The sequence below is a fragment of the Pararge aegeria genome, chromosome Z, assembly GCF_905163445.1.
Source record: "Pararge aegeria chromosome Z, ilParAegt1.1, whole genome shotgun sequence".
NCBI classification, from domain to species: Eukaryota; Metazoa; Arthropoda; class Insecta; order Lepidoptera; family Nymphalidae; genus Pararge; species Pararge aegeria.
In genome coordinates this window covers 26322244-26433841 of record NC_053208.1, presented here as the reverse complement: position 1 = coordinate 26433841, position 111598 = coordinate 26322244, and the positions used below count along the sequence as shown (strand labels likewise).

Genomic DNA, 111598 nt, shown 5'->3' with positions numbered 1-111598 from the left:
AAGCTACTAGTGGTTATGATTTTTTCCGACATCTTTAACAATCACTGTTATTTTCAGCCAACGGAAAAATATAATGAATTATACACTAAAACCTGCCTCATGAATCACGCTATCGGTTAGTAAAAGCTCTATGAAAATCTCTTCGGTAGTTTTGCCCAGACAGACAGACAGACAGACGCGGAACTTTGTTTATTATATGATATTGTGATAATAATAGGAAACTGAAACTGACTAACTAATTTATTTTTTGTCGATGAGTTAGTTTAAAGCATTTTATCGAATCTAAACCGTTTTTGCTTTTAAGCATTCATTATTCAATATTCATTATTATTCAATAAGGGTTCATAACCTGGCATACGGACAGTCCACAATTTTTATTATTTGTTGTTTTTGATGTTCTATTGGAACTATAAATAATTTAAGTTAATCGTATATTAAACCTAGTACCGTAATGCCCGTTTCACTAAACTTACGAATTTCCTTACTTAGACACCTAAGGTCTTAGTTGATTCCTGGATAAAATAAAACGTTTCGTGAATTGTTTTGTGATGACTGACGACGCTAGGCGCCGTCTAAAAATACGACGTCGATTTAGCGGATCGTAAACTTTAAGGGACTCGTGAACTGACACTTAAAAGATGAAAAATATAAATTAGTTTTTTTTAATAATCTTAAATCCATACAACAAATATGATCATAAAAACACATAATACCATACCTTGAGGCAAGAACCATCATTACATAAAAGTAAGTTGGGCAAGTACGGTTGGTGACAGGTAAATGTATGCCTAGGAATCTTCTTTGATGAGGCGTTACTTAACTAGGAATTACCTTTTGGTTAAAACGGGCATTAGTGTTTGATCCTGAAAATTGTTAATAATTCTAAACTGAACTGAAAAAACTGCCGCGTGTATAGAAGAACCGGAAATAGTATTGATCCCTCAAATTGAAAATTTAATGGAATTTAACTTGATATCCTCTTAAGATGAGTTTTTTACCCCATCCCCTATTATTATTATGTTAAAAACTTGTGTTCTACAAGCATAATATATTGTAGACGAGGATAATTAAACGTCCACCAATATAGAAAATCCGCAATTTTTTTAATAATCTCTCAAATATTTAACAAAATTTAATTTTGTTATGTTCCGGAATAAAAAATCTTATTTCGATCTTCGGAATACCAGTTGTATATGCGCCAAATATCTTCAAGATCCGTGCAGCGTGCAGCGGTGGAAACGAACATAAGTAACAAACAAACAATAGAGAAACGTTCAAAATTTATAATATACTTAGTTATGGATTGTTTGGTCGATAAATCGTTGTAATTGGACGTCTTTACTCAAGTCTAAGTAGTCTTCGTAAATTTTGAATAAAATGACGACAGTTAATTTATCATAGTTTCAGCGTCCATTTTCCGTTATCTAAAAATATTGACAAAAAATAAAAAGGTGGATGTCGTCGTATGTCACTTTTGCCTAATGGCATTACGTTATTAGAAGTATTTACTTATATAATTACAATGAACATGTAAATAATTAAGCCTCTTAAACCTACTGCCGAACATGTGTGCTGCCTGTGAAAATATTTGTACTCATATAAATAAATTGAAAACAGATTTATTTAGCGTGTGGACTGTCGATTATTGTAAAAAGTTGTATTTATTTATTTATTTTGATAGCTGTGATACGTTCATAATGGAATCTCACTACCAACTTCTCCTGCTAGAGGAGGGCATTGTGGGAACTTATAAGTTATATTTATGATCTTCTTATTCTTTACACAGTTATATTTAATCTGCTTTTCGTTAATGTAAATTGTTTATTCATTAAATACAAGAGTTCTATATTGCCATTCCCGAAAACACGAGCCATATGCAAATCTGCAAAGAACACTGAGGCAAAAATAATGAGGAATAATTCAAATCAATATTGATATGCTGGAACTTTGGGAGAATTATTTGTATGTAGATTTGTTTAAATTATTTGAAATTGTAACTACACCGCTATCACTGTCAGCATTATCTCTCCTAGAAGAAGCGTGGTGGGTACCACGCAGTTTCAGTGTCGATTGGTGAGAAAGTTCGGGTTTAATGATGGCCGTGAAGAGAAGTTTAAGTGGCATTGCGCTCAGATTTTCGTAAGATACCCATAACTTTAATATTTGTTTGTATTTCAATCAGTTTTGCATTTAGAGATGCAGTACTCCTCTGCATCGCTATAGAAATTAGATATAGTGCCAAAATAAAATATATTTCATTATAACATAACTCGTACCTAATGTTGATTTTGTAATAAGTAAAGTAAATTTTTTGTCATTTGTGTTTTATTGTAAACATTCTTTTCAATATTATTAATGTATGTTTTTATTATTTTCTTAGCAATTTGAAAAAAAACTTTACACTTAAACGTAACAAAAGATTGTTTACAATATAAGTCAAGCGAGAAAAAATAGACTGTAGATTGTAAGTTATAAGTATACATTTAAGTGAAGCTATCAACTTCTTGTTTGTTTATCTGACAATTATTGTTATAGAATTTTTTTATGCGTAACTACTTGCTTAAGCTCTTTGCCTACTCTCTGGTCAAATGGTTAGCACGTTTGGCTGCGGAACACGAGGAATTCGATTCCCGGGTCGGACCAAACCGTTCTTTTTCATTCGAGCAATGTTCGATACCAGCCAAATGTTAGGAAATTAGTGCTTTCCACTCACGTTACACCGCTGATGCCAGTTATTAACACACATTGTATTGATAGTTAAAATAGCCCTTATAGTATGAGCATTATTATTTAGAGTACATTGAAGCAATACCAAATATTTTAATAAACTAAGTAAGAATAGTGATATCAAATTTTCGATGAATTTTCGAAATGAGAGTCGACTTAATATTAGCATCATACCAACCCATTGCCGGCCTAATAAAATAGTGTTTCAGCCGTAGTCCATTGGTGGACTTTAACCGCCTGTGAGGAGGTTTCCTTATTAAAGTTCTATATAAATTGAATACATTAAACCCCTATTCAAATAAACGTTGCAAAGCGGTCGTGTTACGCAATATATTGTCTTCGTCTTCAGGATATCGAATTACTGATGATAGAAAGAGAAAAATAATTGCATAACCAATATTAGAACTGTTTAATCACCGTACTTTTTACCCTTAGTATAAGATTGGCTCGCTCGCAATCGAAGAGGGGTTTTGTGGTATGGAAATACTTGAAAACCACTCTAGCCTTGATCAAAAAGATCAAGGCTCTCATCTTAAAGATCAAATGTGCCTACAATTATTTAGCTCGGTCTTTTGACAGAAAGTTTATAGAAGAAAATCAGAAGTACAGGATTTGTAAAACGTGTGACATTAGGTCCATCTGACTTTGAAGATGTGTTATAGTCGAAAATGACTCCTCGATTGCGAGCAAGCCAATCTTATACTAAGGCTATTCGATTAGTGACTGACGCAAGACAAAGATAGAACGCAAAAGTTCTGGATAGAGCAAACCAATATAATTATAATTTCAATATTTTTATTCATTCTTTTTCCCATATTCAAGAGCATTAGTGTGCGCTTATAAGTGCTTACACTAACCTAATTAAGGCATTTGGATGGACATCCATTGGCTTTTATATTTGCTGTCTAGGCTCTAACGTTACTACTTAAAGATGTTTACTACCTTACACACACGTGCTCAGCAAAACCTTTGCTTAACTTTTTAAGGGCTAACATTATTTTTATCTTGAGAACTCCAATAATGATCCATGTCTTAGCACCTCAAGTTATAAGAGATCCGTAGTTAATGGCTGCTCACCTCACAAACATACATGACTTGTAAATATCAGTTCACAGAACCTTAAAAACAGTCTCTGTTTCATTCATACCATCATTATTCTCAACCTACTTACTACTGTGTAAATTCACAATTCTCATATTGCTCCCAAGTTGATCAGAGGGCTGTATCAGTTATTATGACATGTAATTGATGAAAATCTTACACAAGTTGAAGTGGAAAACGACAATTTCCGAACTCCGGACTGGCTCTAGGAATTTAATTAACAAAAAATTAAACCTAAAAATCTCAGACCCAATCGATGCAACCGAATCCAGGACCTCGTGTCCTACAGTTGAACAAGCTAATCAGAATACCAACGGGGCAATACACGCAACAGGAACGCTACCGCCGACATACAAAATTACGCTCGCCTGCACCCATGCCTTGTTAAATTACATAAATCACCCACTTCACTTCGGTCGGTGGATAACTCAGACATTTATCACTGTTCTCTGCACTGTAGAAGTCGATTCCCAGTCAGCTTTCACAAATCATTCTTCACACTAGAATATTATAAAATGAAAAGTTTCACGCATCAATGTACAAAGGGATTTCGATTTTGAACGATTTTCTTGCATATTGATAATTAATTATCAGGTAATTAATATTCCATAACTGTCCTTCTCATTACTAAGAGAGAGTACCTTATATAGAGCTAAAACATCCACGTTGCTACATTGCTAAAACATATCATTAATAAAACATACCGTCATCGAATTTTTCACTGTAAGAAAACTCTCTTTGTAAGTAATAATCATGTAATTATTTGTAGATAATATTGACGCCTGTTAATTTGTAATTAAACGTTCTATGAGGTATGTAGAGGTACTCTTCAACGAATGGGGTCGACTTGTTGAAACAATCTCGATAAAACTCTAAATTGGCATTTTTCGATTCAACGTTAAAAATAATAGATAGGTAATACATAATTAGTGCCAATATTAACATAGTTCGTTGTTATAACCTGTCTTATAATAGAATATTTATTGTATTTTCCTTACTTTTCGTACAACGTAGGTATTTAAAAAAATTAAAAACAAAGAATTCTCTTTTATTTATTAAAAAAAAAATTGTTTCTTTATTTAACCTTTTTACATAGTATACAGTAACAGTACATACTTTAACAAAATGGTAATGAAAATATTTTCTACATTATAGGACAAGTTATAAAAATTTAAGTTTATCTCCCCATCCCATTGTAGTTAAAAGAGTTATCATTTTTGTAAATAAATCGAGTTATATAATTATTATTGTAAAATTATAAACAGATATTATAGATAATTAAGTAATTATTATAGGTCAGTTGACCAATTCACTTTCTATCTTGTCATTTTATAGATATAAGTATATTAACACAAGTACTAGGTACTTGGAATATTCTGTACAAATTATTGATTATATTATGTTGGTTATAACGGTCGTTTTATTTACATACTAGCTGTGACCTGGCTTCGGCCACGTAAGTTACTTGCTGCCACAGAGTCTATCACCTACCTCAATAATTCCGATTCTTAACGTGAAGATTTTTTCAACAAATTATGGTAAAAAATTTTTACCCTTACCTGCCAAATTTTATAATAAAATACCAACACTTATAAAAAATGTAAACTCTGTATACAAAACTAAATTAGCTGCACACACATCATATGTAATAAAAAAAAATTTAAATTGGATGAATACATTGTGTAAGGAAGAGGGAAAAAATAAAGAATTTTTTTATATTTTAAAACTTAATGACAAAGTTTATTAAGTAGTTTTATATATTTAATTAGGTTCTCATGTGAGTGACTTATGTCTTTTACGGTAATATATTTTTTATACTAAAACTGGGTGTAGTTAGGTGATATAAAATAGGTAACTTTCTCGACTTGTTGAATAATGTAATCTTCTATTTCACCACCTTTACGGGTAGGGTAAACATCTGAACACTGAAAAGTTAGGAGGTAACCAACAAATAAGCAACGCAATTATTCAATTGGGCTTTTATGTAGCACTAATGATATATTTTTATTAATTTTACTATATATTACTGTCTATATATTTATTTCCTTATACTAAACATTTAAGCAATCATTCATCATATTTAAGTATTATTAAGCAAACTATTTCACATTTTAAATATAACTGTATACATTCTAGGTAACGATGCACTTCTAATTGATCTACTAAAGAGTATTTTGTTTCGTTACTCTTCACTCTTCAAGTAGTGAAAATTCTGTAAAGCTTGAGTAAAATCAGGAACTCGAAGTATCCTACAATTTGTCCATTGTGCCAAGCAGTAGTTCCATTTCCGTGTGGATTTGCTTAAGAAGATCTGTCATTTGGCGCGAAGAGTCCAGGATGTCGATGCTCTGTGTGTAAGGGTTGTATCTCACGCCGAACTCTCGAGGTATAGTTTGAGCAAATTTTCTGAAAAAGTAATAAAAACGTGTTTTATGCTGAACTGAACACGACTACCATGTGACCAGAGACAATGACATCCATGTCCTCTTTCGCAGGAGGACACGTTGATTATATACCTTGTCAGGGAATATATTTTTTGTCTCCTGCCTGATCTAGCCCTCCTGGATTAGTCCACGTTCTAATTGACGTTACCTCCTAAGACTAAAATATTTATGCGGACCAAACTGTGTACCAAGTATATGTATACGTTAAAACTGAACAGAGTATTTTTGAATCGAATCTGCTATTCTAAACCAATTTTATACATAGCAAGATGCATGCTTGCATAAAACTTACATCATTTTTTCTTTGGCGCTTTCGAAGCTTTGGGCGACGAAGTAAATCGGCTGATACTCCGTAATAGGGTACTTCTGGTCACCAGTAATACTCGGCTCGAACTCTCTTAGCTCTGGTTTGTCTGAGAGGCAGTATTGTAGTTCACCGAACGATGATAGAAGACCAGCGCCGAAAGCTTTCAGCTGTCCTTCTTGTCGACATAGCCCAAACTCCACGGTGAACCAGAAACACTACAAAAGAATGAGTTTCATATGAAAAATATTTGGTATCATAAATGAATAAATCCTATAAGTTTGTTAGACGCATTGTTGTAACCAATTCCTAATGTAATAGATATGTACCTACAAAATAATGATAATAATACTAAAATTGTAAATAAGTCAAAGTCAAGGTCAAATAGTTCTTTATTAAAATAGGCTCATAGATGGCACTTTTGATGGGTATATTACATCTAAAATATGACATAGAAGTGAGTTGATGGCGATAACTAAACTCATCAACTTAAACTTACTTATGTAACACCTCTACGATAACGATCCCTGGCGCAGCAGTAAGCTATGGTTTTAAGTTGGAGTTGCAATAAGGAAATTTATAATTACTGAATTTTTCTCCGGTCTGGTCAAGTAGAAGGCTTTGGCCGTGGCTAGTTCCCACCCTGCCGACAAAGACCTGCCGCTAAGGAATTCAGCGCTCCATAAAAAACGGTAACACTAACAGATTAGCCCACTACCATTAGATAGCATCAAGTCATTAGATTGCAGTCAAGAGTCAGTGGAATAGAAGCGATACGCACCGTAGCGAGTTTTTCAATATAATCATCAGGTGCTCCCAATGAAGCAAGGCCAATTTCCTGCGAGAACTGCGCGAATGCTGGATCAGCAAATAGCGGCGCGTGTCCCAGCAGCTCGTGACACACGTCTGGCTCGGGGGTGTAAAGTGGGCGAGAGTGGTGCCTGATGTACTGTGTACTGTGGAATACGCGGAATGCAAGCCCCGCGAGGAAGTCGCGGGAAGACAAGAGGCCAGCTACTGGTCGGAGGGTGAATCCTGTGCAGTCTGCAAATAAAATACATTAGGATTATGATTTTATTTAAGAAAATTAAAAGCATTCGATCACTACCATCGGTTTTGAAGACCATTTTAGTGCTTCAGGCGCTCTCTTGATGTCTAACCGTGAAAAAAGCGCGTTTTAATCATTGTTTGGAAGATAGTACCTAATTATATTAAATCAATTAACTCAACGTAACAAAGTAAAAAAATGCAGTCAACAGTTAGTTTAGCTTTATAGCCCGCCTAGAAAAGAACAATATAGAGCGTTGGCTTGCATTCGCTTTTGTGTAATAGCATATAGCATAGTAAATACCATGATATTCTCAACATATATTTAACTCGTAAGAAACAAAATAACTGAATGAATAATGACATAAACGACTCTAACTCACCTTTTAAGAAGTTGGAAACGTCTTCTAGCTGTGGTATATTGTCTTCCCTGTACCCACAATTTTCTATCAACAGTGGAAACACGTGATTATGTTCTTTGCAAGCATGAGTTGGATATAATTCAGTTAGCTTCCTGAACACAATGCCCCAGGTATTTATTTCATCCTTGGTGTAATCAACGTGGGGTAATGGCTGGCCATGCTTGTAATTGAAGGCAATGTCTGCGAAGTATTTCCTTCTAGCACGGTACACAGCGTCGGTGAACCCAGGGTGGTCTGAGTCTAACTCAGCGCCGTAAGACAGGATCTGATTAGCGAATCTGTCCAAGTCTCTGATACGTCGGGGGAACCATGGTACAGTGGCTGAAAAAAAAGACTTTCGTAATTAAACAGAAGACTATCAGCCACTTTTGAATCGTTACCAAAGATGATCTACTAACCAAAACTTGAATGACGAATTGCCAACCTATTGACTTATAAATTGCATAATATCGCCAGTGAAAATAAAACTTAGCACTCACATAAATTATCCTTATAGTCTCTAGAAATCACATTTAAATATCCAGCAATCTGTTTTAAATCTTCCAGTGCCGCACCAAAATCGCCAGACCCATGCTCACATTCTACCATGAACTCGTATCCTGGTCGCCTGGCTGAGGATCTAGACTCGATATGGTTGAGGTTCACACCGTGTGAGGAAAAGATACCCAGGAACCTTGCCAAGGAACCGGCTTCATCGGGAGTTGCAGGGGAAAAAAGAAGCCATGTTGATTTGCTGGTGTCTGGTCCTTCGGCAACGTAGTTGCCCCCTTTGGCAAGCTTTCCCTGGAAAAAAAAGCTAATTAGCTTTAGCAGTTTAAGTGCACCACACGATTTATGAATTCCTTAACGACAAGGCTGCTTGGAAGCAGGCCACTCCGTTAAACTATAAAAACTATAAAATGTTGTTGGAAATGCTTTTTTCCAACATCATTTTATCTGCGAGTTTTCATGCCGGCTTTTCTCAATCATAGTTAAAAATATCATTATTCAAGTAGGCCCATAGGTGGCACTTTTGATGCGTACATAAGAATTACACGGTGAGATGATAGCGATAACCACATTCGTAAACTTAAAACTAAAGCTACGAGGGTTCCTGCAACTATTTAGACATATATTATATTACACTGCACATTCTACTACGCAACACATCAACCAGAACGATGGTGTTGTATTTTATGTAAAAAACTCTATAGTGGTAACGTCAGTCAAAGAAATTAATCTAATGCACGCATCATGTTTACAAATAATTACATGCAACACTGTCATTCTAGGTGCATACCGTTCTCCTTCCAATACTAACGCTGACCAGTTCATTAATTCCTTGAATATATACCTAGAATCATTAAGATCTCATAAGACCATAATACTTACAGGGGACATTAATATAAATATAATACCTAAGGAAATTGAACAAGCTTACGAGCGTAATAATAGACTCAACTATCTTAATATGTTATCCATACACAGTATCATGCCAGGTCATACTCTCCCTACTAGGGAAGGTAATTGTTTGGACCACTTCATGATTAAACTAAACAAAGCTAAATTAACTGCACAAATGGCTGTTTTAAACACTACCATTACTGACCATGCTATGATATTCCTTAGCCTGACTTATCTGATGCCTACATTTAAAACAAACCATAAATCTAAAACTGTGATAGACTTTAATTCAGCCCTTATTAGTCTAGCTCAAAAAAAGTTACCTGAGTTATTATATTGCTATGACCCAGATCTAGTAGCTGAAAAATTAATAAAAAGTTTAACTGAATCTTTGAATGAAAATACCTCTACCTCGAAGGTTCCTAAAAGTAAGCGGGTCATCAAACCGTGGATTACTATTGGCGTTCTGAAGTGTATTAGGAATAGAAATAAAATGCAAAAAAAGGTTCGATTAGATCCCCACAACGAAATTTTAAAAATTAGCTACAGAAGGTATCGTAACTTTTGCAATAATTTAATTAAAAAGTTAAAGCGTAACTATGACAGAAAACAGTTAGAAATGTCACTCAAAAATCCAAAAATGTTGTGGCACAATATAAAGTCAGTAACTAATATGAACAATTCTAAATCAGATAGTACTCAATTGTTAAACGTAAAACCATCTCCTATAGAGTCAGTCAATTACATAAATTATTATTTTGCTAAAATAGGGAAAGATTTAGCCGAGGATATTGTTTCAAGCAGAGACCCTTCGGACAAATTGAACGTTATACTTAACACGCAGGTAAATTCTCTTGGGCTGTTAGATACTGATGAGAGGGAAGTAAACGACGTGCTTATGAACCTTAAGACCAATAGTGCCCCTGGCTGGGATAAAATTCCCTCCAGTTATCTCAAACTTGCCAAGGAACAGCTCGTCCCTATTTTATGTCATTTAATCAACCTTTGTCTAAATAAAGGTGTTTTCCCCTCGGCATTTAAACGATTCATCATCACTCCGGTTTATAAGAATGGAGATAGAAACGATATAAATAACTACCGACCGATATCTGTTCTACCGTCAATTTCAAAAATACTGGAAAAAATCATGAATATTAGATTATTAAATTACTTAAACAAATACCGACTGCTCTCAGATTCCCAGTATGGGTTTAGACATGGAAAATCCACAGATGATGCTGTCACTGCTCTAACCTTATTTATAGATCAACAAATGGACCGTGGCAAAAAATGTCTAGCATTATTTCTAGATTTGAAGAAAGCTTTCGATACGGTGTCCGTCCCTATTCTTATAAAAAAGTTAGAAAGCTTTGGTGTAAGAGATGTACCCCTGGCCTTGTTTAAAGACTATCTGATCGGACGCACACAAAGAGTTAAAATTGGACAGTACATAAGCCAGGATATCAATATCTCCTACGGTGTTCCGCAAGGTAGTGTCTTGGGGCCTACGCTGTTCTTAATCTATATAAATGAAATCTGTAATATGAAAATTCGTAATGCCAAGCTTTTCTCTTATGCAGATGATACCGCTATAGTGTTCTCTGATACCACTTGGGAAAAGGTAAAATGTAAAACTGAACAAGGACTCACTGATGTAACTAGTTGGCTAGGGGCAAATCTGTTAACACTTAATATACTAAAAACTAATTACATATGCTTTTCTATCTACAACAGAAGACAGCCTAAAGATGATTTTCCTATAATATTACATACCTCAAATTGTTGTGGTAACTGTAACGGATGCTCAACTATCAGCAGGGTATCCTCCACCAAGTACTTAGGCATCATTATAGATCAGAGACTATCTTGGTATGAACAAATAGAAGCGATTAGCGGTAGAATAAGAAAGCTCATTTGGATTTTTAAGATGCTAAGACATATAGCCGCTAAGGATCTATTAAATAAAGTTTACATAGCATTAGCACAATCAGTTCTGGGCTATTGTATTCCTGTATGGGGTGGTGCTGCTAAATCTAGGTTTATTGAAATAGAAAGAGCGCAAAGGTCTTTGCTTAAGGTAATGTTTATGAAACCCTACAGATTCCCAACACACTTGCTCTACTCATCAAGTCAAATCCTAAGCGTGAGACAGTTGTATATTTTGCAGACTATTCTAAAAGTACACAAAACCCTAAAATATGAGTCTGAAATCTGTAGCAGAAGAAGAAAAAATAAAGTAATAAAAGTTTTGGCAGCAAAAACTTTATTTTCACGCAATCAGTACAAGAAAAAATCTGCAAACCTCTACAATAAAATTAATGAAATTCTAAATATTTACGGTAGTAATAATTATGAAATCAAAAATAGGCTGGCTCAATGGTTGAAAACAAACACCTACGAAGAAACGGAATCTCTACTAGAGAACCCATTCAAATTGATTTAAAAGTATTCTTACACAAATAAATTTAATAAATAAATAATAATTCAATTTAATAAATAAATAATATCTAATTCATTTTAATAAATAAATAATAAGTTAATTTAATAAATAAAATAATAATCACACACAGACCCACACACTCACACGCACACACATACACACACACTCCACAAGTTTGCATGCATGCATGATAAAAAAAAAAAAAAAAAAAAATTGAATAATATACAGCTGAATTACAAAAATTAGCTCAATGTATGTACACATTTTGTTATAGAAGAGCGAGACCTCCTGGTACAAGTATATTATATGCTTAAAAGGAGATCTCAGCGTATTAATTAATTAAGAATGAAATTGTTAATGAAATAAAATTTATTATTATTATTATTATTATTATTATTTAGAGGGGTTGAAAGCGAAGGAATCTGCCATTTCGACGCCATCCAGCCAATGCCTGCAAACCCATTTTTTTTTAAGTTATAGTCTTACATAATCCATACCTAATTATATATAATTAAAACTTTATCTGTTTGTTTGTTTGCTACCTATGTTTGGCTTAACTAGTAACCACTCTACTAATCTTGATGAACATTGCCGCATCTTAGATAGAGACAAAATCAAAAACCGGATGCATGAAATATAATATAAGAAGAAGCCAACAACAAACTTAGCCGGGTGTTTTTTTTTTATCACCATCTCACAATGTCATTTAAAATTATTAGAAGAGCAACCTGGTTAGAGCAATAATTCACACCAAAGCTTTTTTATCGATTACAAAGTCCTTTATACTATAATAGGACTTTTCTATAAGCTCACTTTTAATACAAACTTTGTACTTTTTAAAAGACATCTCCAAGATGTCAATTGGTAGTTTATTGTAGAATTGTATGCAATTTCGTTTAAACGAATTATGAATTTTATGTAACCTAGTATATTGCACTGTAGGTTTATTCCTACTTCTAATGTTTGAATTATTGCAGTCACATTTCTTCTTAAATTTAGAATTATTACACTGCTCAATAAAAGCAGCTCGTTTAGCCAAGTTCTTGGCTGATATGGTATAAAAATATGATAGCGAAGCAGCTATCTACAGTCTTTTAAAATAGTTTGATAGACAATACCTATCTTGATACAAATTATAATAAGGATTAGCACACTTGCTATAGTCAATAATATTAAATTTTTTATTAGATGTACATAAATTGTACAAAGTCATATTTAAATTATACCTAATAGTATTTTCTTGATGTGGCAAGTTATCTCAATAAGGAAATTTGTATAATACAATACTATTCACTTTTAGTGAATTTAATGTTTCATAAAGTTTATCAGGTAGGGTTTGTTAACCTCTATTACCTGTAGATATAATAAAATTAGTTTTAAGGTCATACATATTCCTATTTTTACAAATGTCTGCTATAATAGCTTTTAAGTCTGTGTTGGGTAAACAGAAGGTCAAAACTGTGTGTCTGTTTAACTGTGAGTTAATATATGAGCCCTTATTACATCCAATTTCATCGCTGTACATAATTGTTTTCATTGAGTTTGTACTGTAACTATTTGTTTCATTATGGGTATTATTAGAAATATTGATATTTTGTTGAGTTATTGAACCTGCCACACAACTTCCTTACATCAGAGGGTGATGATACTGGCGACACAGACTGTGGATGACTGCCTGTACTAGCAAAATTACAGGTGGAAGTTAAATGAGGTAATTGCACCACTGTAAGGTTCTGTCTGATTTTCATCTGTAGTCTGCGTGTACTCAGAAATCATTTCCTTTTGATATATTTCATATTTTGCTGCCAGTGCACGTAAAGAGGTCTGTAGTCTGGCTATTTGTGCTTCTAAGATCTGTGTGTCAGATTCATAACTCAATCTAGTACTATCTAGCTGTGAACTATACATTTTTATTTTATTTAATAATTCATTTTATGGTCTTAGAGTTTTAGATTTATGAACTTTTAGCAATTTCTGTGTTTTCCTGATGTACCGGTTTGTACTTTAATATACTTTTTAAGTTTATTAATGCTGCAGGTGGTACCCTGCATTTGTTTCTGAGTTAAATTTCAATAATAATTAGATAAACCAGTATTGACAGTAGGCATGTCCGTAGCAGCAGTAACCAACTGCGGGGCCCTATCAACTAGTTCTTTGTATAGGCTTTGAGTGTGTAGTGCTGTTGTGTTATGAGCAGCAGCTTCTTCTAGTTCAGTTATATGGTTGTGGGCATCACATAGCTCCCGCTGCAGATTTGTGATCTGGCTCAGGGCCTCCTCATACTCACGGCACTCATCAAACCTGTTTACCAACAACTGAAGTTTATCTCGCTCTTCTACCATGTCTACATAGTTTAGGTGCAAAGCCGATAATTCCGATTTCAAACTATTATTTCTAATGACTTCTAATAATTCCCTTTCGTTTTCATCCCTTTCACTATTCAATTGGGTACATAACTCCTTGCTAGCCTTCATTTATTTCAAAGCCATCTGTAGTTTTGATTGCTCCTGGCACGCTAAGGCTCTGCGGGTCATCATTTTGATCTTGAAATATTTATAACAAGGAGTAATGTAGTGATATAGAAACTAGAGACTAGAGTAATAAATGAGAAAGTGAAGAAATAATTATATGTCAACGTCATATTTAATATTAATTCCAATGTAAAATTTTAATAGAATAAACCTTATATTATAGGATTATGAATTATTATTACAAGTAATGACCCAAGGAATGCTAGATGACGGGTAAGTACGATGACGGGATATTGCACATGCACGTATTCATGTCTCGGACGCTAAATAATTGTCTTAAAGCCAAAACAAAAACTATTAGCATCCAATAAAATACCAAAACAGAAGTTTAAAATTTAAATTTTACTAACCTAACTGTCACTTTGACAACAGAAACAGAAAAAAAAATTGAAGAGATCGTTTGAACAGCTGTTAAACTTGGTGTGGCAACACTGCCACACCAAGTAGAACCAGTGGAATCTGCCTTCCGCACCGGTCGTAAGCTAAAGTGCTTATAAACTAGGCCTACTAGAAATAATCGAATTTTGAAATTGAATTTAATTTTAAATTAACAGTAAAACCACAGAGTAGGTAAGTATAGTCAGGTAGACATTCGACGAAACAGTAGACAGAAAAAACGTGCGATAAGTGCGGGGCAAGGAAAGAACCCTTACTGGCCTCAGTAGTAAGGAACATGGCCTGAATAAACAGTCATGAAGCTTTCAAGACCATGTTAGCATCTACCACTGAGACCCACCACGTCGCTTTGAAATTACTGAAAATTTGTAAGTAGATATAGTAATAGGTAAAACGCATGTTTTACTAAACTAGTTCGGCTCTTGAATTACTTAATTACTAAGAGCTACAACTGCATCTTGACGAGGCTTCTCAGCAAAATTAATTATTCAAGTCTTAGCTGAGTAGCCTTGAGAACCTTCGAGAGCTCTCATAAGAGGAACTTGAAGGGATCGCAATTATAAAACTGACCTTAGGGAAAAGTAGGGCTCTAAACTGACGTTAATTAATTCCAAGTTAACTGTCTAAGAATATTAAAGGCTTCAACGATAAAACGCAGACTGACTATCTACTTCCTCTAGTATTTTTCGCCACTGTGAATTAAGTAACTGTAATTTTATTTATTCATAAAAAGTACTACGTAGATATAGATTACACAGAAACTGTAGATACAGAATGACAGTATACTATTGTAATCCCAAAAATAATCTCGTATGACGTTAAAAAAATGTTGCTCAATGAAGCCTTTTTGCTCTTGTTTGATTATTTTAACATGTATACAGATATGTACATACACTCCATTTTTTCTAACATGTCGTATTATGTAAACCATGTTTCCAAAGTATTAACAAAAATCAAAAAAGAATATATTTTTATTTATTTGAACACAATTATTTTTCTTCTATTTTCAAAACATACTTTACACTAAAAGTGAAAAGATTGTTTACATAATAAGACATGCTAGAAAAAATTGACTTTAGTGTAGTTACGTAGTGTATTTGGTAATAAAATTAGCAGATAAGAAACATATCGAACACATTCAGGTTATGTTTTGAGTTGTCGATAACCCCGGGTCATGCCGCTGCGATGTCGACGGCCGATCCAATCAGCCATATTCAAAAACAATGACGACATATTCTAGTGAAAAATTATAATACTGACGTCAGGGATGTGTCAATGTACTAGTACATTATGTTATATATTATTAAAAGTAACGTGACTTTGTCCGTTTTAAAATCCCTAATGTCATCAATGGTGTTAGATACACCATTGGTGACATTAGGGATTTATATATATATAGGGATATGTTACCAAGAACACTTAAACAAAGTATCTCATTAACTTATTGGTTTATCGAGTTAACATAGACTGAAAAACTAACTACCTGCGTGGCGGGATCGGGGTATGCACTAGGCGCACAGATGATATAAAAAAATCTCCCTAGTTAGAATTATAAAGATTTTCCCCACCCGCTTAGTGCATACCCTAAATGCAAGTCTAATTTAGTAACTATTTGCTTTATTTATGATGCAAGCGGTCGCAATAAATGACTTTATTTTTACGCAGCATGTCGTTAAGTAACTATAAATGAATAGGAGTTCCGAAATAATTGTTATAAAAGTAGTTGGGTATATTCCGATTAAAGTCAACTTGAGTTCAGGTATTGTATATATTTAGTAAAAGTTTGATAACCTTGTAAAACTTATGCTTGGTTATACAATAAATATGACGCGCCTCTATTAAAAGTATTCTGACTCTAGAAGATGAATGTTACTGTCGCGTGTCCGAGCCGGTAAATAATTCGTTTTGATTATAATTATTATGTTAGTTCGATAATGTTTGCATTTTTTTGTAATGTTTCAACTAGAGATAAGACTAATTATCAACTGCGCTTCAAGTATGTAAACTTTAGACATGGCGAAATCTATAAAATTCTTTACAGGTAAAAAAGATAATTCTTGATAAAACTTCTGAAAGAGTCTCGGAGTCACTAAGCGGGCAATGGAGAGAGCAATATTAGGAGTATGAGGAGAAATGAGGAGATCCGTAGAAGAACGAACGTAAGTGATGAAGCTCGGGCAGTTGCGTTGCTGAAGTGTAAATGAGTGGGGACATAGTTCGGAGAATTGGTGGAAGTTGGGGTCCTAAGGTGGTGACCCAGCGCCGGTAAACGGAGCGTAGGTCAACCCCCAACGAAGAAGAAACAAGCGGCCCAGGCGTCGATTTTGGAACTCCCCCTACAAAAGACCCGTGTATATTAATGACGATGATGAATCCGATATTCTACAATAAACCACTACCCACCGTGTCAAATCATTCCCTTTTTTATAGTTTTTCCGGCTCTTAAACGTCTTGTTAAATAATCTCCAGCCCTCGTGAGGAGTTGGTCTATCAATTCCAAAAATATTTTTTAAGTCCATCTGAGGGATTAGCGCGTGCACGCAAACAAACAAACTCTTCTTTATTAGTATTGATAGATAATAACCGCGGCGAAAATCGTTCGAGACCCGGGTTTGAACTTGCCAAATTCATAGCTCCGGGGGATTGTCTACTGAGAATCAAATGAAAAAAACAAAAAAATCTTCATGATCCATAAGTCGAATACTAACCACATGAACTATTAAATAGGAAATAGATCCTATTGAAATAATTCAATATAAGCATACTCGCCGATGTATTTTAATTAAAACAGCTTCTCAAAATAACACATTTATTACAGAATGATTGAACTTTTTACCAGATATGGTACCCTGTTGAAACTGACATGACTGAGTGTAACCACTTTTTTTAATTCAGCTACTAGCTTCAGTTCTAGCGGTTCTGACACTATCAAAGCCCTTAAATTATTAATTAATAAAAAAATTATCTTTGGGGCATTTCCGTTAACATTGCCAAATCATTAATTGATATTTTTCACCCGATTTAGCATTACTATTGAATAACTATATAGATTAAGTGGTGTTATCTGACTTAATGAATCAAAGTAAAATAGTTCCATTGTTTAAATCGGGTAGTACTACTGACACCACTAACTTTAGACCAATATTACCTACCTATTTACAGCAAAATCTTTGAAGAAGTCATTTTACATAAGTGTGATTAACTTCAGCAATTTGGTTTTAGACGGGGTCGCTCAATAATCAACGCAAGTGTTGAGCTAATACAAAATATATTCGAAGCCTGCGAAGTGCCGTCATATATAACGATATTTTTGACTTTTTATTTATTAAGAAAGATTCATATTTTTGGTTTAAAATTACATGTACTAGTCTCTCTATGAGAGAGTTTGCCCACCACTCTTTTTATTAGTATCAGAATAGTTAACGTCTTAAAGTTTTAATTTATAACAAAATATAATACAAAAACACTCCTTAGGAACTGTTCCAACCGGAATGTGTCGAGACTACAAAATGTTACTTTCAATGTTTATGCAAGTTAGGCCTTCCGCATTGGCGCAAAAACATTACCCTCTTAAGGCCATTCAATGAAATTACTCATACTCATTAACCTTTCCATAAGCAGGAGTATGACGAGAATTCGAATGTTTTTTTATTCAAGTGAACCAATTATTTCCATTATTTTGTAACCTGTGTAAACTATTTTGTAACCTTCTTAATTGTGTTACTATTTCCAAATTACGCGTTGGCGTCTCACGCACAAATAATCAGAAGTAGACTTAGTACCAATATGCTCGCTAGCAATCGAGGAGTCGTTTTCGAGTATTTAACTCTGTATCGCCAGAGTAAAATTGATCTATTATGACTCGCAATTACAATTACAACAATTATTTTACAAACGTCCCGCCCGAGCTAAAGAATTTACATAATGCCAATAAGATCCATTTTACTACGATGTTTAACTATTCCAAACTACGAGTAGTAAACGACTTAACGGTTGAGCGCGTGCAAATCTTGTACTAAGACTACAAGCTCTTGCACAAACCCGCAGGGTGATTACGTACCTCGCGACAGCAATGCGACAGCCGTAAATCTTGCAATCACTGCTGTCAAACGTCACTTTTCCATACAATAAATAAACAAAAGTGACGTTTGACAGTTGCAAACCTGTCGCGAGATACGTAATCACCCTGCGGGGTGTTTTAAGGTTCGTCTCTCGCAGGATGTTGCACGCCGCCGTAGACGCGGGCTTGACGCGTCGATTTGGCAATGGCTAAAGCGAGAGCCATACTACTGCGTTTCAACTGCGTCCTTCGGCATTCAAGTTTGCGTCCTGCGTGCGACTCCTTTGGCTCGAGCTTACGTTTATTATGATTGGTCGTTAGCTGGATGCAATCTTGAGCGCCGCTAAACACGCGGGTTGGACAGTTTGGCCTTGCCTTAAAAGGCACGCAAGAACAATTCAATCGTTCGGGTGTCCAAAAATAGATTAACAATATGATCATGAAATTCAATTATTCTGGAAATACCTTAAGTTGACAGAATGTGGGGTTGTGATATACTACTAACGATTAACGTTTAATGATAAAAACGTTTGAAGTCTAGAAGCATCACCTACACCTAGTTCAAAGGTAGCGCAAATTTATTAGATTTATATTCATGGGTATTTATTGAACCTATTAATGCCCACTAAGTATATGGGCACTGGGACCTGATCTCTCCACGTTGAGAGATATTTTTTCAAGTTTTAGGGACGCTGCATTAATGTGGGTTGGTAAACTTTAACAACTAGGTACTAAATATCATATATTAGTGAGTGTACGTTGAACTGACATGTTAGGTTGAGACACGGGTAAAGAAGCCCAATTTTCTAATGAGGCAATCAAATCTTTTATTACAACATTCTTCAAAATATTCGTAGGAGCCGCTTAAGAATACATCAGATAACCCCTGGTCTGCGATAAATATTCCGATTTGACTGTCTGTACGAGAATAATACTGCACTACTTTGATTCAAATGCGTTTCCTTCATATAATAACCCTGTAGCATTTTATTATCTGATATAAATAATAAAACTGCGTTTTTGTTAATATCATAAAATCATATTTTAGTCGAAACAGTTTTATGCAGTTGGGTACAAAAAATAAAATCGCCATAAGTTTATTTCACCTATTTACCTTAAAACACACATACACGGTAAACCTACTTTGAGAATCAATAAACTTTCTTAAAACTTCCCTTGAGATGAATAAAATAATATAAAATTGATATTTTAAAGAATGTAAAGAAACAAACAAACAATTATTTAAAAAGTACCACAGTCCCCTTCGTAACTAATATAATTTTTAAACCTACCTTTAGTTACAACCTTTTAAGCATCAGTTTATAATCGGTAGGCAAGCAGTTTATTTATCGGCACAGCAGTTTAGGTAAATTATTATTGTAACAATAAAAAAACACGATTGCCCTTACTAATAACGTTCGTAATGACTCGGGAGTGTAACAGCACCAAGAATCAACGAAGGTTTAACGGTATACATTTACATAAATATCATGCACATAAAAATAATAATCGCCAGCCATTATTTATATATTTATTTACCTTTTTATTATCTTTCAACAAAAGTTCTTCTTGTCTGGGTGAAAGCATCTCCATGTTCTTTAAAAATAATTAAAACACTAGAACCCCAAAAATTTGATTCTATCCCACAAAATATTTTGTACATTAAATTTTCTATAAATAGTATCCAGAAATTTTCTAGAAATGTTATAATGTAGAATACCGCTGTGTCGAGACGGAGGCACGCTTTACAAGAAACGAGTTCGAACGGTGAGCAACGCTTTTATGCTCATTTATGACATCTATAGACGTACCAACTAGTAAGCTACGTACACATAATTTAAACCGGGCCAACGAGCTAATCAAACAATCTGCAGATAAATCCCAACTAGTAAGTACCACATATGATTTGGGATGACTCTCTTTCTAATCTGTGGACGTGTTACCCAGTCTTGATCTTGACCCTTGAAAAGATCAAAGGATCACGGGTTTGAATTAAGAGCAAACATCTTTAATTTCCAAAAAAGGTAAAGTTTCTTTAAGCAGTAAGTAAATAGAAATATTAAATTATCATTACTTGTTTACATTCCAAGGTTTGAAAGCTATCGAGCGAATAAGTAAATATGGTTTGCACTCAAAAGTTCTTAAACTAACATATTTTAAAGAAACTATAAAAATAAAATTGTAGAGTTTGCCACAGTAAATTTTGTCGTTACCTATGTTGTGGCATGTACATACCATGTGGTTTTATCAGTATATTATACAGTCTTTATTGATATCACGTATAAATGCGTATGTTGGCATGTCTATAGAGGCTCGAATGACGTTGTTGACGACGTCTGAGCAGACCTAAGGCACCGGATAAGCGCTATGAGAGATAATATCGTTCACCCTTTTAATCCATGATCTACGTATGACATGGAGTTAGCATAAGATAAATAGACAAGGCTAAGGATAACAAATAGTTAGGAAACTATTGAAGCATGCCTGGTAGAGCACGTTTAACCTTAGGATCTTTTAATTCCACTACTAGATAACCCTTGACTGCAAGCTCACCTGATGTTAAGTCAAAATGCAGTCTAAGATGTTAAAAGGCTAACCTGTCAGGAGTATGGCAGGTATATTAAACTTACTCGTAATCAGTTTCTACGCGACATCGTACCGAAACGATTAATCGCTTAGCATCGCATAAGAGCAGACCAGAAAAAATTCTGAAATTACACATTCTCAATTTGATTTCCTGCCGGGGATCGGACCAGGGATCTTCCTCTCAAAATCACAGCAGTCACCGCTGCGCCAGGATGGTCGTCCAGTTCCCGGTTTTGTCTTTAACGTGCTGTGATAAGCCTTCCAAGAAACTTTAGAGCAGTGTAGTAGATCTATGCTCTAAAACCCCCTTCCTTACGAGGGAGGAGGCCTAGGGGGCAAGATAAGTAGACATTATTAGGCCGGACATAAAACGTATGGTGTGCAACCAAGTCGATATCGATCGGGTTGATATACAATGAAATAATAATATACCCGGTGTTAAGTTGGTAGGGTGCGCGAAGGTCATTTGTTGCAAGTTGGTCCTTCTTTCATGACTTTATATAGAGGTCACTAATTATTTTTGCAGTTGGGTTGGGTGGTGGAATGGATATTTAGCTTCTTGTCCCCAATAAGGATATAAGGCAAGTTATGGTGAATGCACTGTTAATTCAACTTTAACACCGGTCGGTGTCACAAGGCTCAGAGCAGATGGTTTGGTATGTTTAATAATATGTCACTAGGTGGCGCTGTGAATATTTGTTTTAGATTGTCAATGTTTATAATATTATGTATTACATAAGTACAGAAATCCACTTTAAACGTCTTTGCCATACAAATCGTCGATATTTATGAGATACCAAGAAGACTATGTTTATCCAATAATTCACGTAATTCTTTTGCTCTGCTGCAGAAGGATAAACCTAAATGTAAATAATAATTATACACGATTTTTTCTATATTTTCCTCTTTACATTTGGAACAAGGAGTCCCTTACAACATGCATTATTAAGTTATAATATTAAGGAATACTGAAGCTTCCATACCAAAAACTAGAGGGCGCCGTCCCTGAAAAATACAAGGTAGCGTTGTGTTCACTCCAAATGTAGATAAGGGCGGCCCGGCAAGGGGACGTTACTATGGTATATGTACATCTCTTGGTAAAAATGTACGATTATTCACACAATAATTTTTGAAATCTCTTCGCTGCGATTCGTCGTAGTCGAAGAGTTTATTATATTTAAAATAGCTGGTGCTAGCGAACGCTTAGTAGTGTAGTGTTTTTGTAAAGGTGTTGATATTAGAAAACCCATAAAGAATGACGCTCCCTATTAGTAAGAGTAATTATGATGACGGACGTGCGTTTGCAAACCTAGTTATTAAAATACAAAGAGATTAATTATAATTCATATTAATTTTATTTATATTAATTAATAAAAATTAAATTAATGTGAATTTAAATTAATCTCTGTGTTTTAATAACTGGGTTTATACTTTTCAATAGTATATCAGTAAATAATAAAGACTATCTTTATTATTTACCGATTTTCTGAAACAGGAGGTCCTGACCTGATGAGCTGACTGAGCTCTGGCGCCATTGCAATTTGTTGCACAATTCTTGAGGAAAAATATAGGCTACCTAACGTCACACTACGTCACTTATAATAGTGCAATAGTGGGGTTTATGCGATGTCACTCTGTAAACCGGGATGTGTTAGAAAAGCAAATAAAATATTTTATAAGACAAGGAAGTTGAATGCGGATGAAGCGAATGCGGGGAATCACAAGTCTTAGATAAAATGCTGTTGATGCAATACAAGCATAGAGTTGCACGTGAAAGGTTTTTCTATAATTGCCACTCAAGCCGCAACACAGTTATAACAGCCAAGGCCAAGGTTGTATAAATTCACTATTTGCTTACATTGTTCAATTATTTATGTTTCCAATTTATAGGTTCTAGAAAATTTGGTTATTTCTTTTTATGATAGTTGTGTAAGTTTGAAAATATCATGTAAGAAGTATCATGAAAGGTGCTGGCTCAGTAAAGCTACACATTACGAGGTGAGATGGTATAAGTCGTATATCCGTTATGTAGTGAAGTTGGTTAATAAATATCGACGAGCCATAGGTAACGTGGGTCTAACTGAAGAAAAATAGTCATAATTAAAATAAAACGCAGAGCAATTACACCAAACCCTATTTAGATATATGAAAACAGCGGGTTATCATAGGCCATAATTATAATAACAACAATTAGTTATTATAACAACAATAATCTTGTAAGACATCGCGGAGGTGACAATCTCTGAATACAATCGATAGGTAAAGCGTTTGTCACAATTTGGTATATTGGTATGAAATAAATAGGCATAGTTGGTAGGCGAAATCAACCTAATGGAAGCTAGTTGTAAATTCAAGTTTGGAATTGTATAAAAAAAATTTTTTACCTACTTGATAGATTTAAAGCACAAGATACAAATTTATGTCAACTTCAATAAATGTTATACCAAGTAAAAACTTGGCATAACATTTATTACAGAAGTCGGTTTTTCTTTGGTTACAAACTTTTCTTGGATTACTAAAACAATCATAGAACGTTAATAGAGCTTGCTCTATATTGCATGTTATTTGGACACATAATTTAGAAGATATTGTTTTATGCCTGCCGTCCTATTTCAGATGAATTATCTTGTGTTTGGACGGCTTATATTAAGCATCTTATTACGACCAATAGTTAAGGTATTAAAGCAGCTAATCATTACAAAAGTATTAAGTATAAATTAATATTGCTTTTAAGAATATTTATAACTATTGCTTTTGGGTTTAAAAATATTCCTAGATGACCTGGGTTACTTCGGGATACTGGATTTTACCCTTACCCTTTAAACTGAAAGTGTACATCCCCCTCCCTAGATGGCGCTGTGCCGTTTTGCCAACAAGGTATCGTTGTGTTCACTCCAAAAGTATAAAAGGCCCACCGAGCGTACGACGAGCGTGTCTGATCGCCGCGACATATCGCACGCTTGATCGCGCTGCCGCGACTCTACCCGGACTTTACACCACTAACCCAACAGTCCTACCGAGCGACTCGTCTATAGTTGCAGACGGCGCTGAAACTGAACGGTTTCCCCGAGCCCCCAACTGGGAATCCGAGGAAGACTTCAGACGAGCGTTTCGTAATTCCGTTGAATACAAAAATTAATTTTTATTTCTACTCTTCACTACTTAACCTCGCTATATCAGCTTAAAAACCGCTATTTTATTTTTATCTGGTATAAGCTGTGAAAACTGCTAGACAACAATGCAAAGAGGATACAAATAATGTTTTTAAAAAAAGTTAATGTTTCATTGACAACCCTTTGACTTTTTGAAAGCGGCTCTGCAACTGTATTATTAATAAACAATAAATAATAAAATGGTGCAGTTAAAACAAGTCGCGCTTCGTCTGAAGTCGGTTAAAAATATTCAGAAGATAACGAAAACCATGAAGATGGTGTCAGCTAGCAAGTAAATATCCTTTGTATTTTAAACAGCTGAGCGAACTATAAACAAATCTATTACTATTAAACTTTTTGCGCGTAATCTATAGATATTATATATATATATATATATATATATATATATATATATATACTAGCTGACCCCAGCGCCATCTGTCGGGCTGATTTGTGAATCTAAACACTCCAGGGTGCCACCCAAACGCATACCGAAAAATTCATCCAAATCCGTCCAGCAGTCTAGGAGGAGTTCAGTGACATACACACGCACGCAAGAAATACATATATAAAGATATAGACGATAGTAACATATTAAATCAATGTGGTCAATCAATCTAATCTTAAGGAGATATACGTGTTATTAGGATAACGTGGAACAGGAAAGGAGGAGATAATAAGAAGTTATGAGACCGAATTGAGGGTTCACCCACCTGTGTTGGCGCATACACTTGTGCACTATTATATCTTCCGCGTATCTGGAAAACCTTTCTGGACATTGACCACCGTGGCTGATATCGGTCAGGAAAACTGAAAGTTTTTTCTGTAAAACACGGATTCTTACCTTTTCATAGAATAATTTTTAAGGTTTACAAAAGCAGAACGCGAATTAGCATCAGCTCGTCCTTTCGGATATGGTCCTCGGAAGTTCTACGAATCGAGTCAATTAGTGAAGGCGGAGAAGAACGGTGATGAAAAAGGGAAAAAATCCACACCTGAACCCGTAACCACCGAGAAGCCGGAAGAGGGCAAGGATGCTAAGAAAACCAAGAAGCTATACGTGGCTGTGACCTCCGATAGAGGCAAGGATACTTACTGTTGGTAGCGCTTGATTTTAGTTTGATGAATAGATTGCAGAACGGACTTAAGATAAGCCGCTATCCTGATGAAATGAGACATTATGTAAGTTCCTTTTGTTATTTTTTCAATAACGCATTGTTTTTATTTCGCAGCTCTTTAGTAAACTTATTTAACAATAAGGTATCTTCTACCTCTCGGCTATCCCAGATTTTACACACGGCTTTGACTCATCTTGAATTTCTTAATAGTTGGAGATGATTGTTTCTAAATCATAGACTTTAATTTTATTGTTCCTGGTGAAGCCACGTTCCGCATGTTTAATAAACTGAGAATGGCTGTGTTCTGGGCTAGAAGTCGTGGTTGATGGTGTCATTACTGGCACACCAGGCTTAACATCTACACTGCGAGTTGGTGGACACTTGGCGGCACTTGATCTTAGAAAAGTTCAGAAAAACTTTTTGGCGATAATTGGGTTTTTAATTTTTATGTATCGTCAACAAAACTGTATACATTATTGAGTTGATAGCCCCGTCGAAGCATTGCAATATTATTGAGACTGATTTTTTTATATAATATTATTAAAGTTATAACACACTTTTATAATATGATAACGAAGGTATTATAGATTTACTTTTACACAAGTTTAAATAATATAGTATCCTATTTATGAATTCCTTATCGACAAGGTTGCCCGGAAGCAAGCCGCACCGCTTTCTTCTCACACAAAATAGAACGATTATTGTTATATTTTAAAATGATGTTTGAAAAGAGCGACTGCTGAATTTCATGCCAGCACCTTCGTGGTAGAAACTGCCTTCCGAACCGGTGGTAGAGTCACTACAAGCAGATATACTTGACGTTTTAAAAGTGCTTATATTAGGACTACTTGAAATAAATGAATTTTTAATTTGAATTTGAATTGCTGTTATGTTGTAGGTTCAAGTAGCTTATTTATCTCACAAATTAGTGTAAGGAAACGTAGATAATTCCTGTGTTTGCTAACGTAACTATTTACAAGCAAATCAAACGATATTGCTATAAGAGGATAAAATATTTTATTTAAATACTTGTTGTTTCCGACGATTTCGCAGTACAGATATTTCTACTTATTTCGAAGTAATATATCTATATCTAATATAACCGACATAATAATATTATTTACCTAATATATGACTTCTTTAAAGTCTCTATCGGCACCATTCAATAAGATAGTTACCGGCCTTATTTAAATTCGTCTGTCCGTGTGTCTGTTTTAGTTGCCGACTTAAATTTTACCAAATTATATGTTATATGTAATCATAGTTCAAAATTAAAGCAGAGAATTATGTTATATCGTAATAATTTAAACTTTCGGGTTAAAATACATTCGACTCACATATATATATGTGAATCGAATGTATTTTAACTATAAAAGAAATATAGATCTGAAAGCTTTTCATAATCTTTCGAGAGTCAAAAATTTAAATCTATCTAACTTGTACATGTAATTTTTTTTTTATCGATGAAGTCAATTACTAATGACATTTATCTTTTACAAGCCCGATAGCCTGCGGGTGACCACGTACCATATCACAAGGTCGCGGATTCGATAAGTGTTAGCAAATAAGATTTAAATACATGAAATAATATCATATACGAACTTAACATACTTATTTTAAAGATTTATAAATTATAGTGCTCGAGAATCTGTTCAAAGGGGCCTAAATCTTGTAGTACCAAGCTTGTCTTACCACTGTCGGCAGTTTAATTTTATCCTCATCAATATAAGTTTTTATGCGAAGTCATAGCATAAAAACTTGTATTAATTCTCAGAACAATGACTATTCATTCTGAGTATAAATCAAAAGCTGGCAACTAATAAAGATTATACGACACATGTCGTTAGAAACTGTCAGATTCTTGACAAGTGAAAGTCATGGCCGTAGTATTTTGTAGAGCTTTTTACACTAAACTAAATAGATATGCTCAAAATCACTCAGCACTCAGCGGGCGAAGTGACGAGATCCGTAAGAGATCTCTAGAGTTACTGGCAGCTACCTCGCTAGCGACTAGCTAACTCATCGAACCGCGAAGCTAAAGTAACAAGGGACGGAGCACATAGCTCGGAGAACTGATGGACGTTGGAGTCCCAAGGTGCTGGAATGGCAGCCCTGCACCAGTAAACGCTAGACCTATTTATGACGGCCGATTGGTAGCGATCCTGCTTTCTGAGTCCAAAGCCGTGGGTTCGATTCCCACAACCGGAAAACGCTTGTGTGATTACCATGAATATTTTTCAGTGGCTGTGTGTTTATATGTATATTATAAGTATTTATGTGTATAATTCATAAAAATATCCATCAGTCATCTAAGTACCCATAACACACGCTTACTTTGGGGCTAGATGGCGATGTGTGAGTTGTCGTAATATATTTATTTATTATTTCCGACAGTGAAAATTTATTGTTACCTGAAGATAAAGGGGTGTAAAGCGGACGATGGCCAGAAATATGGTCAAGACAAATATGTATTTTTCCGCTGTCAAGAACTACATAGATTTAATAATAGTGTAAAATTACTCCAGTCAAAATAAAAAACCAATTTAAGGATCATACACCAACATATATTTTTGTCGATTACGCTAACAATATACTTCCACTTTAAATTCATTAAATAATTACTATTTTACTAATATAACCCTTTCCCTTTCTCCTTTTCTCTTTTAAAATGTCAGAAAATAATCCCAAACTCCCGATGTCGCTTCCCGCGCCATCTTTTTTTCCGTTCTTCGTTTCAACTTCCAACTTTCGTGGCAGCGCCGTCTTATCAAATTACAAACTCCAAATCCATGACTGTTTACATCAAAGGGTTGATGACTTTTAAAAGTTCTAGATTCTCTTTATTGATCTAGCTTAGAATAGCATTTTACTTTGTCTGCACTCGTCGCGTTAAGAGCTGCAGTATATTTTGTACGCAGGACTTTGCGGCGGTGTGCATTCGGGCGTGTCGCGGCGTGTGCGGCGCACGCTGAGCGAGCGCGCGGGCGATGCGGCGCGGCACCGCCTGGTGTGCATCGGCGATAAGTCGCGCGCCATGCTACGCCGCGCCTTCGCCGAGAACATGCTCGTCAACGTAAAAGACGTAAATACTCTGTAGGCATTGGCGACCACAGAACTAAGAACATGCAGAATCCTCATTCAGCCATTGTTGCATGCGGTTGCATTTCGTGTCCAAAACAGAGAAAACGCCCCGCGCACGTCTCACTTCAAACCCGCGGAATGTTGCTAACTCACAAACTTTATCTTTACCCCATTTTATGGTAAACGTTTAGAACATTAGAGGTAAAATAATTTGTGTCTAAATGAATCAAGTGACTGGCCGCCCTTAATAATAAAATACGTTCGAGATACACTACCAAAGTGGAGTTGTTTTTGATGCTACAATATTTATCGTGTACGCAGTTTCTGCCGCTGGATCTGTCTATCGGCTGATATGATGACGATGATGACACGGTTTCTGTAGGATCCAAGTGTGGATTGGTAGTCTTCATCTTCAGAACATCGGTCAGGCGTCCAGGTTTTATCAAGATGTTTTCCTTTAATGAAAATGATATTTTAATTGCAAATTAGCGATTAAGATTTAAATACTTGAAATTATATTATATACGTGCTTAACATACTTATTTTGAAGATTTATAAGTTATATTGCTCGAGGATCTGTTCAAAGGGGCAAACGCACATTACTCTGAAAAGTAAGAGGTGCGAAGCCATGCACTGACATTAGGCTATCAGCGCTAAAATGTTTATTAAAAATATACTGATGATGGTCAATGTTATTGCTGTGACGTGGTGTAGTGACGGTAGATCAGAGTACGGTTTTCCCCACCACTCCTCTCCTGGCGAGTGTCGCACTACTACGCTCAGCCCGGCTGCCCTGCTCAACAATTTTTTACTTTATTAGTAATGTTTCGCTATTATGTTTGTGACACAATAATTATCGTTGATTGAAGTAGCGCCACTCCGCTTTAACGATAATATTATTGTATTTTATCGTCTTTGTTATTTATATAGGCAACGCCAAAATAGTTACGTACGTAGATACCGTTTAGTTGGAAAAACAATTTTATTTTTCTTTATTTATGTATCGACGTCCTTCCAAGTTAAGAAATAACAAACTTCAATCATTTGAAACAGAACATAAACCAACTTTTTTATAATCTAAATTTCGACCATTTGGCGAACACAAGCCAAATAAGGAAATCGATACTAATTGACGATATGCTACATTGTTACTACCTTAAAAGTTTAGACCATTTTCCAACGCATGAAGCATTGGAAAATGACAATAACCCGGTTATGACCGGCCCACTACGGGCAGGTCTCCTCTCAGAATAAGATAGACCGTAGTCCACCACGCAGGCCAAGTACAGATTGGTAGACTTCACGCCTTGGAGATCGTTATGGAGTACTCTCCCGCATGCAGGTTTCCTCAAAATACTTTCTTTCACCGTTCAAGCAAATAGTATTATTGATGAGTAAATTACAAAAAGCTTGCTAGACCGTAATACAGAACGTCAGTATAATATGTGCTGCAATATGAGAAGGAATCGACATTGCTATACAAAATACTGATGACGATTCAAATGGTATAGGCACAAGGCGAGCCATTATAGGAATCCTTATTTACATAGAGAAAATAAAAAAATTAAAAAACCCGCTGTTAGAAAACACACTGCCACATTGTAGAACAGAATTGCTTATGTCGCGTCACACGTAAATAACTTAGCTGCTAGAAAAATAATTCAAATATTAAAAGCGATGTTAGCCGAGGATCTGTTTGGTGTATATAAAACATGAATAAATTAAAAATTGCGCCACACGGATTCTCCTGCTTTTCGCTGAGTATAGCAAATTAAGCTTAAATTTTCATAAAATATCTATGAGCGCTTCATGATAGTTCTACATTAATGAAACATTTTTGAATTTGCATTTTAATTTTGAATTTGCATTGCATATTGCTTAGATTGGTCGCATAGCGCCCGAGTTTGTCGACGCGTCTGTGATCGCCGCGGCTATCGTGCAGTCGGGCTACTCGTACGAAGTTGGCGAGATCTTCTACAACAAGTATTTCAGCCCCGTCAAGTACGAGATGACCATTATGCCCTTTTTCAACAAATTCAAGATTGAGGTAAATACTACTCGTAAAAACTACGAGCTACGAGCTTTTCAGTAGTAGTAGCTTAACGTGGCAGAGCTCGTCAGGAGACTATAGCACTGCTTATGACGCCTCCACATGCACATGCGCTTAACACCAACGCATCAGGTTGATAAATACGGGGTAGCACTTTGTAGGATGTATTCCAGGTATGCGCTGCAAAGTTTGCTCTGTTTGTATGGATAGATTTCTGTCAATTATTACTAAAAAAAGCTATGGTTCCTCTATTGGAATAACAATACGGATGCTAGAAGCTGTTATCATGACCACTAGCAACCAGTCATGGTTGCTAGTGGTCATGATGATATGTTCTTCTTTACCGTGGTACGCCATCTGACCCTTTCTCCAGCTACTTCGAGAGCTCAGTAGACCGGTTGTGTCATTTATCTGGTTGGACCAAATCAAATTGGGTTGTAATCTTTTCCACTTTGTCAGTGACTACTTTTTCTCTAGTTTACGTCCATCGTTCCAGCAAAGTGTCTGAAGTACGCCTGAATTTGCTTTTGGTAGAGAGCCTTGTTTCGGGATTTTCCTCAAGCATCACATTTTCGCAGATTTTGGGGTCCACGTCTCAGCCCTATAGCATAAAATTAATAAGACGAGTTTACCTATGCGTTTTTGCTAAGTCTTAAACAATAATAAAAAAAATTAAAAAAAAAAAAATCTCCCTGTCAGAGGATTGGCTTGACTGAGAATTCCTTGTCCAAATTTTGGGTCGCTGGGACCAGAAAAACTTAGCCATTCTAACTCTCCTACGCGTGTCCACTGCACTCCACTGAGCTGAAAGTTCGTCTTTATCTGTGGCGTAAATATCACGCACCTCTATTTGTTTGTATGCGTGAGAATTGGTAAGGAAAATATTAAACGTGTGACCAAATAATATGCTGCAAGCGTTATCCGCAGTTATTGTCCGCAGACAGCACCAAACATGAACGCCTTCGACGAGGTGGACGACGAGGAACTGGAGAGCTACTCGGAGTGGACGTTCGCGGCGCTTCTGTTCTACGCACTTAAGGAGTCCGCGGCGTCGGAGCAGTCCGCGCGGATGGCGGCCATGGACAACGCCACCAAGAACGCGGAGGACATGATCAGGAAGCTGACGCTGCTGTTCAACCGAACGCGCCAGGCCGTCATCACCAGAGAGCTCATCGAAATCATTTCGGGAGCTGCCGCCTTGTAGCTGTTCGCTACGAGGACAAGTCAGCGTTTGACTGCGACCTTTTACGAGGATGCAGTCTTAAAACTCACTACCAACCCACTCCGAATTGACTCGGTAATGACAGTAGAGATACTAAACAAGCTTTAGTAGGGCTACAATAGCCAAATAGACAAAAGAGATTAGATGTCACTTTCATAGTAATAGGTATCTGTGCTAATTTCATTATAAGTAATATTACTTTTTATTTTGCAATATTTTGATCATTCGCTGATAAATAATTGATTAGTAAATTAAAACTACAATGTTAATTATCTTTATTTAGGTAACAAATGCAATAAAATCTTATAACAACAAACTCTTATTTTATTCTTATTTGTACATAAATAAAAAATACATAGGTCAAAACAATATAACAGTACATAGAATACTATGATAGACATACAAAAATATATAGACACGACACAGGTACGACATATCCGAAATATAACAGGTATATCTAATAATAGGAAATTGGAAAATAATAATTGTTATTCAATATTAAAATAATTTGTAACGTCTTAAATATTTAAATAACATTAACTTACAGAGATGAGTAACTTATAATAGGAGGTAAGTCCTAAATGCGACTCTGGGTACAACTTTTGTCACTAGGAAAACAAAAGTACGGATATCGAATAAGTCAGGTTCAAAGCCTTTTTCAGCTACATTTACCTTAAAATCTAATTCGAATTCAGGATTCACTGTCCTTGCGTCTGCAATTCAAAGCAGAAAATTTATATAACAACCTCAGATGAGAGATTAAATTTATTTATGTTATAAGATAACACCATCCATCTGAGGACTTTCTACTCTTTGGATGGCACTACGATGATTTTGGATTTTGATTGATTATTTATTAACGTCGCGTCGGGCGTAAGTGAAGAAGTACTCGTAACATTATATTGGATAAAACCAGTTGGTGCGCAAAATAGTAAGACTACCTTGGAGGCGAGACGTACAGAATCCTAAACTTGGTATATACAAAATTGCTCAAACGACTGTTTTATGTTGTGGAACTGATATCATCTTCTGCATGTATGTAGGTAGTATGATGACGAGTGGAAATTGGTTGACTAGAGAAAATCCTTATAAGTTCGCATTTAGTCCAAGAATAAAAGTATCAGTGAGAATCCTCCAAAAATTTGTCGTACGCAGTCTGATCCATCAGTTGTTTTAGCTCGTCTGGCGCGCTGAGCTTCACCCGGAACAGCCATCCCTCATCGAAGTATGACTTGTTGATCAGCGAGGGCGTGGATTCTACTGCGCTGTTCTTCTCTACTATCTGAAATAAACAATCATTTTTACTACTAAGAATCAAAATATGAAATCGTGGGATTGTGTGTTTGACGACCGCCCTGGCTTAACGATGAGCGCTGTGAATTTAATTGGGAGGTTCGATTCACAGCAGGGGCATTTTGGGAATTTATAATTTCTGAATTTTCTCTGGTCTGCTTTGGTGGAAGGCTTTTGACGTGGCTAGTTATCACCCTGCCGACAAAGACTTGCCGCTCAGCGCTTTGGTGTTCCGGTGCGATGTCGCGTAAAAACCAATTAGGGGTATAACTACCATACATCCTAACAGTTTATTCCGCTACCAACTTAGACTGCATCACCAGGAGAGATTGCAATCGAGGGTTAACTTGTAGTGGAATAAAAGAAATAAAAAAAAACACACGGTCCCTGAGACTGGCGCGACGATCTCACTGGCCGCCTTCACGCTCTCCACAGCTCCGCATTCGTCGCCTGACGCCACGGCCGAGCCCACTTCTGGCAATTGCACGAACACCACCTCGCCGAGCGCTTCCTGCAATGGTTGTATAAACACCATTTAACTACATTAACGTTAGTTCATATTATGTAACAATTGATGTGTAATAGCAACATTACGTTGTATCTAATATCTGTTAGCCGCTACTAACAGCTACTGGGATGAAGCGGTGATGGCCTAGTGGTTAGGGCTTCGGCTTCCATTTCGGAGGGACCGAGTTCTAACCTAACACACACCTTTCTTTGCGGAGATATTTGCATTAACTCTGATTGTAGTGACACTACCGGCAAGGAAGGCAAGTTCCACCGAGAAGAAGCCGACAAAAAACAAAGCAGTTGTGCTCTCTTTCAACTTTAGCTTTAACTACTTTACTTTGCTGTGCTTTAAAGGTAAAGAAAGTATCGTAATCTGCACACCTAAGAGGTCTCCATAATGTTCTCAAAAGCATGTGAAGTCTACCAATTTTCTCTTGGCGAAAGCTTTGTGGACCTAAGAACTTCTCATTCTGAAAGAAGACCCATACTTTATTACTTATACTATTACTCAACTAACGTTGAGGCGAGGTGCGGCGTTGAGGGAACGACTGTATGGAAGTTAGCTAACGCAGCGTAGATAGACTAATGTCAAAGCGTGGAGCGGCGAATTCGGTAGCGAAGGATACAATTTAAAGTTTAGGCCGGACTCACCTGGGCGTAATTTGAAATCCCGACCGTGCCAACTCCTGCGTCCACCGTCACCCACTCATGGTCTCGCGTGTAATATCGACCTAGAATAAAAGTTAGGTAAGCAATTAATGAACAATGCTTTTGCCAGCTTTGATTTTGATCTTTTTTACATGAGAGTTACATACAGCTGTAACATACACTAAATTCAACTTAGTTTTGATTTTATTACTTTTTGTATAAATTCCATATTCTGTATATTGTTGTTATATTTCAATTATTAAAATAGATTACTTGGCAGGGCCTAACCCATTTTTCGTGATACAGGCACGAATAGATAAAACGATTTATATTTTTTTATTACATTAAATGTTTTTCCGTTCAGCCAAAAAATTAACAAAATTTCGCATTGCTTTCGTACTAAAAGTACGAAAGTTCGTATAAAAGTAAGTAGTAGTAAGTTTCGTACTTGATTATGTTTATTTTTATTATCTATATGTTCATATATGTATGATTGAGTATATATTAGTTTATTATTTTATATTTATTTATTATATTTTTCTTATTTGTGCAATTTTGTTTATGTATTTGTATTTAGCTATTTGAATGTACGTTTATAATAATTTTACACCACCTGTCCGCTCTCTCTCATCTTGTCCTAATCCAAAGGTTGCCTGGCAGAGATCGCTACTTAGCGATAAGGCCGCCTTTTGTATTCTACTTCTGTCTTTGTATTTCTTTTGTTTTTTTTATTTTCCTAACTTCATTGTGGTGTACAAATAAAGAGTTAAATAATAATAATAATAATAATAAAAGAGCAATGCTTATATTTCACTTAGCAAGCATACACTGGGGGGCATATAAATTCGCTAGCACATGCGTGCCTTGCATTGGTGTTTAAAGATAAGTAGCAACTGCATTGGTGTAGTCATGTAACCGTATAACAAACTCAGAGTAGGTACCATTGAGGGTTCTACCTACTTGCGCTTCTTTTACAATGAAGCTTGCAGCTTTAGATTTATTTACTATTCAAGCGAATCGTTACCTTTACTCTCGGTGCTATACAGCGTCCTTCGGCAGCGAGGAGTTATTCCAGATCTTCCAAACCTGGACACCGTCCGTATTACACTGCATAAGACCATGTTACCTTCTTGCTACTGTGGATTGCATTAAATTAAAATTGAAGCTAGTTAATCAATCAAGGACTAATATTTATTTATATTTATTTATATATTTGAATAGTTAATTTTATGCAGGACTAGCGTTCCCTCGCGATTTCGTCCGCGTATAGGACAACCTTAAAAGATAGGCAGATGCTGTTGTTGACTTATTTTTAGAACTTTTAAAGGGGAACAACTTTGTCATACATGATTTTTGAGAAACTTTAAACGATTACGAAGCGCACGCAGCGAAAGCTTTCATAAGGAAAAAAACCCGATTTTGAAACATTCTTCTTCGGTGCTATGCTCCTATTGGTCTTAGCGTGATGATATAATATAGCCTATAGCCTTTCTCGAAAAATGGGCTATCTAACACTGAAATAATTTTTCAAATCAGACCAGTAGTTCCTGAGATATTTTCGTTCAAGTAAACAAACAAACTCTTCAGCTTTATATAAAATAGTATAAGAAAGGGATATCCACTATATTTCCATGGTTGTGTCTCCATTTTTCTTGTTCAGTTATAAAAAAAGGATTTTAATTGCTTTTAAAACTTTTAATTTGATAATATTTAAAATAATATTTTCATTTATTAAACAAAAGAGATAAGTATATTTGAATTGTTCTGTTTGCAAGAAAAGGAAATCTTAAAATAAATAAATAATTTCTCACTTTGGGCATAAATAGTGATCCTTAAGCCTATCTGCATTCCCACTGATTAGACTAATTAGACTTATGAATGAATGAAACGAAGCTGTACATTATTGCGTAGTAGTCTTAAATCACGCAGATATAGTATTTAGTTAAGAAGTGCGTGATCTCTTGATCCCAGCGTAGCCTTGAGCTATATAGACAAACGCATTATAACTTACTGAGCCGAGCTACTGTCGATTTCAATGACTTTGTTTAGAAAAGTTCAATAAACACTGATAAAGTTTAGAATTATATCTATGTCGCTTCTTGTTTTAGGGTTCCGAATGTAGCGCTTTATCGGAAATAAATAAATAAATAAATATACTACGACAATACACACACGGCCATCTAGCCCCAAAGCAAGCTCAGCTTGTGTTATGGGTACTAAGATTACTGATGAATATTTTTATGAATTATATAATTCATAAATACTTATAATATATAGATAAACACCCAGACACTGAAAAACATTCATGTTCATCATACAAACATGTTCCAGTTGTGGAAATTGAACCCACGGCCATGGACTCAGAAAGCAGGGTCGCTGCCCACTGCGCTAATGTTAAACCGAAGTCCTTACAACTAGACTATCACCGCTTTTGCACTGCGTTTAGAGATGCTGGTATGACATTCCAGCACTTGAGGATCTCTTATTCTTCTTATATCTCTTCACTTCTGTTCAGTTATTTGTAAACGTACACTCATATTATGAGCATAGGACAATCGCTTCGTATTCACATACACACATTCACATAGCAGCAATACACACTCTCTGTATTGCCTGCTATGTGAATACGAGGCTTCCTACCTAATTAAATCGTTTCCTACTTACACACTAGGTATACAGTACGTGTAGGGTACTTCGCGATTGACTACAATTTAAAAGTTTAGCAATGAATTTAACGTTTAACAAAAGTATAAACCTACCTACAGTGAAACATGCGAATTTCAATAATAAAACTTCCACCGTTGAATAATTGCGAAGCATAGTTTAGAATTCCGTAGCTCATAAACGAAAATGAAAGCCTTATATTAAAGCAATTGAGAATTATGACTGGCCCTACCCGGGAATAGAACCTAAGGTCTCTTAGCAGAGCATGCTATAACAAAAACAAAGAGGCACTAAGGTTGAAAAAATTTTACGTTATACTATTAAAAACTATTATAAAAAGATACACCTACTTAACAAGTCTTTCAAATCGTATTTTCAATTTCATTGACCGAATATCAGTATAATATTATTAGACCTACTTTATATTTTACCAGTAGATCTTTACTAATAGAGAATTACCTACTATAATCATCATAGTAGGTACTTTATTGGTAATATATTCAAGAATAGGCTTTTTTTTGATTAGTTAAATATTATTAAGAATATTATATATGACATTACGATTTTGAGTTAGTGTGTTTTTAGTAGGTCAGAATAACTTGCGCGTGAGTGTTTCCCCGCTAAGAACGAGCTGACTGGCCCTTGAAACAAACACATTGCAACTCAAGAATTATAAAGCTTTTTGAGAGATACACCTAATTAGTAGAAATAATTTAAAAATGTGATAATGAAGCAATAAACTCACCTTATCAGTGAAGAAACGTCCGGGTCGAGGCAAGCGCGAATATCGAGTGGAGGGCTTTCGATAATCGACAGATCGAAAGATTGACTCGAGAGTCTACATATTCAAAATATTTCAATCAATCTGTATATTTTTTCATTGTAAACTGTAAAATGATGTTGGTAAAGAGCAATCTGCTGAGTTTCTTGCCGGCTCTTCTCGTTGGAATCGGCCTTCCGAACCGGGGGTAGAGACAAACAGACTGACTTGACGTTTCAAAAGTGCCTATAAACTGGGCCTACTTGAAATTAATTTTTAATTTTTAATACACCAGTCTTGACTGAGTAAAGCAGTACTGACTAACTATACTCACTTCACTTTGCTTCCCTTGTTATGTTTTCAAACAACTATCGGGATTCCATTTAACAGAAATAGTAGAGACTTCCTTTCATTGAACACTCTATGGACATCTTTACGGGGTAAAGTTACACTACCAATTACTATATGAGTACTTATGAACTTAACATGACAGAATGTTGTAAACTTAATCGTTATCAATTTCTCTTTTTGTTTCGTAGCCGTGCTTTTTAGACAGACAACGTCTGGGGAAGTGCTATGGCCATGCTTATTTCTGCCGCTAAGTAGCATTCTGAAGGGACGCCTCAAATTGATGGTCACAGGGCAGCATGTGGCATGCGTGCTGCTTCCATAACCTGTGTTGCTCTGTTTATAGACGTTGGTTTTCTCTTAACATCAGATGGGCCATCTGCTTCGTCCATCAATTATTTTTATAAATAAACCGTTGTTCTTTTTTGCAATTTTTGTTTACTTGAATAAAATTAAACATAACCAAATTCCACAGTTATCCCTAACATAGTAATGAAGAATTGTTTTTATGATGTAATCGCCATAACTTAAAAAAATTGTTCTGAGTCTGACTGCAAATTTGCGTTAGAGGTAACATTGAACTTTTTCTTGTGTCGACAAAAACTTTACATAATCATGTAGTATTTTTAGTATCTAGTTTCAGTAGGACCTTGGTCACTCATTAGTCTAGAGATTAGCATGTTTGACTACAGATTACGAACGCCTGATAGACATTTCCAGTACTAGAGTTATGAATTTGGAGATAGAGTTACACCGTCGTTCCTGCTTCTCACGCCATCCCACTTTGGAGCAGCGTGGTGGGGAAATACTTTATCTCCCTCTCTTGTACCTATATGAGACAGGATACCTATTCGTGGGACATAGATAAGCTTATAATGATGATCTGAGAATCTATACTGAAGACTTTCAAGCTCACTAATTAAATTATTAAATAATTAATTCAAAAAAAGTGATTTATTACCAGTAATCTTTACGTCAACTTATGACACGTATTGTTTATGTAATATTCACAAATATTCAACAACTATTGCGGCAACACATTTTAGTGGTGTGCAGTAACGCCTGATAACCTAGAGAATTACTTACAAAAGTCAAAGCATTGAATTAGTTTTATGCGTGTGAAACCCATTTCTCGAGCCTTTTCGCCAATTGCATAGCTGATGAGTCAATATTGAGCATTTTTTTCTGTGTATGTAAACTGACTTAACTGTGAGTAAGGCAGTCATTTTAAACCCATATCCGTAATCAGTTATAAGCGACATTGTACTGGAATTCTAAAGGCTTATAAAATTATTTTTCAAAATTAAAATTTTATATTCAAATTGTTATACAATACTTGGGATGTGCTTCTACCATACTTTTGAAATAAAATATTAACTAGGTACCTACCATGTGCGGGGAGTGCTTCTATATGAATTATTCCCAGTACCGCTCTCCGTTTTGACATAAAACCGCGCTAACACTTCAAAATTCAAAATTCATTTATTTCAAGTAGGCCTAATATAAGCACTTTTGAAACGTCAAGTCTGTCTGTGTGTAGTGACTCTACCACCGGTTCGGAAGGCAGATTCTACCGAGAAGAAGCCGGCAAGAAACTCAGCAGTTGCTCTTTTCCAATTTCAACAATTTACATTTTAAAATTCATTTTTCTATCTTGTGAGAGATGAAAGCGGAGCCGGATGCTTCCAAGCAACCTTGTCATTAAGAAATTCATCAATTGAATAATAACCTTGCTGTAATAAATGTGTTTTAACACATTCTTTAAACTTATGCATTGGTAGGTCCAAAATTACCTTAGGAATCATATTATAAAAGCGTATACTCAATCCCACAAATTACTTCTGCACCTTTCGCAGACGATATGCAGATGTCACTAATTTATGGCCATTTCTTGTAAGTCGACTGTTTATATCCACTTTTTGTTTATAAAGACTAATATGTTGTCTTACAAATACTATATTTTTATAGAATCGTACCCTCGAGACGACGCCGCGCCCCGACTCCCCGGTAGTTCACTACGTCGATTTCATTCACGAAAGTGGGTATTGTCTTTGCCCAATATAGGTTCAGACTGATGATGATAACATAAGATCTAATCCAAATTGGAACCAAATAGCGTCTTACAGCTATAAATGTACACCACTATAATACTTATCTCAATTAGTTAAACTATTTCTCTGTCTCAGCAGCTTATCACCGTAACTTGCGGGCGATACCACAATCAATATTTACCTACTCTGCAGGGGGTTAGGTACTCTTCGCAACTCGCTGATAACCTGGCTTATTATAATGTTTCACGTTTAGTACGTAAATACGTATGTAGGTACTTATGTGAGGCAGTATGCAGTCATTAACAACACAATTCCGTGACATATTTTATTTTAATCTAAATCGTTATGTTTAAACAGCGTTTGCAAGCGCACAAAAATACGTTTGTTACGACATTACATGTCTTTGAATCTCTTTGCTTTTCTCTTTTAAAATATGCGTATTTATACGCATAAACCTTCCGCTTGAATCACTCTATTGATGGCTGAAAACTGCATTAAAATTTAGTTCGTTCGTATTAGACCTGATTACGAACGCTCTTGCAAACCAAATGCTTATAGGTCCAAGGTCAAATACTGGAACATTGCCCTGAGGGATAGCTCACCCATATAAATGTTTTAGTAACTGATTGGGTCAGGATTTCTGCTTTCCTTTTGGAACCAAGTTCAAATCCCAGCAAGTATCTCAAACAGGAAGTTTGTGCGCGTATTACTTGCAATTGAAAAGTGAAGAAAAATATCGTGAGGAAGTCCTTAATAACCTTCTCAAAGATGTAGAATTCTACCATCTGTACCAGGCCAGAGGACTTTTTTTTTATTTATTTACCAAAGCTTAATTATACGTTGAATTTAATTTAACTTTACAGAGTAATCTGGTGGGTCCCCTGAGAGCATCCCCGATCGGATATCTAGGCTGTGAGAATCCAAGACTGCCTGAAAATTAAATTCTGCAGTTTTATTGCAATACTTGACTGGGTTGTATTTACCTAAAACCCCGGCTATTAATAATCATAGACTAAAATCCTCTGATGTCAGGTTAGATTGACTTGTGCTATCTTTCTCCTACTTTAATAAAAAGTTGTGATTGACTATGGCCTTCGCTTTTCTCATGTTGGTAGGAGACCGGTGCCCGGTACCGGACCGGTAATGGGTTGATAACAATTATAATTATTGTATTTATTAGGTAATATAACTATAACGAAAAAAAAAACGATAAGATAATATTTTTACTTATTTAATATAATCATATTTTTGTAATATAAAATATAAAATTGTTATCAAACTAAAACTAGAGAAAATCAACAATGACGCACCTTAACAGCGATGTGCAAATCATAAGTTATTGATGACGTCACAATTTCGCATGACACTGAGTGTCAGCTCGAGAGAGAAGGGACGAGTTTCGAAATGCTTATGACAGTAGACGATGGTGTGTTATATACGGTATAGACTGGAACGACAAATAGCCGGACCGGCTTTGCCAGTAGCGACTGTCACTACACCGAAAAATAACTTAAATAAATTTCCGAAATCGGTCTTAAGTTAGCTTTAAGCTTACCATTGCAAAAGAGACTTCTCCACCAATTAGGTGTCTTGCGAAGATCGTCTAGCTTAGAGTGCCTAGTATGAGAGATAAAGATATGAAGAGAGTGAGCAGATGTGAACAGCGCCATCTAGTGGAAATACTGTTTCCGACTGTAGTGTGTGTTTCCTTCGATACCATATTATTTGTTGTTACTTTCACGCTATAGAATAAGTATAAGAAAATGCAAGCAGTGATTGCCCAGTGCCCAGAAAATACCTTTTTCGTAATACAAAAATCATATATCATTAGATAAGTACAATATTTTAGCGATTCTCTGTTACTGTCATCCAGCCTGGGTACAGGCCTGTCATTTCGTCAGAAGGGATGACACTACAGCATAGACCCATAAAGCTACCTTGATGCCAGTTGGCGGGCTCAGGTTGACTTATAAATAATTATCAGGTGACAGTGATAATCTTGAATTCTCCCTTTAATCAACAACATATCTTAACTCCAGCAATAACTATTTGATTCGCGCGGTCACTGCGGTGTCAGCAATCTTTAGTAGATTCCGCCTCAAAAAATTAAATCATTTATAAAAACGAACAAATGTCTATTCTAAAAAGTGGATGATCCTTATCTATATAAAGTTATTTGTTACAATATTATCTAAAACTTAAAAGTAAACGAGAGATATCGTAAAAAGTGTTTTTGTTCAAAACTTTAGTATCCAGGTATAAAACTGTTTTCTTGTAGTACAATTAAAGTACGATTAAGCCAGTCAAAACGCTCAGAACCAATTCATAAAGTTAGTATTATGTGGTTAGTACCCCTTTGAACCGATAGGTGGCGTTTGTTCCGCCAACGAATACATTCCCAAGTAGGGTTAAGATCAGAGCAGTCGGTTCTACAAAATATGTCAAAAAAAAACAAACCAGTCTCACTTCAAGTTTGGAGAGCATAAAGATGAGTTCATGATGGAACCCTCTTTTTAACCAACTTCAAAAGGGAGGAAGTTGATGTTAAGGCAACAAATAACATAGGTATGTGTTTACAATTTTTAGCTGACGTTCAATTACTCCTATTGACTTTGACGAATTTTGTCGGCATTAAGCATAGTTTATACGTAGCCAGCACTCGCAGCCAATAAATAACAGTTCTTCAAGCCGAGCCAGCTCTGGCAGGCCTGACGGGAATAGGGCCGCTTAGTTTTCAATCCAATCCATCGCCTTGGTACCTATTTGTTCGATCTACCGAAGGCAGAATTTTACATTAGCAAGTTTTACATATTATAGAGTTTTATTTCGAATATTGTATGTTTCATTATACATCTACATTTTTTTTTTAAATTTATAGTTTATATAATGTTGTTTACTAATTCAGTTTTATTTTTCTTTTTTTTTACATTATCTATCTGCATATTTTAACATGTTGTTTGAATGTAAAGAAAAAAATATATCTAGAGTTTGAACAAAGAGAGGTATATTGGTGGTTTGGACAAACGAGCACTAAGGCGATGCATGGTCAGCGGTGGCTTGCCTGTTAAACTGGCGCCATCGCACTGGCTTCGTATAAACCAAGCTTAACTTATAAAAGTGATCAAACTGTATTATTTTAGTCCAGTAGAGGAAGTTCTGTTCTAGTATGGGGCGATCCTCCAGTGGGGTCAGGTTGCGGGTCAGGTTACTTTAGATAGCAAGGTGTGACCATGGAGGTGCTGAAGATAGCACTGGTGGCACTGTACGTGGCCGCCACCCCCACCACCGCGCCACCCACGATGATCTCCCAGCACACGAACTTTACCCAGCTCGCCACCTCGCTGAGGACAAATTTATTTATTGTTATATATTTATATATATATATACTAGATGACCCGCGCAACTTCGTCTGCATCAAATATAATTAAAACATATTTTAGCATTTCTATACCCATCGCAACGTCTAAACAATAGGTCCAATTTGAATAATTTAAAGAGGAATTAGCAGGTACATAATCAATTTTAAGTATAAAACTATTTATTTGGATAAAGATTTGATAGGACGTCACCATCTTAAGATTGTACCCGTGTTTTGATTGACAAATTATAACAAAAAGCGGTTATTGTGCCTCAACAGTCAGACATTTAGCCTCACGGACTTTTTTTTAAAGTAATAATGATTACTTTAAATATGTCCATCGATCCATACATACATACATACATACATACATCCATCCATACCTCCGTACTCACAAACTTTCGCATTTATAATATAAGTAAGATGGTACGCATGCATTCGATCGTTGTCCCATATGCCTTGCGACTTGCTGTTATCTGTGAAGATTTATGTTCTTTATCTCCGACAATTTTTATCAGATCTTCATTAAAATTACACAACACATGCTTGATAGTACACACTTTCAAATAAAAAAAGATTTATCAAAATCGATTCAAATTTAACGGAGGTATGAAGTAAAATTGATAAAAAACAAACATCCCATTTCCCGGGAGAAGCTTACTGTTTATCGGAATAAAAAGTAGCCTATATGTTGACCCGGAATATCAGTTACCACTGTACCAAATTTTATTTTAATCCGTTCAGTAGATTTCAAGTGATGGCCGGACAGACAGACAGACAAAAATTAAATAAAAATCTGTTTGGACTCAGTATCCATTATAAAGCATCCCCCGGTCAAAATTTTCAAAATATATTAAATGTACAGAAATCTTCCAGTTACAGATTTATTATAAGTATAGATAAATGTAATTTATTGTGTATTTCAGTATGTATAAACATTAAGGTTTTGAATATAAAAACTTAAGGATAAGTGAAAAATATATGAGGCGCCATCTAGTTTACACCGGCTACACTTCTCTGCAAATATAACGCCCGCACGATACACGCATGGCGTATTCCAATGATATAATGCGCGTGTATTAACACGATGTGTGTAAGTTAAAACCATTTTAGTGTGCAAGATTCAAAATCCATTTATTTCAAGTAGGCCCAGTTTATACGCACTTTTGAAACAGACTGACATGACGTCAGTCTGTTTGTAGTGAATTTACCACCGGTTCGGAAGGAAGATTCCACCGAGAAGAGCCGGCAAGAAACCCAGCAGATTGCTCTTTTTACAATTTAAAAATATGAATGTAATAAATTTTCTATCCTGTGAGAGATGAGGCGGAGCTTCAATCGTATAGTAAACACGATTTATTAACTGTGCGTATCTGGAAGCAGTGATTATTTGCATCATTCATATAAATTCATTTATATACATTGGGTACCTATAAAATGATGAAATAATTTTATTTATTTCCCCTTGTTTTACAATAGTAGTTTGGCTGAAATATTTTGAGCATACAAACTTCGCGTTCATATTGTTTGTATGAGAATAAGGATTACGTTCTAAAGGAAATTCAGAAATTCTAAATTTCCAAATCGCCTCTGCCGAGAACCCTATTAAAATTCACATTCTCACCACTGCACCAGGCAGGTCGTCAAACCCTCCCGGAGAAAGGTACGTAAATGCATTTCCCAGTGTAAAGGTCCTTTAGTTAACACGAGAAAAACAAGATTTTTTTTTTTAAATATTAATGGTACTTACGGTTGTGTTTGCCCTTCCCTGGGCGGTTGGCTGATGATGTTGAGGTAGCAGTAGGAAGGCAGCACGAAGGTGAGGAAGGCGACGGTGGTGCCGCCCACCAGCGCCAGGATCGTGTAGAAGCGGGGGATGCTCTCGCCGATGAAGAGGATACCCGCCATGATGGACAGGCGAGCCAGCGCGCGGTAGCCCACGGAATCTGTAACACAACAACCAGACTTACACTTTAATCACCGCGAGATACACAAAACTTGCATCAAATACACGTTCAACTCTAATGGGAGATGTACAAAACTTGCGTAAAATACACCTTCTACGCTTATGCAAAACATACGTAACTCGCATAAAAGACACTTTTTACTATTATGAAAAACATACGAAACTCGCATAAAAGACACTTTCTACTCTAATGCAAAACATACGAAACTCGCGTAAAAGACACTCTCTACTCTTATGCTAACCATACGTAACTTGTATAAAAGGCACTTTCTACTCTTATGCAAAACATACGTAACTCGCAAAAAAGGCACTTTCTACTCTCAAGCAAAACATACGTAACTCGCATAAAAGACACTTTTTACTCTTATGCAAAACATACGTAACTTGTATAAAAGGAATTTTCTACTCTCAAACAAAACATACGTAACTCGCATAAAAGACACTTTTTACTCTTATGCAAAACATACGTAACTTGTATAAAAGGAATTTTCTACTCTCAAACAAAACATACGTAACTCGCATAAAAGACACTTTTTACTCTTATGCAAAACATACGAAACTCGCATAAAATACACTTTCTACTCTAATGCAAAACATACGAAACTCGCGTAAAAGACACTCTCTACTCTTATGCTAACCATACGTAACTTGTATAAAAGGCACTTTCTACTCTTATGCAAAACATACGTAACTCGCAAAAAAGGCACTTTCTACTCTCAAGCAAAACATACGTAACTCGCATAAAAGACACTTTTTACTCTTATGCAAAACATACGTAACTTGTATAAAAGGAATTTTCTACTCTCAAACAAAACATACGTAACTCGCATAAAAGACACTTTTTACTCTTATGCAAAACATACGTAACTTGTATAAAAGGAATTTTCTACTCTCAAACAAAACATACGTAACTCGCATAAAAGACACTTTTTACTCTTATGCAAAACATACGAAACTCGCATAAAATACACTTTCTACTCTAATGCAAAACATATGTAACTCGCATAAACGACACTTTCTACTCTAATGCAAAACATATGTAACTCGCATAAACGACACTTTCTACTCTAATGCAAAACATACGTAACTCGGATAAAAGGCACTTTCTACTCTCAAGCAAAACATCGTAACTCGCATAAAAGACACTTTCTACTCTCAAGCGAAACATACGTAACTTATATAAAAGGCACTTTCTACTCTCAAGCAAAACATACGTTACTCGCATAAAAGACACTTTCTGGTCTTGTAAAAAAAAGATACGAAACTCGCGTAAAATAAACTTTATACTTGCTTGTAACACTTGCCGACACTTCCAACACACCAGTCCAGTTAACAAGTATGTGTACGTGATAAGACAAACCTCTAGGAATGCTGTAAAGCTCCTCCAACTCCTGGCAGACTGGGTTGACGAGGATGATGAAGGCACAGATCAGGTGGATCGACATCAGCACGTTGCCGACCAGAGTCAGTGCAGTAGGAGCAAGTGACGTGACGAAGTTCGAACCCACTGACTCTCCGTATACCGCGTAGCCAGCTGTCGCGATGGGGAGGTAAAGGGCCAGCATGGCTAGAAACGAAATGTTACTTATTAAAAAAATATATAAAATTAGAACGTGCATATCTCCGGCTATGGCGGAGTGCTTCGGAAATTAAGAAATATATTCCGTGTGCTGACGACAGAACAGAATATAGAAAACTAACAACTTGTGTAAAACCAAATGTAATATCGGTAACAGCGCGTGAACCTATTATTTTTTTTCATACAATTTCTTTGTATTAAATAAATTAATACTGAATTTTGAAAAGTCATAGAACAAAATTTGTTATGAAAATAAAGTGTTGTTATTTATAATTTCTTCAATCTTCATACTCCACACCAAAAGTCTCCAGAGGATGCCTCGGTTTCGGAGCGAAACGTGCTTAGAGTACATTGCCGGAAATTATAAATTACACCAAACAGATTCAAAAATTCAAAAAAAAAAAACATCCATATTCATTTATTTCAAGTAGGCCTAATATAAGCACTTTTGAAACGTCAAGTCTGTCTGTGTGTAGTGACTCTACCACCGGTTCGGAAGGCAGATTCTACCGAGAAGAAGCCGGCAAGAATCTCAGCAGTTGCTCTTTTCCAACATAAACATTTGTAACATTTGTAAATATGTATTCTATTTATGTGTACATATGTTTATAATGTAAAAAGATTAAATAGGACTTATATTTGCAGAATACTAACCAGTGAAGCCGTACTGCAGACTCTTGTTAAACTTGGTCTTATCAGCCATGTCGTTCTGGATCGTTGGGAAGGTGCAGGCGCCGCCGAACGCGAACATGATGATACCCATTGCGAGGAAGAAGTCGCTGAAGCCGTGGATGCCCCAGCGGAACACGAAGGGCCTCACGTCGTTCATCATTTGGATGAAGTAGAGAATACAGGCCACCACAGTTGAGAAGAAAGCTATCACCCCCAAGAACCTGTAATTGTGATACATATAATAAATTGCTTGCAGTGCGATAATAAAATGGTGAAGAGGGAACGAGATCGTACCGTTCCTGACCACACTCCTCAAAGTATATCTTATAAAACACCGACAAACCAGCTACTTTACGACGATGATCGGAGATCTTGAGTTTAGCCAAAAGTGGTGAAACCTCGCCTATAAATCTCCTAGCACGGCGATCCATCATCCAATCAGCATCCAATGCAGCCTATTAGTATTTGGCTGGCTCATAAAGAAGACTGCAGTCAGTTGTGAATGTAGGTGTCCCACAGGGGTCTGTATAAGGACCAATTATGGTCCTTATTTACATTAAGGACCTTCTTTACCTTGCCAAGGACAAACACGGGATAATTCTGTACAACATCATTAACTTTTAAAATGAATTGTGGATTAGGTTTTCACGACGTAATCAACTCTCTCGCTGAAGCGGTCAAGAGGCTTAACGGAATAAAACCAAGTGTGTAAAATTCACTTTACCAAATGTTAAACATGTGAGAACTAATATACTACTTAATAATGAGGATCTGAACCTGGTGGATACGACAGTTTTTCTAGGAATAACGTTTAGATGCTATTCTTCCATGGGGTCCTCATATAAACAATTTACGAAGAAGCGACTGTAACTGCTAGGCGAGTCTATTTTGGTTACTTTTACAGAATTGTTTGGAATTATAAAATGCTCCTAATATTAGCACTATTTTCCAAAATCGGTCCGAGAGAGTCATAGAGAGATGAATTTAAAGATGTTAAAATAATGACAGTGTATAGTCAGTCAATACATATTTGAATATAAAATTAAAATTCATAAAAAAAAAAATTTAAGAAAAAAAATTGAACATTTTCTAGTGTACAGTTTTTTTTAGAATAAACTAACACTGCAATATACTAGGTTACATAAAATGAATAATTCGTTTAAAGAAAATTGCATACAATTTTTACGATAAACTCATTGACATTTTGGAGATGTCTCTTAAAAAGTTTAAAGTTCGTATTAAAAGATTATTAAGATTATAGAAAGGTCCCACTATAGTAATAGCAGTTGTCCGCGACTTCTTCGATGAAATTTCCAGCATCTTAAAACCTGTTCCATGTATTACAGAGTATGTATAACTCTCGATAGTATGATATTATATCCGATTTATAAAGCGAAGTTTTAAATAATACTGTTAAGAACTGCATATAAAAACAGGATAGTAGTAGTAGTGTGCACCTTAGGGTGATTTAAGCGGATGCCCGCGTCTCGTAGAATTCACGATTTCCTGGGTGCTTGAACGAATTGCGCGGATATTGAAAGACAATTGCGAAAAATTAGCGATGCTATCATGTTGAAGCTGTTTTGCTGTTTGTTATGAGCTATTCCAGACTATATTGTACGTCCCTGCCAAATTTTAGCCAAATCGGTCATTTCGTTGTGGCGCTAAAGCGTAACAAACATCCATCCATCCATACATTTATCCATTCATCCATTCAAACATTCTCACAAACTTTCGGTTAAAATTAAACGGAGCTATGAAGTTAAATAGATAAAAACTTTCATCCCATTTCCCGAAGGAAACTTTTTGTTTATCCGGATAAAAAGTAGCCTATATGTTGACCCGGAATATCAGCTACCACTATATTAAATTTTATTTAAATACGTTCAGTAGTTTTCACGTGATGCCCAGACAGACAGACAAAAATTAAATAAAAATCTGTTTCGGACTCCGAATTATAAAGCATCCCCCGGTCAAAATTAAAAAAAAAAATTAATTGTACAGAAATCTTCCAGTTACAGTTTAATTATTATAAGTATAGGTTATTAACCTAAATGTGAATTATGGTGTCTCTAACTTTAAAACATAGGAGTTTAATACAAACCTCCAACCCCATTTTCACCCATTTAGGGAAGTAATTTCCCAAAACCAATTCTTAGCCGACATCTACGTTCCTAAACGAACCTAACTTAAAAGTTCCAAGCCTATTACTCACGAGAAGTCCTTGGGCGTGCCGAACAGCATGAGCGGCGTCATCGCGCCCACCACCACGAGGTACCAGATGCAGATGGTGACGGTCGGCGCCAGCGACAGGAACACTTGTTCGAGTAACTGCGCCGCGAGCAGCAGGTATACCACGGCCACGCCGAACTGTGCCACCATCATAGCCAGCGACACGGCGACGCTGGGAACCAAATCATCATCATCATCAGCATAGGAACCCATTAGCGGCCCACTACAGGGCACGGGATTCCTCTCACAATGAGAACGCGTAGTCCACAACGCTGGCCCAATTCTGGTTTGTGACAACACAGTATCCACGCATAAAGACTTTTAACGACCTCTCTGGCGCACCAGTGAGCGCTGTGGTTTTGAAGGTCCGAGATTCGATCCTCGGCATGGGTAAATTGGGATTTTATAATTTCTGGTCTGTTGGGACACTTCGGCTAGTTATCCTACCGACAAATGTTCCCAAATTGCACCAACCGGGAATCGAATCCGGGACCTCCAATTTAAAAACATAAAGCTCACCACTGCGCCAGGGTGGTAGTATATGAATCCTATTCTGTTTAAAATACGAGAAGCGGATCATCATTGGCCAACCAGATTATCTCCAACCTCGACGAAAAAAACGGTGATAAAAATCTTCTCATTAAGTAAACATTTACACAACAAAGTCATAAAAGATAGGCAAATGCTTTAACCTTTTCAAAATTCTATGCATAATGTAGTCTAATGACAAATCCGAGTATATCCGATCCAATCGGAGGAAACATGTGACCTTAATGCGACTAACAAAAACATGTCTCGCTCAAAACCAGTTTTGGAGTTATCAACAGCTCCTACAGACATTCCAACTACCAAAGCCAAAGAAATCATCATCGGATCGGATTAATTTTAATTATTTAACTTTAAATTCATCTTAAATAAAATTAGCAATGCGAGAATGTGCTTGCTTATTTGTATTTAGCATAGAGTTAGAAACATACATCCCAGATAAACAGACGGTTTCTGCGGGATTTGTGAAACCCGGTCATAAACAACCAAGTCGACGGCCGATTTGCACAATAGGCAGCGACCCTGCTTTCTGAGTCAAGGCCGTGGGTTCGATTCCCACAACTGGAAAATATTTGTGTGATGAACATGAATGTTTTTCAGTGTCTGGATGTTTGTTTGTATATTATAAGTATTTATATATAATTCATAAAAATATTAATCAGTTTTCTTAGTACCCAAAACAAAAGCTACGCTCACTTTGGGGCTAGATAGCGTTGTGTATTGTCGTAGTATATTTATTAATTTATTATGTTTATTTAAATAAAGTAACTATCTACTTTGGCGACCTCCCAGGCGCAGTCGAGTCCGCCGAGCCAATTCGTGAATTTATAATTTCTGGTCCGGTCTGGTGGGAAGCTTCGGCCGTGGCTGGTTACCTCCTTACCGACAAATATGAGCTAAAAAGGGGTTTAGCGTTCCGGTACGATGCTGCGTAGAAAACGATTAAACGATTAGGGGTTCATTAGCCATACCGTAACAGTTAGTCTGCTCCCATTGGATTGGCTTGGTGCGATTGTAGTCAAGAGCTATTATCATACCATGTACTGGAATAAGTATACTTATTAAATCATAACAACCGGATAAAAAAAATTGCTTTACATGCAGATACAATGAACAGGTACTTATTACCGCGAAAACTAGACAAACCTGTATCGCAGTAAATATCATATATTTACTGAGCCTGTATGGTGTAATTATTCTAAACAAGAGACACCGCACAGATCAACAAAATAAGATACAAGTAGAAACTTGAATGAACCAAACTGTATATACTTAATATTATAATGAGGAAAGTTTTTTTTGTGTACGTTTGTATGTAAAAATCGTGGATAAACGATGAAACAGAATTTAAATTATTATATTTTTATTTCCATTCGATTTCAGCCTCGAATAATGACTGTAAAACAAGTCAGGAGAAAATATTCTAGCGAGCTACTTTATACGCAAGCGCTAATTAAACTGACTGCCATATATAAATACAATGTACTGCAAATGTACTAAATTGTACTTATTAATTAAACAATCTTAAGGTAATAAGACCTATCCTTTTAAGCATGCAAGTTTAGGATATAATGTGAAATTTGAGTAACGCGCGAGCGCACCGGCCCGGTAGGGGAGTTTACGAGTATTAGTGAAGTGGACAAGTACCTACTCGCGCGGCTTATATTATGCTCTCGTATAAGATTTCATTACGAACTGTAGTGAAAGGCGGATAAAACCGCGCAGAACAGCTACTGTTACATTAAAAATGTCCGCTGCCTCTTTGTTGGCATATCTATAGATGGTCATTTTACGCAGCAATGTATGAAGATTAACATTTTCTTGTGGGAATCTTACCTCCATGTCTTTCCCAGAGACTGCTCAGCGATGATGGCGTATGGGTTTCGTTTCCTGGTCCTCATCTCGGGGTCCCTGCCCTCGATGATGGTCCAGCAGTCGCCGAGGCGCTTGCCGCTGAAGGCCGCTACGAGGCACGTGAGCACCAGGACAGGAACGCCAACCCATCCTGAAATAGATATGTAACGATCAGCTTAATAGATGAACTTTTTGTGACAGAGCTCGTCCGGGGAAGTACTACAACCATGCTTATTTCTGCCGCTAAGCAACATTGTCGCAATGCAATGCTTTCGGTCTGAAGGGCGTGGTTGCCGGTGTAACACAGGCATATGTACAGCCACTGAGGCTTTAATTGTACATGGACACAGGACAATACTTTGCAGTATGTGACTGTATGCCCCGCGAAGTTTTGCTCTATTTATATATGATGGTTCCCAGGTGGGCTATCTACAGTGGCGTGCATAGAGGGTATGCACAGGGTATGCAGATGATAAAAAATGTAGATAATCTCCAGTACGAGTTATAAATACTTAAGGATAGGCTTTTAATAAAGATAACTATAGACAAGTCTATAAAGTCTAGTGTTAGCGCTTCACCTTAGGCTTGATTTGCCGTTTAGTGCTACGGCATACTAAACGTACACAATATATTTATTAAATCGAGTTATAACTCATAGTTTTAACTTCTTTTACTGTGGCAACTCGCAAAATGGTCACTCAACCCTCCTTTCGATTCGATAATAATATGTACGTATTGTTGAAGCGGAAGTGGCAATTTACTGAGAAAATTAAAAACAGAACAAGTTCGTGTTAAAACGGAATGCAACGTAGTATGTTGAATATAAGGAAAATACACAAGATAGCACATACGAATATAAGAAATTACACTAAAGCAATGGACGCTCTGACTCAAGCCCAAACACTAAAATTCCGATGGGCCGGCCATGTAGCCCGATGTGTAGATAATAGGTGGACTATAAATGTCACATGGAACGGCCCGCCAGGCAAACGCCGAATAGGAAGACCATACACGAGATCGGAGGATGATATTAAGAAGACCGCAGGAACAAACTGGTTACAAACAGCCAAAAATAGACCAAAATGGAAATCCTTGGAGGAGGATCTCCTTCACCTGAGAGGGGTCTCTGCTAATTTAATATGAAAAGCAAAAATTCATTAATTCTTAAATATAATAAAAGAAAAAAAATGTTAAAACGAATTTGTATTGTAAACTTTATAGACACTATTTTTTATTTCATTCTTTGTTTACTATGTTTGTAATATTATTTTCATGTAATAAAAGGCTTTTTTATTTTTTTTTATTTATTATTATTATTGTTGAAGCGGCAATAGCGCAGTGGGTAGGAACTCGCCTACACTTTCAGGGGTCCGAGTACGAATCCCAGCACGCACATTCAAAGTTATGATTGTTTTAAGTAACTAAAAATATCACTTGCTTCGACGATGAAGGAAAACATCGTGAGGAAACCTGCATGCCTGAGAGTTTTACATAATGTTCTTAAAGGTATGTGGATTCCGCATTGGGCCAGCATGGTGGACTACGGCCTTATGGCTTATACCCTTCTCATTGTGAGAGGAGACCCGTGCCCCGTAGTGGCCACGTAATGGGTCGATGACGATGATTATTTTAAGTATATTCGCACAGCATTGAGTTATTAATACACTCTTATATTTTTTAACAATTACATTACCGGTTTGTATATTTAATTTCGCGAGAACAACTTAAACATGACATTGAAATCTTAAATGCATTCCAAGATTCCAATGTTGACAACTCGTCGTAGAAGGACTCTCTCTATATATACACAAATTATAGTAAACAGTAAGGATTTCAAATTCATAGATAATGAGCTCAATTTTCCTAGTATCAGGTCGGAAAAAAGGCAAAGTCAAAGTTTGCTATCACCATCTTACATTGTCATTTAAGACTACTTAAAAAGCAGCCTGAGAGCTTCCGATGTATGACATTCAAAGTTGTTTTCCTTTAAAAGTTCTAAAAAAAAGTACGGAACAGCATGTCTATCTTTTAGTGATACGCGGGTCGTCGCCTTATAGTCGCAAGGGGCCGCTATTCTTTTATAAAATGAAAGGAATTTTCTAGTTTACGCTTAGGAGTTAAACAAAACTAAGAGATCCGCTGGATTACCAAGGTCACCGTCTTAGCCCAAACTATCAGAAAGTTAAAATGGCTATGGGCAGTCTATGCCCAATGCAAAAAGTCCTATACGAATCGTCAGAGTAACTTTTAAACAAAATGGTAACCAGCATCCCCACAATGCACATACAACATCTTAAACCCCAAAAATGTGTGATTGAAATTATGGTTTTCAACGTTTTTATGTTTGCTTCTCAAAAGACCACATGTAGCAGCTCAACCGATTAAAACAAAATTGAATTGACAATTAGTAGCCAGTGATATCAAGTCTCACTATCTCAAAGTTTGTGTTGATTCAAATCAAGTTTAGAGCCTTGACAAGGTAAATATAGACTTCTCATAGTTATATTTTTAGACCACCTACTAACATTCACAGCCTTAATGATTGTTTAAATAGATATCTGAGCTCCCACACACACACACACACACACACACACACACACACACACACACACACACACACACAGCAATGTAACTTTTATCTAATCACGAGATACGAAAACATGTTTGATATAATTAAGTTGAGTTTTCCAAAAGGAGCCGTAACACAATGCGATGTTTATTTTAACTAAGTTCCGTCGAATCGTTTTTTATGTCTTATCGACCATAGAATTACCGTCTAGTTAATACATCTAGACGGTAATTCTATGGACAATTCTAAAATTTGATTCACACAACACAAAGCAAATAAGATGAAGAAAAATCTGATCTGAAAATGCAAATGTCACGTCGAAAAAATTACGAGATTTTTTATGTTGAAGTAATTTTCATTACTTTACAATCCGTAACGATGTTTTCGACACAAGATAATTTTTCTTGTTTTTTTCAGCACATTTCAGATTAAAAAGTGCTGAACAAAAGAATTACAATTATCTAAACAAACTACAACTTATAACATGTTTAAGAATCGCCTTTGAACAGCTGACTACTTTTTAGCAATACATTTGAATAATTTATTGTAACTAACATTTAATCTATTTTATTACGCATTTGGAGTTAAAAGAAAGTACAAAAATAACTGTGCTCGTGCTTTTTTGATGGTTGGGGTGATTCTTTGTTACAAGTTACAACCCTTCTAAGGCCCGCACATCCTTCAAATATATGTATGTTCAAATTCTTTTATTCTTTTACTTCATAGTAGCTAATCGCTTGCTAAAAATCCGTATTAACTGAAAAATTAAAATTCGCAGAGTCCTGTAAAGAATACTGAACATTTAAATGTAGATTTCGCAGCTGAAACATGAGCAACAGTTTCGCATGGCACAACTCAAAAGCACCTACATGGTGCATCATAATTGAAAAATCAAACTTTATGGTAGACATATCAACAATTATTTCGCTCACACATTGAGGGGTCAGAAGCTAGTATGCATAGATAACTTACCGGTTTTAACCAGAGCCCGTGGAAGCGCCAGAACTCCACTGCCCACCATTTCTCCAGCCACCAGGAAGGCAGTCTGGTTCACCGACAAACCTCCATTTCCACCTTTGCCTGACCCACCAGCACCATCTTCTGGATCCTACAACATGGAATTAAGTTTTTCTATTACTAGGTGAGTTCATAAATCAATCAATTTAATTTATTTGCTGACATGTAACAAAATAAAATACCTGCAAACCATAGGACCAGTTTGAATAATTATGTTCCTTGTTACAGAAATTATAGGACTCTGGGAAGAGGGTAAACTGTTTGGGGTGTGGCAGTTAAATTAAACTTTATCCCTAGTTGGTTTCTACGCTATATCGCAACAGAACGCTAGATCACTTGGCGGTACGTTTTGCCGGTAAGATGGTAACTAGCCACGGCCGGAGCCTCCCACCAGATTAAATTCAGAAATTATAAAATCCCAAATTGCCTTTACTTAGTAACATTTTCCTGAGTTTGTTTACAAATGAACTTTTTAAGATAAACAAATTATAATGCAAATTATTTCGGTTGTAGTTACTATGTTTCTTTGCAACTGATTATTTTTTGTGTGAATTAATTCTGAATAAAATAAAGCTTGAAGTTGATGTTTTTCTAAAACACACTCATACGTACCTCTCTGTTAGCACTTGCCCCGCAATCATAAATTTACTTGCAGTAAAATCTAACGATTGAATAGTTAAAGCTGACATGTTTTGTGAATTTTAATAAACGCAGTTATAATGTTTACGAGAAACTTCAATTCAATTGGTTTTCTTACAAACAAAACAAAACATTAGTACCACAGAATATTAATGATTATGTAGTAATAGGACGACAATACCTTGGTCCTTTATCTGAGGACGGAACAATACAGATACCACAGATTAATATGATATTATGATAATGACACTTGCTCATTGACATTTTGAGGACTGACATACAATTGCTATATTTGGTGTATGGAGGGTAGAGGTAAGGAGAGTCATCTGTGTATATGAAAAAGTGTCGTCAAAATGTATTAAATTAGGATGGCGCCACATTTGCATCAGGGTAACTCTTAAAAGAAGCGCCAAATATAAATATTGTTAGAGTAGGCTTGAAAAATAAACAAGGAAGTATGGAGATACGAGGAAGTAAGGTTATATTTACCACAATATTTTGTACAACGTAAGTTGTTGAAATTCTCAATAATTAACTACTTTAGTCGATAATGACATTAAATTTTTTAACTCGGCATACTTCAATTCATCTACGATTGCTACATTCATACCATACCCTGTGCATCCACCAGCGCCATTGTTGAGGATTTTTGAACTGTTATTTAGCGCAACAACTGGACACTTTTTCAACTTTTCTCCCATATAAGATGATTCTCCTTACCTCTACCCTCCATAATTTGGTGGGCCAAGAACTAATAAAAAATCAATCAAAAGAAGAAGAAGAATAAAAATAGTTCAGAGTCTTCTATCTTTACCTCTTTAGCAATTTAGGTAGTTCGATGGACTAGATTTTTTATTGCAAAAATAAAAAATACATAAAAACGGTAAAGAAAGAAACGTACATACGTAAGTGCATCACTTGCAAAATATGGAAACATATAATATACTAGCTGTTGCCCGCGATTTCGTCCGCGTTTGGCTTTTTTTTTAGATGTGGCATTCAATTTAGTTGTAGTTCTAAAAAAATTTAAAGTATTAATTATCGCCTATGCCTTAAATGAGGGGTTTGCTGCTGTCCACTGAGGAGTTCTGTCCTCTATCTCCAAACGCAGTTTGGGCAAAATTAAACGCATATTATAACCTCTATAGTACAAAAATAATTATTTAAATCGGTTATAATTTGTCGGAGTTATGGTGTAAAATCGTCAAACACTCATTCCCTCTCCCAAAGGAACCGAGCTCAATGTCGGGATAAAAAGTATTCTATATTACTTCTAACACTTCCAAGAATATGTGTACAAAGTTTCATGAGGATCGGTTCAGTAGTTTTTGCGTGAAAGCGTAACAAACAAACTTACATTGACATTTATAATATTGATAGTATAGTATAGTAGGGATAAGTTAGTCTATGATGGAAACGCGCCAGATTCCAAGTAAACTCCGAAATCACCTTAGATTTGGTAAATTATTACATACCAAATAAGGTGACAACCCCGACCACCATTCTAATTAACATCTAGCAGTCTATCCCGACTTTGTAGGGTGCAATGAATATAGAAACTAATAAGAAGCAGTTTGATGTGATTAATAACACAATTAAAATTTAATTTAATCTATCTCGTAAGGTAATGTTTTTTACGACATCGCATTACAAACCCTGTCTCTACATGTTTCCTGTATCATATAAAACTTAATCTTGAATCACTCTTTCTATTGCTGAAAACTGCATTTAAATCTGTTGCGTAGCTAAGCGTACCTACAAACAGCGGGTCTGACTTTGTAAATCATCATTATCAAAATTTCAACCGATTGTAGAGAGTTCCAAAATGCACGGTTTGGGACCCTTGTTTCTAGCGGACCCCAGCGAATAGCTTGATGTCGTATGTCCACCTCATGTGGGGTTGACTTGTTGATCTACGACGGTAACTCTTCTACTTCTACGGATTTCCTCATTACTGATTTGATCTATGTAAATAAAAATATAAAAAATATATTATAATAAACGAATCTCCCATAAAAAGATGAACACCCTTTTTATTTTAGTACAATACCTATTTAAGGCAACCCTACTTATCAGAATATATTACAAGGCTTGGCTTCTAAAAAAATTCACATTGGTCTTCTTGTATAGGTATTCTTATCTATCAACACAAAAAAGATCTGTCTGCTCGATTTTAGGGTTTCGTGTTCAAAGAAAGAAACCTTAGAGTTCTGTTTTGCAGGGGCATGGTAAAACGTCTCAAGGAAGTAATATTGCGCGTTTTTTTAAATCTTTATTAGGTTTCGGGGAGTAAGGGGGAGACTAGTAACCAGTCAGCCTCTCGAATCGTCCACCTCACCTGCCCGTGGTGCACCCTGCTGACTTACCAACGATGCTCTGACGACCGAGTAATGACGGTATATCCATCCAATGACCGTTAGCGTCATCGGTGCGAGAGGGCCAGCACTGCGATCACCGATCCGGGTCCCAAGCGTGCTGATTATTGGGAAAAGTTATTATGGCAAATACAAAAAAAACCACAGCGTCTAACCCCCGCGGCGCCGCTATTCCTGCCACTGACACCGGATATGGTAACGATGGGGCAGGTGTGGTGTCAAGACTCTCCAGAATAGACAGATGACATCAAACGAGTCGCAGGGAGCCGCTGGTCACAAGACCAATGCCCAGCAGTGAACGTCAGTCGGTTGAAATGATGATGAAGATGATGATGTTCAGGTTTCGATGACTTAATTTTCAAAATCATAATAAAAATAGCTAAGAACCAAAGAGACCTCCTACTCTATGGTTCTTAGCTATTTAGGTATTTTGGGATAAACTTAAAATTCTATGAATGTCTGATTATTTTGGTTATGTCCTTTTTTATTCCAATACAGCTTGATTGCTTGACTGCAATCTCACCTAGAAAGTGAAAATGCAGATTTTTACTTTCGCAGACAATTTTATTTCCTTTATGCAAACTTAAAATTATAGAAAAGTGCCGAGTGTCCAAGTTTCAGGTCACTTTTTAGTTTGTAACATTCTGAAATCGAATTCTCTCATGTCACTATATTACTTATTAGTGGACAAGGACAAAGTGATTTTAAAGAATGTGTATTAAAATGAATAATACTTTGAATACACACATTTCGATTATACTTATATCAACCAGAGACGTCATTTTGGTAATCTGTTAAGAATATCTGTTCTAAATAATACAAAATAAATTCCCACAAAAAAAAGATGGCATTTTATGTAAATCTAAAATGCTAATAAGTATATAAAATAACGTGTTTGTTATCAGCAGACACAGCATTCCTCTAACGCAGCTAGGTGGAGGTGATATTATGTGTATAGTTCGTTCGCTTCAATAGTTTGCTCTTTGAAAGCCTCGCCTGCACATGCCGCATTCGCTCGTCGGCTACTACATAGGCTTGACACGTTCTATATATACACTGTGATTCAGATGACCAAACTTAGAACTTTGATTTTCCGTGTTTTATTATTGTATTCATGTAAAAAATTTAATTACACACAAAGTAAATCATGCTCCTTCAGGGAGCATCCACATTCCGTAATTGGAGATATTCTTCCGAATTTACAAGATGTATTCTACTAAAAAAAAAGATGGTGAATTTTTCTCAATTACCGTCATATTATGCTAACTATACTTCGGACTATCAGTTGATAGTCCGATGTATAATTTAGCTAGACATTAAAAGTAACTTATTACCTACTATACAAATGTTTTTATAGTGTCCTTTCGAGTTTATATTTTGTATAATTGTGCGGAACCCTCATGTAGATATCCGACTCTTACTTACTGGTCTTTTTGCCCACATTTAGATCGATGAACTTCTGATCGATTAATTTCGAATGAAGTAGAAACCACCGTGGATAAATATTTATTGACTCTCGAATGAGATCTCAGGTTTAACATGTTGCAGAGGTGTAGTTTTAGAAATGTAAATAAAGATTATTTTAATAACAGTGCTAATACTTATTTAATGCAATGCTTTATTAAAATAACACTATTATAATATCATGTATCAATGTAAATTGCTACAAATCAGGGCGGGATAGCTTATTCCGCTAAGGAATTTATTTTGTACCTAACGTAGCTACTCGTATTTTGATATCATTGAACATGACAATTCACATATAAAAGTACCTATCTTAAAATAAAAAAAAAAACTGTTCCAAATAAATATTGTTATTATTATATAATAATTTTTAACTGTCAACCCTAACTAATTGTAAAGACTTGATATCACATTACACGTGTATGTGTGTGAGTTTGAACGTATACTTCAGTACTTGTGTGTTGATAGGTTTCCCTTCCAACAAGCCTCTTTACATACGATTATCTTTGTAACTTCTTGACATATATTTTGTACATGTTATAATACACCAGGGCCTAGTTAATTATTGAAGGTAGGAGTTATAAAACTACTGGTAACTGGTAACTCTTGGTAGGCACCTGACCTACTTAACTTAACAAAATCGGAAGGAGTGAAGAATTTATTTCGTTGAATGTCTAATTTATCGAATGGAGAACTTTTGCAATTTAGCTAAAACCTATATATATGTTTATAAATGTAACACTAACTACGGACCTAATAAACATATAGGTATTTATGTACGTAGGTACCTACGTGTAATTAATACTACTGACTGGCGTTACCAACCACACCGCAAAGCAATATGTCAGTCTCTAGAATTTAAAATTAAATCTGATTGAGAAAACTAAACCGACTTTCGTGTGCCTGGATAAGCTGGAGGCACTTACGATTTAGCGTTTCGCTGGGTAAGGTAAGTGAAATCGTATTACAAAAGTGACGTTTAACGTCAGTTTGAAGAATACGTCGTCCACCACAAGTAAAACAAAAGTCCATTTAAGTATACTAAGGTCCACATGCAGCATCTATAAAAGCTTATTAATGCCTAATCTAACAGCTGCGTATAAGACCTCAGACGCAATTTAAAAACTGTCTGTCGGTATAGTGATGTGATAGAGCAACAGCCAACATGACCAAGCTTCTCTAACGTTAGGAACTTTATTGTTGATTTAGAATTTATTATACGGCTTTAAGCAGTTTTTTTCACCAATAGCTTCAAGGTACAATTTTTGTGGATTTCAACTTCAGCTTATATATGTCAATAACAGGTCACTCAACATCATTCTGATTTACGTGTGTGTGGACTACTTTAGCGGAGTTGACTTGGAGTTATTTAGTGAACTTGTTTATCCTGCAATATTTAGTTTAACATTCAGTGTCAATCAGCTGTAAGCAACAGCCTGCTACAACTGAACTTATGAAAATGACTAGAGCAAAAGATTACGCAAACTTTTATCTATTCAGATAAGATATAAGAATATAGAAAATGAAGACTATATTATATTTATTATCTGTGGCATACCTATACTTACAGACGACTTATTAGATGTGAAGGATAACGAAAAGGAGTGCTGGGCGTTGGCGCTCAGGCAGCTAATGAAACTCAATTTTTAAGGCTTGTTGCCGAACTTTTTACACGTGTAGCCTGTGGGTGACATATACTTACGCAAGGCACAATGACCTGCGCGTCCAGCATTATAATGGTTTCAGAGTGTTGATGGAGTTTCCGCGTTTCTATAGTGCCAGTGTGCCACTGGTGGAACGAGTTGATGGCACGGCTAGGAGTAAGCGGAAGTAACAGTACCTACGCTGTCGGGTGAAACCGTTTCCGTTTCAACAGTTTTATTATAAATTCGAAATGTTTTTCTGTTATTTTAATACATATAATCGCTTTGATAAAATTCAGCCCAATAATCGCTTTGATAAAATTCAGCCCAGCAATAGTTTGCATCATGGAGAGAGTCGACGGAAATCCCCTAAAAATTAATAATTTCAGAAATTTTAAAACCTTTATCTGCACAGGCGATGTAGCGGGCTTTTGCTAGTACATATATACGAGTATAATACTTTAAAGCTAATACGCTAACCCGGGGCATGATAGTTTATTAGATTTAATTGATAACCCTGATCTGACATTCCTTGTGAAGCCTTACGGGTAACCTAGCAATACCTACCGTGCTTACCCTACATCCGCTTACTTATGTATTCTAAAACGCCCCAATTAAAGAGTAGTAGAAACGCGGGGTACGAAGTCTTTATACACTGTAGCCTGTTAAGAAAGTAAGTCTTTCGGTAGGTGACGGAGAGAGCCAGATCGCTCGCAGATTCATGGAACCACTGGATTGCCAATGGTCAGATCACAAAGATCGTTGGACCATGCATGAGGTTACTAGATTATCAACCTGTACTAAATAGGATATCGTTGATTGAGCGTAAACTGAGTGTAGTCGACGAGGTTCATGAAGCTAGTGGCTGCTGGGAACTAGTGGCACAAAACCGTGGAGTAAAAGAGTGAACATCCACAGATTATAACTAATTTTTTAAACCTAGAACTGAAAGAGATGATGCGCCTACAGACTAAATTTCGTCACTGGAATCGTCCTCTATGCGTATTAATTTAAACGAAGCTTTTTGCGCACAATTATAATCAACGACACAGTTTTTAATCTCGGTTGGTGTTTAAATGAATCCTACCCTTCCAATCAGAGAATGCTACAAAATGTCATCCGCGATTGAAGCGTTCGAATATAAAAACACTTTAGCTTTATAATAATAAGTAGGATGTATAGATGAATAAGTTGTTAAGTCGTTAGCTAGTAGAGGAAATGTTGCGCAAGACTAAAATATATAAGTACTTTATACTTAATTATAATACTGAGTTGAGGTTATTTATTTTTGTTTCAATACTCAGTACTAAACCGGTTTTCGTTCGAGAATAAGATGGAGTAACTTCCATAAGTAGGTACTCATCCACCAACTAAATGTTATTGGATACAGATTTGAAATTGATAGAGGCTTCGCAGAAAAGGAAAGACAGTAGAACTAAATTATTACTCTGAGCAAATAAAGGTTTTGCATTCGGCATTAGCTACGCTAGTTTGTTTAGGATCATGAAATTACTAGTCTCAACTATTTTATTAACTTCAAACTATAATAGGTTAAGTTTATAATTGCTATGTAATTGTGAATCTACCAAAAGATAAGGAATGGATATCGTCGTTAAGTAGGTACCTAGTGTACAACGATCAATGGAAAATAATTGACTGTATGTACTTACGATCAATGATGTTCCTTCAACCGTTGTTAACTAATCGTACTTAATTAATTCATTAAGCAATGTCACGTATAATACACTTTTTTGTGTATATTTTTTTGTCTACCTTATTAATAAAATAATCTGAATTTCTTTGATATCTTGACCACTTATCTAACTATTTATACTTTAGTAATTAGTAATTGCATATGAGGTATCGAGGTCCAGAAAATGCAAAAGAAGTAACGCATATTGCCAAAAATTTTGTTTTACTTAAATTTGAAAAGGTGGCACGGCACATACGGGAAGAGCCGGATATCTATGTCTGTTTTCTAAACCCACACCCCTCAAAGCTTTTTACGCTACGCTAGTACCTTTATGGTTCACTAGCTTTGCGGCGCGGCGTTGCGTTGCAGCTGGGAAGGGTCGTTAGTTGTCCAAATGTCAGGTGATGTCGTTTACAGTTTTCAGCCTTCTCCCGATCTTGATGCTGTCTGTCTTAAGTTGGGAGAAGCTTAAATGTCATCGCATGTTGCGTCCAACAAAATCAGGGGTCCCTGTTCGCAAGGAACCAGAGTCAATCCATCAGGTCACTTACCATCATCTGGTTTATTGCCGATGGCTCAATTGGAGCAGGAATATGTAAGGGATAAGGGTGGCAAGAGTTGTTTAAATGTTAATTATTAATACGAACGAGTAGGTAAGGGTTTGGATGAAATCTTAACCTTATCTTTTAGTTACTAATATGTAAAGCTGAAAAGTTTGTTTGCTGGTCTGTTTATTTGAACGCGATGATCTATGGAACTACTGGTCACTTTAAAGCTAGGAGCATAATGAAATATGTTTCAAAATCGGGATTTTTCCCCTTTTGAGAGCTTCGGCTGCGTGCGCTGCGTAAATGGTTAAAGATAAAATCATGTATGACAAAGTATAAAATTTCTGAAGAAGTCCGCGCTAGCTAACTTAAGGTTGACTTATACGCGGAGGAAGTCGCGAAGGACCGCTAGTCTTATATATAATTAACAAGAGGAATAAAATAAAAGACATCACTCACAATTTTGGGCACGAGAGGCGTAGACTCCGTCGCTTCGGACTTGCCGGGCACCATCACTGCCTCCAATCCATTTTTCTTAGACATGTTGCTTCAACTGGTGAGCAAAATAAACACCAATCTAAACTGGGGATATCATGTCTACTTACTAATTCAATGGTACCTATACATAAACGGTGACAGCTTGTGGTGCCTTAACCACACTTACAGTCTCCATTTCGAGGTGACCGACTTCGATCCGATCTGTAATAGCCCAGTGGTACAGTGGTAAGGACTTTTGTTTCACTGTCGGGGTGCCTAAGTTAAGCGAGTTTTACGCCATCAGAATATCAATTGCTCCAACGGTACTCGAAAAAATCATGAGGAAACCCGCATGCCTGAGAGTTCTCCATAATGTTCTCAAAGGCGTGTGGAGTCCACCAAACCGCACTGAGCCAGCTTAGTGGAGCAGGTCCTAAACCCTTCACATTGTTTCAGGAGACTTGTGCTCTGTCGTGGGTAATTAATGGGTTAATAAGATCAAGAGACGATTTTTAATTTGAACAATTAGAATATCACTTGCTGTAACGGTGGAGGAAAACATTATGAGGAAAACTGTATAACTGCGAGTTCTCCATGACGTTCTCAAAGGAGTGTGATCGCCATCCCGCACTTAGCAAGCTTGGTGGGCCTATACCTTCTCCAGTAGTTTTTTGGGCCGGTAAAGGGATGACTAAGATAATTTCTGAAGCATTGAAGAAGCCAACCTACGTCACTCTCCAGTTAGCTGCCTATCTATAAGTTTACTGAATACGGAAGGTAATTATTTGAATATACTGATATAGATAGTGCCGGCATCTAGATCAAATTCAAATCATATCGAAAGCCAAACATTAACTAAGTAAACCTCATACGGTAATTTATGCCTAGGTAGGTATAGGACTACCTTTACCTACCACAGAGAGCACATATAATAATAAATCTAAGACCTTGCGGTAAAGTAAACAAGTTAATCGATATTCCAAAATAAGAAATCGGTTTACATAAACATTTAGAAACGCACGAAAAACCTAAAAATGGTTAATGGCATGAATCGATGTGTCATTGGATTAATCGAACATCATCGTTTGAGTTACGATTTCCTGCCTACGATCATCTAAATAGTTAAGAGCAAGAGGGCATTTTGACAAGCATAGCTGTATTCGGTTTAGTGTACCAAGACTGAGATAACATTAATACAAGCGGACATGTGAGTACGACCACAATTCATATAAATTAAATATATAGACTTATTTTAAAAATTGTACACTAAACAAAAAAATATGGACGTTGAAATATGGTGAAATCGTTTCTGATTTTGAGTGTTATGATTTAATTAATAACACATTCGGTATTCATATGAATTGCATGTTTATAACGTAGGACAAAACAAAAACAGAATGCTTAATTATCTATATAAATTATCCATCGAGTTATGGATATCCAAAAGTCGCTAAAGTACCTACCCTGTCGACAAGCTAAATTGTACGGCTTTAACTCACCTCGGCCACAATTCCCGAGCGACTAGGTACTGATGTAACACGGCCGCACACCGCAAGGCTTCTTGACAAACTGGATCCAGTTAAGTATGATCCAGTAGCAGTTGCTCAACGTGTCCACTTTACAAGTAATATTCTCTACTGTATCGACCGAACGAAGTATACATTTAAAATTAAAAACCTCCTACTTTCGATACCGTGTACATTATAGTACTAGTCAAGCCCTTTCATTTGATAACAATGTTGGCAGCAGGGATTAAGGGACCTATTTTTAATGAAACATAATTAATATCACTCCCGACTAATTCACCCTTCAAACAAAAAAACAAAATCAATATCGGTACATCCATCGCTACGATGCCACACACACACACACACACACACACACGCACACACACACACACACACACACACACACACACACACAAACACACGTAGTAAAATTTGGTGACGCTATGGCGTTCTTAGTTCTAATATCCCGGAGTTTTTATTGCGATGCCCGACACCTATCTCCAGATAGCAAACTGCTTATTTTCCTCACAATCGTTTTCCTCCCAAGTTAGAACTTGCCTACGGGGTGTGAATACTTTTCTTGCAGTTTGGGATTGTTGTGATATAACATAATTATTTTTGGATTCGAAACTTAAAGAATACATCGTTCTTCTAATTTTCATAAGTTCAAACATAACTTTTTGAAGTTATACTTCTTTTGGCGCGTTAGGGTAAAATGGTGGGAGTAAATTTTTACGATGCGCGCGCACACCGTTTCAAAAAACCGACACCCCGAAGTTAGCTATAAGGTTTGACAGTGTAAACTTTCAATTGTCTTTCAAAGTCTGCGGGCTCATTCCGGCGATTCAATTGTACATAGATATCAAATTTAAATTTTTAGTAATACTTGGTTGTCCGATAATGAGTCTATTAATATTCCAAATTTAATTATGTTTATTATGTCCATTTCTTTAATTATATTAATATTTTTACTGTCATATTTAAATAAATTTTATTTAACTAACTAACTAATAAACGCGAACTCTCAGGCAAAAATTATTTAAGACTATGAAAGTTTTATTATAACTTTCATAGTCTTAAATATTTTTTTTCTACAAACGTAGAATAAAGCGAAAGATATTTTTTTTTGAAAATATCTTGTTACGCCAAAGAAGTAAAACTTTTTATTGTATTGCAATTGCAATACAACTAAAAAGCAAGAAATAAATAATTTCTTCAACATTTTTAAGTCGGTGTCAGGTAAAATATACAAAGTTCCCATGTATAGATTATATACTCCGTATTCCGTATAATATAGAAGCAAGGAAAGTACCAGCAGTTACTTTTTTTCCACGCTTATAACCTTCTAAAAAATATTGCTTTTCCCGAAGCCGGGGGATGTTAATACTTAAAGAGTTCTCCCGGTACTTCACCATCATTTCCCTTATTAAGACAAGCATAAATTGTTAACCAATCATCGAATCGCAACCCATGTTATACTTATTATTGTGTAGTTTCGCTGGCCATCTGTGGTGGTCATCATCAGTTTTACTTGAGCAAACCGTTGTTTTCGATAGCTAATGCTTTATTTATTTAAAAAAATACTGAAATCGCTATAGGTGTCCATGTAATTTGAAGAGTTCCCTCAATTTATCCAGGATCCCTTGAACAGAACTTGACCTGATAAAAATGTGCCCACATGGAAAGTATACCGTCTCAAACACAAAAGAAAATCATAAATTACAGCGTTCTGAGCTAGCAAACATAAAAAAAAATAAAATACAACCGAAATGAGAACCTCTTCCTTTTTTGTAAGTCGGTTAAAAACCACAGGACTTTCACAAAACCTTTCAATGTCTATTACAAAGTTTTCTAGACACCTAATAAAGATTTTTCCCAAACAGTTTAGCAAGTAGATTCCTAAGCCAGTTTCTAAACTGTTGTCGCTTGGCTTAGTTTTAAATAATAATAAACTATATATTTGACTCATTTGACGCAGTGAGCAATGACCCTGCTTTCTGCGTCCAAGGCTTTGGGCTCGATTCCCATAGCTGGAAATTTTTCAATATTTTCATTGTCTGGGTGTTTATTTGTATATTATAGGTATTCAAGTGTATTATTCAAAAAAATCATTAGTTATCTAATACCCAAAACACAAGGTACACCACAAATTCGCAATCAATAGTAATTCGGTTAATAACTGACCGGTTTAAAATGTAAATAAATAAATTGGTTAGTAAGACAGAGATGCATATTCAACAGACGAGTTGTTTTAAATGAAGAAACCGGCATACCTAGTCGAAGAAGAAACTAAGGGTATTAAAATTGGGACATCAGCATACATGTTATACGGCTTCTTTGAAACTTCGCTTATAGTAATAATCCCCAACATATTTATATTACAGTTTATAAACCCCAAAGTGTGAAATGAAATGAAATGAAATTTATTGTTAATGAAATGAAATGAAATTTATTGTTAATGAAATGAAATGAAATTTATTGTTAATGAAATGAAATGAAATTTATTGTTAAAATATTAGTAATTAGTGTTGGGAATCCTGAAGTAAGTTTTAAAATAAAACCTACGTCTCAGGGTCCCCGCTCTCCTCCGTTTACATTTATCTATCTTAACATATAAAAACAAAGTACCTAGGTATAATCTAACATGCTAATAATAGTGTGTGTGTGTGTGTGTGTGTGTGTGTGTGTGTGTGTGTGGAGGTGTTGGTGTGTGTTTGCGTGTGTGTCGTTAGTGTGTGTGCGGTTGTGTGGTTGCGTGTATGTATAGAGTCTCTAGATAAATTGATCGACTTTTAAATTGTCTACTGGCAAATTTAGTATTACATGGAAAAGGTCTTATAACAGCGTGGTTACTTCTCCTATTTCGATGAGATTTATTATATTTATTTGACCTTTGGACTCTAACAATTGCATGAAGGATAAATAGTTGTCTAATTGTCAATATTTTTGCCGCAGTGTATAAATCATACGTTGGGTACCCTCTCAAGCTGAATAAGTTTATTTTATTTTTTTTATTTTGTTCATTTATTTGTAATCAACAGCGTTGCATACAATATAATTTTACATTTAGACTTAATGCTAAAATAAGGCCAAATAGGATTACAATCCTTAGCTTGACAATTTACTTAAATGCTATACTTAAACTACTAATTACAACAGGTTTGGAAATTTGAAGAAACTAAACAATTTAAACAAGCTTTACAATTTAACAAGATATTAATAATACAAAAGAGTAGTAAGATAATTACAAAAGTGTGTGTGTGTGTGTGTGTGTGTGTGTGTGTGTGTGTGTGTGTGTGTGTGTGTGTGTATGTGTATGTGTGTGTGTGTGTGTGTGTGTGTGTGTATGTGTGTGTGTGTGTGTGTGTGTGTGTGTGCGCGTGTGTGTGAGAGAGAGTATGCATTGATAATATGTATTTATGTACTATTATAGATATTAATATAAATATTATAACTTACACGTTATTAAGTTTCCGATGTAGGCTAGATATTTCTGTTTTTAATTGTATTTTGGATAAGTGAAAAAGATCGATATCTGAGTAAGTTTTATTATAGGTACGTGCCAGGCGTAAAAGCACGGAATTTCGAGCGTAGATTGTATTTGATTTTGGTACACGTAATAGCTGCGGTTTTCGAGGCCTAAAGGAGGAAGCATTGAGTGAAAATGCAGACAGCAGTCTAGGACAGTCAATTCGTCCAGTCAAAATAGCTTGTAGCAGTAGCATGTCACTTTGGTTTCTTCTTAGTTCCAGGGAGTCAATTTTGTAATGAGTACAGGCTTCTTTGTAACTGTTAAATTTTTTGAATTCTTTGAAGGCCAGGTACTTAAGAAATTGTTTTTGTATTGATTCAAGCCTATGAGTATGTATAATATAATAGGGTGACCAAATGTTGCATGCATATTCGAGAATACTACGAACATACGCAAAATACAAGGTTTTTATACATTCTATATTACTGAAATTACGTGTTACTCGTTTAATAAATCCTAGTTGTTTGTAGGCTTTGTCCGCCACAACTTCGACGTGGTCATTCATCGATAGTTTAGTGTCAATTTTAATACCCAGGTCTCGGACGGTTTGGACTTTAGCAATGTTTGAACCATTGATTTGATAGTCGTAAGTTATTGAGCTAGTTTTACGGGATAGAGTAATGTGGTGACATTTTTTAACGTTAACAATAATTCTATTCCTGGCATAGTACTTACTCAGCACTTATTCTTACATGCACCGCCCCACCCAGCAATACAGTATGTCAAGTTAGACTGACCTAGGGCCAAATATATGGTTTTTAATAATTTAGGTGGTACAACATGACCTAATTTCTTGAAGAACCATATAAGATTCCTTGTCCTATGTATCAAACTTTCTATTTGTTTGTGCCAATTCAGGTGTTGGTCTATTATTATTCCTAAATATTTATAGTCCATCACTTTCTCGATTTTCGGGCATTTACAACAATCAGCTACTCGCGGATTAGGACAGGAGTGGCATTTTATGTCAAGGTCACCTGGGGGTTGGGAAGGTTTTCGTATGGAGAAAGTCATGAACTTCGTTTTAGATATATTTAAGGTCAACAGGTTCCTATCCAGCCACGCTACAATCTCCATTAAGCCATTCACTGCATTATTTTTTGTTTCTTCCCACGAATGCCATTAAAAAAAGCAGTGTCATCTGCATAGGAGTACACCTTACATTTATAGCTGTTTAATAGGAAAAGGTCATTTATATATATTAAGAACAGTGTAGAAAAATAATCATTTATAAGGTTCAACGATTCATATTCTGAAGATTTTATATTTAGTACTTCAGCACTATGCTTTTTGTTTTTAGATATATTAGCAACAGATTTGATATTTTTCCATAGTTCCGCAGGATTTTTGATAGATTTCTTCATTTCGTTGCGTTCGTAGTTTCTTTTGATTTTTTTTAAAAGCTTGTTACAAAAGTTTCTATAACGTGTAAATGTGGTTTTCAGAATCATATTATCAGGATTTTTCTTTAGCTTATACTGCATATTATTTCTGTTCCGAATGCATTTCATTATACCTGGATTATACCTGGGTTAATACCCAGGTATAATCCAGGGCTTTATATTCCGTTTGTTTTTAGGTTTTTTTACTATGATAGTGTTATCTTAAGAAGGGCACCTTAGGGCAATTTCACAAGCTCTCGGGAACAGTTGGCATTTTTTTAAACTTTGCTTTTTCTGTGTTTGTGACGTGATAAAGTATAATAAACCATGGAACTCGTATTGAGGCTCTGCGTGAGATACGCACCATGGGAAATCAAACATTTATCGCAGACGAAGCTCAAACAAAGCAAACTAAGAGGAACTCCTGCTAAGAGGTAATCGCTACGGTCTTTTGTGCGACTAAACAATGAGGATACAAACACTACACGCGTAAGAGCCGCTTCTGCATTTTTTTTTACTGTCTATTATTGAGATTTATAACTTATTTAGAGACGATTCTTCAGCTAATTTTGACATGGACGTAATAAGGTACCTATTAAACGTTAGAGATACGGCTTTACGCTACTTTACACCTTACAATGAGATTAAATCACTGAACTTTATTATGGGTACAGATAATATAATAAAGTATACTGGTTTTGAATTTAATGCAGATTTAATATGTTACTATTTATAATCAAAAGCAATAAGAATATAAACCCTTGGAAATATGGCAGTACGGTTATATACCTTTGCCTTCATACAGCGGGAGAGAATTAAAAAAACATATTTTTGACACTGACATTCGCTTCTCATAGTCATAGAAAAATAAAAAATAATTCCATTACAAAACACCACGGCTGGGTGCTATTTTTACGAAACAAACCTCACTTTTGATTTCTAATGTAAAAAGTAATTGCGTTGATTAACTTGCCGCTGTAGCTTTAGCCCCGTTGTTGAATTAAGTATTATAGCTGTGTTTCTAAACATTATATAAAATGTCTACAAAAAACTAGGTTAGTGCACCAAGGTTTTAACTCCGTCCTGTTTTAGTATTTAATATTATTTATAGCCACATACTTCTGCTGCTGATCATATTCAGCATTTAAAATAACGAAGCTACTTTTATAAGGTTACAATCACAAACATTGTTTTATAAGAATATAAAATAATTAATATAATATTGCGTAAATCTGGCATCGTATCGTATCATTGGAAAAGTAATTAAAAGGCCATTAAAAAAGGGGCGTTTCTAATTTTTATAAAAGTTTTGGTACAAATTTTTTATGTTTTATATGTCTAAACATGCCAAAATATATATTGTATAAATTTTGGTCACAATATGTTTTTAAGTATATTCATTTGTTGTGTGTGGGTATGTATTTATTTAAAACTAGAAGGTCGCAATTTGCACACACAACTTTGTATCGAATTTCTTATTTTCTGTGGTAGTAATATTACAACTTGCAAAAGTCAGACATAATGAAAAAGAATGAAATGCAATTTTTAAATTAACATATAAGCTTAATAAGGGCCAGTTATTTTGAAATAATACAGGCAGGGCAATATTTTTTGCACAAATTGATGTATAATATATACATTTCATATGGCAGTAGATGACAAAGAAATCATATAACTTAAGAAGTCTAAGGGTAGTACTAAAAAAATATTTTCAAATGTTTGTATTGGAGTCTTGCCTTGGTTAATTGTGTCCAGATCTTTTTGAACTTTAAATTGCTTACCTATTAAACCATTTTAAATAAATTACCTCTTCTAATAAATTAACATCTGCTTTTCAGGAGATCGCTAATCATATAATTTTAAAATGCGGATTTCTTTTTTAGTGTGACAAAAGTATAAAAGTAAATATTATAGTTCTTTTTTGCCTTAACTTCCAACTGCTGTCAAAGGCCTCCTCTCTCATCGGGAAGACTGTTTTTGAGCAAAGACTCACCACAATGCTCCAATGGGGGTTGGTGGGCTTTAACATCTATTACCACAATTAAGTGATAAAAACATTTATAATTAGCAACTGCATTCAGAATGTAGCAAAATAATTTCAGTCAACTATTTTTACTTTGCACCTGTTGGTATAATTCTATATTGACAAAAAAGACTTTAATTGTGAATTAGAATGATATAGCCATTAGAATAGTTCACCTTATAGGTAAATCATTAGATGAACTATTCACAATGGAAGAGAGAAGAGTCAGATGAAATAAAAAAAATACAAAAAATATAAAAGATATAAAAATAGTTTTTAATACATTATATTATTCTTTGTTTTCAGAAAAATAGAATGGAGCGTTATCCTTTAAAGTCCTCTGTATCTACGCCGGGTACAACATATCAATCAGTCTACAAAAAAGTAAGTTTTGTAGTTCTTTAAACCAGTAAATTTGTTAAATTAAATTTGTTCTTACGAATATTCTAATTATGAAGTTATTTTTCGAAACAATTCCAACATGAATATACCCTCTATCTATCTCTCTTCCATTGTTGAAGAGAAATGAGACAGAGATTGTACATACATGAGTCGATGGTGGTGGTATCAGTATTTTTGGTTTTTTAATAGTTTTCTTGAAAGACTTCTCAGCGAAGAATGCAGCTACACAACCGTGGAGAGTGGAAATCCCTATTCCTATCCTAAAAATCAATGTCCAGCAATGGATGTCTGCGGGTTGAGATGATGATGCTGAAATCTATTGGACGGATTTTGGCATGACTCGTACATGGCTATCGCTTATGTTCAAGTTCATTACCCTAATGATAAGAGATGTATGTTCCTAATCAAAGATCAGATCAGCCTGCTGTTGAATTGAAAGTCTTAAGTCTTGAATTGAAACTTGAAATATGGCAGTCTGTTTGAAATCATCAAAGTCATCAGTACAACCTAATACCGGTTCACTACAGAGTCTGTTCTGAGAACGAGAAGGGTGTAGGGTAGTCCACCACGCTGGCAAAGGGCAGATTGGTGGAACTAAAACGTCTTGGGAACATTATGGAGAACTCTCAGGCGTGAAGGTATCCCTTAACAATTACTGCAATTAATAATTAATTCTTAAAACGCACATAATTTAGAAAATTATTCAGCCCGCGAAAGTGAGGCTGAAGCCCCACCCGTCAACTACCAGAGCTTGTATGTTCAAGTGGTGTTAGACTTTGTCAAACAAATATAAAGCAAGAAATCAATATTTTCTACATAAACAATTTTAAGTAGGTATATATACTCTGTATACCGTTCTGTAATCCCTTTTATATGGTAGCAAGGAAAGTACTTACCAATTAATTTTCTACGTTATACTTGGCACCGACTGCAATTATCTTAGTTATAATAGTTTAATGTTCATAACCTTTGAATAATATATTTCTCCTAAGGTGTTGGCTGATGGTTGACGAGTTCTCGCGGTACTTCACCATCACTTCCCTAATTGAGATAAATTGCTTACCAATCATATACCATAATCGAATCGCACTTACAATACTTATTCTTGTGTAGTTCCTGTGGCCATCTGTGGTGGTCTTCACTTGACCAAATGGTGCTTTTCGAATTAAGATACAAAAGTTACTTTAAAAAAAATACGCAAAACGCTACAGGTGTGTCTATAATATTTGAAGAGATGAACATGTGACCACTTGGGAAGTAAACCGTTTCAAACATAAAAAGTATTTTCAAAATTGTTTAATAAGTAACAAAGCTCTGGGGTAACAAACATAAAGAACTTAATTACGAACCTACTCCTTTTAAAAAACAACCAGTCTGTTGAAAATATACAAAAAACCGAATAAAATCTATTGAACGACGAACAGGGGTTAGATTACGCAAATAAAAAAAGTCCACAAGAAAGTTGCAAATGAAAGTTTTAATATTGAATGACGAATGTTTTGTATTATACAGGTAACGTCTTAGTTTTCTATGTTAGTACCTACACAATGTTTATCTGCTGTAAGGCACAATTTGCTTCAATTCAGAGTTAATCTATCAATTTACAAGTATCTATTTAGAGTGTATATTGCCCGTTGAATAGGGTCGTCAAAGCTAACTATCCAATTTAGATCCGCACATTGTGAACGACCGTTCAAGTCAGATGTCAGATGCACTTGGGCCTTTGTATAAAGGATATGCAATCACGTACATAATACGAATGCCAATTACCACGCTCCGCTGGGGGTACTAGTCCCATTCCCGCGACGCATATCGGCCCATTGCGCTGGTCAAGTAAGTGGTCAGAGTGGGTGCAGGCGTGCCTCGGAGAGCACTCTCAAGCCGCTTTATTCCCCAAACGCCTGTTAATCCCGAAATTCAGCAAGGTGAGTCGTATTCTATATATTTGTATCACGCAATAATAAAGATCTGTGCCGTCAATGGGTTTTATATTACGCTGCAATTTATAGGAATAACAACCCATGTATCAAATGACGGCCTTTTGAGTACTGTTGCCTTATAAATGGGAGGCCCGGGTTTAATCCTAATTCTGGAATTAATAATATCAGAATTTTCTCTGATTCTGACCGTTGGGAGTCTTCGGCCGTAGCTTTAGTTACTCTATCCACAAAGTCGTGCCGCCAAGCGTGATTCAGCGTTTCGGTGCGCTTTCGTATATTATCCGATTAGGCATATGAGTTTAACATAAATGCCATACCCTTACAGGTTAGTCCGCTACCATTTTAGACAGCATCATTACTTATCACTGGGTGAAATTGCAGTCAAGAGCAAACCAATAATAAATCTCTAGTAATAAATGTACTCTCGTAATTAAGTGATATTCGTAAACTATTATGAAACCAAATCAATTAAGCAGTAATTTGTGATGAGGTATTTAAGAGCATAGCGGTATGTTGGATCAATTAAGTTACAGCGAACAGATTGCATTAAAGTCTGCACACGTATCAGGGTCATTTAGAGGACTTCCTGAACTGTTACATCGTCGATTTACCCAACTTCAGGAGGGTAGTGCGTCTGACCGTCTATGTATGTATGCTTAGATGTTTTAGTTTTGTTACGACGTTGATGGTTTAGCACTCACAATTGTCACACTTCACAAACATCCCTCTGGTGGCCACCGACTACGCGTTTGTTAAGTTATTTTTTGTAATTTTCATTTCATTTTCATTTCATTGTTATTGATTGTGATTGACTAAAACTTTTAATAGGTACCTTCTTGTTCTCAGCTTTTATGTAGGTCAGTTTTAGATTTCTATAAAATGCTTTCCTCAGTCGGGTTTAGTTCTTGGACTTTTATTTGGATTTTACTGGATAATTGATAAATAATTATTTTCGTCTGCAGCAACTCGAAGTTGAGATTAAGGGGAAATCGTGACCTGTTGTATTCTATCTATACCTACCTTTAACTAAGTATATAGTTTCATATCGATTTTGAGAAAAAAGAATGAGGTCAGAACGGGAATAAAGAAATCCGCCACATTAAAAGTATCATATTAGTTTTTAGGAATCTTTCGATATTTAAGGTGAAAGTTTTTCGTACTTTATTGGAATCAGGCGTTAAATTTAATTCAGAATCCGCTATTCTCATCTTCAAAGAATATGTTAATAGCGAATGAGTAGGTAGGTTCCAAATTCGGTTGTATTTTGTTACCTCAGAACGTAATTTATTTACCAATTTAATTGAAACGGTGTACTTTCCAGGTGGTCTCGTTCAGCTCAGGTCAAAATCCTTCTGTGGTATCCAGAACAAATCGAGGAAAGTCACACATAAAGCGATCGGGGTATTTTTGGAAGTTACTTATGCATCTTCCTTCGGAAAGCACATTTTGGTCAAGTGAAACTGTTGATTAAACCGGAATTAAATAATAATACGACTGCTGATCAATTTATCCGAGTCGCTGACAATGAATACGAGGAAAACTTTTCATAAATTTACGTCCTTGGAACTGGAAAAGCTATATTATGTAATTACAAAGCGATTACCAGTTGACATTTGGCTTTTATAAATAAGACAATAGCAACCTTTACTAGAACTTCTTCCAGCCCACACATGTTCTGATTATTTGCAATAATTTGTGATAGGGGACAAAAAGTATATATTACGACTGTCGACAAAGGTTTTGGGAATGAAGGTGTTATATGAGGGGCGATTGTAGCTGCCAATAGCGATATTATTATTCCTGTACCATCATCATCATCATCATATCAACCCACTCTCCACTCTCTCCACTCTCCACGGCTAGCGTAAGCAGGAGACTGAAATTATATCCCCTGACGAAAAATAAAATACGTGTCCGCCTGACAAAGCACGGTAAGAGGGAATATGAGAAGTGTACCCGTTTGCTATACAAGTATACTATTGGGTATTATTTCCACACGTGCGCTAATGTTCGGAGAGTTGATAAAACTATGGGAGAAGAATAGAAGATGAAATGTTGTCCTCTCTCCTGGGAGAAGATTAGTCCACCAAGATTGTTAGAAAATTTTCGTTGTACAATACTTCGTGGGCAGAAATAAATCTTTAATGATCACACAAATCAATGCTCTTCTAAAATAATTATCATGGAAATAATTAAGCTAGAGAATTGGGCAACAAAAGCCAGTTCAGTTGAAATGCTGGTTAGAGATAGTTCAATTGAGCAAAAGTAGAAATAACTAATCGATAGAAATATAACTAGCCTTCCAAACTAAGACCTTTTAACCTCGTTTAGCAGCACTCAGCACCATAATAGCGTGTAATTATTTAATAAAACAATAATGAACCTCGCCCAAAACACCTCGCCAAAACCTTAAAAAAAAGTTAAAATCAAACAAAAATACGGAGACACCGCGCACAGATAATATTTATTGCGTGCGCCATTTTTTTGCTTTCATTGTAGAGGAACCCCAGAGGGTGTTCGGAGTGTTGTTTGTATTTGGGGACACTAAGGCTAGCTTCCCTTGCTGTGCAATACTATGGCAAAGCGAATTAGTAATGCATCCATTTATTAATAGCATGTGCCCCCCTAGTATTACTATACTACTTAGTACAATAGTTTACTTTTTATTAGACACTAGCGACCCACCCCGGCATCGCATGGGTGCAATACTAATGCGGTTAAGATTAAAATATGATTATGATTAGTCGTAAACTTTTTAAAGGCACGCTTTTTAAAACGTTGCCAACCTGGGCAACGTTCGGCCCGCCAAGCGCCAGCGTTTCCACCTTCTCTTTTTTAATCTGTTACATCCTCTAAAATATTCATTTGATGCATATGCTGTACAGGATAATTTTGGTCTACATAAAAAATACAGGAAGTACCTAATCTATTAAATTAAACAAGGAACATACTGTAGTGTTTAAAATAGCTTAGTAAATAACCCATAATTTTTCCGGAAAACGTAAAAGATAAAAATGGTTACTGTGGGTCATTTTTATACATCCTTATATACAATTACGCAGTACATTGATTTAAACTATCTCGTAAGGTTTAGCCAGCGTTTGTAATGTAAGCGCAAAAAATAGGTTTGTTGCTACATACAAATCTTTGAGTTTCTCGGCTTTTCTCGGCTTTTCTCTTGCATAATATATATGTATACTTAATATAAACCTTTGTCTTGAACTACTCTAACTATTGCTGAAAACTGAGTTAAAATACTTTGCGAACTTTAAAAGATCTCAGCTTACCAAGCGCGGGAATAACTTTGTTTTACACAATATATAGTATATTAAGTAAAATTTCACTTTATGATAAAGCAATTTTTTCCTAAACATATTGACGTTTTGCCATATGTAAAAAAAAATCATAAGAATTTTCACTCAATAGATTTCGACGGTATGTGTATAAGTAATACTACTCGTAATTTCCCTTTAATCATTTGTTCAAATTTTGTTGGTTGCGCTGTAAGAAATAAACACAATGCTTTTTTTAGCTTTTTAAAAGATTTAAACGATTTCGAAAAATTAGATAGACTATTGTATGGTAGAGCTCCATCAACATGTATAGTTTTACTGCCACACTTACTTCTAGTCTTGAGTAATCTTAATTCATGCCTATTTTGTGTATTTAGATGTGATTTTGTTTTAAAAGTTATTCATGCATGTACGGTTTCGGAAAGTACTTTCCTCACTAATATAGATATACAACGTTTTAAAGGTCGTTTTATAGGTAGGTCGTAGTAGGTGAAGAATTACACCTCTCCGGTTAGCCCCAAAGTACCGATGCTATTTATGTAAATAAAAAATAACAAAGAACCCCCGGTCAAATAAAATGACCCCCGGAAGAACACCACAAACAATATCTATTGGATAACTTTTAAAACTTTAAATTTTTACTTTCGTTGTCTATTTGTTAACTAGGATTCAAATAAGGGTCAAATAGGTCCCGTGATAACTATATTTTTCAACTTTTTTATAAAATAGGGTGCCACACCGTGTCATAAGCCCTTTTTAAATCAATAAAAATACCTAAAACTCGATTATTTTTATCCATATAAAATTTTATATTGGTTATCAGATGAACTGTTTGCTGAAATTGTATAAATTAGTACCTGGTAGATAATTATTTAGACGTATACACAAAACTCGTTCAAAAACTTTTGACCTGACAGGCTTGTTAGCCATAGGTAGTTTTCTACCTGCTTTATAAATAGGGTTGACTTTAGTACTACACAAAGTTAAAATTTCACCGAGAGAAATGGTTATGCCATGCATAGGTAACCAGTACTATTTTTTATAATGCCGCGTGTAGTTTTTATCAGCAGCTTATCCGGGTTTTATTTTGTCCAATGTCCATCTCCAGCTACACATGTGCCAAATTTCATCAAGATCGGTTCACCAACAACATAGGGGTCAAACAAACAGAGAGACACACTGGCATTTATAACATGAGTATGGATTTCGTTACTAGAAGTCTAGGTCAAGTTGAAATCTCCACCAATCAAATAATCTTTTAGCACTACTAAACATTTATTTCCATTGTAGGAAAGAGACAGTTAAAATTTTTCGTAATTGTTAAAATGTTTTGGGCATTTACAGCCCCTTAAAGTTTAAATTTCCAATAAAAATTTACTTTGGTGATTTTATTTGTCAAACAATTAAATGGATTTAGCCGCCGAAATAACAAGACAAGAAAAGACAAGATTTTTGACAATTCCTTGGTAGGAACACGTTCTAAACAAAAATAATGGTTATTTTAGAATTTGAAAGGGTATTAAGTTATTTATATCTGGGTCAATATTTTGATTGAGGTCTCCGAAGATTTCTTGCAGAACTCAATACATCAACAACAGATACACGCGATCAAGTAGGTGCAACAATTTTTCTATGTTTTATTTTTAATTACGTTACTAAAGAAGTTTTGGCGTTTAAAGTGTGCGTCAAAACTGTAACTTTTGCATTATAGACCACTAGACAAACAGAAAATATGGGTAGGTATATTGCATGTAGACCACTCACGACGTAGGTTATCTACTAGTAAAAATATAAATAACATTCGTGTGGTGCTTAACCCTGCGTTGTGTTCTTACGACTGTAAAATGATTAATTCCAGAAAAATAATCTGCCGGTTTTCCGAACCGAGAAAATCGAAAATCGGTAGAATTGCTTTTTGATTGCCGATATATTATTATAATGCACTTTTAAGTATATAAATTAAGTTAAAAAAATAAATATGATCTAAGCCTACCCTATTACTTTAACGAGATTTTAAACCCTGCTTTAAAAATAAAGTATACCATAGCATAACCACAGATCACCGGAAATATCTACTATTTTCACAAAAACGTTTAATATAAACAATATTAAAAATCCAAACATGAATTAATATTGATGTTTCCGCAGTTAATATCGTATAGATTATTTCACTACAATGTATAAGATTGGGAACATATTTTCATATAGCGCTGCGTCCGCTGTGAGCGTACACCGTACCGTAGGCAGTCTGTGTCGCGAGATCCACCGCAGTATTGATTTTTCCCAAGCTCCAGCCATTTGTACCCGGTTGACTACGGTGATGGTCAGCTCGCTCGCGATTTAACCAGAGTTAGTAATAATAAGACTTTTACTGATAGCTGGGACACTGAGTGTGTTTAATTGAGTTTCTGTGCTTTCTTTGCAAGTCGGAGGATCTGGGTATGCTTGAAATGTGAGTAAAATTATTTAATACGCAGTAGGCAAGCAAGGCTATAAATAACTACATACATCCGCATTTTTTTTTTTTTAATGATCTCTTTCACGAACATTTATTTGTTTTTTTTAATATAATTGTTAAAATGAGATAAAAATATTTGTGGATTAAAAAAGATAGATTATTATTTAAAATAAGTACCTAATAATTCATTGAGTGTTAAAGTAATAATTGCAATTTTTTTTATCGTTTACACTAAATTTGTTTATTTTAAATTAAAATACAAGAAAATTCGATGTACTTTTCTACGTATTACGTATACCTTTTTTCAAAGACCTCTTTCTTCTCTATCTGACCTTTATGCGCAATGAATGGAAAAAATAGTCAAATATAGGGTAAAAATAAGGACAAAGTAATGTCAAAAATCACAATAATAAATAACAAAAGCGTAATATCATCAATAAGTAAAGCGTAAATTCAAAAGAGCTGCGTCTATTCAAAATGGTTGCCACCTCGCCTCCATTCGTATGTAAAAGTATAAAGCTAATACCTACGTGGTATCTTTATTATATGCCAGAATAAACGCATAAATAACTTTAATTAAATAACATAATAACAAAATAGGATAATAACGATTAAAACTAAATAGATTTATAGAACCTGTACAAAAATATCAGCACAAAAACAACGTAGGCAAATCAAGAATCGGAAGCGTTGTAAAACTAGCTCATCCCATTTCTGAAGTAAGAATAGCTGATCAGTTTTCAAGATGACAATATTTAATATACCTAAAGAATCTATTCCACGTTGTTCCTGCGGTTTCACCTGAATTTATTTTGGTGCGGGGCTAACTGTTAAATAGTCTATAAAAACTCATAAATTGGCATACAAAATGCAAAAAAATAATAGTTTGCAATACGAATGGTACTGATAGCGCGTTTAAACAGAAAATTAAGAAACTCCAGCTCTATTATATTGTAATAAGTAATAAGTAGGTAATTCATTCTGCCATTAGGCAGAGAAAAGCCGCGTGATAACGTTACACCTGCCAAAAAAAGTTGAAAAAAGTTCGTACGCTAACATTGTACATTTCAACGAAGTGTCCTCAGGGGTCCTTGCTTAGTTCACATGGCAATCGACATCGGTCGTTAAACGAGTATCCAATAAAGTTCATGTTGCACGTACGGGGTCACAGAAGGTGTATCGGGGCGCTCTTAATTATTGATGTCAGTGTCAATACACAAACTTAGATCACGCGAATCTACGTGAAAAATTTAAAGAAATAGGTATACTTACAGTGGCTTTGCAATATATTTATAACAATTGAATCTTTGTAAAACAAAATATAATTCTTTATAAAAAAAAAGTGGATATAAACAATCGACTTACTAGAAACGGTCGTAAATTAGTGATATCAGCATATTTGTCTTAGTAAATTACAGAAAACCTTTATGCGGCTGAGTACCGAAGGTAAAACATACGTTTAAAGAATGTGTGAAAACACATTTAATACATCCAGGTTACTATACTATGAATTTCTTTCTTATGACAAGGTTGCCCGGAAGCTAGCCGCTCCGCTTTCATCTGACACAAGATAGAACATTGGTTGTTAAATTGTAAAAAGATGTTAGAAAAGAGCAAGTGCTGAGGTTCTTGCCGGCCTACTTGAAATAAACGAATTTTGATGACACACCATAAGCCGCGTTAGCTTTTAGTTCTCTGGATTGCATATTAGACTAAGCTCGATTGGTTATTACAAAGTCATGCATTGTTCCGTACCCAAAGGGTAAAACGGGACCCTTTTATTAAGACTCCGTTTTTTGTCCGTCTGTCACCAGGCTTTATATCAGCTGTCTCATGAACCGTGATAGTTAGACAGTTGAAATGTTTACAGATGTATTTCTTATGCTACTAAAAAGACAGAATAAAACAATACTCCCATACAAAAAACATAATTTTTTTGCCGCTTTTATAGATAATAAAAAACAATACTCCCACTTCCCCCCGATGTCGTCGAGCCCTGGGGCTTTTCTCATAGCGAGCGCTCACCCTACTCCCCCGGTGACGCCGTAGCAACCCCTCAGGTTATTTGCAAAGTGTCCATCCGAAAATCGAATCGTAAAACTTTTAGTTTACTGACGTTAATTTAATGGCTGAGTTAAATATGAAGTAAAGAACGCTATCAAATAAATCATAATGTAGATCTGTCCTATGATGGCGATGGGGGTCATTTGCAAGACAATGCGCCCAAAAACCTGTCTCAGGAATTAGGAACTAACTTAAATCATTGCCGCCGTATCCGAAATAGATCGGGAGGAACCTATATATTAAATTAACCATAATACTTTATTGTATTTGAATCTCTGTGTTTGTTTTCTGTGGTGTGCAAGAAAGTGCATTCATTCATTCATATTTCGGCGATACTTACGCGTATTTTATTTGAGTTTCAATAATATGTATATGTATATAAATCTACCATGTTTATGTATAGTGAAGATCTGTTGACAATTTCTGAGCGGAGTTTACCGACGGTCCATTAAAGCAACAAGCTTCTCTGAGCAAACAGTTTAAATTTTCTTTCACTCCTGTAAAAATAGCACAATGCTATTCGGTGTTTTATTCTTTCGATTCCTGTTGTTATGAGCCAGATCATCCTCCGATTGTATATTAACATACATTAGAATTATAAAAGAGCGGCGGAAATCGGGTCGGGAGTCAAAGCAGTTTGTTGTCCTACAAATGTTTTGGAACAAATCATGTTTAACCCCCGACGCAAAAACAACTGTGTATAATAAGTTTGACGTGTCTGTGTGTTTTTGAGGCTTAGTATTTTTCGTTTCGATCGATTTTGATTTTGTTTATTTTTCGGTTACAAGGTGAATTAGCCGGGAGTGATCTTAGCTATGTTTGATGAAAGTCGGTCGATGGAAAGATGGCCGCCGCCGCAAAATGGCGGATTACACGTTTTTTTACAACTTCCAAAGTTATCTAGCTTGGCTATTAGAATACTAAACACTATGATAAATTTGAAATCCAAGATGGCCGCCACCGCAAAATAGGGAATTACATTTTTTTTCTTTGTTGGTATCATATGTAAGGGCTTGACTACAATATTGTAGGTAAACTACATTGAAAGTCGAGGGTTTCTTAAATGTCTAATTTACATACATACTTAATAATTATCATTACGCTTATATTATGTGCTTACACGTTTTAGTCAGTGAGGGTCATATTTTCCATGCTCGTGTACACAAATCATTACCATAATCATATCAATCTATAGGCCTACTACCCATGCAGTCGGGCCGATATCGGGTCTCCTCGCACAATGAGGAGGGGTAAAGGCCGTAGTCCACCACACTGGCCCAGTGCGGATTGGTGAATTTTACAAACCTTTGAGAACATTATTTATTTATTCCCCATATTACATTTTTGTCATTACTGGAAAAGTTATCCTAATACGACAATGCAGCATGTTATGTAAATTTAAATAATATATATAACTATAATGTATATGATAAAATCCAAATTGCTATATTTGTGAGTTCACTCAGAGTGCAACAAAATAAATCCGTCTTCTGAGCTATCATATTAGAGGGTACGGAGTGCGCGCGTCAGTGGCGCTTCCTTCAGTAGCTTGGTGCGCCCGTTCGGCACCGCCAGCAGCGATGGCCGGTGCCTCCGCCAAACATACCGGTCCGGCGCACGCAGGCTTACCAGGCGTAACACATCAGCATTACATATTTGCCCCCTCAGTAGTCTAACAACATACGTTACGAGTGTAAGCTCTCTCCTTACCCTAAGCTCGTTGTATCCTACCATGCCCAGAACAAATAATGTTGGGTACATCAATGGGTAGTAGGGGTACACTCCATAAAGCTTCATGTACAAGTACCTTACAAATTTGTTCTGAAGCTAAATATAGTCTCATGCTGGAGCGGGTTGCTCCAGCATGAGACTATATTTAGCTTCACGTGGAGCCCATATGACTGCGTTACCTTCTAGGTGACTCCTAACCAATGCATTATACAAGGCGATTACAGCACTTATATTCGTGAAACCACGAACCGTGCGTAGCAAAAATCCTAAATTCCTGTAGGATTTATTATGGAAAAAGAGAGTACCTGAGAAAAGAGGAAACCTGTATACCTTACAGGTTTCCTCACGATGTTTTATCGTCCGGGAGGTATACAACGGGTTCCCCGGGCGTCTTACAAAGCCAACAAGAGGGACATGCCGTGGTGGTTTTTAGTTTTGGGTTACCCCTTTAGAGGAGGGAGTCCCACACAACCTCCGTCCTGTCCGAGGGTCGGAGGTAGCAATAAAGCTTTTCCACCAAGCTGCAAGGTTATAACAAACTATGCACTTATTTCTACCGCAAATCAGTTTTTTTGAAATGCTGTGTTCCATTGTAAAGGGCGTGGTTGCCGGCGTAATTACAGGCACACCTACGCCTCAGGTGGATGGACACTGCGCTCTGTTTATTGGCCGTACTAATTCAGTTTTTGTTCCAGGCTACAAGCGCAAGCAACGGGCGCAGTGGCCAAACCATGGAGGAAGACATGGTAGAGATCACGCCGGGGCCCGCTCGTGCGCCCGACGCCACGCCCACCAGCCACGGAACCTTCCAGCTGTACGAGCACGGCGGTAGGAACAGCAGCGCCAGCGCCAGCTGTGAGTACCAACACTGCTCATAACATCCTGATCACCACGTCCTTAGTCGAAATGGCACACCTCCAGCACGGCTAGCATGGGCAAAAGACAATTGTATCCCCGGGGAAAGCATATAAATTTATCTTCTCCCACAGCTTTATCAATTCTCAGAACACTGGCGCACAAGTGGAAATAATATCTAAACAATATGTGTAATAATAAAGGGGGCACGTTAATTATATCCCCTCACAGGGGATATATTCCGGGATATAATGTTTGTCTCCTGCCTAGCCCTGCAGTACCAGTAAAAGCATTAAAAGTTCCTTTCGCCAGTTGAAGTATGAGAATCAATTTATTTTTTTGTATGTAAGAATAGTAATAAAAAAAAACATACACCGAATATCTTAATTAGCAAGCTCCAAGCAAGAAAAGACTGAGCCATTCAAACCTGTCATCAAGTATTTCCAATACAGCCATATATACAACTTTAATGTTATACGAGGGCGCCAGGACCATAATTCTGTAGCTATGAGTGCACGGGGTTGTGAGAAGATGGATAAAAAACGAAAAATAAGTTTCAAATTGTAGATACAGTCTTCACCATTACGTACTTGGTTCCGATAGATACTGCATTACCAATTCGTTATCATTAATTGTGATCTGATACCAATCCAGCGTCTATATATAGTTAACTCGAAGAAAATAGGTACTAAGGAAGGTAGGTCTACTAACTAATTGTATTAATTTTATCTACTTTTACACCAGATTTTCCCGAAAGCGACAGTATATTATTGTTTTTGTTTAAAGCATACATCGCTCAGTACTTCAACACTGCAGCCGGTAAGAGCAACCGGGGATGCGTTAGTGTTTTTTTTTAACTATTTCCTGACTTACAACATAATAGCATTGGCTTTCAGAGGAACACTGTCATAATTGATCACACACTGCCGCAATAGGCACAAGATCCGCAACCAACTAATCTTTCGCTTATATGTGAACCACGTCTGCAGCAGTAGCGTGCATAGAGGGTATGCAGATGGTATAAAATTAAGATAATCTCCAGTACGAGTTATAAAAAGCTTAAGGATAGGCTTTGTAAGAGTAGTAAAAAGCCTACCCTTAAGTATTTATAACTCGCACTGATGATTTTCTTCATTTTATATCATCTTCATACCCTGTGCAAAACCTTTATGCCCGATACTGGCTCAGCAGTATAAGTATTTCGCGTAAGACAAGCTAAAAAAAAACTCTGTAGGTTTATTATTAATTTGGATCATCTCAGATTGATGCGGAGCGTATGCGACAGAATGCGATCAACTTTTACGTGCACCTTAAATTTTGCTTCCGTGAATTAACAAAGATTATTATATTCTTTAATAAATCCACCTGTTTCTTGTTTATGTATGTGCATAAGCATTTTGAAAGTCATGCATTACAGTAGACTATGAAAATAAAAGAGGTAATAAATCAAATAGGCATTTTATACTATCTTAGTTTCATGCCTGTGCTCTTACTATCATGTCACTATCAATTTATTATGAAAATTTATAGCTCACTGTTGCAAGAACCACATAAGAGCCCCATAATAACACATTTGTATACACTTCTTACTGTTCTTGCAGCAGTCAGTGATCAACTAACCCTGTAATTCAGTTCATCATATTAAAACTTTACAACTTTATTACAAAATTTCTAAAAGACGTCTTTGAGAGAGAAGCCTTTGTAGCTAAGACGTCTTACGTTCACGTGGAGCTCTTTGTTTAATATACTGACGACAAGTAATAGATTTTCTATAATTAATAAGCTGAGACCGGATATTTACTCTCAACGTTTCCGCTTGCCGGAGCGAACTAACGGGAAGACTAACTAGCGTCTGTTTTCTCTCGATACTAAGAAATTTTTCCGCAGTAAAAGGTAAATTGTGTTATTGAATAATCTACGAGCCCCGTTCTAAATAAACCTGCAAAACTTTACCGAGTGACAAATTAGTAGAATCGTTGTTTTATTACTTTACAACTTAGGGCTTTAAATTAAATAGGAAACCAGTTGCTAAATTAATTAAGGAACCTGTAGAAGATTTTGTGTAGTTGATTTTGAACTGTAAATATATGGTTTTCTATACTTAAAGAAATTTACTAAGCCTTGAGCATCAAAATTGTGTTTGAACGGTTTAACCAAAAAGAGACGTTTTTCATTGAATCTAGTTAATCTGAACAGGCGTGAACCAGTTATGGCATCGTACCATGATCCAATCCAATTCAAAATAAAATTTTAAATTGTTCAGAATGTGAAATACGGGAAATCTATCACATCCTCTTAGTATGGGTTACCAAGTTCCATTTAGAATGTATGCATATTGGCGAATACAGTGACAAACCGGTTTCACAGAGAGTTCAAATGTTAGTTTATGGTTGGGGTTCTCGTATTGGGGTTGCTGGCTTAGATTATATGATGTAACTGATATAATAAAAATTACTACTATGAGTTCAGTAACATATAGTGGCACTAGAAGTAAATGCCTGTGTGCTCATTACATCGTCGCGCGAATTTATCGGATGCCCTCGTATCCTGTGGATCAAGACTGACTCATCGGTTTAACCATATCGACAGAATACAGACAGAATGTTATTGCGGATTGTTATAACGTGACTGAGCCCTTAATTTTCGAAGCAATCTAAAAAAACATATCCACTAAGATAAGATAAAATATGAACGTGTGATTAAAAAAGTTTGTAGTCATGAGCAACGTTCGGGTTTTGGTTATACGCACAACATAATGATTTATTGCTTGATTTGTAAAATAAAGTGTTAATATGGATTCCGTGGCTGCCACTGAAGTAGACGACACAGAACCGCTTGTTGACCATGGCTATGTAGGTAAAGTTGTGGATACGTTAATAAGATTGACTAATTGTGTACATGTAGGAGAGTTTCCTAGTAAAATATATGTACGATTATTATTTATCATAGATATGTTATGCATTAAACTAATCGTATTAAAAAGTACATATTGATTGACTAGTATTACGTATCCTACTGACGCTTACTAGAAAAACAATGATAAACATAAACCTACTCTTCAGAAAATATTCCACCATAGAAGTTCAGATCTCAATGTTTTTATTTGCATTTTCCCTTTTAAAATATTTATATCGCCCGTCACATTCGCCATGTTGGATTTGTCATGAAGTAATTTCGCCTAAAACAACTCGAGCAATATGTGTGACCGATATTAGGAACAATGACAGTGCACACGTAAGATAGTTGGGAAGACTCCTCTAGAAGGGGATTAATATTTCACGGGCGTATATATGTATACAGTATATTTCTGTGAAAATATTGCAGTATTTTGACACGAGTAAGTTTTAGAATAGAATAGAATAGAAAAACTTTATTGCAACACAACAAAAAAAAAGGAAAATACAAGGAAAACAGTAATAGTACTTAGTGCTAGGGTGCAAAGGCGGCCTTATCACTAAAAGTGATCTTTTAAAGGCAACCTGAGCGTACGAAGCCGATAAAAGAGTGGAAAATGGATGGTGCATAAAGTAAGTTACAAAAAAAAACAAAAAAAAAAGAAATGTAATATAAACTTACATGAACATACATACTACATTTACATATTAACTACACAAATACCAACATAAATTTATATATACTATGATAGATATATGTGATATATATTTATTATTATATTATTATTATTTATTATTTTTGTTTAGTATTTGATGTTTGAGAACTAACGATGAAGCGCTAATACGTACTATATCTACCTGTAATAAATATTATAGTTTGCTAAAACATAGACAAACCGCAGACCTTAATCTGTAGTGCCATAATTATATTGTCCTACTGTGAGTGACAATGATCATCATCGTCATATTATATTTAAAATACGTCTTAGAAAACCAAATACAAAGTAATCAATCAGTAAATATAATTTTGCATGATCAATATTGAATAATTTTGCTATCTGATCAACACCATAAAAAATGGTAGATTTAAACTGTTGAGCATGGCAACACTAATACGAGACATTTGCAAATACATGGTTTATTATTGAAAGTCATTGTCAAAGTGACAACTGACGTTTATCACATTTATTTATGCCTTGACGTTAGGGACTTGATACGTAGCTGTGTTATTTTTTACTTTTGAGTTTACTTATTTATCTTTTTGGTTGCTTTCACAACTTTATCTTTGCTTTCAAAACTATTTCGTAGTTTAATGTGCCTCGAACACAGTACTAAGCTTCCACCAACAGACTACTTAGACGAAAAGCAATGCTGAAATCAATGTAGCAATTAATATAGTGCAGTTTGGTGTTTTAAATTACAAACTCATTTTCAGGGGACGCAGTTATATTCTCCGGAATGCAAGGTACGTATCGTATTTAGTTCGATAATACCTAATTTACGTTTAGTACCTACGTTGTGCAATAATCATACAATTAGCTTACATTGAAACCCGTTTCTCGAGACCCTAAGTATGTACAGTAATAACGTAAGTTATAGCAATTACTTTATGAGGAACGAATTAATGAGAGCGACGTTTCCGAAAAAGTAAGCGTCACGCCTTTCAGAAGTGTGGTTTTTTCCTTCATCAACATTTGTTCATCTAACATTTGCATAGTGCATCCAACAGGCAATATTTATTGAAGAAATATGACAAACCAGCTTTATATCACCATCAATAGCCTCTAACAGTCCACTGCTAGACTGAAGGACTCTGTCAAGGGGACTGTTTACTCATAATTGCTACACGGGGAAGACGGGTTGGTAATAGCCAGTGTTGTGCATAGAGGGTATGCACAGGGTATGCAGATGATATAAAATGAAGAAAATCTCCAGTATGAGTTATATACTTAAGGGTAGGCTTTTATAACTCTTACAATGCCTATCCTTATGTTTTTTAAAACTCATACTGGAGATTTTCTTCATTTTATATCATATGCCATTATAAATAATTCATTTCTACTCCAATTGACCCATCTGTATCTAAGAGTTGTCTCTTGATGTTGCCTTTAACCTCTTCAAGAATTAAACTGTCAAGTAATTTAGAAAAAAACTAACTCTACTGGCAGTTCTAGAGATAAGTGCATTAAAAATAATTTACTATTTTATTACTATGGATAAGGGTGTCATAGCTAGATGGTAAAAAAGTTTGAGGTCTGAATTTGCAGTTTGCTATACCTCAGGAAGCAAGTTGTTGATCCTCTGATTATTGTCACATCGGAACTGAACACATAAAGAATTTAAAATTTCACAACCCAAAACCCCCAAATATTTGGCCAGTATATTTAAGCTCTATATCTTTATTCTAGTATAAAAGATGAAGTCGGTGGCCAGCAGTGTGACATACAGAGTCAAGTCTCTGGCAAAAAAATACAAAATTAATTCACTAATAAAATTTTATTGTGAGATGAGGCTGATGTGGCCCATAAACTTGACTAAGTTGACCACATACATGGACCAGCTAAAATATCTTTTAAAAACAGTTTGTTATTTAGTTGCACCCAGTTTTAAAATAAAAGTTAGTGAAAAGAAAATGATAACTAAAATATAAACCAGCTAAGTTTTTGTGGGCTACATCTTTGACGTCTCTTTTTATAACGCATCAATACTGTAATAAAGAAATATTTGACTTGGACTAAAATTCATTCAATTAAATAAAATTCATTTAATTGGAATAAAAGTCATATCATTGTTCAGGTAATGAACAACATGATATGTTACTATAGGAATTATTTGTTTTTTCATAACTAAAGTTAAAGAGTAATATAAAATATTTCAACTATTTGAAAATCTAGTCATCTAGTCATTAGCAATGATTCTGTTTAACCATGCTCATATGAGCATGGTTAAACAGAATCATTGCTAATTCTGGAAACCCCATAGCCTTAACCAACAAGCATGTTTATGTTGGCAACCATTATGTATTCAAATTATTGACCTAAGTATTAATGAAATATATCGGTATTATCTTTACAATGTTCTAATAACGCTAACGCCCAATAACGCTGGTTGGGTTGAACCAAAATGGTAGCTGCCAGATAACAGTTTACACCATTTGCCCAGTCTAACTCATTGCCAAATTGTTGTACCACCATTTCTGAGTAAACTTGCCCGTCCCCTGTGCCTGTTAAGAAGTTATGCGAGTGAGGTTGTCTATTAATACTGAATTGAAAGTAGTATGGGATAGGAAAGAGAGTGTATCTTAGTCACAGGTGGTAACATAGCAAATAATCATTGCAGTCCTATAAAACACTGGCAAAAGCACTGTAATAAATAGGTCTATTTGAATAAATAAATAAATTGATGTCAATAGAACTTGTTGCTGACAATTAAAAATAGTATAGGGTAGTCTTATAGAAGCATAAAATACTAATCAATTACCTAATAATACCTGCCAGGCAACCATCCACAATAAGTGCATACTTATGATTGAAAATGAAGTAGTTATTGCACATGCAATATATTTTAGTAAAAAAAAAATAACTCAAGTCTCTGATTTTAGACTTAGTGGTCACAGATTCCTTCAAAACACTTTCATACTAACAATCTCTGTTAAAATTGTAAATTTGAAGATAATTTCGTTTGTCCGGCAACCTTCTCATACCCAAGCAAAATCTGTTTGATATTGCATCATGAGGAAGAACTATTTCACTCAAGAATCAAAGAATGTTACCTACAGCTATTAGAAAATGAGAAAATTAGCTGAAAACAACACCTGGCTTGCCTGGTGTGGGTACTAACAAAGATAATGTTAAATATAACTAGAATGTAATAAAACAAGATTGAGACACAATTATTGATTAGGATATTTTCTTAAAAACATTCATTGTTTAAACAATCTCCCAATGGTGAGTACAGGCTTCCTTACCCCTTGGTAAAGGGATATGGAGCTGAGACCCACATAGACTTGTAGTGAAGCAATTAACTAGTTTGCTTTGAATGCAAAAATAACTAGCTAGATTCAAGAACACTGCTTTGCTTTTAGATGTTTTCGCTTGACTTGTTCTTTTTTGGCTTTGTTATCATAATTTGTTTAAAGTGTCGTAAGCTATTACTGATTAACAATTTATCGGTCAGTTTATTATAAGGATCTTCACAAAAGGCAGACATGACCAAGTAATGGAAAAGACAGAGAGGTTAAGGTTGGACGATTTTCGTATTCGTAAAATGTGAAAAATCGATTCATATGCAAATGCGCAGTCTTTGCTGTTAGGTCTCTTAAATAAGTAAGCCGATTCATAGCTGATTTGATCTTCACATCGCTTTCTTATGGAAAAATTAACATAAACTTAATAAAAAACATAACGAGAGTAAGTACTTCAGTACTCTCAGTATCTGCAGTAGACACCTAGTGGATATACTATGTCTATACTAAAGTGGATTTTATCATGACGACAGATAAGCATACAATGCCTTTGGCACCTCACTAAATAGAAGATAAAAATAACAATACATGACGAAATTACTTACACGATTATATTACTTAGACTTACGCTTATTTTAGCAAACCATCGGTAAAAAATAGATGCATTCTGACCTGTTATCCACAATCCTTTATTGTTTTCCTCTCACTGATATATCCACTTAATTATATTAAAAACAAAACAACGACTGCACGTACAAAACACGTACGAATGCATATCGATGTTGACACCCGGGAAACTGTGGGAGCAAGGCTTCAAAAGGGACATGCACAGATAGCAAACAAATCAATAGGAAAACAGGCAATGGCGGGAACTGGGGTCATTTATCGAAAGTGCCGCCACTCGTACAATTATTTACAAAATCGTCAATGTTTCCGTTCCGTTTAAAATAATTGCATTAAATAGTTGGTGTGTAATGAAAAACATTTTTAAGTCCTATTTTTTGCATTCTCATAGTGATAAAATATTTAATGTCAGCCTAATTAATGTCCCAATACTGGGTTGTTCCCAGTCCACTCTTATAAGCGAGAAGGATATAGAGCTTAGACCCGCCACTCCAATGCTACTTCAATGTCATTTAGACAACCATTACAACAGGTGTAAGTGATTATAACCGAGACCGCCGTCTAAACGTGGTTACTGAGATTTGAAGGCTAATTTCGGATCTCGAAAATCGTTTACCCGACAGATCGCACGAACTTACTTTGTGGGGCTAAAGTTGGCTCTCTGAGATATTTGCGCAAGTACTTACCATGTAGACAGTCACAATTAAATTCCCAAGAACTTTCTTACACTTATGACTTGTCCGGACTTAGATCACAGATACCGTTTATTTCACGCTGGCCTTGAGAGCTGATAGGTTAATATTAAGGAGTTTGAAATATTATTTACGCTGACCGGCCAGCGCTGATGATCAGCTTGAGAAGAAAACCAGACTAACTGGGTATTATCTAGCTTTAATTATGGTAACACAATGGTAACAATTCGAAATGGTAACACTTGTCACTCCTCTCAGGCGACGCAGATGAAATCCCAGGTATCGGCCAGTACGATGACTTCCACACTATCGATTGGCAGCGCGACATCGCCCGAGATCGAATGCGGCACCGGTACATCGTGAAGAAACGACAGGACTCCATATGGGACCTGATCAAGGTAGCTTTTTTTACATGTTGTTAATAATTTATTTATCTAGCAAGCCTCTTGATTACGTTTTTTGTGAGGAAAACTGTTTGATGTCATTCGATTTTGAATTTTAAAACGCATCGTGTCGAATATCCCAGTAGCCATAATTATAGTTGAAAGAAAGCGTGACAGGTCGTGTTTAAGTGAACAAAAATAACTTTGACGATGTAAATATTTTTGTTGTTTAAGTTCCGAACTGTTAGATTTACATTAAATTTATCGTTGCATCTAATAACATTTAAAAAAATGTGTTCAATGCAATTAAAAAAAATATATTCTAACTTTAGATTGACTGTTTGTAGTGTTAGAAAACTAATGACCCCTCTTGCTGCTTTCGTTTAACCGACTTCAAAAAGGAGGAGGTGCTTTTAAAAATGTATTTACGGATATAACCACTTCGTGTATATAAATGGATTTGATTTATTTGGGTTTAACCCACAGACAACGGAACCAAATCTTCAAAAAAGCAGCAATTGAAACGCGATTGCCGCTTCCGTATTAATATGCATTATTTACGCAATCACACATCATAACAGCACGTCTGTACACTGTAAATAGATAAGCGTATATTTATATTCAATGTATACCAACATTATATATCAAAGTTAGTAGTAGTTGCATATAATTTCGGAAGCGAAAGCTAGTTGTATAAAAAAAATATATTTACTTAAACAGTTAGTAACATTTCATATATAACATATTGATATAATATATAACATATTGACGGCCGATTGGTGCAGTCTGCAGTGACCCTGCTTTCTGAGCCTAAGGCGGGTTCGATTCCCACAACTGGAAAATGTGTGTGATGAGCATGAATATTTTTCAGTGCTGGGTGATTATATGTTTATTCTAAGTATTTATGTATATTACTCATAAACATATTCATCAGTCATCTTAATTCCCATAACACAAGCTAAGCTTACTTTGGGGCTATTGTGTGTGTATTGTCGTAATATATTTATTCATAATATTAAATTCAGCAGTCAGTCCTTTTTTTGTTTAAATTTTTTCCCTCGTTATTTTATGTGATTTTTTGCAGGGTGCCCACGACGCGTGGTCCGGGTGGGTGTGCGTGCTACTGGTGGGGGTGTGCACCGGCGTGGTGGCGGGCGTGATAGATATCGGCGCGTCCTGGATGACGGACCTCAAGTTCGGCATCTGTCCACAGGCGTTCTGGTTCAATAGGGAACAGTGCTGCTGGTCCAACGACGAGATCACCTTCGACCACGGCAATTGCTCGCAGGTAGGTTCTTTTACAACAATACCAAAGAAATATTAATACTAAATATCGTAGTTGAAACCCCAAAAGTAAAACATTTGCTCTTAAAGTCAAGTAAAGATCAAAGCGACATCTTTCTGCATCCAGTGGTCAGAATGTGCCGCCTTTATAACGAGTTTGATTCCTCCTGTGTTTTGACATCTGTAATCATAAATCTGTTAATGTCATTAAATCTCTGTATAGCTGTAGAACTCTGCTTGACATTATGTAAACTTTTCTTTTTTAAATTTACTTTGTTTTTGTGCGAAAAATATCCTAGTAAGTAAGCTCGTCACATTTATTTGTAAACGCATGTGGTGGAAAGTGACTAGTTTTATTTAGTGGTTATTGTAATTATGTTTTTGCTAGGTCATGATCTGAGTTGTGTGTAAAAAAAAAAATATCAAAATATCCAAAAAACTGCAGGAGCTTATAACCAAAACGTTGCTTCAATGCAGGTTGGTGGGCTTTTTAATTTTATTATCACATGCTTATTGGTAATAACAGAGACCTCTGAGAAAAAGAGTAAAATTGATATTGGAAATCAGGGATAACAGCCTTTTGAGGAAGTGGTATGACATGAGTGGCAGTGAAGACATTGGAACATTAATTTAAGATGAGAGTGTTGAAGGCAGTAACGCCCTAAGAAACAAGCATATGACGGCTAATATCATCGCTGTCGACAGCATTGGTTGCAGTATTTTCTTCTTAACACCATGAACTGTAAACTGACTAAACTTAAAGATATGAACTGAACTATAAAAGTTAGAATATAAATTTAAAGGAATCAACACTAGGATTAGAATTTATGAATGATTTATTTCGTCTAACAGTTTCAAGACACTTCCAAACGTACTTTTTCCCCTCGTATTGGAGGGGAATTTTTCCATTTTATGCCATGTAGCTGCTTTATGCATACCCTGGTTATCGAGCTTCAATGCCAACCTTTGGTGAAGAACTGTGAGGCCACACTAATAAATTTTGGATATCTTGCTGAGGCCACAAACAAAAAGCATCATCCAGAAATCCAAACTTTATTTCGTGGCCGACCAACGAGATAGTACTGCTTCAAAGCACCTCCAGATATCTCAGACGAAGCAATAAGGTACCCCAAAATACCTGCACAGCTCAGGGCTGGATTCTCACTGCCCCGAAAGGAAACATCGTTCTCCGTGTCGTTACTCAGTTTCTCCCAAGGCAATAAGTTGACTGTCAAGTCATCTTATTGGCTGGGGAGAAGCAGGAGTTGCAGCTCCAGGCTTTCAAGTGCCGAAAAACCGAAACACCGAACTGTGCATTAACTGAACGATGGCTGGCAGACCCCTGGCGGATGACTGCACTTCTTGAAAGGGATAAAAGTCAAAGTCAAAAAAATATCTTGATCGAAGTAGGCCCATAGGTGGCACTTTTGATGCGTACATCACATGAGAAATCCACGGTAGTGAGATGATGGCGATAACCGTATTTGTAAACTTAAAAGTTAAAACTAAAGCTACGAAGTATCCAAACGCGTCCTGGTCTAAGAAGAAGCCCTCTACAAACTTAGCCGGGCAGTTTTTTTATTGTTATCACCATCTCAAATTTCATTTAAAATTATTAGAAGAGCAACCTGGTTAGAGCAATATTTCACACCCAAGCTTTTTTATCGATTACGTAGTCCTTTATATATCTTTCTAATAATTTAAAATGACAATGTGCGATGGTGATACCAAAAAAACAACCGAATTTGTCTTGGGCTACTTTTAGACCAGGGCGCGTTTGAAACCCTCGTAGCTGTAGTTTTAAGTTTACGAATATTGTTATCGCCATCAACTCACTACTATGTACATATTTTAAATGTAACGTGCGCATCAAATGTTCATATTTGAATAAAGAAATATTTGATTATTTATATTATATTAAAAATTTCAAAACACAGGAGTAATTGAAATAAAATTTTATTTTTCCGGGTTAAAAAGGAGCTGATCTATCTCCGAGATCAAGCTAGCCAAAACTAAGTCTAGACAGTGCTGAGAATAGATATACTAGTCGAAGGAGATAGAATAGATATACTCAAATTTAAACTATGTTGAGAAAAGTCCCTTTTAAATGTGTTATTGACGGCTGTACTCACGTGAACTTACGTCGGAGATTGCCATACCAGTTTTGTGTGAGTGTAGCGCCGCGTCGCGTGTGCTGGCTCATCACTTATAGCCCCGAATGGGCTCGCAACTAGTCTGGCAATCTTCAGCGAAAATGCACGTGAGTTCCCCCGTCAATAACACATTTAAAAAGGGTAATGTCTTTGCAGTGGATGACTTGGCCGCAGCTGTTCGGTGAATCTCGAGAAGGTGTAGGCGCTTACATTATCAGCTACCTGTTCTACATCGTGTGGGCGTTGCTCTTCGCCGCACTGTCCGCTTCTTTAGTGCGGATGTTCGCGCCGTACGCGTGCGGATCAGGTAAATCCTCTTTCGTGTGCCCAGTACTGGCAAGCCGTTCAAACTCTTTTTTAACTTGCGAGAAGAAAAACATTACACTTTTGTAATGTTTTTCTTAATTGTAAAGCTTCACAGTTCAAGAATCAACACAAAAAGCTTGCATTGTAAGCAGAACAGTATTTTTATCGTTATGTTACAATTTAGAAATTACTATTCATTTGAATTTTTTGTATTTGAAAGTTATAGTTGCTATTCTATTTAAAACACATTTTTTATATGCCATACATTAAAACTCGAACTCAAACACGTATTTTCATAAAACATTTAACTTCACGCGATAGAATAAGTAAACGTTGGTAGGGAATCTCAAACTAGGCTCCCTGTTAGAAAGTGCCTGTTTGCTTGGTAATGTAATAACAAGGGATATATGCATTTCTTGTCAGGTATACCAGAGATCAAGACCATTCTGAGCGGCTTCATCATTCGAGGCTATCTGGGAAAGTGGACCCTGATCATCAAGGTTGTCGGACTCATACTGTCAGTCTCATCGGGCCTTTCCCTCGGAAAAGAGGGGCCCATGGTCCATATAGCGAGTTGCCTAGGTAAGAATCATTATCACTATAATTATCAAACTTCTATCAGCGGGGCAGGGGTTTTTTCTCATAATGAGGAGGGTCATCTTTTTTCTCTGGGCAGTTACCGCACGTGAGCACGTCGCTTGTTGTGCGTTCGGCCGTAGTGGCCAATTGGCGTAATGTTCTCGAAGTTGTGTAGAGGAAACGAAGCGGCACGGCTAGCATAGGCAATGGACAATTATATAATTGTCCATTGCCTATGGAAAGGATTTAAATGTATCGTCTCCCACAGCTTTATGAACTCTCGGAGCACTGAAGTACAATTGGAAGTAATAACCAATATATATGTAAACGGGGGTAAACTTCTCCTATCTATATTCCTTTACTTTAACAGGGGGACACGTTATTTATATCCCTTTGCTTTGGCAGGTGGAAACGTAATTTGTATCCCTTTTCAAAATATAAATTATAAATAAAAACCATTATTCGTTCTTTGTTTGATGAAGCTTTTGTTCGTCACAGGTAACATCCTGTCGTACTTGTTCCCGAAATACGGGCGGAACGAGGCGAAGAAAAGGGAGATCCTATCGGCCGCGGCCGCCGCCGGCGTTTCCGTCGCGTTCGGCGCGCCCATTGGCGGAGTACTGTTCAGTCTAGAGGAGGTAAGATCGTTATTAACCAACCGATAACTGTATCTGCTTTTTTGCGGAATTTCCATTATCCCCTTTCATATGGAACTAGCATAGTAAACATTCAAAGTCGTTCTTTTTATTCGTCGTCGTTCGTCCTTCATAAAGGAGGAAGATATTATTTCGGTCGTGTTTTTTATATGTATGTTCGGGTATAACTTATTCGTCATTATATTTATAGATGGACTTGCAAAATTGTTTATTCCGAAATGTTCCTATAGATCTGATGAAGAGTTCCGGAAACAGGCAGCGGAATTCTTTAAATAAATGACAGCAAATCAACCGCCATGCTTCAACATAAATATGCATTGTTTACGCAATGCCTCAACATAACACCATGCCTGTACACTCGAAAGAGAAGATTTCACGCAATAAGGCTCTGAGCTACACAAATTTTTCCGAGAATTTGTGTGATTAAATCAAGATATAGGGACAATCTTATCACAAACGCCCATAAACTAACGTTACTTTGACATATCCTCGAACAACATTAATTGCAATCTTTTTCAGGTTTCCTACTACTTCCCACTGAAAACCTTGTGGCGATCATTCTTCTGCGCCCTGATAGCAGCGTTCATTCTGCGGTCCATCAACCCATTCGGTAACGAGCATTCTGTTCTCTTCTTCGTGGAGTACAACAAGCCATGGATTTTCTTCGAGCTGATCCCTTTCGTGGGACTGGGGATCATTGGAGTGAGTATCTATTGCAATAATACTTATATAAACTATTAATCAACAATGTTTCTTAAGATGTTGGTATCATCGTGGAGCTTGATTTGAATACGGTTTTCTTAATGCGAAAGAGTACTGAATCACGATGGTTCGTAGCCATCATCCACATCAAAATCGAAGGACGTCGTCTTTTGGACACAAGTCTCGTATGGATGTCCACGCTACACGCTACGGTTATGAGCTTGTAGCCATGGACTCCCCGCGGCTGGTTTAAAATCGTTTGCCCGACGATTTTAAGCCAACCGCGTGGGGTCTAATAACGCCGATCTAAAAGCAAGATGAGTTGCAGTGGAATGGCCGAGTTTGGGCGGCAACTAGAACGGAGTTCGCGTAAAATTAGTCTTCAACTGTTCAGCACGGCGATAAAAACTGGGTGTGGTGGTGTTCATTGCGGAATTCTTATGTTGCTCATAGGCCTGCCACAATGAGCCCCACCCTGCCGCAGTGGACGTCCCAAGGGTGGCACGAGGCCACGTAGTCGCGGTGCTGATGGATGCGCTATTAGCTCAAGAGTGTCAGTGAGGCCAGATTTCCACTAGGGTTGTGCGAGGTAGCTGAGAAACTGTGACCTTTTACACGAATGCTAAGCGGTCTAACTGAGACGGTGAAATGTGCGAGGAAGATATGCAAAGTCTAGAGCTATTGTGTACCAAAGACGATAAAGCGCTCATTCCGATCACGTATCCTGAACTCTCTTCCAAAAGGCTCATACCACGGAATAAAATTCCTAAGGGCACAGTAGTAGGCAGAAGTACTTGCACAGACAATTCCTAAACGCAGGTCTAGCGCGCAGGTCCCGAACAATAGGTACATCCATCCATGCTCAAACCTTCAGCACACATCCCAAAAATATGACCCGAGCGCACATCCTGAGCACACATCCCAAGCGTACCTACATCCCGAGAGCACATCCCAAGCGAAGACACCATTCAAAGCACACAAAACATATGTGTGTGAGTGTGTGTGAAACGTTTCGTCTTTAGACACAAATACTTAGCTTTGCTTTTTTGGAAAATGTCACTATTTTGTAATACATTCAGATTTGAGTAGTAGATTCGCTGAATGCGAAATTCACCCATTCTGAAAGGTCTGAGCTTAAGCATTTGCTATGGGCACGAAGCTAGAAACGCTGTCTAGCATTGATCCTATACTGATTGGCGCTAACAGTTACGTAGCTATTTTAGGTGCAAAGACATGTCTACGATTGAAATCTTTGTCATCGATTCAAAATTTACTTCGCCACCTCAATACGCTTAGCTAGCTCGCACACTCCGTATTAATTAATATTTCAAGAACCTAATTATTGATTTACTAATAGTGTTGTACGAAATGTGTAAAAGTAAATTTTCTATTATCTATTAACATTTGTATTTATGGTATTTACATTACAGTTCAGTTTAAATGACTACCGAAATTTGCATTATATGTTGCCTTTTCTAATTCTGACGAAATGTATATGAATCTATTAAGTAGACAGTGGAACTATTTAAATTATTTTATGTTTTGGATTAATATAATGTTTGTTATATTATTTATTCAGAATGAACAATTCCAAATCTCCGTATCTTGGTGGATGTTTATGTTTTTTTAACTGAATATGACTGCTCTTCCAAAGCTCCTATAAACATTTAGTTTTAAATTCTTTATCTGCGTTTTATGTGGTATTCTTTAACCGACGAACCGTTTTATTTGTGGTAAACTGAACTTTTTTTGAATGTACAAATGAAGTCTTCACCTAATAATAAACAGTTACCCTATTTTGAATTTTTCCAATTTGAGCAACATACTTTTTACATCTAAACTTAAAACGACTACACATTACGGTCCCATCATATCGCGCTTACTTTGTGTACAGGAGTATTTACACACTTGTTTACGTTTCTTAGTACGAGTGTCGAATTGCACATTCTGACGAGTAATTTTAAATATTATTATCCTAAGATATATTCAAATAACATGTATGCATGTAAATAGTAGAAAAAGTAAACTCTCACTCGCTTTCTCACTCTCCATCTCTCTCCGTCCCTCTCACTATCTCTTTCACTTGACTTGGTTCCGTCTCTCCCGCTCTGTCCTTCTCTATTTCTTTCTCTCTCATAGCATGTAACTTTTGTTACAGTGAGTGGTATTTGAATCAATATGTATATATTATAAGTGTGCAAATTAGACATAAATAATTCATTAATACAATTATAATACATTGTTGTTCATTAAAATAAAATAATGTATTGTATTTTAGATAATATATAAATGTATTTTAATTTGTGGTGAAAATAAACATTTTCCTATAATTGTACCGAGAGCTATGCACTTCACGCTGTATTTTCTTACACTAAGACCAAAATTCACTGACCCTTGAACTAAGACTATGCAATACAAAAAGTCGTTCGCTTGCTCTTTGAAAAACAATAACAAATTGTTCCACGAGAACCGTACATTTTTCGGATAAAAAGTAGTCTTAAGTGCTAAGCTAGACTATAATCTATGTCTGTGCTGAATTATATCCATATCTGTTCACCCGTTTTAGCGTGATTGTATTACAAAAGATCCATGCAAAGTTTTATATTGTCCCGCCCAGGAAAATAAAAAGTTTAGAAATAAAGGTATTGAATTCGATCAGTTTTTTTCCACCCAAATACTCTGTCAAGTGCAAATGTGGCCTCTTTGTTTTTATTGTCCTGATGAAACTTTAAGAATATTTATGTATGCTACAGTGTCTAATGTTTTGTGTGCAGGGTGTAATAGCGGCCATATTCATCAAGGCCAACATCTACTGGTGCCGATACCGCAAGTTCTCCAAGCTGGGCCAGTACCCGGTCACCGAGGTGCTGGTGGTGACGCTGGTGACGGCCGTGATCGCGTACCCCAACCCCTACACCAGGATGAACACTAGCCAGCTGATTTACCTGCTGTTCAACCAGTGCGGGATATCCAACTCCGACCCGCTGTGGTGAGTAGGCTTTTTTTTATTATGAATATAATATAATATAAATATAAGACGACAATACACACATCGCCATCTAGCCCCAAAGTAAACGTAGCTTGTGTTATGGGTACTGAGATGACTGGTGAATATTTTTATGAATAATGTGCATAAATACTTATAATTTATAAATATTAAGTATGTCCTAGAAAAATTTGCCAAGGTTTTAATAAACATCGTACGAAAAGTGCGATCCAAGATGGCCTCCACTACAAAATGGCGAATGCCCTTTCTACACGCTTTATTTACATCTTTTTCAACATGGACATCAAATGAATTCGAGAATAGAATAATGTATGTTATATTTAAAGGGAATGAGGAACATTAAGTACTAATAAATAGAGTTAGGGGGTTTTTAAATATTTTATTTAATTTATTTGCAAGTTTCTGTGCATTTTAGTGTTTCCATACTGTAACCACTACATTGAAATAAGCATATAATAATGCCTGAATGAGGCACTTGCCTCATTCAGGCATTATTATATGCAGTGCATTGTGTCCAAAATAGTGAAAATTCGCGGAATGTTGCTAGCTCAAAACTTTTCAATTTTTTTCATTTTATGGTGAACATTTAGAACATTAGAGGTGAAATAAATATTGTCAACTGCTGAATGGGCCAGCGTGGTGTACTACGGCCTTACCCCCTTCTCATCGTGGAAGGAGACCCGTGCACTGTAGTGGGCCGGTAATGCGTCGATATGATGATGATGACTCGGTTTCTGTATGTTCTTAATTCTGTGACCACACTGCGCTAGGCAATAGCACTGTTTATATTGTGTACCGTCGGTCGCAGCCGCTACAACCGCAACTTCACGGACGTGAACTCGGCGATCGAGCGCGCCGCCGCCACCACGGAGGTGTACAACGCCATGGGGCTGTTATTCCTCGCGCTGCTGCTCAAACTGGTGATGACCGTGTTCACGTTCGGCATCAAGGTGCCCTGCGGACTCTTCATTCCCAGTCTGGCGCTCGGCGCCATTGCGGGCCGCATCGTGGGCATCGGTGAGTGCCGTACTAATATCAATAAAAAGACAACAGAAATGCAGACCACTTACTAAGTATAGTTTTAACTAAAAAAAAAACTGAAATATAATTGTTACATCTTGTAACAAGTACATAAATTTTATTCCTTTTTATCTATAAGCAATGTACTATGTCCTATAACTAGCTTTCAGATGAGAAAAAATATGCAAAAACTTCGATAGAGAATTCGGTATAACGTGCTTTTTGTTGTTTTAAAAAGCATATTTATGACAAAGTAGTAATCGCGGTTGATTTTCTGTCATTATTTCAAGATTGCCAATGTCTATCTCCGGAAATAGTTAATTCACTACTTGGTTATATCTGTCAATAATTAGTATATTTTTTTATTAAACGTTGGCTTTTAGAAACCATTTTGTCCACCAATTTTTCTGCTACTTCTGGTGGTTTTCACCGTTTGGGAATTGTAGTTCGATAATCCACCTTCAACCTTCCCATTTAGTTGCCTTTCTAGTGAATCTGTAGATTGAAGGGCCTCAAAACCCTACTGCACTAATGACCGAACTAGAAATGGAAAGCAAGGAAAACACCCAAAAGCTATGAGAACAACTGCATCAGGTGACCAGATGATTAGGATATTACTTTTGACGTGAACTCCTTTATGACGCCTCATAAAAGCAGTTTCATGAATCTGGTTTCCTCAGTTACTTCTATAGTGAAGCATGCCTGTGGAACATCCGTTGAATTGCGAATAATGTTTGCTCGTCAGGTATGGAGCAGCTGGCCTACAACTACCAGAACATCTGGATCTTTTCGGGCGAGTGCTCCACGGGCGACGACTGCATCACTCCGGGACTGTACGCGATGGTGGGCGCCGCGGCAGTGCTGGGAGGGGTCACCAGGATGACTGGTTAGTTTCATGTCGCATACATACTATTTCGCTGTGTGGTCTCATATCTTATGCCTCGCACAAACTCCCTCCCCGGCGCAGTGGTGAGCGTTGTGGTTGATCCTCAGGTATGGTGGGAAATAGAAATTGCAGTCAAGGGCTGTGGGGGTCACGCTTTACCATAGTTTACCTGTAGAGCCGACTTTTAATTTTACCCTTTTTCCTAGAATATGCCTATATGCTTTAAATTGTGAGACTCAATGTGGGTACCACTCAGTGGTGGTACTCCCGCGATGAGATGGATTTGTTTTATGATAATTTTCATAAGAAATTGTGAAATTGAAGTTAGACAATCGTTAACTGGAGTACCAAGAAATGTGTGTGTGCATTTGAAAATATGTAGTAATTTTAATTTTACTTAACTTTTTCTCCAACTTGTTCGTTATTATATATTAAAATCTTTAATATAATTATATATTAAAATATTAAATATTTTATCTAGTACCTCTGAGTGGAGTTACAATATCACTTAAATAATGAACGGGATATAAATATATATAGAAATAATAAACCCACGATCATTAAAAGACTGTTGAGGGTTTTGCACTCCGTGTGCTTGAAACTTTAAATTAAATTTACTCATACGAGATACGAGACTCGAATTACCAAAGGACCACAGCAGATCCTGCAATAGCGTTAACTAAAAACTAGTTCCGTCCGCAGACGGCTCTACAGGTGCGAGCGAGCGCACCACCCTGAGAGAGCGAGAGATACGAGATAAAGTTTGTGCAAATAAACGCACCGCGTCACACTTATTGTTATTATTATTTACCTCGTATGTAATCGTTTTAGCTTGTTTGTTGGAACCTGGCGGTGCTTTTGTTAAATGGATAATCGTCTCGTGCAGTGTCGCTGGTGGTGATTATGTTCGAGCTGACGGGCGGCGTGCGCTACATAGTGCCGCTGATGGCGGCCGCCATGGCGTCCAAGTGGGTGGGCGACGCGCTGGGCCGCCAGGGCATTTACGACGCGCACATCGCGCTAAACGGCTACCCCTTCCTCGACAGCAAGGACGAGTTTCAGCACACCTCGCTCGCCGCCGACGTCATGCAGCCCAAGTGAGTTGACAGCTCTAGAGATTTATGACCCATAAGCGAAACCCTTGCTTACTTGCGCTTAATGTCTTGTGATGCCCTCTCATGGCCTAGCTACATCCTATTGGCGTATTGGTCAGCGCTCAGATCTTATAAGTGGATCCCGAGTACGATTACTACACAGATTACTACACAGTATTATATTTAGAGGCAATTTTGCATGGATTATTGATAGTATTTTCATTCACATATGAATTCCTGTGCAACTTAATACACACCGAACTTTTGACATCGCACAATAAGCTAGCGTTTAGTGGAAATAACTGCTAAAGTACGAGCTTTATTGATAATGTATTTTTAATACTATGTGCATTTATTTATTGCTCTGCTGACTTATGATATATCAGTCTCATTCGGGGAGACTTCTCGAAACTTGAATCTTGAACTTGAACTTGAACTTGAATAAATGTTTGTTTTGTAAACTAAACTAAAAAGCTTCAAGACTTGCAACACAATTAATTCAATTACAGGAATAAGTTGTCCATGTTTCATTAAATTTGGAAAAATACCCATATCAACACATTAAAAATTATGGATAAGTAAGGGGCAATTGTGTCTATGAAATATAATCTTTATAATATCGGATGCAGATATATGTTTGAATTCAAAAAAAATTCTTGCACTCTTTAACGTTGTTAATTAATAAACTCTTGAGCTGCTGTGGGTGTGGAATTTATAGGAAAATACTAATTTGGTATTTTCAATGTTCATTCAGTATTTTTCTCTTTTTTGGCACAAAGGCCTAAAAGGGATACCTATGGTATCTTTACAGGAGTTTAAATGAGTAAGTTAAGTAAAAACTAAAGAACTTATTTTGCACAAAAATGCATATATCTACTCAAGTTGGTACATTGTATAGATGTTGTTTTTTTATAAGTAAATGTTGTCTGAGACATTTTATATTATGCTTCGACTTCACTTCCACTTATTAGTCAAGTAAAGCAAGAATGATTTTCTCTATATGGTAGCAATGTATTCATTATATGGGTTATTTTTATTTGTGTTGTTGTTGTGCTAGTTTAGTTAACAAGGAAAATAAAAGTAATACTCCCCTGGTTAATTCCTTGGACGTAAACTGTGCGCCGTTAGTCGTTAGATTTCGAATTCTCCTACGGAAACCTCCTGTCAGTTGGATTATTTCGATTTTCGTGGTCACTGAGTTATGTTGGTACACTTTTAGTACGATTTATATTAGAAATTAAAGTTCTTCATCAACTAACTTTCTATGAATACGCAGTTAAAATACTTTAATCTTAAAATTAGATTCTTTAAATACGAGCAGCTGATTTCACAACATGTCAGCTTGACAGCGACCACCTAATATAATGTAAGCCAACGGCTAGGTCTAGCAATTCAAAGGGGCAATAGCGCCAGCATTTTGGTTACCATGCCCATAAGTGAACAGTTAGACGGCTTATATTTATTGTCAATATTAATTTTAGTCTGTAATTATTATAACTTATAACTTAAAATCTGATATTGAATAAAGAAAAGGACTTAAAAAAAAAATTTAACCTCCTGGAAGTAACTCTTTTTTTTCTTGCCGCTTTCGCGTAGCTATCAGCAAAGGCACTGGAGATAGCGTTATTAAGAGCTTGTCGTTTTAAATATGTGCATTGCTTATATAAACACAAAATATCATAAGAGTCAGCCACTAAAACATGTCACTGCTTATGATATTTTTTGTGACACTGTCTGCATTGCCATAATCTTCGCCACCCTTATCGCTGTGTGCTTCTTCTTGTATTACTATAACCCTTTTGCTCACTGCTAGCGTTATTATGTTCTGCTGCAAACAAAGTAACTACACTCTTGCAAAGCAATGTAAATGTTTTAAGTCTGCTAGCGTGAAAGTTTTTTGGCCTTGTATACCCTTGTTTCAAGAAAAGATCTGCGATTATTTGATTGCCCAGCTAAGGCGGAAATATATACTTTGTACTGCAAAAGCTTAGTTGCAAATTCCAATATAAGCAACTTTTTAATTGTTTTGCGATAAATTCTGCTTTTGTTTCTGCTTATACCGATATTAGCTATATGGTTGTATAGGACTGAAATATCTTCCGTTACATCATCAATAACGTTGTATCATTAAATTACTGTTAAATATATGAGAAATTCTATGCCAGCCGGTTGGCGCAGTGCTCAGCGACCCTGCTTTCTGCATCTAATGCCGTGGGTTCGATTCCCAAAACTTGAATAAAATTTGTGTGATAAACATGAATGTTTTTCAGTGTCTGCGTGTGTATCTGTATATTATAAGTATTTATGTGTATTATATTTATAAAAATATTCATCAGCCATCTCAGTACCCATAACACAAGCTACGCTTACTTTGGGGCTAGATGGCGATGTGTGTATTGTCGTAGTATATTTATTTTATTTATTTATGGCTTAGCGAAAATTTGATTGGTTGAACGCAACGTTGAAATTAGATACCTTATACAGTGTGTATCGCAAAGTAGCACGCAACTCGTATGTGACCTTAAATATACCATATAGCTAGGACGTTGCGTTTACCTGGCCAAATTTGTTGAATAGAGATCTCTACTAACTGTTGTTAGTAGAGATCTCTATTCTATAATTTCTATGTGCTCGTTGTGACTCTTTTTATTCTTTAACTAGCTTTTGCCCGCCGCTCCGCTCGCTAAGTTCGCTTTTTGATTTGGTAAATTTTAACTACAAAGGTTTAAAAAAAGTCTTGCTGCTAATAAAAAAATATGAACGTAAATTACTTAAACAATTAGAAACTTCCATATAAATTTTCACCTATTTGATGCCTTTGGTGTTGGAATTTTTAAAACTTGTGTAACACGTATTTCTCGATTTTATACAGACTTTCATTAACATTCTTAGAGTTTTCAAAAACCTTTCTTCGCGAATGCCTACTGTGTGCAAAATTTCTGCCCGATCCGTCAAGTGGTTAGAGCTGTGCGTTGATACATCAGTCAGTCAGTCAGTCAGTCATATTATATATATATATATATATATATATATATATATATATATATATATGTATATATATATATATATATATATAGATATTTTCACAACAATCGTTACAGTAAAATTAATTTGAAAGATTATTTACATGACAAGACATGTAAGAAAAAGTAGAGTGTTAATAATTTGTGGTTATTTTTCTTTTCTCCGTTTTTTTTAATCACTGTCAGTGCACACTAAGCAATAGCCATACGTATACTAAAATTGGAAATGGAACTTTCCAGACGCAACGAGACCCTGGCAGTCATCACGCAAGACTCGATGACGGTGGACGATGTGGAGACGCTGCTGAAGGAGACTGAGCACAACGGATACCCGGTCGTGGTCTCCAAGGAGTCGCAGTACCTGGTCGGCTTCGTGCTACGCAGGGACCTCAACTTGGCAATAGGTAAACAACGCGAACTCCTCAAATATGAGGTCTACAGGTCTTGTGGTTGCTTTGTTAGGATGCGAAGGTAGGACTATATTTGGTGTGATAACAAGAATGCTCCTTTAGTCCCACCCTAGCGAATTTGATGTTTTCCAGGACCAAAAATCTGGTACTTTCGACCAACCAGTCACGTAATTTTGCTTTATTATGTATATATTTAATTAATTCACTTGCGAGTATCGAACAGCTCAACGCCGCAACAGAGCGTCATGCCGTTGGCTGTGACGGCACAGGGGTCTATTTAACAGCAATCTTTGACATAAGCTTCGAATATAAGTTAGCCCTCGACTGCAATCTAACTTAATAGCTAAGGGCTGACCTGTTAGGAGTGTGGCAGTTATATTGAACCCATATTCCTTATCGGCTTCTATGTGGCATCGTATCGGAAAGCTTAATCCGTTGGGATGGTAACTAGCCATGGTATATTATTCATTAAAATATTCACGAGTCATCTTAGTACCCGTAACACAATCTACGCTTACTTTGGGGCTAGATGGCGATTTTTGTACTTTCGTAGTCGATTTATTTATATATTTACGTGTGCGTGCTCCCCAGCGAACGCGCGGCGCACGTTGGACGGCATCACGGGCCAGTCAGTGGTGGTGTTCGGAGGACAGCCATCGCCCCCGACCGCCGGCTGCCTGCCACTCAACCGCATCCTGGACATGGCGCCCATCACCGTCACCGACCAAACGCCCATGGAGACCGTGGTGGACATGTTTCGCAAGCTCGGCCTTCGACAGACGCTCGTCACGCACAACGGGTGAGCGCTAGCAACTGACGTTTATTAACCGACTCCCTTCGAAAAGAAGAAAGTTATCAATTCGGATGTTTTTTTTAACTTATTTTTGGGTGATCAAAAATCATAGAACTCGCACGCTTCTCTATAGCTATTTTATGTACACCGTATATACAACGTGTAAATGAAAACCGAAATAATACATCAGAGGCTTCAGAGGTACATTATTTACTGTCTTTGAGACTTATCTGTGAAACTGACACGCTTATAGTTTTTAAGTAAACCATTGACATAATAATTTTTTGAAACATTATTTCAGTCATAATACTTTATGATATAAATACGATTTTAAGTTGTTTTCTAGTCATTTTGTTTCGCTCGCAGGCGGCTGCTCGGAGTAATAACGAAGAAAGATGTCCTTCGGCACGTGAAGCAGATGGACAACGAAGATCCCAATTCCGTGTTGTTCAACTAACTAGGAAGGATGGGCTCCCACTGCGCCGACGACGGATCACGCGTGTCCGTCTAAACACAGACGGATCCGGGGAACACACGACTATTTGATTACGGTCCTTTGCAAAACCAGCGTTTAATGTGCGGTAACGTGTGAAAGCTTACAGCCACGGTAACGATTACCGTGCGTGCGTCAAACTGTGCTGTGTGCAACTACGTGTGCCCCGACCCCGTCTAGCGTAGTGGGAACCCGCAGGGTGATTACGTATCTCGCGACAGCAATGCGACAGGCGTAAATCTTGCAATCACTGCTGTCAAACGTCACTTAATAAACAAAAGTGACGTTTGACAGCAGTGATTGCAAGATCTACGCCTGTCGCATTGCTGTCGCGAGATACGTAATCACCTTGCCGCTCCATGTGAGCTCCAAACGAGATCTTTCGTTATAGTGTTATACCCAAATACGTCGAAATGTCAAAAAGATGTGCTAGTGTTTTTCGCGTATGTATACATATATATATATATATAAAAGTTC

At 36.2% G+C, this 111598-nt stretch overlaps 5 protein-coding genes across 9 annotated transcripts; 2 read left to right on the top strand and 3 right to left on the bottom strand.

The window, feature by feature from the left end:
* Positions 1-5606: 5606 nt before the first annotated feature.
* On the bottom strand, positions 5607-20592 carry LOC120636464 (protein henna). The gene is made up of 6 exons (XM_039907947.1): positions 20395-20592; positions 8525-8828; positions 8007-8366; positions 7358-7620; positions 6565-6794; positions 5607-6234 (listed from the first exon to the last, which is right to left on the bottom strand). The coding sequence occupies exons 1-6, from the start codon at positions 20446-20448 to the stop codon at positions 6078-6080; spliced, it is 1368 nt and encodes a 455-aa protein (XP_039763881.1). The 5' UTR covers positions 20449-20592; the 3' UTR covers positions 5607-6077.
* Positions 20593-24793: 4201 nt separating this feature from the next.
* On the top strand, positions 24794-32278 carry LOC120636408 (ATP synthase subunit gamma, mitochondrial-like). Its single transcript, XM_039907879.1, has 5 exons — positions 24794-24885; positions 25461-25675; positions 28630-28793; positions 30675-30839; positions 31783-32278. Exons 1-5 carry the CDS (start codon positions 24794-24796, stop codon positions 32044-32046), a joined length of 900 nt encoding a protein of 299 aa, XP_039763813.1. The 3' UTR covers positions 32047-32278.
* A 385-nt stretch (positions 32279-32663) lies between these two features.
* On the bottom strand, positions 32664-37971 carry LOC120636411 (glycine cleavage system H protein-like). Its single transcript, XM_039907883.1, has 5 exons — positions 37925-37971; positions 35540-35651; positions 34519-34598; positions 33740-33868; positions 32664-33346 (listed from the first exon to the last, which is right to left on the bottom strand). Exons 2-5 carry the CDS (start codon positions 35634-35636, stop codon positions 33185-33187), a joined length of 468 nt encoding a protein of 155 aa, XP_039763817.1. The 5' UTR covers positions 35637-35651; positions 37925-37971; the 3' UTR covers positions 32664-33184.
* Positions 37972-41553: 3582 nt separating this feature from the next.
* LOC120636366 (amino acid transporter AVT1B-like) lies at positions 41554-66532 on the bottom strand. 2 transcript variants are annotated; one of them, XM_039907818.1, is made up of 9 exons: positions 66470-66532; positions 64953-65046; positions 56087-56222; positions 52528-52696; positions 50129-50317; positions 47896-48134; positions 47023-47229; positions 45447-45642; positions 41554-43679 (listed from the first exon to the last, which is right to left on the bottom strand). In XM_039907818.1, exons 2-9 carry the CDS (start codon positions 65034-65036, stop codon positions 43544-43546), a joined length of 1356 nt encoding a protein of 451 aa, XP_039763752.1. In that variant the 5' UTR covers positions 65037-65046; positions 66470-66532; the 3' UTR covers positions 41554-43543. The 2 variants fall into 2 exon arrangements, with proteins under 2 accessions (XP_039763752.1, XP_039763753.1); XM_039907819.1 differs by lacking the exons at positions 64953-65046; positions 66470-66532 and adding an exon at positions 56744-56821.
* A 5755-nt stretch (positions 66533-72287) lies between these two features.
* LOC120636333 (H(+)/Cl(-) exchange transporter 5) lies at positions 72288-111345 on the top strand. 4 transcript variants are annotated; one of them, XM_039907763.1, is made up of 18 exons: positions 72288-72447; positions 73722-73799; positions 85999-86158; positions 86945-86977; positions 90488-90517; positions 94591-94730; positions 95800-96003; positions 98309-98459; positions 98882-99040; positions 99536-99675; positions 100213-100395; positions 103170-103384; positions 104211-104419; positions 105168-105308; positions 106195-106405; positions 109666-109829; positions 110427-110634; positions 110995-111345. In XM_039907763.1, exons 2-18 carry the CDS (start codon positions 73731-73733, stop codon positions 111083-111085), a joined length of 2508 nt encoding a protein of 835 aa, XP_039763697.1. In that variant the 5' UTR covers positions 72288-72447; positions 73722-73730; the 3' UTR covers positions 111086-111345. The 4 variants fall into 4 exon arrangements, with proteins under 4 accessions (XP_039763697.1, XP_039763696.1, XP_039763698.1 ...); XM_039907762.1 differs by lacking the exon at positions 72288-72447 and adding an exon at positions 73383-73403; XM_039907765.1 differs by lacking the exons at positions 72288-72447; positions 73722-73799 and adding an exon at positions 81373-81502.
* Positions 111346-111598: the final 253 nt, after the last annotated feature.

Excerpts from the sequence above, each read along its gene's own strand:
- LOC120636464 (XM_039907947.1), bottom strand. The coding sequence starts at position 20,448 with ATGGAGATGCTTTCACCCAGACAAGAAGAACTTTTGTTGAAAGATAAT. Across the intron at positions 8,829-20,394 it reads TGTTGAAAGATAATAAAAAG|GGAAAGCTTGCCAAAGGGGG; the intron begins GTAAATAAATAT and ends TTTTTTTTCCAG. Across the intron at positions 6,235-6,564 it reads AGCGCCAAAGAAAAAATGAT|AAAATTTGCTCAAACTATAC; the intron begins GTAAGTTTTATG and ends TTACTTTTTCAG.
- LOC120636408 (XM_039907879.1), top strand. The coding sequence starts at position 24,794 with ATGGTGCAGTTAAAACAAGTCGCGCTTCGTCTGAAGTCGGTTAAAAAT. Across the intron at positions 25,676-28,629 it reads GGCTGTGACCTCCGATAGAG|GACTTTGCGGCGGTGTGCAT; the intron begins GCAAGGATACTT and ends TTTTGTACGCAG. Across the intron at positions 30,840-31,782 it reads TCAACAAATTCAAGATTGAG|ACAGCACCAAACATGAACGC; the intron begins GTAAATACTACT and ends TATTGTCCGCAG.
- LOC120636411 (XM_039907883.1), bottom strand. The coding sequence starts at position 35,636 with ATGGTCTTATGCAGTGTAATACGGACGGTGTCCAGGTTTGGAAGATCT. Across the intron at positions 34,599-35,539 it reads GTATAGCACCGAGAGTAAAG|GTCGATATTACACGCGAGAC; the intron begins GTAACGATTCGC and ends CTTTTATTCTAG. Across the intron at positions 33,869-34,518 it reads GGATTTCAAATTACGCCCAG|GAAGCGCTCGGCGAGGTGGT; the intron begins GTGAGTCCGGCC and ends CAACCATTGCAG.
- LOC120636366 (XM_039907818.1), bottom strand. The coding sequence starts at position 65,036 with ATGTCTAAGAAAAATGGATTGGAGGCAGTGATGGTGCCCGGCAAGTCC. Across the intron at positions 50,318-52,527 it reads TCTCTGGGAAAGACATGGAG|CGTCGCCGTGTCGCTGGCTA; the intron begins GTAAGATTCCCA and ends TTTGGTTCCCAG. Across the intron at positions 45,643-47,022 it reads GCTTTACAGCATTCCTAGAG|ATTCCGTGGGCTACCGCGCG; the intron begins GTTTGTCTTATC and ends GTTGTGTTACAG.
- LOC120636333 (XM_039907762.1), top strand. Across the intron at positions 103,385-104,210 it reads TCCAACTCCGACCCGCTGTG|CCGCTACAACCGCAACTTCA; the intron begins GTGAGTAGGCTT and ends CGTCGGTCGCAG. Across the intron at positions 105,309-106,194 it reads AGGGGTCACCAGGATGACTG|TGTCGCTGGTGGTGATTATG; the intron begins GTTAGTTTCATG and ends CGTCTCGTGCAG.